Here is a 103,479-nt window from a genome sequence, read left to right as displayed (position 1 = left end):
GTATCCCATAAAGTTTGATGGCACATATTTCCTGTTTTATTGCGGGGAGGAAGCAGAAAAGTGCCGATTTAAGAATTTGGAGGATTCGGGCTGTACTTTGCATTTTGTTGTTTCTCAATCACAACACCATCTGATGATGGAAATCGGAGCTGTGGATGCATTGCAGGCTTCCTGTTTCTAAGAATACCATCGCCATTGAACTCTTGATCCATCCATTCTTGTGTGCTGGTAGCAAACACTTCCTCAGCTCTGTGACTAAAGCTTGTTTACTGCCTTCACTTCCCTCACTTCCACCGAGACCTGAATCATTTCGCTGGAGTTCTCGTTCCCCCCCGGTGGCTTTCCAGAAGCCCGGTTGGTAGAAATTCTGTGAATTTGTCAAGGACGTTTCCACAGGACGCGAGAGAATAGAACCAGAGCAGAGAATTGTCGCATGTTTCGTGACAATTCTGCAGATGGAGCAAAACAGACGCCAAAATAAGCTCCATTTGTAGCAGCTGCGCTACAGCTGATAGATTCATCTCAAACAATTGAGTTAGATTTAAAGTGAACTTCAGTTGTTATAAAAATGCTGCACATCTCAAATATGACTTCAAAGAAATTTGACGCCTTGAAATTGGGTATCTGTCTCTTTAAAAACTCCTGCTCTTTCTTAAGCTCCGCCTTCAGGAAGTCATCTCAACGTGGCTCCTCTATTAACCCTTTAAGAAAGTTTTTTTTACCAGCGTTGCACTGAGAAGTAGCTCCTACACTGACCACAGCAGATGTTCCATGTGTTTGCTAATTGATGCTGGCTAGTCTGAAGGAGCTGAGTGGGGGTGGACTGTTCAAATGCAGCTCGAAGGTGGCTCTGCATTGTGCAAATGCCCAGACCACGGGAATGAAACATGAATGTGAAAGAATCGAGGAAACACTCCAGGTTTCTTCTGATGAGGGGATAACATGAAAACATGATGTAAAGCTCAAAAAGGTCGATTTTAAAAAATTTGGTGTATGAATATCTTTACTCTTGTTCGCAAAATTTTTAAATTGCAGATTGCGAAGATGTCTCCTGTTCACAACTTTCTTCAAAGATTTGGGCTTCAAACTGTAACTTTCTTCTGGTGACGATCTTGTTTTATTGATTTTCTCTAAAGGCCATTTCCCAGCTGAATAAAGACAGTAAGCAGTCTAAAAAACAAACCAAAAACTCCACACATCTGTCTTAAGTCATTTATGAATTAAATAACTTATGGGTTTTCCTGTCAGGGTTTAAGACAGTCATCCGGTTACATTTGCAAGTTGTTTTCAGTTTATTATTGAGTATCCCACTGCCTCTAATTTGCCTCACATAACACTGTAATATAATACACTAAAAACTCTTGAGTGGCTCTATAAACTTAATATAAAACAAATGCCAAAAAACGTAATTTGTTTGCTCCACACTTCTTTTCTGCTGATATCAATTTCAATTCCAAAGTGGACCTCAGACAAAAAAGTCATTCCCATCTGTTCAGTCCTAAAGAAGGAAACTCCCACTTTCCGATTGGGCATCATTGGAAAAAAGAATATCAGATGCACAAGATGAAATGAACCTCATCTTCTTTTGGTGGCTGAGATGCTATGCTAGGAATGCATATTCTTTGAAGGAAGCAATGTAATATAACTTTTATATTACAAATGTCAGACTTTTGAAAAAACAGACGATTTAATGATTTTCATTTTCAGGGAAAATGTGACTCAAGTTGGAGACAATTGTTTTCAGTAATTCCAGTTCATTAGAACCTTTCTGGTAAAAACAATAGGAACACATATTTTATCCACACATCTGGCTCAGAGCACACTCAGGGCTTCTTGTGTATGTGGGATCTCTCACTCTTGAGAACAATGGAATGAGCTCTTGCCTGTGCTTGAGGGTGTGGAGGTTCGGGCTTAGCAATGTGGCCTGGCTGCATGGATGATGTGACCCGGCCTGGGTGGGTCTGAGGGAAGTCTGCTGCTCACTACACGGCCCTTTCGGACCACTAAGAGGTCATAATTTATGTGAGCAGCTGGTGATGTCAACACTCGGTTGTCAGCTGTGGCTGTTTCTTAAAGAACATCCCGATCCAACGTGGGAATTTGGAGGGGTCACATTTAGAGGGGTAGAAGGAAGGGCTTTAATATAAAACAATCACAAACATGTTAAAATATGTTAACAACAATCATTTCTGAGGACCATGTTTTCCTTTGTACATCTATTGCGTTTTCACTATGTTTTGGTCCAGTCGCTTAGCATTTTCAGAGGAGCCAACCAAAAAACTATTACTGAATTGGATTTTTGACACTTTGACAGCCTATTAGGAAGACAATTTGTTAACAGCTCTTTTGCAGAGTACAAAAGTTCCATCCATCCATCTTCCTTGTGCTTATTCGGGGACGGGTCGCAGGGTGACAGCCTAAGTAGGGAGATCCAGACTTCTTTCTCCCCAGCTACTTGGGCCAGCTCCTCTGGGGGAATCCCAAGGCATTCCCAGACCAGCCAAAAAACATAGTCCCTCCAGTGTGTTCTGGATTTTCCTCTGGTTTTCCTGGTGGGAGTTCCCACCAGGAGGGAGGCATCCAGGAAGCATACTAACTAGATGCTCTAGCCTGCTCCTCTCAACATGGAGAAGGAGTAGCTGTACTCTGAGTCCCTTTCAGATGACCGAAAGGACTCAGGGAAAGTCCAGACATTGGAACGTAATTTCCAACATCTAATTTCTCCCTACAGTTTTCTCTGTAAGCTCTGTAGTGCAGATACCCTACAGAGAAGGCCAATTTCGGTCACTTGTAGCCTCAATCTGGTTCTTTTGGTCATGACCCAAAGTTCAGTATGGCCATATGAGAAGAGTAGGAGCGTAAATCAAGACATTCGCCTTTTGACCTAGCTCTCTTTTCACCACGACAGACTGGTACAGTCCCCGGCTTCACTGCAGATGCTGCACAAATCTGCTTATCAATCTGCCGCTCCATTTTTCCCATTCATGAACAAGATCCCGAGAAAAGAAAAACATTACCGCTATCATTCAAGACATTCAGGTCTTGGTAATTCAACATTACCAAGACCTTGGATTTGGAGGCACGGATCCTCTTCCCACCCCATACTCCCCGGAGTACGCCCCAGAGGGTTCCCCAAGGAGTCCACGACGGACACAGTCGAACAGTCTTCTTCAAGTCCACAAAGCACATGTACACTAGTTGAGCAAACTCCCACGCAATCTCCAGGACCCTGCTGAGGATGTAGAGCTGGTCCACTGTTCCACCACCAGGACGAAAATCACCCTGCTCTTCTTGAATCCGAGGTTTGACTAGCCATCGAACTTTCAAACCCCTGGATTGACCTTACCAAGGATGCTTGAGAGTGTCCCACCCCAGTCTGCCAGTCCAGGGAAACTGCCCCCGATGTCCACACAACATTGCAGAGTCGTGTCAGCCATCACTATGCAAAGCCATAAGAAACTCTAGGTAAAACGCGAGTGCTAAAGAATAATGAGGTTTAACCTTCAGAAACAATGAGCCGAGAAATTGTTATTTTAGCACCAATGGCGTAATTGTCAAAGATTAACTTGCCTTATATTTACTGATCAACTGATAAAAGGTTTCTTAGGTTTTTCTCATCAGATATTTTCTGTTTTTACTATGTAGACATATTGAGAAATCTCCAATGTTTAATGGTTGACTGAATTAAAGAGGAGATTTATCTGACCTGACAACAGAACACAACTTAACTTCAACCTTTCCACCCTCTACTCAACCCGTCCTTTAAGGTGCTGTTGCTGAGAACAAAGCTGGTATATACCACTCATCAAAACCATTACAAGTTTTGATGAGTGGTTTATCAACTAGTGTGGACTGGTTGCTTTACAAGCTATTTTATTAAGGCTTATTTGTCTCAAAAAGCAGAGGGATATTCAACTCACCCCTCTCTTGTTTGAGATGTTTTTAGGAGGATTATTCCAAGAGTCTGACGTTTGACAGACTCTTGGAATAATCCCCCTAAAACATCTTAAACAATGAGCTCTTGTTCCAATCTTAAAGAGCCAAGTTCCTTCTGAACAGGGTGGTGGGCCCGAGTCCACTTGTATGAAGCATGTTGCTGCTCTCGTCTTCTGCGTGGTCCTGCCAACAGGAACTCCCTTGCTCCTCTCTGAGTTTCCTGCAATTGTTCTCCTCGCTGCCACCCGGCACAGACTCCTCCCAGGATCTGGGAAAAGGTGGGATGTTAAGCAGCCCATTTCCCCTTTGATCAGCTTCTTCTTTAGCCGACACAGGAGGAGTATGTGTGAAAGGGAGAGGGGTAAAATGGTGTACATGTGTTGAAAGGCTGGGAAAATGTTTTTCTTACATCATCTCAATTGAAAAAAAAAGGACACCCTACATTATATTGACCTTTCTTGCCTTTACCTCATCAGAGAAAATTGTTCCTATGAACTGAGCAGAAAGAATACACCCTTACCTTTAGCTTGGTTATTTTTATGTAGTAAAAGTTAAACACCTGCCAGAGTTTTTTAACAAAAAAGACAATATAACAAGGTCTGGTGTTACAGAGGTTCGTTCATCGCCTAGCATCAGCATGGGATTCACGTTTAAGTTTTAGCCTTATTCTTAGCACAAAAAAAGACAACCCTTCTCATCTTCTAAATGCATCCCCACCAAACTGCGACACAAACGTACACCCTTGCGTTTCATTGAACAAGAATTAGAATGTAGGTTGTAGATGTATGATGTGTTTAGACTTGCAGAGAAGCCCTTGCAGTCCCTGACTGCCCACCGTCAGGGACTGTACGACCTGAACGACCTTTCAGGAGAAGAAGATGATGATCAAGACAAACTGTTACACTGTCCAATCCGATCATCTGGGCTCAAGGCAGGAGACAAACATAAACAGGAAAACTTGCGAGAATGAGCCGAGTTACGGATAAGAAATCTAAACACTGTTTATCCCATTATTGGAAGAGGAAACAACCTCCGTTCACTGAGTGTGAGAATCTTATAGTCAGCGTTGCTTCTCATGCCAGCGAGAGTAACTCAGAGTTTGATGTTTTCTCATGGTAGCTCTTTGTGTTCTTTAAGTGTTTTCAGAGGGGCAGCTGTGAGGTGAGGTTGCTGGGGGCAGAGGAAGGAAAAGGCGTAGCTGGGAAATCTCATCAAGGCTCCTCGGGGAACGAGAGACACCCCAGTCAGGATCTGGGCGTTGCTGCTAAATCATCTCACCATCTCCTGGATAAAACACACAGAGGGAGGCCCGTTCTCTCTCAGAGACCCACACTTTTAAGTAAACGCGTCCAAGACGCAGGCCTTGAAAGTAACGCTTGACACTTTTTGCTGTGTCAAGCTGCAAGTTACACCACTTCTTCCTTTCCAGGAGTTCCACAAGCAAGTTAAAGACGAGCACCCCCACGTGTCCATTTCTGGTAATAACAATAACAACATGTGTTAGCTTAATTTAGCTCAAATGTGCATGGAGTTCAGAGACACACATGGTTGACTTCTAATGTGCATCTGAATTTGCTAATAGGAATGATCCCTTGTTTTTACTAAAAAACTGTTTAATTTTAGCACATTTTCCAGCTTGTTAGCATGCTAACATTTAGTTTGCTAAGTGTCAACCATTTTAAAAGGCTGGCAAGAAGCAGGTAGGTTGGCATGTTTACTGTGGTGTGGAAGACAAAGTCACCTCGGAAAACAGCATTTTCTGGATAAAATAATCATATTTACTTTTAGCAAGTTTTTTATTTTAAACGTGTGCATTTTATTCTGAAAAACTGTGTTCCCTGAAACGCAAGTTAGCTTTTGTAAAGTAGCATAAAACAGAAAAGCAGAGTGCTAAAATCATACTTTAACGTCAACATTCCTCTGAAGATACGCCGAACCAATTAGCTAAGCTAAGTTAATTAGCTAGCGCAGAGGGGACAGGGCTTCTCTGTCGTGCGTCCTAAATTATGGAACGATTTGCCTTTGCAGGTTAGAGAAGCCTCTTCACTGTCCACTTTTAAAGCTCATCTTAAAACCCATCTATTTTACTTGGCTTTCAACTCCAGCGGGATCTAGTTTTAAATTGTATGTTTGTTTGTTTTTAAACTGTAAGAGTTTTTGTTTTTTTTTATTCTTATGTTGTGTTTTAATTTAAAGCACTTTGTATCAGCTGTGGTTGTTTTAAAGTGCTTTATAAATAAAGTTGGTATGGAATGGTAAGTCAATTTTTTGCTATAAAAAATTAACTTAATTTTTTTTCCTTCTCAACAACAGTAATTTTGAGGATTTATATAAAACCCTGCTATCTTTTTTCAGATATTATTAATAATTCAAGTTATAAGAACAAAATTAGAGGTGATTGAGGAAAATTTGAGAGCATGTCTGTGTGTTCACAATTGAAAGTCCTAGGCCTAGTCAAAGTCCAGAATTTTATCTCATTGTGTGCCTTCAAACATCTCAAAGTTAACAGTGTGATGTGGATCAAACTACTTAATCCAAAAGGTGAAACACTAGCAGGTATTAGAGTTGTTTCTCAGGTTTCCCATTATATTTGGAAGCAGGAAACAGACCCACAGAATAACAGAACCGCCAATGTACAATACATGTTTCACCGATATGCCTCCCAAACAAGTGTGTCCTTCACACTGCAGATGTGAAACTCTCAAAACCAGCTCCAACAGCTTGACATTTTTACCTGTTTAATTTTCCATGAATGAAAATAGAAACAGCAGCTAAAAATGGCCGCCTCGACAGATGTGTGGCGAGCTGCGGTGCGCGCGGATCAGCCAGGGTGTCACATCTTTCAGCGCACGAGGGGAGTAAGGGTTGACCCAGAAACATGTGTGGCCTGAACTTTGACTTTTTTTCTTCCTGAAAAAAACGCCTCTTTCTGACTTTTTTTTTTTTTTGGTTTGCTCACACATCCATCTGACACAGGGCAAGAAGACAGTGACTCATATCACCAAATTAGAAGTTTGTTTGTTATTTATTTGTTGCAGTTCAATAAAGTCATCATCTATCTTCAGAAATTTACTGCGTTCAACTGAGCTAATCGCCTTTTTCACCTTGAATATCAAGTGAAATCACTAATAAAAAAAATACTTTGTCTCCCTCTAGTGTTGAAAGAGTTGCATTTTGTTCACAGAAAAGTAATACTATTTTGCCATTTACAATCATGTGTTGAATTTACAGCTTTTTCAAATGACTGCTTTGCACAGATATTAATAATTTAATTATTTATTCCATAAAAATTAAGAGCTACGGCTATCCTACATCGACTCTTCCTTTATCCAAGCGTCTAGAAAAACTGGACATTTATTCTTAAAGCCCACTCCTCTAGTTTACACATGTTTACAATCCATCTACACGTCTTTGCAGTACAGGTTTCTTTCCACAAACTGAAAACTGGAATAAATAGCACGAGTGTCCTTCCGTCACCAATAAGGAAAGGCAGCGATGAAACGGGTAACTTCTATACCCTCTTTCTAAAAGAAACTGACGGCGTCCGTCTTTGTGATTTTATGAGAAGCACACCGGCCCGATGTCCAGACCGAACTCTTGATTGGCCTGTCCGACATCCATTGGGGCCAAGTCCACGATGGGGAGCCTGGTGGTTGTCTGAGTTCTGTACTCAATAACTGTCTTGCCCCACTCTCCGTTTGGTTTCTGAGGAAAAAGTGGGAAAGTGAGTGGATGTGTCTCTCTTTCTCTACGTCAAGTTTTATTCACATCTTGAGGAATTTTCTGTGGCTTACCGAGCAGCCGTCCTCAAAGACTGTGTATCTGAGCCGGCTGTTGCCCTGCGCCCTCATTTCTTGTCCGTTGGCGCCTCTGAGGACGAGAGCTTTCTTGAAGTTGCCGGCCTGCTCGTCCTTAAAGGCCACGCTGTTCCTGCAGTGATACGTGACGTTCTGGTGCGACTCCTTTGACAAAACCTGCAGCAGCTTCATCTGGACTGCCACGGCGTTGGGCTGCTCCTCCTTGCTGCCGTAGAAGATCTGAAACAAGAAGACAAATGTCACGGGTTTTGAAGAGTTGAGGGATTTCCTCCGCAAAAGTTTTCTTGTTTTCTTACTTTGGCTCCACCGTTCATATCAGCTCCAAACCAGATGGGTTTGTTGGGGCTGGGGGTGGATTTCGTCCACCAGGCTTTGCGGGGAATGCTGGCCGGATTGGCAGGAATGCAGGTTTCACCAGTTTCCATGTTGCACAAGACTCTGATGGCGTCTTTTGTGCTTCCTTGATTTGGATCCAACCAGTATTCACCTACAACAAATGAAATGAGATGGATCAGGACATGTGATGTGGTTTAAAAATGACTAAAAAAAAAAGAAAATAGCAAAGTGACCCTGACCACTCTTCTTCTGAGGATAACAGTTCTTGATGTCCTGGCAGGTCTTGGCAGGGTTCATCTTGCTGCCATCCGGACTGCGCAGGTTCTGCAAGTGTCCGCTGAGGGTCTTCAGCGTGGCTCGGACACCCGTTTCGGCACCCAATATGTTATTGTTGGGCTTAGCTTCGTCCTTGTTGAACTCTGGCGGAGCTGGAGGATCAGCGGTGTCGTCGTACTCGCCAAGCTCTACTGCTTCCTGAACTTCGCCATGAGCGTCGTAATCGACGGCGTAGAGCTCCTCTGCAGCTGCTGTGGGAGGACCTGGGGGCCCCGGAGGACCAGGTGGTCCGGGTTCTCCAGATGGACCCTGAAGAGAAACCAGACAAATGTTTTCATGAGGCTGAATTTAAATAAAACAAGTTGGATCCACTTGAGACAACAGTCTCAAGTTGTACTTTATATGAATTGAGTCACCTGAGCTCCAAGGTCTCCTATGGTTCCTCTGCTGCCTGGAGCCCCCATTGGTCCCGGCTGGCCAGCATTTCCTTCCTTTCCTGGAGGACCCACCACTCCAGGAGGCCCCTATGTTGTTTTAAGACATGCTGAGGTTCTATGCTAAGTTCTCCATGTAACATGTTAGTGTTTTAGTTTCATTTTGTTTACCCTTTGTCCGGCTGGCCCAAAAATTCCTCGACCTCCTGCATCTCCTGTGGCGCCCTGAGTTGGAGAAGATCCCATTTTGATTACCATCGCTGTTTAGCAAAGTTAAATTCTCTTCACAAATTGGCTACAGACAAGTTGGGAACCAGTTTGATATTATGATACACTATTGTGAGGTTAACCCTTGTGCGTGCGAGGACTGAGGCAAACGTGGAGGATTGTGACAAATAATACAAGTTTTATGGGTGAGGGGTTGGTTGGACCCCATTTACCCCATTTGTAAACACAAGGGTTAAGAAGTATTTTTTGATGCCTTACTGACACCTAGTGGACGTTATTTTTTCTTCATTGTCAAGTAATTTTAATGACTATAGCGTTTCTTTTTTTTTTTTTTGTCATTAAGAAAAGCATACAAACAATTTTGTCCATGTGTGTCACCTTTGGCTGGTTATTTTCACCCAATTTATGCTTGATGCTGGTTGACTTCCTGTCCACCTTTGGACTAGAAAGTAACGGGTCTTGATTCTGCATCAAACTCGGTCAATGAGTCTGACCAAGTTTGACCTATTCTAAGTAGGGATTATGTGTGTTTTCAGCATCAAGCTGACAGAATTTCCCACCTGACCACTAAATTCATGATCCTCAAATGGCTTTACTTTTGTTTTAAACAGTGGTTTATGTGCTGCCTCTACTCCCTGGAGCTCTTTCTTATCCTTATTTTTCACACCTCCTAAACGCTGATTCAACAAAATTTTACCTCCTTGTATATTTTTAACAGTATGTTAAACCTAAAAAGCACATTTTGATTCTGTAGCTTTGAAAACTGTACTCACAGATATTCCAGGGAGACCCTGGAGTCCAGTAAAGCCTCTGTGTCCCTTCTGACCCCTCTCGCCGGGTTCTCCAGCTCCTCCTTTCTCCCCCTGTGGTCCTTGAGGGCCCTTTGAGCGAACACACAACATTTCATCACATCAGAAAAAAGACACATAGGAGTTTTAAATAACTGAGATTTTTTAAAGCATTTAATGTGAAAAACCTCTCTTACCACTTTTCCCCGTACACCAGGCTGTCCCTGGGGTCCTGGGGGCCCTCTAGCACCCTAAACTCGCCAAGAGACGATAAAAACCGGTGGATCAGTGGTTTGAACACGCAACACTGAATCTAAGCTAGTTGTAAAGCTCACATTTTCTCCTCTTTGTCCAGGACCGCCAATTGTTCCCACCGGACCCTCGTTTCCTGGAGACCCCAGTACGCCAGGCAGGCCTTCTGGACCCGAGTTCCCCCTATCACCCTAAAGACGCATAAACAAAACATGAATTTATACCTACGTTTGTATAACCCAAGAACACACCCGAGCAGAAATAATGTCTTTATTCTCACCCTTTCTCCTACTAGACCGTCTTTACCGGGAGCCCCCTCGGCTCCAGCAATGCCCTGAATGACGACACAAAGAAACAAAAATAGAATTTATGTCAACGGAAAACGGAAGAATCGGACCGTAAATCAGCGTGATTCAACTGTGAGTTATTTGCAAAGAAAGTGTCATTAAGATGTAGGAAAAGTTGCAATAAGATTTATTATGTCTGAAGTTTTAATGTTTCTACAAATTAAGTGTGAATGTTGACATATGTTTCTGCACCCTGAGGTAGAACCACCCCACTGCCCCCCGAAAACATTGGTTCAAATTTTTACAAAATTTAGATGAAACAAAATTCATGATGTTTGGAAAATGCAATAAATACAACGCAGCCAAAATATCTATTGAATGCAATCAAATCAGTTTTCTGGGTGTCATGTTGAATGATCAATTTTGCTGGAAGTCACAGATATGAAAGTAAAATCAAAAAATACCCAAAAGTGTTAATTTTACATCATATTCTTACTGTACGACATTTCACTTATTGAGTGGAATGTTTTGGGGCAATGCATGCAAAACAAATTTATAGCCACTGGACGCAAAAATCAATCAGAACGCTACATTAAGTCGTATGTCGGGATCATAGGAATCCATAATTTTTTAAAAATCAGATTGTTGTTTTTTTTACTTTTCATCTGTTCCAAATAAATAAGTAACTTCAATAAAAAACACTAGAAAAAAGAAAGACTGGACAAACCTCAGTACCGGGATCACCTCTTGGTCCCGTGGCTCCTGGTAAACCGATCCCACCTGGAGGACCGTTGGTCCCCTGAGCGCCGGGAGCTCCTGATTTTCCTGGTGGACCCTGACAGACAAGTTACTCAAGTTTACAGTCAGAATAACAGAAATAACCACCTTGTTGTAGTGGCTACTGGAGAAGGATGGATATGAAGAAAAGATCAGCAGGAGTACATACCGCAGGACCGGGCAGTCCGACCGAACCTCTCTCCCCTCGGACTCCAGGCAGACCCACCCCTCCTCTCTGTCCTGTCGTTCCAGCCGGTCCTGGAGGTCCATCAGGGCCCTGAAGGAGAGGTGTGATGGTATCTAATTGTCAGAAATGTGAGTCTGATAAGAAAGTGCTTCATTTCATCTTACCGGAGGACCGTCCTCTCCTGGTCCTCCCTTCTCTCCGGGGCTTCCTGCTGGTCCCGGCGGTCCGTTCTCTCCCTGACGGCCTGTAGCACCGTTTTCTCCTCCAATCCCAGGGGGGCCCTTCTTTCCAGGAGCGCCTATGGGGCCATCGGCTCCAGTTGCACCCTGAAACGCAAATTAGTTTAGGTTTTTGCAGTGATTATTGTGGAGTAGAAACCCAATATCAGGGTATGTAACTCACAAGTGAACCCGGAGGTCCAACTTTTCCAGGCAGTCCAGGAAAACCGGGAGACCCCTATGAGAAGAAGTCGTTCCAATTATGGTGTGCTTTTAGCATCTTAGCTGAAGAGTTAGACAATTTAAAAGTTCTCTATAACTGGATTGCTGGGTGAAAAAACTCACAGCTGGACCTTGTGTTCCCCGGCCTCCTTTCAGCCCCGCGACACCAATGGGTCCCTTAACAGATGAAATTCAAAGGGAATGTTTATCAAATTACTTAAGACAACTTCAGACATAAAATAATTTTATTGGGAATTTTGTACCTGTTCACCTGGCTTCCCAGCCATGCCCTGAGGTCCGGAAGCTCCTGCTTCTCCTTTAGGTCCTGGTTCTCCTGTTTCACCTTTGACTCCTGGCTGACCATCTTGACCCTAAAAAACAAAAAACCACAAAAACTTATTCTTTTCTTGAAAAATAAAAAAAAGTACATCAGACTTTCTTTTTTTATTTATTGGCGTGTTCTAGCATTTAACAGGATTCTTACAGATGGTCCAGGAAAACCAACTGCCCCAGTTGGACCAGGCTCTCCGTTGGAACCCTGTTATTAAATCAAGTAAATATTAAATCACAACCTTGTGAAGACTGAAAACTAATTGCTTGTTTATGGCTAAGGTATTGAAAAAGTTCTACTGACGGGGATTCCTCTGGTGCCACGGCGTCCCGTTGGTCCTGGTGGACCAGTTTCACCCTGAAGAAACAAAATATAGCTTCTTAGATCAGGTATTGTCATCTTACACCAAAGGAGAGAAACTGTTGTTTTTGCCCATTTAAAAAGTTAAATAACAGCTTTTTTACTTCTGTAGTTTAGGGTTTTGTAAAAAATAAAATAAATGGTGTTTTCAGCTGACCTTTTCTCCATTTGGCCCACCTTGACCAGCAATTCCAATTGGACCAGCAAGTCCCTTTAGAAATTTCAATACAATTAAAAAGACATAAATATTTCTAATTGGATACCATTTAGCCACAGACTTTGGACCTACCCTTGCACCATCAGCTCCTGCCTTTCCTTCAGGTCCCTTCTCGCCAACAGAGCCCTGTCAATGCAAATCAGCGTAAAAGTTGTTTGTCATTTCCAGATTCCAGATTTTACGATGAATTATTTGCTTCTTTGCAGACGATATAGTCTTATTCTTTAACTTACAGGATCTCCTTTTGGTCCAGATGGTCCTGAAATACCTCTCTCTCCTGGCATCCCTTGAAGTCCTGGACCACCTGGCTCTCCAGCAGCCCCCTTTGGACCTGGGTTACCCTGAAGTGTAAATCACACACCAATCAAGCATAACATTGAAAGTAAGGCTGCACAATATACCACGCTTCCACCAATATCATGTTACACAATACCAAGATGGTATAGATCTACTTGGGGCAGTTTAACATCGGTCATTGGTCTCTGTCTTTAAGAAGATCCTATTGTTCCAGACTCTCCACCTTTAGCACATCACATTACAACAATGATGCTTTCTTGCCACAAACCAAACTTACGGAATGGTTTGCTGCAAGAAGTTCTACCAGGCAGATCAATCGCTGTGCTTTGATTGATCAGTGTATGTCTGAGATTTTCCACTGAAAGCAAAGATGAACGTTTTTGGGTTCAGTAAAAGTTTTAATCACAACGATACCTTGGGACCATCAGATCCCGGTGCTCCTGGACCACCTTTTGGTCCTTGAAGCCCGTTGGGACCAGTTTCTCCTCTTTCTCCCGGTGCTCCTCTTTCGCCCTACGTGTGACGTGTGACACATCAGATAACAGAATAACCGATTGAAGCAATTGGTGGAATCAGTGGACTCACTCTTGGACCCGTCTCTCCAACAGAGCCAGCTTCACCTGCAAGACCCTTTAGAAGAAAAAATACAACAGTAAACACAACGGTTTTGGTCTTAGTTTATATTAGTTTTAATGCTATTTTAGAGGTAATTCCTTTTACCTCATCACCTGGCTTTCCTGCCTCTCCAGGTGGACCCGAGGGTCCAGGCAAACCCTAGGAAACAATCCCACTTTTATTTGTCATTAAAAACAAGAAGTGACAAAATGGAAACTTCTTTACTATGAAATTGCAAAAGTCAATAGACCAAAGATGATGCAAGACACTTTTGATCAAAATCTTAATATCTGGAATTAAACTATGAGCATAAGAAATTTACTTTGGATCATAACAGAGTAACAAAGTTAAGCATCACAATACAACGGACTAAGGAATAAGTTCTGTTTTTACACAAAAAGCAATGCTTTTATGTCATTTACCTGGAAACCGGTCTGTCCTTGAGGTCCTTGCTCGCCTCTCGTTCCTGCAGGTCCCTAAAGAATAAAAATAAATTGGCTAAATCACGAGAATCCTTAGTTTCAATCTATAAATAGGAGATGGAAGCTTACAGCTGGACCAGGTGGACCAGCAGCGCCGGTCTCTCCATCTTTTCCATTTGCTCCCTGGAAAATAAAAGAGTACACCATTCATTGAAGGATTTTTATATATGTGAAGATTATGCAGCATAAAGTATGACTTTTGGCTACTTCAGTACTTCAGTACCAGCTACATACCCTTTGACCCGGAGCGCCAGGACTTCCAGCTTCTCCAGCTTTTCCAGCATCGCCCTACAAACAAGTCCAGTGTTTATGGCCAGGTTTATATGATGCATAATTCCAGAGCCAATCTCACTTACTGCGAAGCCCTTTGGTCCTGGCAGACCCATGGTTCCAGCACCACCTCGGGTTCCAACAGAACCAGCCGGGCCAGGTTTGCCATCCTCTCCAGCCAAGCCCTAAAAACACGAGGGCAAACATAAAAATTTCGCATTGGGAAAACAATAAAGGCACAGTGGCATCACAGCACTGTGACATAGTGAGATCTTAAGGAGAGTTGGAAAATTGTGCTGCTTACCATTGGACCCTGCCTTCCCTCTGCTCCCTGAGCACCAATCGGCCCAGAGAGACCCTGGGAAAACAAGACAAATAAAATGTTATGTAAAAACACAAACTTTAGCGTATGTCTTGGAATTTTATATTATAGAGCAACACAAACTGATGCAAAATTGGGAAAAATGCGTCATTTGTATGTAGCCCCTTTCTTCTTATACGTCTAAATAAAATCTAATTCTGCCTACTGCAACTGTTCCACAGCAAACATGAAAAAGAGGGTGTGTAATGTAATCAAATTTGGCTTTAAAATGTACTACATCATAAGCAAAAACCATATTATGTAATAATTGGTGCAAAGTATAATAAAATCCTTGAATGCAGTTTCAAGAAGTTTGTAGAAGGAAACCCAAAGGTTTTGACCCAAGACAAATGATTGTCTTTTAATTATTAAAAGACAATAATTACCAGGTTTTCTGGTAATTAACAAATAGAAATTATTTTAGTCATTCAAACTTAACGTCATATCTTGAAAATATGTGTTTTTTAAATTCTGTGTATGTAATCTTCTGGTTTCAGATATAGATGGTTCGATATGTATTCACTTTTTGGTTTTCACATATTTTCCTTTTTAATTTGAATCATAAGACAGAAGAAATGTTGGAAAATTTATTAGAGATGTGTGGAGTTGCCTTACCCGCGCTCCTGTTAATCCTGGCTCTCCATTGCGTCCTGGGTCACCCAGAGAACCTTTAATGCCGGGCGATCCTGGCAGTCCTCTCTCACCCTGAGCTCCCTGTTTGAGCAAGAATCACATTTTTAAAAGCTGAGTCATCCACTATGATAAATGCAATTATCAACAAACGTCTTTAATACCTTTTGTCCTGGTAAACCATCTGCACCGGGAAAACCTCGGTTTCCTGGTGGCCCCTAAAACAGAAAGTGCTGAGAGTTGGACTGTACGTCCTATAAAGTTTTCATGGCTGATATCGTTAGCTGACTCACCATCTCCCCTTGTGGTCCTGGAGACCCGATGGATCCGGCATCGCCTCGGGGGCCACGCTTTCCATCCTCACCCAATGGACCAATTGCCCCTGGAACACCATGGTCACCCTACCACCAATGGATTAGTCAAGACATCAATAAGAACAGGAGAAAACCTTTAAGATGAGGTTTTATTGACCCTTTTTGTGAACTTTTTTTTGAAGAAAAGTTGCTGTCATTATATAATTCAGATAGCCGTTACATTGTGCCAGTTCAAAATTGATCTGACATTTGAGGAAATTTAATAGTTTTGCTAACATTCGCTAATAGAGATGTGCTGAAAGATTAGCAAAAATATTTGCACAATGAAAACTCTATAGAGTTTTCATTGAACAACCACTTAAGATTTTTATGTACAATGTTAGAAATGCATTAATTAAAAGGTGCAAATAAACTAAGAAATCAATTCATTTTTTAGAAAGAAATTAAACATTTTATTGCCAAAGAATGCATTACTTTAGTGAATTTGAACTGGGTGAAGCTAAAACCGCCACTTGAGGAGTTTTGGCTTCAATATATTGGCAGACGAAGGTGTTTTTTGTTTTTTTTAATCTTAAACATAAAATATAGTTTTTTTTTAAGTTTTGCTCTGAATATGTTGTTTTTTTCAGTAAATGGCCATTTTGGAGTTTGTATACAGCAGCTGATTACTAAATTTGTTGACGATTATTTGAATAATCGGTTTAGCACGGTTTATCTGATTAATCGTAGGGTCCAGTCACTCATGTATCTAAGAGTTAAGGTGTTAGTTTCTTACTTACTCTTTCTCCTTTATGCCCAGCTTCTCCTTTATGTCCTGGTAGTCCAGCATCACCCTGTTAAAGCAAAGACCAGAATATTTGAATGTTCAGGTTCTGGCCTACATTAGAAATTCAATAAAGTTCGTACCAGTTGGCCTTTTGGTCCTGATACTCCTGTGGTGCCCTGGGGGCCAGGAGGACCCGTGGGGCCAACCAAACCAGGCGGCCCCTGTAAACCTGCTATACCCTGTAGAGAAGAAAGCAAAACATGCTCAATAAAAAAGGCATCAAAGGTTTGCTAAAAAGGTGGAACATCTGCTTTGCGTCGTTTCAAAGACTCACAGAGGAACCGCGGGCACCTGGGGCCCCATCAGGTCCTGCAGCACCCTGTTTTAAACACTAGAATGAGTCTTTCAAGAAAAGAAAAAAAATCACTCTATCTTACTAATCAGTATCAGATTTGGACTCGCCTGCTGTCCAGTTGGTCCAGGTGGTCCAACACGTCCGCCGTCCCCCCTGGGTCCCTGCTGCCCTCGACTCCCTCTGACTCCTGTGGGTCCTGCTTCACCCTAACTCCCAGACAACAGTCAAGTCATGAATATTTTAGGAAACTGTAAAGGATTTCTTTCTGATTTGCTGCCATACCTAGCCTCTAAAAGTGACTAACTGTGAAGACTTTTGAAAAATTAAGCTAAAAACACAGTAGAGGTGTTGTGTCTAACTTATACTGTTGAAGTTTGTTATTAAAATGGGATTGATGTAAAAGTGTGAACAGTCTTACCTTCACTCCTGGACTTCCTGGGAATCCTGGCATCCCGGGAATTCCAATCGGACCCTGTAGTTGGATTAGATGATTTTAACTTTGCATTCTGTGCCCCGCCTGGCAAATCGATGCTTATCAGACAACAAAATCAATGAGAATATTTTGTCTCCACTAGACCGAAAGTATACAAGCACACAGTTCGAACAATTACAGTCAAATGTAAATAATCAAAGTCATTCTTACCAAAGGACCAGGCTTGCCAGCATGGCCATTTGAACCACGTTTACCCTGACAGAAAAAATAGACCGTTAGCTTTCGCTCTTTGCCATTTCAATACTTTCACATCAAGTGATTGATTTGCCTCATACCAAAGGACCAGTGGGTCCAATTCTGCCTCTTTCTCCTTGTAAACCAGGAGGACCCTGAAACAAAAGACGGATTTACTGGGACACTACTTTACACCCTCCGTTTCTTCTCCCCATCTTAATGGAAGTAAGGACACAGGAACACTGGCATCATTGGTACAGACTGAATTTGAATGCATTTATTGCTTACCGCGGGTCCTGGAGGGCCCATTTGACCAGCAGTACCAGATCCACCCTACAGTGAACACAGATACAGGTGTAAAATGTCTAGTTTGTAGAATTAATTATAAAATTTGTCCATAACTTTTTTATTGCTGTTAAATTCATGAAGCGTTGCAGGTGAACTTGTCCCTCTCTCTAACATTCGCCTGGTGGATAATAAATAATAAACCTTAGGCACTAACCCAACCTTTTTCCAACCGCAGCTTGGTGGTCTTTTGTCTTTATTGTCTAAGGAATACCTCAGAATTCCCTCAGGTGAAATGTAGTTGTTGACTTAGGGGAGGGAAGTCTGTAGTCTTAAATAAATAATAGTTGGTGTGTGGATGGACTCATTTTTAGTTCTTTTGGGATAGTTCTGGATCAGGATAATGTCATACCTTGGCTCCAACTGCCCCAGACTCGCCTTTTGGTCCTGCAAGACCAGCGTGTCCCTGTTGGGATTAAAGTTCTGCTTAGTTTTGTGTCCGTTTCAAATGGAAGTCAATGACAAAAAAAACAGTGAATTTTCTTTACTTTGGGGCCTTTTCGTCCTGGAAGACCTGGAAGTCCTGGGAATCCTCTTGCGCCCTGAATTCAAAACAAGAAACAACTTGTCAGAATCCTCCGTAAACTGTAAAATGCCTCGGATGCACTTCTGTCATTATAGGTAATTCTGTTACTGGTGATCCTGGAAATCCTGATTCTCCGGTTGCACCGGCAGGCCCAGCCTCTCCCTGCCCATAAAGAAAAAAAAAAGTGAAGTTTTAATGTTTTTAATCAGATGACTGAAAATGAGGATGTATGTCTCTCTGTCTCACGTCAGGTCCTGGTTTCCCTGGTGGTCCATCAGGTCCTCGATGACCAGGCTCACCCTGTGGAATATTCACATCCAACATGTTGTTACATCCAACCATGGCTGCCACCATGTTTTATACGATAAAGAAGTCATCCCACCATTGGTCCTGTCTCTCCGTGTTCTCCGGGAATTCCCTGACCGCCGGTTGCGCCCTAAAGTAAGACATCAAAAGTTAAAATCATCTGAAATTTACAGAAGTTTGCTACAACTAAATTCGTTCTCATAACTTTGGGTAACAGCGTAAAACCTACTGGAGGCCCAGTTTGTCCAGGAAGTCCTCGTGGTCCTGCTTCACCCTGCAACAGGATACTTTTATTCTCAGGTAATTAATTCACAAATCTGACTTTACGGTTTGTTTGCAGACCTGAAGCACTCACCCTTGTTGCGGACACCATCGGAGCAAAACCCGACTTCTCACTAAAACCAGCCATCTGCGACACCAAGTTTCCCTTCAAGGAGAAACGAGTCAATGATTACCTCTAGAAATAGATTTTGTTTAATATTTTAAGCATTTTTCTGAATAATATGTTGGAAAGTGTTTAGCGGATATGAGAGTTCTCACCCCAGGAGGAGAGGGATTCCCAGGGGGTCCAGGTTCTCCTGGATTTCCAGGGACACCAGGCTCACCGTCAAATCCCGGGGGTCCAATGAATCCCTACAAGTTTTGTTATTACAAATGTCATAATGAAGTTCAATTTTATCTCGCTAAGTCACAATTGTGAGTATTTACTTAACTGTCATTTCTTTTTGTTTGGTTTCGTTTTACGCTATTAGCATTAGCGTTAACATTTTGCTAATGTAAAGAAATATCTGGTGTCTTTAATTAACATTGCTTTATCAATCATTGTGTCAGGAAATTGTAATCAAATGTTTGAATGCTTTTCATTTGTTTAATAATTTACATATACGGTAGATTTAGGACATTCGCACTGCACATGCTGCGGGCTACTTTTATATTTTTTAAAGGTAATAGAGTTTGACAAGCGCTTCAAATTAAAAATAATTCTGCTTCCAGTGAGAAAATATTTTTATAATGTCACAACACTGGATGAGTGATTACATTTAACAGATATAATTTGGTACCTCTACTTAATTCTTATGATCGGAGTTAGGCAAATAAGTCATGACCTCATTATCATAAATACAGTTCAGGTGTAAACAGTCTAGGTGTGGAGAAGACTGTAACACATAAAACTGAATAGAAATAATTGTGGTAAACTTCGGGTTTAAATTGTACATGTCGTCTCAAAAGAAAAACCGTTTTTCAAAACTCACCCGTCTGCCTTTGAAACCTCTTGGTCCTGTTCTTCCCTGCGGTCCTGGGGGGCCCTAAACAATGAGATTAGTTTAACTTAAAAGTTTTTTTTTCCACTTTATGGAGAAAAAAAACACAAAATAAGCATATAAGAGACAAGTTATCTATCCCACATTGGTAGAGCAATATTTTGTCTGGCTATTGCATTAGAAAACCACGTCTCCTTTAAGAAGTTTTAATCGTACACCACTTCTAACTTTGTTATCTTTTGTCCAGTCACTGTTTTTGGGTTCGAGAATCTAAACTCCAAGCAGAAACCACCCAGGAAAGGATTTGAATGCTGGAACTTCTTGCTGCACAGCAAGAAGAAACAATAAATCTACATCATGTAGGAGTTTCATGTTATCATTTTAATTACTGTGATAAAAATTTTATGACATTCTGCTTTATTGAGATGCACACGTTTGTAGTTTTAGGTTCATTTTAATGGCTGGAGTGCTTATAAAAAGTCACATATAATCACCTTAGCATCTGCACCTGTTGTGTTCATTAGAGTAGTCCCATAATTCATCTTAACATTAGAGGGCGCCAAAGCTACGCAATCAATATCAATACTGGAAGGTTAAATAAATTTTAAAAAATGTACGTTTTTGTGTTGATTATTAGGAAAATGTCTTTTTTTTTAATGAGCATTGGAGACAAAAAAACAAAACAAGTATGAACTTTATGGAAAGAAAGACCTTTTTCTGAATTGGAAAACATTTGGCAAAAGCAAGTAACCCACCATTGGTCCAGGGTGTCCGGGGTTTCCCACAACCTGAAGAACGGGCAGATAATTATTTCTTGATGCGAAGCTTCCGAAATGACGCACAACATTTCTTTTGAGCATTTCATACTTACATACGGTATGTCACCTGGTTCCCCTTTCTGTCCCTGTGAAGGAAGCAAAATAGCTTGTTAGGTGTGCTGTGATTTTTTTTTCCCTTTCATAAATAAAAGTGTGTGCATAAAGCAGTAATTTACCTTGAAGCCCATAATTTCTTGAATAAAAAAAAAAAAAAAAAGAAGAGATAATTATCACATAGTTGATTACTACTGAGGCCATTTAATTGACCGTCAGGGAGAGTGATCTCACCGATCCTCCTGCCGGCGCTGGCGAAGCTGTCGCACACGGGGCAACATTCCCCCTCGGGCGTGGTGACCTTCTCGCAGTTTGCCAGCGGCTCGCATTGAATCTCGTCGCAGATGGAGACACCGTTGTCGCAGACGCAGACGCGACAGGGCGCGGGTTTCCAGATGTCGTTGTGATGGTAGACCTCCCCGTCGACTTTGCAGTTTTCTGATTTCTTTTCATCAACGGCTGCAACACAGAGAAGGAAAAAAAAAGGGAAATGAAAATGGTCACTGCAAAATTTAATAATGTCATCCACAGTCGATTCTTTAGTAGATCGCAGACTGAGAATCATTCTTTTCCTGAACTTAGAAGTTCCTTTACAGAGACAAAGTTGTACTTTCTGAAATTGACTCCACATTATCGGTTCATGAAACCTTTTTAAGAAGATCTGAGCACTGATATGTTTCGTCAGTCACCCAAAGTCAAATCCAGTTCCGTGCCACAGATCTGAGCAGCAATTTTAAGAAAATAACATTGACTTCAACGTCACAACTATTATCTAGATTGTAGCATTATCAATCATAATTGATCACCATCCTCTTCTCAAGCAACCATCACTTTTGTGTTTGGTCAAATTCTGTCAAATTACCTGTTGTTGGGTCGGTGTTGGGTGAAAACGTTGAAGCCACACTTAGGCATACAGGACAGCATTCACCACTGGGGATCACTGTTTTCTGGCAATCGCCGAGGTTCTCACACACCACATCTTCACACACAATGGTTCCCATGTCACAAACACACAGCCGGCATGGCTCCGGGTTCCACATGTCTGTATCGGCATAGACCTTCCCATTTTCTGTGCAGGTGTCTTCATTAAAACACATGAAAATAAAAAAAAAAATTGGTTAATGATTTAATTGTTGTAGCTACACTTGGTACCACCTACTTGAAAACACAATTTATACTAACACAAACAGATTTTTTTTTCTGATGTTTTGGCAGCTATTGAGTTGGATTGCTTTTCCAGTTTAAATGTCACTTACGTCAAATACATGGTTAGCAAAAATAGCCACTAAGCCAATGCAAGAGTGCAGTGAGTTTGAATTTCAAATTCAGATTGCTTGCTGCCAAAAAACCACAAATATACACAGAAAAACCATGCGTATTTTGCTGCTTTATTGAAAATGTATTTGTGCTAAAGACTCGCAAATGCAAAAAAAAAAAAAAAAATCATAAGTTGTACAGAATAACATTATAACAGAGAGGCAAAAATTTCCCTCAGGAATACACCTTATTCGGTAAGTAAGTCACTTGCTCAACCTGTTGTGAGGTTGTTAACAGCACACACATTGAGAAGTGAGCTTATCTCGTTGAAAGTTTATGTATTCCGTCTGCAACCTGAAAAGAAGCACTGTCGGAGGGAAATTCAGACCGCAGCACAAAGATTCAGAAAACAATAGTCCACAGTGGTGTGCACAAGGTGACGCCTGAAGAGTTGATCTTCAGGCCAAGACAGAGACCAAAAAGCACCACCAGCTGCGAAATACACAAACACTGCATCGCAGAAGTCGACTTCAACCACCAGAAGCAAGGCTGCGGGTCATGTTTGCAGTTTACCAGTTTCTGCGTGGGGCTGCTGCTGTTTCGCAGCCGAGCACACAGGGCAGCACTCGCCCTCTGGCGTTTCTGTGGTCTGGCAATCCCCTACATCCTCACAAACCACGTCCTCACACAACACCGTCCCTTCATCACATAAACACACCCGACAGGGCTCTGGGCTCCATATCTGATCGTTGGCGTAGGTTTTGCCGTCCACTGAGCAGGAATCTTTGTGAGGAAGAACAGCAACGGGCATCAGTATGGAAAGCTGTTCTGAGATGATAATAAAAAAACAGCTTCATGTATTGCAGATTCAAGAGAAGCCCAGTTTATTGGTTAAGTTTTGAAAGTAATACAGTTTGGGCTGGTCACATTGCCTGGAAAACAAATGTGGGGTTAGCTAGTCGTATGATATGGAAACAATAAAAAAACAATAAGTGGACAAAATGGAAAGCATACAAATGTTTCATGTTTAGGCTCAGATTAATTGACAAAATTATTTGTAGGTTCAAGGGAACAGCTTACTTTAGGCAGACGACATAAGGGTTAGCTAAAAAACAAAAAAAATGTAAACATGTAGTTTATGCTACCTAGAAAACATCTTTGGTTAGGTTTATGAAAAATACTGGCTGAAGCAATTCACATTAACTGGAAAACAATAGCACTACGATGAGTACTTAGAAAAAGTACTAGGTGCTACTTTACTAAGCTTGCTCACCAAAGTGACAAAAAGAAATCTTTTATATTTAGATATACGTATTTGTCTAGCTAATACTATCTGGAAAACAAAACTCAAGTTAGCAAGAAAAATTAGCTACATTTGGGTAAATGTATAACTTGGTCACCTCATGATGACTTAAAGCCACTTCATGCTAGCTAAAAAAAAACGTTGAATTTGGGTCACTACCAAAAATCTCATGCTAGCTTAAAAAGGAAAACATAAATTTGGGTAACTACTAAAAGACTCAACAGTCTGTGAAAACAAAACTCAAGTCAGCAAGAAAAATTAGACAGATTTTGGGTAAATGTATAACTTAGCCATCTCATGCTAGCTAAAAAAAAATGTTGGGTGACTACCTAAAATTTCATGCCATCTTTTAAAAAAAAACACACAAAAATATGTTGGATTTAGGTGACTACTAAAGTCTGTGAAAGTTTAGGTATGTTAAACCAAACCAGATGTTCAATCCTAAGTAAAAACGTAGTTTGTTAACCCTGTGAGAGGTTACATTCTAAAAAATATCAGCAAAGATTTTATAGGACAGTGTTGAAATGAGTGATACAATTTACAAAACTTTTATATGCAATTTTGGGGGGTTTCCAGGAAATAAATGCGAAAGATAACACTCCTGTTTTGGCTTTTGGTCACACACAAAAAAAGCCATTTTGACACATTATCTATTTACATAGAGTTATTCATCTTTTAATTGGATCACCGAAACATCAGTTCATAATATTTATTACCAGTTTTATTGTCCGAGAAAGGAGCGTTTGGTTTGTTGGCTGAGCACACGGGGCAACACTCGCCCTCGGGGACCTCGGTTGTCTCGCAGTCCCTTAGCTCTTCACACACCAATTCCTCACACACCACAACTCCCGAGTCGCACACACAGACTCGACATGGCTCTGGGGCCCACATTTGATTGTGGTAGTAGGTGGTGCCATTTTCTGTGCAGGTCTCTTCGTGGGAGAAAACACCAACCGGATGAGTACCGCAGACGATGCCCTTTCAGTGTGCACAATGCATCATTGAAGGGATTTTTGGGTATGCCTTGAGAATATGTGGTTTTAACATTTCATATTTTTGTCTATGACTTCCTCAACTTTTGTAACAATTTAGACATTTGATTCCTAATCATTTGCAATGAAGCTAATTATTCAATAGTTGGATCTTTTTATGTGTACGTTTAAAATATCCTGAAACAACATAAAGCTGAATTCTGCTTGTAGGGAAATCCCATTTCCTTTTTGGCACTCGACCTAATTGAATGCATCAGATGGAGATATTTGGACACTTCTCAAGCCATAATATGTATAATTCCAAGTCATCTGCACTTTTTCAACTAATAAAGAAGATTTTAAGCTACTCTGGCAGCAAATTTGGAGGGTTTATCTGCATCAGTCGACTTAAATGATGCCCATAACTCAACAAATCTCACTGGTGTCAATTATTAGATCAGTCTTAGCTTATTAATTACATATTTAATCTGCAGATTAATTGTAAAACATTTTCAAAACAACTGCACCTAAAATAAAATAAAATTTAAAAAATGTTTATACTATGAATTAGAATGTTAATTCATAGTGGAACATGGAATGTTGTAATGGAATGTTGTAAATAAATGGTAAAGCCACATACTAACACCAAAATGCATGAATTGTTTGCTTTTTTAACAATATGATCGCTTCTCAGTGAAATAATTATTAAAACGCAAGTGCTTTCTGACTGACTCTTACAACCTGACTGTATTTCTTATTTTATTTAGAATATAGTGTTATAAACAAATTTGGTTAGAACAAAGTTAATGACTTTTTTCACCATATTCATACCTCCAAACTGGACAGAAAGACCTCATAATGATGCATGGTGGTAACTGAAAGGGACGTGAATGTGCCTGATGAATCCCAGTAGTGAAGGGTCAGAGTCGGGTCAGTTTACCTGCTTCAGAGTTTGCTGTGTGTGTCAGTGGCGAGGTGGAGCACATGGGGCAACACTCGCCTTTTGGAAACACCACCGACTGGCAGTGTCTGAGCTCCTCACACACCTCATCCTCACACACTACAAGGCCGCTGTCGCACACACAGGTTCGACACAGCGCCGGCCTCCATATCTCATTGTTGGAGTAGACTGTTCCGTTTTCCTTACAGCCTTCTGAGTCAAGCACAGCAGCAGCCGACATGTTAACATGTTTCTCTGAGTCTGCGGCGTTCTGATCCAGTGATGATGATGATGACACGTTGGAAACGATCAACTTTACAGTACAACCAGCTGGTTGTTCAATTTAATGAATTCAAGCAAACAATTGCATATATTAAATTTAGGTAACAACTTATTTTTCTTCTTTTTTTTTTTTAAATAGTTTTGGGTTCATATTTTGAGCAAACCTGGAAATGAAAGCAGAAAAGGGGCTGCGGTTTTTCGTTTGCCCAGAAGGTTGCTTCAACTGTCTTTTAGGAACAACTGCAGGAACCAGCTGCATGTAAAAATATAACTGGAAATCTCATTCATGTTACATGCTTAAAATTATGAGGATAATATAAAAACAAGACATGGTTTCCAGTTTCAACATTATAACTTATAAACAATAGCAGATTCACTTTAATCACTTTTTAAGACCTAAACCAAAAACTGTTTTTCAGTTTAAGGATACACTGCCTTATTGGTAAATCTGAAAGAAATTAATCTATAACATTTTCATGTTTCATGAAAGATACCTTTACCCCTTGAAATATTTGACATTTTGTGACATTACAACTACAAACATCAATGTTTTTTATGTGATAAATTAAAACAAACTAATGCATAATTGTGAGATGAAGAGAAAGATGATGCACGGTTTTCAGAAGTTTTACCAAATAAAATTTTAAAAGCATGACGAGCAATTTGTAGAACAACTTCTCCCACTATTGGGTCATTTCTCCATGTTTTATCCACCATTCATTTTAAAGAAGCTGATGGTGAAGAAGAGAAGCTCGATCCTGCCACTATCTTCATATTGGTATCTTCAAATCATTTTCTGATTAGATTTTGCTTGGAACCCCAAAATAAGAGTTTAAAGGGTATATATGACTTTGCAGTACAGTATGCATTTTGAAACAGCTTGCTTACTAGAATTTCAAAAAAAAAGACGTGAGAAGAACACAAATCAAAATTTAATTTTGACATATTTCGAGGCAAGTCGCTGCTTACCTGCAGAGGCCTTTAATCTAACCTGACTAGACTGTGGTTCAGTCAACAGCTTTTGGCTGTAAAGTCGTCTATAAATCTGTCTGTAGGCTACTGTGCAATTATCCCTTCAAAAGCGATCTCTGCCAATATTCGACATTTAACATGAAACATATATGCTTAGTAATTAGCATGGATTTCACCATTAGATTCCTCACTTCCAGCCAGTCACAGCAGGAACACATGCTAACAGCTAACATATGCTAACAGCTAGCATAATCATTAGTTAGATTTCTTTTATTAAGCCAAATGTGTCTTAATCTCTTCATTCTAACACAACTCACATGCCGAGCGATTTATAATCGTCTCACCTGTCAAAAATACAGTTTTAGCATATTTTGTTAGCATGGTATGCTAACGGTTAACCCAGGGACAGTTTGCAGGACATTGTTTGTCAGGGTGAGGTTTGATTGACAAATGAAAATACACAACGCTACTCCTTTAATGGGGCCACAAACAATCAGCAACTTTGATTCAAAAACAGATTTGGCCATACAAAAACTTTGGCTACATTCTGCAGGGGTTTTCAAAAAAAAAAAAAAAGGAGCATATGCATATGTTTCAGACCATATATTAACATTTTTCTAGATTAATATAGAACGGAAGGAAACTGTATGAATTTGGTTTTAATGAACATGGGGGGGTTTCGAAACATTTTTTGCTGGATTTATGATGGTTTATACTGAGTTTGTAGCAACTCCACCTTACAACAGAAATATCACATCAACATTAATTATGTTAATGTATATTCATGTGAGTGATTTCAGTATGTTTTTGTTAGTTTTATAAACGCATGATATAATTTCAGTTAGTTATAGTTTTTCCAAATTAATGACCATTTTTATTTAGTCCTGTTGATAAAAGTGTTTTCTCAATTTCAGTTTTAGTTATTTAGTTTGTTTTAGTTGGTATTAATCTATTAAATAAGATTAAACATTTTAAAGGATTTTGTCAGGGTTAGATTTCTGAAACCCGCTTTCATGATAGGCAGGAATAAAACGCCAAGCTAGGGTTACGCAAGAAACATGATTTATGTACAGTTGGACATTACGAAATATTTGGTTCACATGACGAGTGATGAATTCTTCAATTTAACATTTAGACTTTAAGAGGAACACACACTAGGTTTCTAAGTTAAAAATCTGGAGTGTATTTCAACAGTTTTTATCATAAGTGCACAGAAAACTATTTTCTTTCCTGGATAACTGACCGCCAATTACCTACACAACATAAAAACAGCAGGACCAAAAATAAATAAATAAAAGCAGCCCACACTACCCACTGAAGTACTTTACTTCATAAAATCGGAACAATATTTAGGTTAGATGTGGAAAACTTAAAAACTCTTCATGTTTTAGTATTTTCTTTTGTATCTTTTCTCAAACACCTGGCTTGTGTAGCGAGGAAAAAAAGGAGAAAAAAACTACACCTAGGAATGTTGCACATAAAAAATAATTTAAAAAAAGAATACCAAGGGTTAAATCTCGCCACCTGCTGATGCTGTGGGCTTTAGGAGTGCATTTAAATCCATTCATTTTTGTGACGTCGCTAAGCACTAATTATGTGGTGAGGCCTCTCCCAGAGAAAGACGACGGTTTTCAGCAGCTGTAGTTATTTCAGGGGAAACCGCTGAGACTGTATTATATGTTGGGTTTGGGTTAAAACGTGTGGTTTGACTTTATTTGGGACAGCAATGAGATACCACACCCGAAGGAAACTCCTGCTTTGAAACCTGCTTCAGACCAAAGGAAAGCGTCACAGGTTGATGTAGAGTGTATTTTTGCAGGAGAGATTATATTTATAACAGTTATGCAGCAGCTATGTAGCTTTTTAGGTTTTTAACCTTTGTATTTCAAAAACTTTCCATCGATGTTAGTAAGGCACTTTTCCTTTCCACATAATTATAGCTTTAGCTAAGCTTGTACTATATCCATAGTTTATATGTCTTTTCACACATCAGTACAACTGTCCGCCCCTTGTGCTCAAACTTAGGTTACAAACATCAAACCACCATGCAAAGGACTTAAAAAGGTACTTTGATATTTAAAGATTAAATCAAGTCAAGTGTAACTAAGTGGGCAAAGATACTCCCTTTTTTTTTGCCATAATGGAGTAAAAATTTATGGAACAAATTCTAAATTTTTGACGTTTTTTCTGAAAGCCATAAAATAAAGCAGTATGTAAACACGCACAAAAAAACTAAACTCAAAGCTCTAGAGCAGAGGAAGCACTATTAGTTTCCTCTGCTAACTCCAAAACATCACACCCTCTTTAAGCATTTAATGTCAGGTTATATAAGAATCATATTAGTTTACACTTACAGCTGTACTCTAATATAACATGGACACCAAAAAGTTCATGCTAATGTTAGCAAAATAGCATTTCTAAACATTCTGCTTTTCGTTTGGCTAAAGATTAAGATACGTTTACTTTACGTAAAATTGACTTCTTTTTTTTTTTTTTTTTTTTTTAAAGCTATACAGCATATTATAATGTTACTCCCTCAACAAAAACATACCTGGTGTATTGCTTGATTATTTCATTCTTATTTGAGAAATTTTTTAATCTTTTGGGTGGAGCTAGACGCAGCGCCTCCTGGGAGCTGTAGTTCTGACGCTTCCGCCTCACAGAGTAGCCCTCTCCCCACCCCACACCCCCACTCAGCTCCTTCAGACTTCCCAGCAGCAATTAGCAAACACCTGGTGAAACTGCTGAGCTCATTATAGGAGCTACGTCTCAGTACAACACTGGTAAAAATGTTGCTAAAGGGTTAATAGAAGAGCCATGTTGTCATGACTTCCTGGAGGCGGAGTTTCAGAAAGAGCAGGAGTTTATGAGGAGGCAGAGGCTCAATTTCAAGGTATTAAATTATGAAGTCGAATTTCTGTTGATTCTATGTAGCATTTTTACAACAAATAAAGTTGACATTCTTGACTTTATAGTGCTATAAAATGGCACTATGTGACTGGAAAATATAATATTGCCCCTTGAAATTAATTTGACAAATGAGATATGCTAATATAAATTAATTAGTGAAATTTAAATGTGTTTTTCATGTTGCACTTCTTCTATGCTGAGTATGTAAGCAAAGCTAAGAATGTGGTGATCCACTGCGACCCTTAAATGAAAACCAACATGAAAAGTGCACCTATTTTATCATTTGAATAATTATTAAATCTATATTTGTTCGGAAGTAGGAAACATTTTTCTAAAAAACTTGGGGAAAAAAGTGTTAAAAATGCAACCCAAGTCAGTTGCATTTTTATACCAGAGCTGTAAATGCTTACAAAACAGTCATTTTATATATATTGAATTTTTTTTTTCATGGTATTTGTCCAGTTACATTAAATGCTACTAAAAGCTTAAGCAGTACCACACATGATTCTAACCTACAAAACATCTGGTGCACATGCTCAGAAATGTTTTTTTTTTTTTTTTACTTTTCCCTCGCAGCATGAACGCTTCATTGGAGGTGAAGCTGGATGGAAGCGAGAGAAGCATATTTCATATCCAGCATCTTCTCACATTGGGTGTGTCCTCGTCTGCCTCTGACCCAGAGTCTGACCAAAATTAGTGGCCTGCATTTGTCCATCCCATCCTGGAAGCCACATCATTATAACTGTGGCCTCTCCAACCCTGTCATCCAGCCTCGACTCTGCACTGAAATAGACTGGCCAGCCCCGCTCCACTCTTTAGAGTTAGCTGAAGCATTAAGAGGGAAATTGCTGCTTTTTTTTTTTTTTTTTATTTGGGGTGAAGTATGTTAAATATAAATTTATATGAAGTTTGAACAACTATGTAACTTTCAAATGAAAAATAAAAAAAAACATTTTTATCACTTCAGAGTCAAATCATAAGAAAAATTCACTTTCGTCTTTGAACAGGTGTTCTTCCACGATTCAACAAATCTCATTAATCAGCTTTTAACAGTGCCATGAAGTAAAAAAAAATCCCCCTTTTTAATTAAAAATAAGCCACTCTGTTGGTAACTTGTCTGGAGGAATAAATCCTTTTCAGACTAAATTGCATGTCGTAACAAGAAGTGGAAATCATACATTTTCAGCAACAAAGAAGCTCATGTTGTTGAAAACAAATTACGCAAAATATCCACAAAGTAATCATGGGTAGAAAAAAAAACATCTGAGTGAACATAAACATGACATTTTTAGATATAAATATTCATAACACAACAAAAGTCCAACAAAAGAAGTTAAATTTTCCATTCCTGAAATATCAGCGGTTTAGGCAGCCGTCACTCACCCGTCTTTGTTTCATCTTGGCAGGCCACAGCAATCACCTGAGCTAAGGTGAGGGCCAAGCATATGGTAATCCTGGAGCAAAGTGAGGTGCCCATGTCTGCATATCAGACATGCAGCGTCCTCAAAAACAGTTGCTGCAAAGCAGATCAGAAAGTCCAGGGAAGCCCAGCCCCAAGCTACAACATCCAGGCTGGAAAGAAAGAAAGAAAAAACAAAACAAAACAAAAAAAAAACGAAATCCAAATGTCCCTGAGCGCAACTGGCTCCTGGATGAGCGATTACAGCTCACTGCAACAAGCTCCTGCTTCAGCCCCCCCTCTCCTCACCCAGACCTCCTTGCCACTCTCTCTCAACCTTCGACCCTCCCACTCGTCTGCTTTCTCATCATTTCTACTTTTAGTTGAAGGCCACCCTCCTCTTCAGGCTCCGGCGAATGGCATGAAAGGTGGCACTGATTAAAGGCTGCATGAAATCGGCTCTAATTGAGAGGAGGAGGGACGACGGGTGCCTCTGGAAAAGAGAATATCTCTAATCTGCATTCAAGGACCTTTTAAGGATATTGCTGCTTTTATGTGCAGAAGCCACCTTAAGATGTAGCAATACATCATTCTAATAGAAATGTCCAAAACAGAACCCGAACGCTCGCAGGTGTTTCAGCTACTTTGGCTTCACTGTTTGACTGTAGGTTTTAGTTGCTTGCAGTGTCACTGGTTCAAACAGAGACAAACATTTAAAGGACATTACCAGATAATTGGGCTCATTAATATGTCAGTTCTGTTGAATCACATCAAGTAGGTCTGTGATTAAAGTCTATATATGCCATTTTCTGCTGGTTTGCAGCTAGCTATCCTTTATAGGAGTTATAAACTCATTTTATGTGGGTACTCTAGTTTCTGCTTTGGGAAGTACCTTTGTAAAAACCAGATTTTTGGGATATTCTGTTTAACCCTTATCGTTCTCCCAGATTGAGTACATAAGACAGTCCGAGGTATTTCTGGTTACTCTGTTTTATTTTCCCTCTTACGATTGTCATGATAACGTAGACTGGACCTCAAATACTTTAGGAACACCTTCCTGGATTCCTATGGTTTTCTTTCCTATTCAAATACCAAGGCCTCTTGTTATTACTTCCTGATTTCCTTCTGATATTTCTCCTTCTCTGGAATAGCTTTTGACTTCTCTATCAACTTCGCACCCTACCCCATGTTCCTCCCTTCCAGTTTCACTTTTTGTCTTAAAGTACCAAGACAAAGCTAATAAGTTCCTTCTTTCCGGTTTCAAAACATGTCAAGAATACCTGAGTAACGCCCACAATCTCTCTGGGTTCTCCAGTTTTACTGCCTTTCTCACCACTCTATGTTTCTGTGTGGCATACCCTGTCATCTTCCCTATTTCTCCCCTGCGTTCAGACAAGTTTGAGTTCTCTCACAGTTCCTCTGGATACTCTGGTTTCTGCCTTCCTTCCGGTTTCTGCTCATATCTGTAGTACCTGGATAAACTGGACCCCAGGTACTCTGATTTATCCTCCATCTTCCTACTAAATACGAGTCCTGCCTGAGAAACCCTACACTTCAGTTCTCATGACGAGTACTGGGAGAAAGTCCAGAATTTCTCCAGACTCTACAGTTTCCTTCCCACCTACCAACCCGTTTCCCGTCTAGAACACCTGCAGAAACCCAATACTTACACTGAGTACTATTTTCAGGAATGGTTTTCTGATGAGTTGCAAAGGAGGGGATAGGTGTGTTATTACCATGGAAACTTCTAATAAAAACCATAAAACAGAAGGCATCCGGTTCCTTTTTTTGACCCCATACAAAAGTTGCCGATTGGTGTTTGGCGCCTAAATAGTTGACATTGCTGTTGAAATGTGATTATGAACTTGTAGGGAATCATCTTACTGACCTACATCTGTGCGCTCCATCTTGAGTGGTTTACAGTGTGTTTGCAGCATCCATCTGATGTGTTTTCCAGGTCAAAGCTCTGCCAAGTCTGTACATGAACCAGGATGTCAGTGATGTTCCAGAGAAACGAAGCAAACCCAGGAGACTTCAACATCACGATTCCTTCGACTAACAATATTGTACTCTTTCTGGGGGATTGTGAGCTTCAAAAGAGTGGGGAAACTGCTTCAAGTGTAACATTTGTCTTAACAGTGGAGGTAAAAGTAGCTTGTTTCCGCTACAGAACAAGACAGGAAGTCTTTCATGTGCTCCTAAGACAGGCTGATTTCTCATTACTGAAACAGGGGAGCCACCGCGGGACCAGAAAACAACTTCAGACAAAAGCTCAACCTTTTGCAGATCCGTGATGTTTAGATCTGCACTAAACACAGAATAGAAACGTTCAAATCTCAGGTCATGAGGGCAAACCTCGATACAACCCGTCTCCCTGATATTCCAGCTATTTCATAGCTTCATCCAATAACTGTACGAGCATCTCCGACGTATGTCATCTCCCATATGCTGAAGACAAAATTTGTCAAATTCTTCAAGCCTATGCTAAGTTTAGCACAAGAAAGCAATAGACAGTGATGGTTCAAATAGTAAGATGCCTTTATTTCTTAAAATATACTTTTTAATGACTTGCAAGATGTATTTTTACCAAAAGCAGAACATTTTGTATACTTGACAAGCCATTTCTGGCCTCAGTTCCTGTGGTAGGACAACGTGAACATTTTAAACATACAGTGGGTTATTTCTGGACATGAGACTACATGGCAGCTTAACCTCAAAAGCAAAGACTGCCCACTAACTGAGAGTTTCAAACGGTGAACTTCAGCTAAGCAACTGTGCCAACTACCCAGAACAAAGAAAAAAACTGAATTTTAAGGAATCTTAAGAAAAGTTTGCATGGAGGAAAAGCGTGACGTTTGATGTAAGCGTTTTTCTAGTCTGGATAAGAGTGGAAAAAGAAAGTAAAGTATGGAAATACAATTGTGTCCCTTCATTCTCCTACATTCCTTGTGCGTAATCTTTCTTCCAAGATGTTGCCTCTTATTTAGTTTAGTCAGATTATGTTTATTAGTAATTCCTTCTGCTTATTCCTTCACTGGAATATTTTGAACACTCAAGTTGTGTTTGTGTCTAAGTCTGTAGTTTGAGTCACAGTTGCTATTGTTTTCTGTTAAACCATACTAGAGAAACATCATGCCTAATGGCAGCCTGTCTTAAAAAAAAAGTAAAAATAAATAAAATAAAACTAATGTGTTTTCTGTGAATGCAGAGCAACAGGGATCCATCAAGGTAATACGTACCTTCTCCCATATTATCTTACACATCTCATGCATTAATTATAATTTCACGAGTCTGAAAGAACACACCCGGATTAGCCACCGTAGTCAGAGAGTGTTGTGGACCAGCTGATAGGACGTAGCAGTGCCATCATTTTTGTTTGTGTCTGAATGCTTTTGGGATATCTAAAATGTTTGCTGCGGCCACTAAAAACTTCGTGAAGCAGGTCGGGGACACGGGGAGACTGATCCCCGTTCCGAGCCTAAGCGAGGCCGACCGCTACCAGCCCCTCAGCCTGGTCACCAGGAAGAGGAAGAGGCATTTCTGGAAGAAGAACAAGTACGCCTCAACGCCGTTCTCGCTGAAAGACATCCTTGTTGGGGAAAAAGAGATCACAGCAGGTGAAGTGCACCGTTTGGTCCAATGTTAGGTTGTTTTTAAGGGTTGCCACGTGTTTAAAGCACACATAATTAATATTGGTCAAATTTCTGTTTTGAAGTTCCTTTAAGATAGAAAAAAAATCTAATCTTAATCAACTGTGAAACTATTAAAGTAAATATTTTCCAAATGTACATTAGTTTGTGCCTTCTCTTTATGGGAACTTTCAACTTGTTAACTTATATATTGTAATTTCTAAAACATATGAACACATATGTTACCTTGTCACAATAAAGGCATGTTTTAAATGAAATTTGAAGAGAACAAAACTTTTTTTCTGCAAAGGACAACCTAAAAGCCAGTTTAATAGTCATTAGAGTGCATTTAACAAAGAGGCCATAAAGGGGCAGTATTGTGTAAAATTGAATATCTTGAGTTTTATGTCATGTTATAATGTTATTCCTTCATCAAAAACATACCTGGAGTGTTGCCTTGATTATTTCATGCTGAGAAATCCTTTAATTTTCCGTGGCAACATTCAAGCTGTGCAAAACGCCTGATTGGCTCCTTCATACTAGCCAGCAGCAATTAGCAACTGCGGTGGAACTATGCATCTGTTGAGCTCATTGTACGAGTCACTCAGAGCAACGCTGCTAAAAAACATTATTAAAGGGTTAATAAGGCCTGAAGGTGAAGTTTGAGAAAGAGTCAGAGTTTTTAAAGAGACAGAGGCCCAATTTCATGGAGTTAAATATGAAATTCAAATTTCTTTTAAGTCATATTTTATATGCACAGGATTTTTTTTACAACTGAAGGATTGTGTTGTAAAATGGCACCATGTGGATGGAGAGAAAGCCTATAGCCACATTCGTCAAATCTGGTTTAAATGTTGGTTTTATTATTTCAGTATGCATTAATACACAAGATCGTTTAGACATAACTCTATAACTATACATTTGCAGTTTGATATAATTGCAGTATGTTGTTTTTTGTTGTTTTCAGGAGTATCGTCTTATCAACTCTTAAACTATGAGGACAAATCTGACGTAGCTCTCAGTGGTCGCCTAGGTAACCACATAATTAACGACGTGGGGTTCAACGTCAGCGGGTCAGACTCGGTGGCCGTCAAAGCCTCTTTCGGCATCGTGACCAAACATGAGCTGGAGGTCCCCACTTTACTCCGAGAACTCAACTCTAGGTACCTTTAAAAAAAAAATTAAAATCTCTTTTCTCTTTATCATTGCTTCTTTGTCTGTTTAAAAGAGATTTCCTTTTGACATATGACATTTTTGTTTTATGTTTTTTTCCCCTGATATTCATTGACACTTCATGTCTGACCTTGTACCTCCTTTTGGTGACTGTAATTCGAGAAGAGGGTTTCCCTGTAAACATGAATTAATTATGCTATTTTACACTGACTCTCACAAAGGGGTTTACATTTAGAAGCAGAATACTTGAGAGAAAAATAGGTCTCACGTGTGCCTTTCTTTCCAGGAAGGTTGACCTGGATCACTGCCTGGTTCGTCAGTCGAGGGAGAGCGGACGGACTGTCCTATGTGTGGTCGTAGAGAGCATCCGGACAACACGTCAGTGCTCTCTAACTGTCCACGCTGGCATGAGAGGGACAACCATGAGGGTAATCAGTTTTAATATATGACATTTCATTGAAACACTATATTTCAATATAGATTTTTAAGCAGAGATAACTCGGTGTTCTATAATTCTGCAGTTTCAGATTGACGACGGCAGAAACCCCAAAGGTCGTGATAAAGCCATCGTCATTCCGGCTCACACCACCATCGCCTTCAGTATCTGTGAGCTGTTCGTCCGTCTGGACGGTCGGCTCGGTAAGAGCACACCTTGTGTTATGTCTCTTCTGGAAACAAAGAAATGCACCACAGTAAACTTTACTCTACCTTTGAAATTTAGCCCATTTTGCTACTGCATATGTAAAAGTTGCTTGAATAAGAATTTTGTAAATTCTTTTGAAGGCAACACATATAAAATCCTCTTATTTTACCAAATCTGCTGCATCAAACATCTGTTGGCGTTTGATGAGGCACCACCCTATTGGATAATTCCATATTGGGACAATTTTAATTGAATATTCTACCCTTATAGGACTCATGTGCAAGCTTGAATATTGTGTGATATCCATAAGAAACAGTTTGTATATGTAGTAAATTATCTCCAAACCGGAAATGAGAGTTTGTTTCCGAATCACATTAGAGATAGTTTTGAAAATTATAGTGACAGTTCAATTGAAAAGCTAATTATTATCACCTTCCTTTCCAGATATTTGTGTTGCTCCAGAGTCTCAAGGAGGCTTTGAGAAGGAACAAATCAGGGAGCAGTTGGGTGGCTTCATTGGGCATTTCTCAATGGGACGCCTACGCCGCTTCCTGTCTGGGATTATCTATGGAAACCCCTTCCGAGCAGGTACGATTACATGCTTTATCCACATGAATTTTTGCAACACTTTCAATTTTTTTCTCACTACCAACTCCTGTTCAGACGACAGGACATTTGAAGAGCTCACCCAGTCCGACACCTATATGGATGACATGGTGACTGACTACTACGAGAAAGCTGCCAGCATGACGGATGTGTCTACAGCCTACCTGAGGGAAAGCTCTCACACACGGGTCAATCTTTTGAAACACAACATCCCAAAGGGACCCTGCGCACTGTGCGGTATGGGAAGTCAACGGCGGGAAACGGTCTATGGGTGTCTGGAATGCTCCACTGGGGGCCAGAAGTATGTCCGACTCCATGTGGTGCCCTGTTTCGATCTTTGGCACAAAACCCTAAGGTGAAAATGGAAAACTATTGAACTGAGACCAACATCTTTGACACATCTTGCCATTGCCTCAGAAGAAACCAACTATCCCCTTGTGTCTTGGCTGATGTATCATTTTCAGTTTATCTTTGGCAATATCCCATTTCCACACGTGTGCAACCCGTGTATTGTGGCTGCCATCAGATTAAATATTCAGCAAGGTGTGGTGTAAAGGCTAGCAAGGAAACAATGAGAGACTGCTTGGGTTCAGTTCCAACTGTGTTGTTGATTTTAGGTTTTTGTTCTCTGTCTCACTAAGCTTTAACTTTATTTCCATAAGCATGTTCTTTTGAAATAATTGCAATGAATCTCTGATATGCTCAAGTATACTTTAAATTTAAGATTTGGATGTTGCTTCTGATATAACCCATATCAAACTGTAAATCTGTTTCTTCTTCAAAAACATTGTTTAGCTGCTGTAAATTTTATGAATGTGAATTTGTGAAGTTTACGCACTCACCTCTTGTGATGCTATAAGAGCACATGGTGGCGCTTGTTGGGAGCCTTGTGCTTTCTGTTGCTATGTTTGGTTTTTGTCCTGTTGGAAGGTAAAGGTTGCCTTGGTTTCATGGGAACTTTGAACTTTGGTTTCAAGTCTTTGCAGCTTCTAAAATCTTCCCATTAACTCCGACCAGCTTTGCTGTCCCACCTGAAGAAGAGCATCCCCAATGCGGCCGCCATTGTATTTCTAATGATTCTCTTTCATTAAATATTTGTTTTTGTATTGAGATGAAATTACAGACTGGTTGACTGTTTTGACAATTTAGCTGACTTCTGAAGGGGGCTACTCTTATTTAGTCTGTATCAGAGCAAACGGATGTGAATACAAAAGTATGTCACCCTTTTTACATTTTTTAAAAATATAAAAATACATTAAAAACCATGTGTAATTTTCTGTTTAGTGTATTTATTGCTGTGACTCTCCGTCACCAGTGGAGGGCACTGTTGGATTTTTAACTCCGTCCAAACCGGATGTGTCGTGTGTCAACAAAGAGGACCCACGTGTAGAGGAAGGAGAAGCATGTGTCGTGATATTTTAATAATAAAACTAAAGGGGGTGAATAATACATTTAAGTGAAGATAAATGCATGAGAGCTGAGGATTATTCATCAACATGAAGTTCGCTTACAGGGTAAGTACCTCGCGCTGGTCTGTGACGTAGTTTGAGATCTTTTAGGAACGTGGCAACAAAACCGCATTAAAAAAGTCACATTTAAGATTATTTGTTCAAAAGTTGTGCGTTTAATGTATGTTGATTAGACAACAATAGTTGTTTTTTACATTGTTTGATAAATTTTATAAATAAAAACAAACTAGAGCCTGTCTTGCTTTGAGAAAAAACTAGATCTAGATACGTTGACAGGTTATGTTTTTCTGCTGAAGTTGTACGAGTCTCTGCACACTCACATGCCCTCTCACGTCTCCTCTCTGTAGTTTTCCAACTTGCTTGGAGCAGTCTATCGTCAGGGGAATTTAAATTTCTCCACAGACGGAAACGCTGTGATCAGTCCAGTTGGAAACAGAGTCTCAGTCTTCGACCTGAAAAAGTAAGTCTTGGAGGAATAGTCAAACAGGGACGGGTGCAACAATCCACATTTCATACAATATGTATGCATATTTTGTAGTCTCCATATTTAACATCTGACTTCTGTGTGTTTTAAAATCCATTGTGAACGTTCATATTTATACTGGGTAAAAAAAAATGGATTGCATCGATGTGAAAACACACACAGCAGCAGCATGGAAATAAATATCGATTCATTGTTTTGCTTGTCGGACTGATGCCTGTTCCGATGTTAATGCCGATACATTGTGTATTCCTTGAAAATTTTACTGAACTGACTGAAAATTTGACATCTGAATTGGGAAAACTGGAACTTTGGCTTTAAAACTATTAAGGAAGCTATTATTATTAGCCCACAATTTTGACAATATATGCTATTAATTTGGAACCAAAAAACCTGATGTGTTTTCTTTAATATTTCTGTCGGATATTAATATGTGTATATGTTTTTTTTGTTTTTCAGTAATACATCCGAGACGTTACCGATTTCAACAACCAAAAATATAACATGTGTGGGTGTGTCTCCTGATGGCAGTTTGGCCATAGTGGTCGATGAAGGTAGAAGCTTTCGTTTCTCTCGATATGTATAATCGTTTTAGTAACAAAAGTACTTTTAACAAACAGATGCAACCAGTGGAAACATTCCTGGTTTTTGAGTTGATGACAAGTAATTTTTAAATGTTTTCGCTTTGTGATATGTATTCAGTTGCAATTGAAAAAACAAACAAAAAAACAATCAAAAAGTAGCAATGTAAGAAAATGTGGTCAAAATGTACTCCAGCTACAGAGATAGCTCTGGATGACCTGAGCCAGTCTATCTATAGTGGGATTATCAATTGAAGTCACACTGCATCAACACCTATTGTGCCGTGGATGTCACCAGCAGAAAGAAAGCAAGAATTCGTAATGAATTATTTTGTAGTTATTATTAAACAATCACTTAAAATTTTTAAATAAAAATTTACAGTTTTAGCTAAACCGTATTCTGGCGCAATTGCTCAACAAGCACCCTGTCTCATCTTTTCTCATCATTTATCTACTCACCTACATATAACAACTTTGGGTCATTGGGATGTATCTCATTCACAAATATTTGGTAGCATAACTTCTCTCATCAAGCTACGGTGAGAGAAGTTATGCTAGCTGACAACATGCTAGCTAATGTTAAAACAGAAGATCGTCCCATTCTACTTTTATAGCCTTTAGGAACCAGCAACTCCTTTGCATCTTTTTAGCTAAAAGTTGAAAAGTTGGGGGGGAAAAGATGAGCTGTACATGTTGCATTTTAGCAACAATGGGTTCACTTTGTAGATCTGCTGTAAGTTTTTGTTTGATGTCAAATAGATGGTGCTGCGCTGCTGGTCAGTCTCATCACACGAGCTGTCCTTCATCACTTCCACTTCCACAAGCCTGTCAGCAGCATCCGCTTCTCACCTGACGGCAGGTCAGGATCTCTTCACATCTAATCAGACAATCACTTTCTTAATCTCCGCAGTATTTTGAGAGTTAATCTGCTCTGGTTTCTCAGGAAGTTTGTCGTGACAAAGGAGAACGTGGCGCTGCTGTACCACGCCCCTGGGAAGCAGCGAGAGTTTAACGCCTTTGTCTTAGACAAGAGCTATTACGGCCCATATGACGAAACCACGTGCATCGACTGGACCGACGACTCCAAGTGAGTGCGAGAGTTTGGGAGAGAGAGAAAGATACGCATAACTTTGTGAACAGAAGTGATGGTCGGGACGTTTTCCTTCAGGTGCTTCGTGGTGGGAAGCAAAGACATGTCCACTTGGGTGTTTGGAGCGGAGCGCTGGGCCAACCTCATCTACTACTCCCTGGGTGGACACAAGGACATCATCGTGGGATGCTTCTTCGAAAAGGACAGCTTGGATGTACGTTTACTTCCTTTCTTTAAGTTTGACAACACACATTTCTAGTAACACTTCCGCGATTTATGTTTTGCTCAGCTTTACACGGTGAGCCAGGATGGGGCGCTGTGCGTCTGGGAGAGCGACACCAAGCTGGACGGCCTCGTTCTGAAAAAGAGCTCCGACAAACCTGGGCCTCAGAGACGAGACGGGGACGAGGAGGAAGAGGACGAGGACAGGGTGGAGGGAGAGGAAGCGGAAGTGATTCGGGGGAAAACTGAACCTCCGAAAGACAAGAAGGAGGTCAAAAACGTTCGATACAAGCAAAGGAGCAAGTAAGTCCTGTTTTCTGTCAAATAGATATTTGGTTTCTGTTGTTAAAGACAGACCATGTTACAGCATTACAATGTAGAGATGCACCGATCTGATATTAATATCTGTATCGATACCAATATAAAAAAAAAAATCATAATTTTATTGTTTATGTTACATTGTATTTAGAATTCCTAATTACACTTTCCAAACAATTTGAAAGAGGCTTTGTTGCTGTTACAATATATGCTACCGGAACAGCATTGGACGATGCTACACCTCAGATATTGGTATCAGTATCGGACGTGAAAATAGTGTATCGGTTCAGCCCTATCATTACGTTTTACATTACATTTTATCCCATTAAAATGTCTGAACCGTGTATACTAAAACAGAAGGTATATCTAAATAGTTCTGATGTTACATGTTTTCAACTCATTTATTTTTTTCTTCAGAAACTGGAAACTTTTCTTTTTGCATTTTCAGACACTTCTTCAACAAGGAGGGGGAGTTCAACAACCTCACCGCCGCTGCCTACCATAAACCCACTCACATCCTGGTGACTGGGTTTGCATCTGGGATATTTCACCTGCACGAACTCCCGGAGTTTAACCTGATTCACTCACTAAGGTGGTTGCTATGGTTATACAACGCCTTAATAGGAAACACTTTGAGTCTTTCTTGCTGATTTCTGTCCCTCTTGCAGCATTTCAGACCAAAGAATCGCCTCAGTGGCTGTGAACAGCTCCGGAGACTGGATTGCTTTCGGATGTTCTCGTAAGTTAAACTTCCTGTCTCTATGTAGGTAGTTTTTTTATGGCTGCGAATGTGTAAAACGTAACCATGGTTTCAGGGATGGGTCAGCTGCTGGTGTGGGAGTGGCAGAGCGAGTCCTACGTCTTCAAGCAGCAGGGTCACTTCAACAACATGGCCTCGCTGGCTTACTCTCCAGACGGGCAGTACGTCGTGACAGGAGGGGATGATGGGAAAGTGAGTCCAGAGGAGGCCTAGAGTGCAAATTTGTGCGCCAAAAATCTCAGTCAAATTTGCTAATCGGACGTTGATGGGTTACTTCTTCAGGTTAAAGTGTGGAACACCAACAGCGGGCTCTGCTTCGTCACCTTCACTGAGCACACCAGCAGCGTCACCAACGTCGCCTTCACCTCCAGCGGCTTCGTCATTGTCAGCGCTTCTCTGGACGGCACCGTCCGGGCGTACGACCTGCACAGGTGAGGTCCTCGCTCCGGGGCTCCGCTTCGGGAACGCAAACGAGAAAAAGTTTCGAGGACGGGTGGGCTTTGTGTTTTACAGATACCGAAACTTTAGGACGTTCACGTCTCCTCGGCCCGCGCAGTTCTCCTCGCTGGCCGTAGATGTCAGTGGAGAGCTGGTGAGCGCAGGAGCTCAGGATTCCTTCGAGATCTTTCTCTGGTCCATGCAGACGGGCAGACTGCTGGAGGTAGGGACACGTCTGTGCAGCTTCGCTTGTAGTGTTTCAAGACTAGTTGAAGGTGAGATTCCTTGTGTTTGGATGACCAGGTCCTCGGAGGACACGAGGGTCCGGTTAGCTCCCTGTGTTTTAGTCCTGTTCAGTCCATCCTGGCCAGCGCTTCCTGGGACCGAACTGTCCGCCTGTGGGACATGTTGGACAGCTGGCAGGTCAAAGAAACACTCCCCCTCACATCAGACGGTACGTCCACAGAAAATGGAGAAATCTGGGGAGGGAGGGCACCAGATTGAAAACGATGAAAAAACAAAATTAATAAAAACAAAAAAGAATGATAGAATATTTATAAGCTTATTATAGAAGTAGGAAGTAGAAGTTTTTAAATAAAATATACAGAATTACCAAATGCTGAGGGAAAAATGATGAAATGTGATAACATTAAAGACAAAATGTGTGTTATTCCTCAGTTGTAAAAACAAAAATGGAAAACATAATGGAAATACTCCCAACAGATTTAAGGGGTTTATTTAATAATTGATCACATTTTCACGTTAAGTTCTGGAATTGCAGAACATCGAGAAAAAATTAGAAAATCACACAGTGTCAAGGAATTTGTGCAATAAGTCTGTTTAGTTAAAAAATATAATATCCTGTTTTGAAAATGTTTTTGCAGTTTGAAAAAGAAAATCATGTAATCACCACCCGTTTAGGAAAAATTACAGAAATATGTAGCATTAAGGAAACCAAAAGAATCATTTTATTTGGTCAAATTACACAGAAATTATGTTTGCGTAGAAGAAAATCTTGAGGCAAGAACGTTTGAATAAGTTTTAGATGGAATCTTCAGCTATTGAAAAACTGAATAGCTGAAGAAAAAAGATGCAACTTTCAAGCTAGATAATTGTGAGATCACCCAAAGTTGATAGGGAAAAAATGATGGAATCAGGCTGTGATGAGTGGAAAATAGGATCAGCGGATTCTAAAACAGATTGTAACCAGATAAATAGGGGTAAAAATGATGCGGTCAGTAGTTTTTTTTCTGTCTAAATAGTTTTTACTTTTCCGTCTTAAACCACATGCCGATGTGAATTGTTGATTTTCCTTCGGTGATGCAACCTCACTGTGTTTTTGTGGCCTTTTCTCGTCAGGTCTGTGTGTGACGTATCGCCCTGACGGTCAGGAATTGGCTGTGGCCACTCTGAATGGAGAAATCTCTTTCTGGAGCCCCCAAACCGCCACGCAGACTGGATCCATAACCGGGCGCCACGATCTGGAGACGGGCCGCAAGGAGACGGATAAAATCACAGCCAAGCAGTCTGCCAAAGGAAAGTGAGTTAAAACACAAAATAAAACTAGCTGCATATCTGTTTACATTGGGCTCATTTGGGTTTTTTATTTATTTTTTTTAACTCTGGTTGTTTGTTGTTCAGGTCTTTCACGGCTCTGTGTTACTCTGCCGACGGGGAATCTATTCTGGCAGGAGGCCACTCAAAGTTTGTCTGCATCTACAATGTCCAGGAGCAGATGCTCTTGAAGAAGTTTGAGATCTCCTGCAACCTGTCCTTCGATGCCATGGAGGTAAAACAAAGCATTCATTCACAGCTGCACAAAGTGGAGCCTTATGCGTGACTGTGACTGTTCGCTTCACCTCCAGGAGTTCCTGGACAGACGGAAGATGACGGAGTTCGGCAGCCTGGCTCTGGTGGACGAAGGGGCCGGAGACGGAGAGGGGGTCGACATTAGCCTGCCTGGAGTCCGGAGAGGTACAAGTCCAGTCCAAACATTCGGGACTTTTATATTTGTACACCCAGATGTTGTCTAGACCAGGGGTCACCAACTCCAGTCCTCAAGGGTTAAAATCCTGCAACTTTTAGATTCACCTCTGCTCCAAAATGTCTGAATTTCCTCACCAGCATTCATTCATCTCTGCAATAGGCTGGAAATTAGCAGTTTATTTGACCCAGGTGTGTTTGAGCAGAGACACATCTAAAAGTTGCAGGACGGTAGCCCTCGAGGACTGGAGTTGGTGACCCCTGGTCCAGACTGTCTACTGAAAATGAATCTTCTCCAACCAGTATGCTTTTCATACATCCGTCCATCCTCCCTCCCTGAAAACCTGAGCTTTTAACTAAACTCTCTGAAAACCTAAACTCTGTGACAAACTACTTGAAAACTTGAGGTTTTTTTTTTTTTTTTGACAAATTTCCTGAAAACCTGAGTTTTTGAACAAAGTGTCTGCTCCTATACGTCAGGACTGAAAACATTTCTGCCGCTGAAACATAAAGGTTCCTCAGCTCATTTTGTCACACCTCTGTGTTTTTAAATTACCCATTTTCTGTTTCCGTTTACCCTGATTTAAACTTTTGAATGAGTGGATGAATTTTGCGTTTTCTGAAAGGCGACATGAGTTCCCGTCACTTCAAGCCGGAGATTCGAGTCAGCTCTCTGCGGTTTTCCCCAACCGGGCGCAGCTGGGCGGCCACCACCACCGAGGGCCTCCTGGTCTACTCCCTGGACGGATCCCTGGTCTTCGACCCATATGACCTGGACCTGGACGTGACACCGGCTAGCATTCGCAAGCAGGTCCGACTCCAGGACTGGACGTCGGCCATCGTCCTGGCATTCAGACTCAACGAAAACGCGCTCAAGCAGGAAGCGCTGGAGGCGGTGCCGCACGAGCAAAGTAGGTTTGAAGCTGATGTTTGTCTGGTTCGCAGGCTGGAGATGTTTTGGAACCGGATTGTGTGTTTGTGTTTCAGTCCCGGTGGTGTGTGGATCTCTACCCGACGTTTACGTGGAGAAGCTGCTGGGCTTTGTGGCTTCCTGCTTGGAGAAGTCGAGCCACCTGCAGTTCTACATGACCTGGGCCCAGAACCTGCTCATGCTGCACGGCCAGAAACTTAAGAACAGGTAACAAACAGATTCCCTGACTCAGTCCACTCATTCTCACACTTTCCACCGGTGATAATGCTGGGATTCAACGGTTTCCAGGTCTGCATCCATTCTCCCGACACTGCAGTCGCTGCAGAAGAGCATCCAGAGGCACTTTGACAGTCTGTCCAAGCTGTAAGTCTCAGGGTTTTTCCTGTGTTTCCGTTCCTACTGAAACCAAATCAAATTGTTTGATGTATTTTCTGCTCACAGGTGTGACTTCAACATGTACAACATCCGCTACGCTGTGGCGCTCTCAAAGCAGAAGGGCTTAAAGAGGCCTATGAAGGAGGAAGAGGAGCCTGATGAAGAGACGTCTGAGGAGATGAGCGAGGCTTCTTTAGAGGAGTCAGACATGATGCTGTAGTAATATTGATATTTCATGGTAAAAGAGGATTTTTCTAAAAAAAAATAATAATAATAAACTAAATTGTCTGATTGTCTCTGTGGCTTTTGATCTTTTTTTTATCCAATTGGATTTTTTTAACCCAAGTTCTGATATTATTTATTCACAAAATGTATTTACTACTATGAAGGAGAATTATTGCCAAGCTAAGAAAATAAAAATAATAAAATTACGAGAATAAAGTAACTAAATTATGTGAATGAAGTCGTTTGAAAATAAAGTAGAAGTGATACAAATATAAAGTCGTAGTATTAAGAAACTAGCTATTAATTCTCATAATATTACATTATTGTATTACAACTTTATTTTGTAATAGACTTTATTCTAATCTTATGTCTTTATTCTCATATAATTACAAGTATATTCTCTTAATATGGCTTTACTCCTAATATATATTGTTTTTACTTAGTGTGGCCTTAATTCTCCGTCGTATACAACAGACTCCAAACTGACTGTTTTTTAATTTCTTAAAAAATATACGAGTCGGTGAAAAATTAAGCAAACCACGGAACAGTGTTTCACACTCCTTACCGGCTGGTGGCGCTGCCGCCACCAGCCGTTTACTAAATCGGTAAGAGACGAAGAACAAGCGTGTAGCTGTAATGAGAGAAAACAGGAGCATGACTGAATCCCCATCTCAAGCGGGAAAAGAAATGCCGGCGAAAAAACAGAAACTGAGCAGTGATGAGAACAGTAACCCTGACATGTCAGGAGACGAGAACGTAAGCGCTTAAACCATATATGTTCGCGTATATGAATGCACTCAGTTATAAAGGCTGGTTTTGGCGGGTTAGCTCCCTGCTAACAGGCGACCGGAAAGCTAACGATGTTAGCTTGGAGCATCTTTGTCTACCTGCAGCTGAACTGGTCATGTTTTCCACAACACAGGCAGCTGGACATGGAGAGTTAGCTTTGTTAGAACATTAATAGGTTTCCCATACAGTCGGTAACAGTATGGGGTTTGATTTTAGTGTTTCCAAGGACTGGATGCGTAGGAAAAAAACATGAATTTCCAGAATATAGTAGCTCCTTTCTGCATATTGCCAGACTCAGTCATGATGGAGTAATTTGCTCTTCAAGTTGCTGCATTTACAAGTCTGCTCAGTGATGCTTTGGTGTGTATTTCTTCTGTTTTGTGGTATTTTTTCCTTCTCTCTTTTTACCTTTTGCTCCCTTTTATCCTTCCTTAATTCCATCCTTTGATTTATTTTCCTTCCCTCTGTTTAATCCCTCTTACAGCTACCCTCTCCATCTCTTTAATTTCATTTTTCCAATCCTTCCATCTCCCCATCTTATTCCTGTTTCCTTCTATCTGTTCCTCCTGTTTTTTCCCCCAGATTTTATGTAAATAAATGACTGCAATAGAAGTATCTACCACACATTCATGGTAAACTTATGTATTTAATATAATATAAAAAAAGAAAACGACTAAGAAATCTGATAACATGGATCTGGAGAAGCATACAAATTGAACAGATATTGTCATTTAAATGTTTTTTTTTCCCAGGACGATGCGGTCAGCGTTGAAAGCGGAACCAACGCGGAGCGTCCAGACACTCCCACTAACACAGCCAACGCTCCGGGCAGGAAGAGCTGGGGGAAGGGCAAGTGGAAGTCCAAGAAGTGTAGATATTCTTTCAAATGCGTCAACAGCCTGCGGGTGAGAAGCTCCACCACATATTAAGCTTGTTCGTAGTTTGCGTTGAACACGGCATCACTGGGCGTCACGTGGGTCCGTTTGCTTTTTCCCTCAGGAGGACCACGGCCAGCCGCTGTTTGGAGTCCAGTTTAACTGGCACAGTAAGGAGGGAGACCCTCTGGTGTTCGCCACAGTTGGCAGTAACAGGGTACATCTTCACTTAGCAAGGAAAACAAACCACTTTTCTCTGTTTTGTTGTGGGAATGTTACGTCGTCATCCATCCTCTGATTACGTATCTATCATCCAGCCGTGCTTCCACCCATCATTCAGTCGTCATTAATTTATCCGTTCATCCTAGAGACGGTGAGATGAAGCTTCATGATGCACTGAAGCTTTAAATCCGGTTGCTTTACTGCGACACCAAGTGGACAATACATGTAAAATGGGCAGAAATGATTAGGATGTGATGTGTGAAGCTCCAGATGTTTGTGATAAATTACAAACATACAGTCATAATATTCCCTTAATCTGTCTTTATGGATCAAAAGGAAAAGCGGGAACTAATAGGACAGATGGCTGTAATGTGAATGGTGTTACTTTGTAACCATGATTGTTACAAAGTAACCAAAACATGTCTTCCTCTATATGTAAATATCTGTTTTCAACTGTATCTGTGAATCCATCCATCACTCCACACATGTATGCATCCATCCAAATGTCCTTCCACTGATTCTAATGTCCTTGGAGTTGGATTGTTCCAGAAATATCCATAAATTCCTATTGAACATCCGTATGTGTGCTTTTACAAAATGAGCTACATGTCTCTGTTCAATCTTTAATCACATTCTTTTATGACAAAACCTAAGATTTACTTTTGCTTCTTTGCTCCTCTTTGAACTATTTCTGTCATTTCCTCCACCAGGTCACTCTGTATGAATGTCACTCTCAGGGGGAGATCAGACTTCTGCAGTCCTATGTTGATGCAGACGTATCCTTCAGATCAATGAATACTGACTTAAACATTTGTTCGTTGTGGACAGAACTTTGGTTGTAAACCTGTGGCGACCTCAGCACCTTTTCTGCTTATTGGTGCCCCAAAAACGGTTTAATCAGCCCTGATCACATGCTGGAGAGCTGAACAGAGCAGGTAGAAATGTCTTCGCTTTCCCTTGACGGAAAAAAAAAAAAGGCAGACGAAAACTTCTACACGTGCGCCTGGACCTACGACACAAACACGAGTCACCCCCTGCTGGCCGTGGCTGGGTCTCGCGGCATCATCCGGATAATCAACCACATAACGATGCAGTGCATCAAGGTACAGTCTTTTTCTATGTTCTGTAATCCTACTGAAATTGATGAAGGGTGAAGCTTTATGACGTTGAGGTGAACTCTGTCATGTTTTTGTCCGTATCCAGCATTATGTAGGTCATGGGAACGCCATCAACGAGCTCAAGTTTCATCCAAGAGATCCAAATCTCCTCCTGTCTGTCAGTAAAGGTAAGCTAAACTATTTGACCTCTGGCTTGCCTCCATAAACTTCCATAAAACGACCCAGATGAGTCAGAAACATTCATATGTTCTTTGATAGCTTTTAATAAATGACATTTGCAGATTTACACCGAAGGATAGTTGAGTTTATATAACCATGTGACTCTCAGGCGCTTCTGTAAATCTCATAAAGCAGCTGAGCTGACAGTAATTCATACAAACAGCAGTAAAGTTTAATTTTTAATCATCGCTGTCGTTTAGTTTTAAAGTAGAAAATGGAGGCAGTATGCTCCTACATGGTGGCTCTTCATTAATTGTGACCATGCTGGTGTTTTGGAGCATTTTGTGGTTATGAAGTGAAGCTTTGTGTTTCGCAAACTTGCTTCCCCATTTTGAGGAAACTACCTATCATGACTATTGCTCTGATCTATATAGAAATTGAAAAAAAAAAAGTAAAAGTATTTAGTACCTTTTAAAGTAGATGGATAACGTTGTCTTCTCTTTCCGTAGATCACGCCCTCCGTCTGTGGAACATACAGACGGACACATTAGTTGCCATATTTGGAGGCGTGGAGGGCCACCGAGACGAAGTCCTGAGTGCTGTAAGTAAAGCTGCAATGATTAGAAAATTATCGATACAACTAAAACAATGCATATATCGTATGATGAAAAGCTACAATTATTATTACCATAAAATTCTAATGTTGTAGAAGAGGCAAATATTGAAAGCTCATAATGTCGCAACATATGAGCTGATTAACTCAAACACATGTTAAGGTTAAGGCCCCAACCAGCTATTCAGTGCATAGATATATGACCACATATTTTATGAAGAAACCTGACATTTCTGTTTTAAATGTATATTTATGGAATCTGAATAGCAAAAATACTAAACTTTATCATGAGATTTAAATTTTTTGGAGATGCACATGAAGGATGAAATGGTAGCCACCTGGCTACTATATACTTATTTAACACTTTAAAGCAACGTGTATTAGCATAAGTGCTAATATTAGGTAACACCGACATGGTTTCCATAAATACCAAACCTCTACTTTGCTACATATTGGATGCTAGTCAACAGTAGCTAACGTCGTTGTTGCAAGCATTATCTTTTGAGCTGTAATTAGCTTATATGCCAACATTAGCTTCTTAGCTATGTTTATCTAACATGCTAAAACTAGCATGTTAGATAAACATGCTAATTTTATCAAACATAAAATTAGTATATTTTATGTAAGCTCGCTCACAAATGAATGCTAGCATTTGTAAGCCATCGTTACAAATGCTAGCATTAATAATGCCATCATTGACTCAATAATTCAAATAAATCTGTCCTCTGGTAGGATTTTGACCTGCTGGGTGAAAAGATCATGTCATGTGGGATGGACCACTCACTGAAACTCTGGAGAATCAACTCAGAGCGGATGCAAAAAGCCATCCGTGGCTCGTATGAGTACAACCCCACAAAGACGAACCGGTAAAGCGTCGGCTTGATCAGTTATCGTTTCAAAATGTTAATAAATATGTGAGATTTGTTAACACAGATCTTCTCTTCAGGCCTTTTGTATCACAGAAAATTCATTTTCCAGACTTTTCAACACGAGACATCCATAGAAACTACGTGGACTGTGTGAGGTGGCTTGGAGATTTGATTCTCTCTAAGGCAGGAGAAGTTTTATTCAGAGGATAAAGGTTTTGGTTTTATTTAAGGCCATAGGTGATTGAGAATATTTTCCTCTCTGCAGTCCTGTGAAAACGCCATTGTGTGTTGGAAGCCTGGAAAGATGGAGGACGACATCGACCACATCAAGCCAAACGAATCCAACGTCACAATTCTGGGGCGTTTCGATTACAGCCAGTGTGACATTTGGTACATGCGCTTCTCTATGGACTTTTGGCAGAAGGTCTCAACCCTTATTCTCAAGTTACCTTGTCATGTTTAGCAGAGTTTGAGGCTCATGGTGAAGAAAAGTAATGATGGCTGTTCTGACTGTGATTGTGATTTCCAGATGCTTGCTTTGGGAAACCAGGTGGGAAAACTTTACGTTTGGGACCTAGAAGTGGAAGATCCACACAAAGCAAAGTAAGTCAGAGAATTTGAATTCTGATTGACACTCAGCTACGTTCTAAACTCTAGTAATTGGTATAAATCAGGATTTTTATGGAGTTTTAAGGGAAAGTTGATTAGCTTCGTTTCCACTTCAGGTGCACCACACTGACGCTTCCCAAATGCACCTCGGCTATCCGGCAAACCAGCTTCAGCCGCGACAGCAGCATCCTGATCGCCGTGTGCGACGACGCCTCCATCTGGCGCTGGGACCGTCAGCGCTGAGCCGTCAAGGCAACACACAAAAACCCATCTGATGTTTCACAGAAACACTGCAAAAAAAAAAAAAAACGTTCATTCCCCAGCAGGACATTTTATTTTAATCAGTCAAGATTTGGGCTTATACAATTAAAAGAAAAACGTTAATTTAATGTCCTTAGTGTGCCTTTATGTCATTGTTTGCATCCTCTTTTAGTGAAATAAAAACCAGCTTTTCAGGAGGATCTGCACCGACTATTCCACAAAAGCTCACTAAAGCAGTGTCTGTGTCCCGTCATGTATCTATTTTAATGTGATTTAAAGCTGGTTCTCTTCAAACAAAAAGTATTTTGTTTTTAAATGTTTTGTCTTTGAAATCTCACTTGACTTCAGTCAGTAAAATGTTTTTAAATATCTGAAGTGGCAGTTTTTTTTGGGGGGGGGGTTGGGAGGAGGACGATTTTTAACTTTAGAATATTAAAAGAAATACCAACACAGAGGTTCACAAAATGTTCAAATGGTTTTACTTTGTAAAAAATACATAGAATTTGTTTTTACATTAATATAGAGAGTAAGGTAACATTGGATAAGAGACGTAATTTACTTCGTTTTTGAGGGTATTTTTTGCATAACCTTGGATATAGTTAAAGTTTTCAGGAAGTTTCATTTATATTTTTCTGCAGTCATCCTCTATGGTGGTTTGTGAAGTTTGTTGCCTAACGAGTATCCGGTTGACCACACTCAATCAACTTTTATCTTTCCTTATATGGAGTAGAACACATTTTTTAAACCATGTCTCCCTAATCAGTTATTTTAATTGTTTTTACTTTTCTAATCTATGGAAACGCATACTATTGTACAGAAATGACGCTTTGTTTGATTCTATTTGGCTGCTTCTACTAGTTAATGCTTGAATAAATAACTGCGCAGAATGTTACGAGAAAAATGACGTAAAAAGGCGCGTGCTCCTCACCTCGTACCTCCGTAAAGCAGCGCTCTCGCGCCCCCTCTCTCCCTGGACTTTTGCCCTTTTTACTTTCTCTGGAGAGGATTAGCCGAACACCAGCTCAGCCCAGCTCCGACATGTTTTCGCCTAATGGGTCGAAAAAGCAGTCCGGCTTCGAGTCCGGGGCAGCCCGCGGTTCTGGGGAGCAAATTTGTATGGTTGAATGTGGCTGTAAGCCGGTGTGCACCTGTGGCTCTACCTGCGACCCGACGTTATGTGCGGCGGAACTGAAGGTAGGCCTGAGGAACATTTGCACTAATTACTCTGGGAGAACTGCTGGAGGAGTTTAGATATAAAGTTTTCTTCGTTAGTTTTAACTCGTGGAAGTCTATAAAACTACTATTAGTTTGTTTTATTTCTAAACGGACAGAAGTTGGTGTATTTATCTCTGGGAAAGTGGTTTAATTACAGATAAACACCAACATGTACCTCCTATTAGGCCATAAATAATGGATTTCAACAAGAACATGGTTAATAGCCCAGACAGCCTAATAGCTTGTTTTACCCTGTTTGAAATAACTTAATTGATACGTTTCTTGAGTTTCTTGCATGTAGAACCTGTTTCAAGTCGCCCTATGTAACATCTTAGTCAGTCTTTGACTAGACCCAGGTCTTTCTATTTCTTTATTCTGAGTGAACCTTTGGTTGATCCACTGGTATGTTTCGGTTGATTCCACCTTTAATTGTGACCTAAAGAGGACCTGCTGCAGCAAACCATGAAACTTCTACCTCTTTACATTCGGCATGAGGTTCTTTCTTTTTCTAAAAATGCTGGATTTGGTTTATGCTTTTGTTCTGGTGTTCAAATTGTTTCCTTTATCTGGCCAAAGCACATGATCTTTGGCCAGTTACCAGTCAAAAGTGTGGATGCAACATCCTATTGAGTTGGATGAGAACGTTTGTCCAAACTTTTGATTGCTAGAGTACATTCTCTGTGATAACAAATCACTGTTTGGAAATTCTGTCACACACAATGCTTTGATTCCTGTCCACAGTAAAATCCCATATGTGACAACAGAAAGATTTCAGTTCAACAGCCTCTAGGTTACAGATCCGGCACACTGTCTCTGCTGGACTACACTCAAACATTTAACCACTGGCTAACAGACCTTATCTGTTAAGTCCAATAAGTCACTAGGACATCACACGACGTAACATAAATCCACAAAAGTTTATCAGTTCTAATTAGAGAGTAAAACACTCAAACAAAATAAGGTCACACCTTTTCCCGTACAACTTCTCCTTGGAATCTGACCTGGTCACTTCTAGGAAAACATAAAGGTCAAAGGTGCAAACTTAAAATACAGGAAACAAAAATCATTCCAGCTGAAGCTTATCTTCTTTCTTAAGTTATTATTCATGAAAAGTATAATTTATCTAAACAAGACTTTCACATCTGGGGTTGTGAAAAAAATCACATTGTTCTTTAAAACAAAACAGATCATCAATACTTGCCAGGCATTTATCACTGTTCCCTTCAGAAGCTGTACCATAATAGTAGCAGCTCTAATTTATTGCATGCGAAGCATTCCTGCCTACCATGTTGTACAATACAATACGCAAATATTAGGTCACATGTTTTAAAAAATGTCCTGCGTGGCACACTTTTACGTCTGGCAGATGTAGCTCAAACATTTTCATGGTGCTTAAATTTCAACTTCAATGCTGTTGTCCAGCAGAGACTTTATGGTATAAAAACCATTTCATTGTCTTGCCAAAATCTTGTCATGATCCTCAGGTTCAGATGGCTCCTGTCTTTTTGCACCTTAGATGTTGCCATCTTAGTTTATTCCACCATCGTTCCAATTATACCTATTGGAATTTGGCAAAACTGTGACTGAAACACTTTACTACTGGCAGAAAAGACAAAGAAGACGACAGTAAGTAGTAGAAGGATGATGGCGAATTCGCAAATGTTTTTTGAGATTCGCGGAATATTGGCAATCCATGCAATATGTTTTGCAGACATTTCTTCCCTCTTTATTTTCATTTGTGTACTTGTTTTCTATTAGATGACTGTTCCCTTCTGTCAGGCTTTTCTCCTTAAGTAGTCTAGTGATCCTCCACTAGTCTTCTCTCACTTTTACACTTGCCAACCTGCTTGTCTGCACAGCTGTTTTCATCCTTTTATTCCTTTCTGTCTGCTCTCTCTTCCAGCTGTTTCTAGTTTCCTCTGATTTGTTCTTCTGGTTCTCAGATCATCCTCAGTACATACGCTTGCCTCCCTGCATTACTCTTCACTGGTTCCTCCTGCCACACAATTACTTAAAAAATAAACATAAAGCTACAATTAGGTTTGTAGTGCATTAGAGATGTTTACACTGACTTCTGTGGCACCTTTAGAAATATAAAAGGTTCTCAGATCATTTGTCTCCTCTGTTGTAATTTATTGTTGTACTTTGAACAGCAAACACGGCATTGTTTGCTATATTTCATGTTTGCTTACATAATTGGTTCCCATCCATGTAGTATTTCTCGTTTTTTTCTCTTTCTTTACAGAGCATAATAAATATAAAGATAAAGTTTTGTGTCAGATTTTCATAAATTATGTAATTCTTGTATTATTAAGTTCCTAAATTGCTACCTATGTGTTAAAATTCATTCAGATTGTGAGCTATTTTTTTGCATATTATTTAGGAATTTTGCTGATTTTGGACAACCTGCACCAAACTCTTTGTGGTAATTCAATGGAGTTGGCGTCTCACTAAGTATAATAAATATTTATGATCAGCTCACTGTGTTGATGTAAAGAAAGAAAGACAATCAAAAAGTTTGTTTTGGTTCATGTCGGAAACTGTGACTAAAATCAATTATAAAGATTGCAAATGTGCTATTAATTACAGTATTACATTTGATTTCAATTATCCTGTAGTGTAGGTTTTTTCTTAGTGTGCCTGACTGAATGTGAATTTTATTTAGAGGATTTGACAAATCAGTTTTGTTTTTAATTTAAGGCTGCCATTACATGCTCACATATTAAAACGTACATGACTCCATCTTTAAGCAAATTTGGAAAGACTCACTTAAGCATATGCTTGTTGATTCTTGAGGCTGTGCAGAAAGTAAGGTAAGGTAAGGTAATTTTATTTATATAGCACATTTTCAGAAACAAGGCAATTCAAAGTGCTTTAGATGACAAACGTAAAGTAAAAGTGGTTGGGAAGCACGGCTTTAAATCACTGGTTCAGTTTCTCTGCCTTAACTGTTTGTGCTGCACACAACATGATCAATATTATATTTGTGCAGCCATGCAGTGGTGCCATAAGCTTGGTGGCGTTTTCCTGGGGTAAAGGCTACAAATTCATTTATCTGCCTCTATGTCCCAAAAGGGAATTTATTGTCGCTTTGGATGATTGCTTCGGCTTAAAAGCAGTTTATGCCGAGTTTTTAGCTGAGTTTTTATTTATTGAACTGTAGTAGTCAGTAAATTGGTGTTGACTGGATTGCATCATTATTTTATCCATATTCGACTATGAGGATATATCTGAGTTATAATCAGCATGGACTTGGCTCTATACTTTAAACAATTGCTGTGAAAATCTTGTTCTGATTTTGCATTGTGTTTAATAAAATGACGTGGTATACACTAAAAACCTTTGACCAGTGGTGATCCAGGAGCTCTTAATAAGGTTTGACTTTTCCCATCGCAGTAATAAGGTGCCTTTAAGCGGAGTCACGGCATCAGGCTTATGAAACGTGCTGCTCACGAGGTTATTATCTCACCCCCCCCACCCCCAAACCTGCTCTGCTGGGCTGGAGATGACAACCTCCGATTGTGCTGATAGCTGTATAATAAAGATATGTTCTGGACCTGATTTGATTTTTACACTTCAGGCCCAGATTGTACTTCAAAATAGAAATATAAAATGCTCTGTGGAAACAGAGAAACCATCTGGTTACAGCCTAAAGATCTCTAAATTACAAGTGCACACCAAAATTTTAAAATTTTTATTTTGAAAGAAATTAGTATTGCCATTCTTTCCAATTCCATATTGTGCAGGATAGCTAACTCTGCATTATGTTGCTAATTTATATGCAAACCTAAAAGGGTCCTTTTGAGTGGCTGAGAAGAGGTTGATGTGAGAGCCTGGGAAGCAGACATTTCAGTGACGGCCACAGTTACAACGTGCTATTGTTAAAGGATTCAGGAAACAAAAGTAAACCCAGACAGCTGGGCTACATTCTGGAGATTGAGCAAGAAGTAAAAAAAAACAAAAAAAACTTTAAGTCTAGTTTCTTGCCTTTTTGTTCTTATTGTGTCCATAGAGCTGTGAAATTTCAGAAACACCGGAAGCCTAAAACAGCCATGAACATGTGTCTGCATTTTACACGTTTGATTCAAAGATTATCTTGAGTTTACTTTTTTTTCTTGCTACTACTTGTGTCAAACGTTTAGTGATAAATAAAGTGAGGATTAATGCATTTGCTCTCACTCTTTCAGAGGAATGGCCCTGACGTCGACCCAACGGCCTTTGACAACTTTGCTTACGAGTATGGAAGCCAGAGTGAACTCGACCTGTTGGCTAAACCGATCTCCAGAATCAGTTTCAAACTTCTGGGACTCGTCTCTGAACAGCAAGCTGTGGAAACCACTCTCGGCCGTCTTAATGGAGTCTTTGCCATCATCTGGTCTGTATCAGATAGTCTACTCCAGGTGGACTACAATACCTCCATCACCACAACCAAAGAGATTGCACGGCAACTGCAGACCTTGGGATGTAGAGTTGAAGCAGCCATACGAATTAAAGTGGGTGGGATGCGATGCCAGTCCTGTATCCATGCCATCGAGGGACAGTTTGGAGGGCTACCAGGGGTCTCACACATCCAGGTGTGTCTTCAGGATAAAACAGCCCTAATCGTCTATCAACCTGTTCTTGTTACACAGCAAGAACTAAGAGATAAAATCGAAGATATGGGATTTGATGCCGCTTTGTTACCTGAGGATTCATCCGACGGAGATCTAAGCTTTTGGCAGAGTGACTTAATCAATGCACCCATTCAGACTGTAACTGTATGGATTGGTGGGATGACCTGCAGATCATGTGTGCAGTCCATAGAGGGCAGGATCTGTCAGATGATTGGAGTGAAGTCCATAATGGTGTCGTTAAAGGAAGGGAAGGGAACAATACGCTTGGACCCCAGTCTGACTGATCCAGAGCAAGTTAGGGCAGCTATAGAGGAAATGGGCTTTGACGCTTCACTTGAAGGTAAGACGTGTTACCTTTCATTGACAGAATTTCACCACCACAATGTAAGTTCGCAGGTCTTACTCAAAGTCACAAGGCGGAATCTGATGGTTGAGCTTTTGAGGGATGTTTTGTTGGTTCTGTTTCAGTAGAAATGCCTTTCCAAACAATTATCAATTATCCTGAGGAGCAACTGATTCTAACCTAATGGTGTTAGGGATGAACTGTAGATTTTGAGGGGACAGAAAGGGATCATACCTAATGAGGAGGAGGATTTGAGGAACAGGGATCCCTCATCATAATCATCTCTTTATAATGATTGTGTGTGATATTTGTTTTCTGTTTCTGTGATGTCCTCCAGTTTGGTCTGGGCTGTGTTTGGTAAATTTAAAAATATCAGTAAAAAGAAAAAAACAAAACACTGAGGTCTCCTTTCAATTTAGATTTGGTAGCAACTAGAAATACATGGTAAGGTTGATATTTGCCAGTCAACTGAAGTATATAATTTGGAGTAAAACAACCTGAATGTGTCATTAACCACCTTCTGATTTGGTGTCATCTCTCCATTGTCTGCCCTGCTTCATGTTATGATTTGCTTAGTTGGTATGTTCATAAAATTTGTTCTTATTTGTAATCAGACAACCTTCAACTTGGTAAATGGAAAACAGATTGAATTTGGTTTATAACCTCAAGCATTCTTTGTTCAGAGCAAGTGATGGTGATTGAATCTACTTGTTAAAGATTGTCTTTTAAATGCTGCCACCAAAATAATTTCTTCAAGCGTAATCTCTGCCCATGTTTGATACAAAACCTGCCAAGAATCTGATTTAATCTTCAAAAAATATCTTACATATGTTTTTAATTTGTTAAAAGTATTAGGTTTGCAGGGTGAACAGTTTAATAAATGCCACATCTAAATAAAAATGTGTCACCTTCCAGAATTAACTGTCCGGCTCAGCATTTTGCCAGGCAAACATACTATAAAATTCTTGAATTTCTTTAGGTTTGACAACACTCTGATAGTTCAATCCCTACTATTCAGTTAGGAAGTCTCATAATTTGTGCATGTTGTGCACAAATTCTGAGTATTTTTTTTTTTTTACTACTTTTTGCTGTCAGGGTTGAGTTTTCCAGTTCAAATTTTTAGGTATTACTCAGTAAAGGCATAGCTGGTTTGAGATTGCTTCCTTTTTCTTGAAGAGCCTCTTCAGACTCAGGAAAAACAAGACCTTGCAAACCTGAGCTCAATCAGCAGGCTGGGAATGAGCAACGGTGCTGAATCTCAGGTAACCCCTTGGAGCTCCCCCATCAGCTCCCCTGAAATGAAAGCAGAGAAATGCTTCATTCATGTGACAGGAATGACCTGCGCCTCCTGCGTGGCCAACATTGAGAAACACATCCTCAAACACAAGGGTAAGTTGGAGCAATCCTGCTTCTACAACTGATTTTCTGTCATTAGTGATAGACTTCACTTTATGTTGCAGGAATCATTGCAATTCTGGTGTCTCTGATGGCCGGAAAGGCGGAGGTGAAGTACGATCCAAATCTCATCGATCCATCCGGAGTGACTCAGCTCATAGAGGATTTAGGCTTTGGTGCTAAGCTGATAGAAGACAACGCAGCGGCACACGGGAAGCTGGATCTGCAGATAACAGGAATGACGTGCGCATCATGCGTGCACAAAATTGAGTCCAAACTCATCACGACCAAAGGCATCCACTCAGCCTCAGTGGCACTGGCCACTCAAAAAGCTCACATCAAGTTTGACCCAGAGATCCTCGGAGCTCGTGATATTGTCAGGATAATTCAGGTATTCATAATCTAAGGTCTTGTTTGGTGTTTTTGATTGGTTTGAAATGTAATGTCTTGACTAGAACTTCTTGTTTGGAATCACAGAGCCTTGGATTTGAGGCCAGTCTGGAGAAAACTGGGTTCAAAAACAACCTCGACCACTCCGAGGAAATCCGACAGTGAGTATTCTGACTAAAACCTTCTTGAAAAAAAATGGATAGCTCAAATGGATAATTATTTTGAAAATTATCTTGAGATTTCTTGAATCTAAACTTGAATCTGAAGATAGTTTATTCAGAACCAGAATTTATGATAAAATATCATACTAAAGGGTGAGAACCCTATTTCAATTCACTTTAATAAATATGTTATTGATCCCAGAGGGAATTTAAATGTTGTGCCTAGGCCTGTCACGATAACAAATTTTGCTGAGCGATTAATTGTCTAAAAAATTATTGCAATAAACAATAATATTGTTTCAAGACCTTTTGACACTGATTTAATGGAAATGACATAATGCATGCTATTTCCTGCCATAGATATACACTTTATTTTCAAAAGAACACATAACACTGGAACTGATAAACTAAATAAACAAAACAACCAGAAACAAAAATAAAATGGATTCTCAGTCTCCATTAACAAAAAACGTATTTGAATAAAAACTAAACAACATAAAGGCAAAGTGGAAATAAACACTGCATTCAACCAAAAGAGTGCAAATTATTAAGTCTGTATACTATATTGCCCCTCAGTAATCACTAGATTTAAATAGAGAAGACGGGCACATCCGACTACCTAATGCAATAGTTCACACTACACGATTTTTTGCCCCTATTTTCTCCTTACGACAATCTTAGATCATTGGCCGATCTAAGATTGTCGCTGGTGATTTCATAACCGATCATCCGCTCTGATCTAAATCAGGGGTTTTCCCCGACTGGGAGCTTAACGCTGAATGTGACAGGTAGCCAATCAGAAAGCACGGATTCTCCTCCGCGCTTTCTGAGGGAAAATTAGGAGGGGAATCCCAAACAGCTGACACGGCGGACATTGGAGATGATGTGTGGAAACAACATTAATGTTTATTCAACATTTTGTGCAAAGAATATAGAAATGACAAGGAGAGGAGTTGGAGCCAAATTGCTACCGCATAAACCCGGTAAGTTTTTAACTGTTCTTCGTAAACGTGACATATAGGTTACAATGATTTTCATTCAGTCAGGACTTTACGCTGACTCTAGCCACATACATCACAGGTAGATTCTAGTAAAGCATTGATTAATGCCTGGTTTTAAAAGCCATTATTAGTAGCCATTATTTTGTGCCCATGTGGCTGGACACCACACGGCACAATCGAACCCGATCGAACCGTTATATCTGGATTTCTGTCGGCTAATGTGACTCTCAGGTTTAGAAAATGGACCGACAAGCTGCCGACAACTCGTGTCGTGTGCGCTGGACATTACACAAAGGAAATGAGGAAGAGAGGGTCAGTGAAGAGCACCGGAGTTGAGCCTTTTTTCATTCAGTGTCATCAACAGAAAGAAAAAAAGGCAGAAAGAGACGATAATGTTGATAATTAAAATGAGGTCGATAGGTTTAATTTATCGTGCGATTAATTGATTTATTGATTTATTGTTTATCGCAACAGGCCTAGTTGTACCTGACATTTAATTCAAGATTCTTCTTTTTTTTTTTTAAAGTACCTGTGAGTTTTATGTTGAAAGTTCAGCCATTCATCCCTGGTTTAGGCCTTGTAGGAATTTTTTAAATCCAATTCTCTAACACCCTTCATTCACTGAAAATGTACATTTTTACATCAAAAGACTGAAATATGCATTATAAAGTGGTTTTATATTTTTCTACTGTTTTTCCTTAGATGGAAGAACTCCTTCCTGCTCAGCCTGGTCTTTGGCCTGCCAGTCGTGGGCCTCATGATCTACATGATGATAATGGACATCCAACACAAACAGCACGGAGGCTCCATGCCTGAGGAACTGAATGTGCTGCCGGGCCTTTCCCTTGTCAATCTGGCCTTTTTCCTGCTCTGTACACCTGTGCAGGTACAAAGAAAACAACAGATTCGGATTTAAAGTTTCTCTTTACATATTTAGCAGCCGATCGTTCCTGTTTAAATCTGCTATGAGGTTCTGGGGTTTTTCTGCTCAGATTTTCGGAGGACGATACTTCTACGTCCAGGCATATCGCTCACTAAAACACCGCACGGCCAACATGGACGTGCTGATTGTGTTGGCCACCTCCATCGCCTACATCTACTCCTGTGTGGTCCTCGTCGTGGCTATGGCAGAGCAAGCCGCCCAGAGTCCCGTCACCTTTTTCGACACTCCGCCCATGCTCTTTGTGTTTATCGCTCTCGGACGATGGCTGGAGCACATTGCAAAGGTTAAAGATAAAAATATATTTTGGGTTTTGCTATCACTGTTATGTTATGAGCTTAAGATGCTAAAAAACATTTTGAGCATTTTCCCTACTGTTGAGTGGAAACATACATAGTTTCCACTCAAACTATGTATGAATGTAATTACTAATGTGATTGTCTTCTCATAGAACGTGCTGGTTTTTCTTTATAAGAGTCATTCACAAAACAAATGTGGATTTGTCCCCAATGAGTCAAATCAATTTATATGCTTTAATTTAGTTTAACGATGAAGTCAAATGTCTTCCTCACTGAGCGGAGGTCCATTCTACGTTTTCAGAGCAAAACCTCAGAAGCTTTGGCCAAATTAATGTCACTCCAAGCCACCGACGCCACAGTGGTCACGTTAGGACCCGATTGCTGTGTTGTCAGGTAAAGCCCTCGATATGAAACTGCACAGCAATAACCCAGCTGCATAACCTGCAATGACGCATTTGTGCCTTGCAGCGAGGAGCAGGTAGAGGTGGAGCTGGTCCAGCGGGGCGACATCGTCAAAGTCGTCCCTGGAGGAAAGTTTCCCATTGATGGAAAAGTGATTGAGGGAAGTTCTATGGCGGACGAGTCCTTAATTACAGGTACATGGAAAACAGTTTTTGTGTGCAGGTGTTGCTGCTTCATTAACACATCATCGTTTCCTCTTTACCAGGTGAGCCGATGCCCGTCAGCAAGAAGGTGGGCAGCTTGGTGATTGCTGGCTCCATTAACGCTCACGGTGCTCTCCTGGTGGAAGCCACGCACGTCGGTGCTGAAACCACTCTGTCTCAGATAGTTAAACTTGTCGAGGAGGCACAAACATCAAAGGTATCACGGTACATTTGAGTTTACCTTTTGACAAAACTTTTTCATGCTGCTTTTTGTGTTTGTTGTCAATTGTTTTTTTGTGCAGGCCCCGATTCAACAGTTTGCGGACAAAATCAGTGGCTACTTTGTGCCCTTCATTATTTTCGCGTCCCTGCTGACGCTGGTGGCTTGGATTTCTGTAGGATTTGTCAACTTTGACATAGTGAAGGAGCACTTTCCGGTATGTGGGATTTTGGATAATTTCACTTGCCAATACACAAGCAGATTCCACAAATCTCTAACTTTCGACCTCTGTGCAGGGCTACAACCAGAACATCTCCAAAGTGGAAGTCATCGTCCGCTTCGCCTTCCAGGCGTCCATCACGGTTTTGTCCATCGCCTGCCCCTGCTCTCTGGGGTTGGCAACCCCGACAGCTGTAATGGTGGGAACAGGAGTTGGGGCTCAAAACGGAATCCTCATCAAAGGAGGGGAGCCACTGGAGATGGCGCACAAGGTAAAGAACTAACACACGGACATCTGTGGGGAAAGGATTTGAAGGACAACAAAAAGTTTGAAAAATCTGCAGCAGGTGGTATCAAAGCAATGATTTATGCATGGTGTTATATTGATTTTGTCAGGATCTGGATTGATTTGGGTTGTTAGGGGTTTTGATTTACTGATTCTGGTTTTTATTATTATTCTATGTTCCTTAGTCTCTCAATTACATTAGTTAACTTCTTTATCACTAGATCATTTCTCACATAGATCTTCACAAATAAAACTACCGTTTCCCCCCCAATCTCATCATCACTGCTTCATTTACGTTTCATTTCAGGAACAAAGTTTTTGTCTACATTTTAAATATTTTTTCTGCTTAAAAAATATAGTGTCCTTGAGTTTTCTCCTCCCTGATTGACTACAGATCGATGTAGTGATGTTTGATAAGACCGGCACGATAACAAATGGCGTGCCAAAGGTGACTCGCGTGCTGGTGTTGTGGGAAATGGCCCGCATGCCCCTGAGAAAGATCCTGGCGCTGGTCGGCACCGCAGAGGTCAGCAGCGAGCATCCGCTGGGCACGGCAGTTGCTAAATACTGCAAAGAGGTAAGAATTTTTTGCACATGTGCGCCACCTGACAGCCTGAGTTGCTCTGCATCCAAATAAAACGTGTGTGCATTCAACAGGAGCTGGGCTCGGATGCTCTGGGATACTGCCAGGACTTCCAGGCAGTTCCTGGCTGCGGGATAAGCTGCCGAGTGTCCAACGTGGAACATCTGCTGCAGCGGAGCGACGAGACTTTTTTCCTGCCGGGAGTAACCACAGATGAAAGCAGGCTATTCTCTGCCGAAGAGCCCACCCCCACAGGTCAATCTACCTCACTTTGAAGCACAAATTAAGTTCAGTTCCACCTAATTTTTGCGATATATTTCCACTTATGCTTTAAGTCAAACTAATACTTTTTAGTTAGTTCCATACCGGCCAATTGTAGAAACAAAAACAGAGATTGAATCTCTGGCCTTCTGGTGCATCATAATTCTGCACCAGAAGAAGCCAGACGAGGTAAATCCAGACATAAACAATGGCTGAAAATTCTAATTATGAACTTTAGCAGCCTATATAAACTTTGGTACAACTCTGACATTTTTTTAATTTAATCCTTGGACTTGGAGAATGATGGACTTCAAATTGGCCTTATAACCCTTCCCAAATTCATAAACAGCAAAAATTGCTTCTCTTAATTCCCTACTGTTGTCTTTCCACCTTGATGTATCATTAGCACACATCTGAATATCTTCATATTATCTTCATTTTGTTTTTAAAATATGCAAACACATTTCCTTTCATGTGTTTCTAGCTGAGGGGGCATCGTACACTGTCCTGATTGGAAACAGAGAATGGATGAGGAGAAATGGCCACCACATCAAAGCAGATATTGACGCCGCCATGTCGAGCCATGAAACCAAAGGACAGACCGCCATATTGGTGGCGATAGATGGTGAGGTACGGAGTAACAGGCTTCATCACGTCTTTTCACCACACTGACTTTGTCTGTGCTTTCCGCAGGCATTCTGTGTGCCATGTTGGCCATCGCAGACACAGTGAAAGCGGAGTCAGCATTAGCGGTGCACACCCTGAGCAGCATTGGTATCGAGGTGGCCATGATAACCGGCGATAACAGGCGAACGGCCAAAGCCATAGCAGCACAGGTGAAACTCTCATACAGACACCAGCAGACAACTAAAGTGTGTACGAGGATTGTAACAGATTTGGGTTTTTGATTACAGTTTAGTTTTTGGTTTTACATGTGATTGCAGGTGGGGATCAGGAAAGTGTTTGCAGAGGTGCTGCCATCGCATAAGGTGGCCAAAGTTCAGGAGCTGCAGGGCAGAGGGCGTCGAGTGGCCATGGTGGGGGACGGCGTCAACGACTCGCCCGCCTTGGCCTGCGCTGACGTCGGCATCGCCATCGGCACCGGCACAGACGTAGCCATCGAAGCAGCCGACATCGTCCTGATCAGGGTGGGTGGCCGGCGGTGTGGATTCACATTGGTGAATTGGAGGGGTCTCAACCTGAGGGTTTGTCCACCCTACAGAACGACCTGCTGGACGTGGTGGCCAGCATCGAGCTCTCCAAGAAGACGGTGCGCAGGATCAGGATTAACTTTGTTTTCGCTCTGATCTACAACCTGCTAGGGATTCCGGTGGCCGCAGGTGAGGGCTGAAACTGTCTGTCAGAATTCATGTTCTTAATTAAGTGGAAGTGCAGCAAACTTATCCGACGGTGTGTGTTTAGGTGTGTTTATGCCCGTTGGCCTTGTCCTTCAGCCTTGGATGGGATCAGCTGCCATGGCCGCCTCTTCTCTGTCAGTGGTTCTGTCCTCTCTGCTCCTGAGGACGTGAGTCATAACTACTTGTTTTTATAGTTTTTGTCCTAATTTTGCTACCTTGCCTTGCAAAATTATAATCTAGGAAATTTAGCGGTATCAGAGAAAAGAGGGCTAAAATGGCAGATTCGCAAAATATTTTGAAATCTACGTCATTTTCCTTCAAATCAAAGATGATGCACTGCTTTGTGTATCATTTTGTTTACTCTCATTTAAAAAAATAATGTTTTCTCTTCAGTATGTTGTGCAATAACAGCCAGTATTTTTGCAGGTATAAAAAGACATCATTTGAGCTGTACGAGTCCCGTGCCAGAGGCCATATGGGCAGCCTTCAATCATCTCAGGTCAGCACACATCTGGGGCTGGACGGGCAGCGCCGCAGCCCGTCGCTCTCCAACACTTCTCGAGCACAGACGGGCCAGAGACCGTCCCGTAACGCTGCCCAGGAGCGTCGGAGCTATCGGACGGCAGATAATTTTACCATTTAAAAATCAATAAAAAAAATAAGGGAAATAAGTTCTTAGTTCTTATGTTTACAAGTATACCAATGTACTTTGTTTTGATATTTGACTGTATTTATGTATTTACTATTTTTCCTGCTTGTAAACTCAATTACGATAAAATTTTATTCCAAGTGGTTTTTCTTGGTTTATTTTTAGCAGATAGCAGCCATGTGATTGAACACATAAATAACACTAATGTGAATAATATTTTTTTTTTAAAACCACAACCTAACGAGTTAAAAAGGGGAAAAACAAATTTCTTTATCTGATTTTGTATAGATAAAGCACCATGGGTTAGCCTTCACAGAAACATCATTTTAATGTTTGTTTTGGTCTTTTAGAAAAGTGAAGGAGAAGAAGAGCAGTGGAGAATGCCAAGGATTTTTTTCCCCTCCCACTTTTATTTAAAGACCTGCCAGGAATAATTAAAGGAGCGCATTAATCAAAATGTCTGGCTCGTGGATTCTATAGTTATCCTAGAAGAATGAGCTTATTCACTGTGAGTAGACTGCAGGCTTATTAATATGACTCTTGTCTTGTACTCGGACCTCATAATGGGCTTCTTTTTTCACAGCAGCTTGACATGTGTTAGCAGGAAGAGCAGAGGAACACTTCAAGCACAGTCATTAATAATGTTCCTGATTACATGTGGTATGGCAAGCCCACAGAGCAATAATTAGCTCAGCAGAAGTTTAGACTCTAGAAAAATGCTTCATATTAATCCAATTAGATCTTCTATTTCACAACTTTTGTTGGTTAATAAACAATTGCGTTAACATAATATCTCAAAATTGTTACATAAAAAAATGGAGTCAAATTTTTTGTAGGATTTCATGTCCTTAGGAGACAAATTTGTGACTAATCAAGGTTGATTTTTAGTTTTATCCAGTCGATGGCCCTGAACTATGGAGAAATCTGTTTTCAAAAATGTATTATAGAATTATACAATATTTAGTATTATATTTACACTTATTTGGTTTATTCTTTACACTTACACATAAAGAATGTCGCTGTCAAAACCTTATTCCAAGGACAATGTATTGCTACTCAAACATATAAGTCCTTTTGTATCAGGCTTTCATAGATGGGTGGATGACAAAGATGTGAAAACAAGAGTTGAATACAACACGGTGAAAAAAGCCTTTTTTTAAAGTTTTATTTAGATAAAAGATATATGATTATCGAGAGGCTGACAAACAAAATTTGGATTTTTACTTACAGAAGCTCAAAAAGAACTGGCAAGGACCAAACACATGGCCTTGGGCTGCTCCAAGTTGGTAAAATGATCTCTACACAATTTCAAGTTTGTCTGCAAAGAAGGTCAAATCCCCAAAATTAGCTACACAAAAAACATATATCTTTACAGATATACAGAATTCAAACATATCCAATTCAATATGATTTATTTTTAAAATTTAAAGTGTCTGTTTTTATGTGCAATTCCATCTGAACCTTACACAAACAGACATAAACATGTAGTGAATAAATACATTTTCAATCAGTTTTTTTTTTTTTTTTGCACCAAAGAGTTAATAATAAACACGTTTTCGCTGAGGCTCTTTAAATTTCTATACATTCGAAATTTAAAATTGACATTATTGTGACTGCATACAAAATAGGCCAGCAAATATTGCAGTAAGCATTTTGCGAGGTAACGCAAAAAAACATTTTCTCCTCATGTCCTCTAGAGGGCTCCGTAGGAGAGAGCCAGACTGCTGGAGTCATAATGGTTTTTCGGGCGGCAGGCCGTAGACCCGATTCCGTAGTATCAGTCTCCTCTCATGAGTGACGTAAACATGAATTTCATGGCCATACTAGAGCAACATAGAGCTGGCAACTTTTTCACAAAAAAGAACTCGCCATTAGTAACGTCGAATGAGGACGACGAAACGAGTAAGTCAAACAACTGTCCAGTCAAGTCAATGAATTGTGTGGTGTTGTGGCATATAAAATAATGTTTAATTTTAATCATTTTTATTTGATTAAAATAAAAAAAATTTATTAACTTAAATATTTTTATGACGCGATGCCCCTAGACTCTCTTCTAGTTAGAAGTCTCCACGTCCCCAAGCAGCCGCGAGCTCGAGACTCCAGAGTGGACAGGTAAGATTATTTATTGAGTCAATATTATTAGGATGAATATAATCGAGAGCATGGTATAGAACGGCTTTTTATGAAAAGCGTCCTGAGATGCTAGATGATTCAGCTCATTGTCAAATTCAAGGCCCCGCGGGCCAAATTTGGCCAGCCACTGCACTCTAATGGGCCTCATAACCAGAACCCGTAAGTGACTGTTTCTCTGCAGAGGAAACATGATCAGGGCCGTGCAGAGACCACTAAAGGGGCAGGTACTCAACAACAAAAAAGGGGCACATCTAACCGCATTCTAAGATAGAATATGAACAAAGCCACTCAGCCAGTGGCGCAACTACACATTATTCAGGTGGATGCGAAAACGTAGATCGGCGCCCCCCCTCCCCCGAGGGAAGGACCGTCAGGGTCAAGGAGCAACGCTCACTAGCTTTTTTGACTCATGAAGTGATTTTTTTTTTTTTTTTTTTTTTKCAAAACAAACTTATTTGCGCTTGTCAKAAATCTTTTCTTGCTATTCTAAGTTTTTGTTTGTGACTCAAAGTTTTGCTTGTGATTCTCACATGACGTCGTTTGCAAGGCCTAAAATCACAACAAAAGATTTCTGATGTGTGCAAATAAATGTTTGTTTGAAGAAACAAAGAAACAAAAAAAGCAAATAATTTTAGCACATGTTTTTATGTGTCAGAAGAGGGCTTAGGAAATAATAATACCAACAAAAAAAAGTAAAAAATTTTGACCAAAAGGACACTTGGGGGCAAGGAGCAAAAGGGGCAGGTGCTCAAGCCCCAGAGTGGGCGAGCACTTTGCACAAATAGAGGTTGGAGATGAAGGAAATCTCTGTATAAACATTTTGCTGCAGATGTCTCATCCTTGGAACAGTGATCCATAAAAAGACAGCTCAGTGCCTCCGATGTGACCTCTAAAGGTGAGATTTGACTCTGACTGTGTGTAAATTGCAAAAGCTAGATGATTTAAATAAACTTTGGCTTCTTCTCTGGTAACCTTGGTGTGTTTTCTGCCATGTCAGAGCAGCAATTTGTGTCAGCCAGGCAGATGTTCAGTGTTGAATTCAGCATTTGGAACATGACATTGCTTTATAATAAATAAATTAAAGTCAATTTTAAGAGAAACGTGACAGGTGCTTATGATCATACACCACTATATTGTAATTAGACAAAATAGTCTTGGTTGACAAAATGTATCGCAACAGAGTTCTCATTGTACCTTCACTCTGTATAGGGGTTCACTGACTGCATGTGTTACAATGTAGTTAGTTTTTTTTTTTAATGTAACTACGTTGTAGTTAAATACAACTAATAACACTTGATTCCAGCCTGGTTTCAGTGAAAAGTTCTGCCATGAGCTCTTCCTAGATAGATTCACCTTGAAGATGATGACGAGAGAAACTGAACCTACGAAGCATAAACCTCCATCACCTGGCATTTCCTATTTAGCCGAAGGTCAGTGTACGCACATGGAGACAAAGGGCGACTGAAGGAGCTTTAGGTATTCTGTGAACATTCTGCAAATGGCCGAGAGAGAGAGTAAAGAAATACTGCTGTTGCTTGGCTGAACGTGGCGAAGGGTGCATAAAAGCACATCGGCTAAATAGAAAAATGTTGTGGTTCATATTATTACACCAGATAAAGCAGCTTTTCTTGGTGACTGGATATAGCTGAACTCTTCCTTTACATTAATAAGTATAGCTAGTAAAACTACAATTCTGATTGTTAGAGTATTGTGAACTGGAGATGCACCGATCCGATATTAATGTCTGTATCGGAACGGCTACTGAATAAAATTCTAGGTGGAGTATCAGTGACAGGGCAGCCGATCCGTAGAGAGGTGGTTCTTGAAGTTAAAAGAATAACTTATTATCTCAGTAGCTTCCAACATTTAGTTTCAATTACAAGTCAACCATTTTAACATTGCGAAGCATGTTGCAGTGGAAACTAATGATGAGCAGCTCCGCTTTCACGGCCAATTATTCACTTGATTATGATGTCGACTGCAGCCTTCGGGACTTTTAAGTAATGCAGGCTTTAATTATTGTCGTGGGACAGCTCAAGGTTTACTCTAGAAACCACTAGGTCAGAAATGTATTGATATTATACAACATGTGAGCCTCTGGTCAGGTGACCAGTGAGATGCCATAAATGGATAAATCATGTAATTAAAGAATTGTATTAATGGATACTGTCATGAGATACTAAGTCTACCATCCTTGTAATGCCCTTCTCAATGACTCATTAGATTTATGGACTTACACTGTTGGTGGAAGAGAGCTATTTTAAGACTGTGGGACAGATACTAATATTCATCCACATCTGTACTCCTGAAGATGTATGGCTTCCATATCTGGCCCATTGAAATCTGGAGGAATACATATCTGGAAGAATCTAGTGTTGCTGCAGATAAGGATCAAGATAGAAGGCAAAAATGTAAAGCTATGAAGCATTCATCGAATAAAAATTTAGAATATTTGTAACTTGGACTTTTCTGATTTCTTAATTGCGTCATCTGGAGGCAAAAAACAATTTTGAGTGTGATGAGTTTCATTACGTTTCTATATCAAGATATTATTGCATTCTGAATTTGTCCTTGTAACAGTTTCCTGATCTCATTACGTGGAAATAAAAAGATCTTGAGTGTTTTTTTTAGAATATATACTTATTTTACTATCTTGAGATAAGAAGTCCCCTGAGTGTGATTTATTCTGAAAACGGCTTTATTATCCTAAAGTAACATGATCTCAAGCTCACATCCTGGTAACAGCTGCAGTTTCTTTGACCATGTGATTGCGCAATTTGACATTTTGAAAATCACTTTACTTAATGGAACTCTTGTATTTGATAAAAAAGCTTTGGTGCTAGGATGAGATGGTTATTTTGGCCGTGTCGCAATTGGTTTATTTTGCAAAATTGCACTTTTTTCGCATCACACAAGTCACGTGATCAACATGTCATGTGTTCTGGGATAAATTAAAACAGTTGCCACTGGATGACGCAAACTAAGACAGACACAACAGGAAGTAGTTAGAGGATGTTTTTAATGAAGTACAGGGTGAGCCTTCGTCCATCCAGATCACACCTGACGTTGACACAAAGTATCAACTCCTGCATTTGCGACTTTACGGCTCCACCGGGCTCCGTGTCGGCTTTGTGGCGAATAATGTCTCACCCTACATTACATGTTACTCACTTTGCCACCTATTAGAAGAGAAGTCATAAAAATGCTTCTTTAATTTATCGTAGAAGACCTTTTTTTATGCAAATATTTTGATAACACAGGGTGCAGGTCTGACTGATTTGTGCTGTGTGAGATTCTTTCTGAATTTGTCTCATTCATTTGAAATCGAGGCTAAAACGATTCATCCAATGAATCATGATGAATCATATATTGTAGTAAACAAATTTAGTAATCTATTCATCGTAAACTGGAGTACAGACTGCAAAAAGTACATTTCCTGCATAAATAATACACTCAGACCAGTAATTGAGCCATTTTGTAAGTTAAAAATCACCCTCTTTAAATATGTTCTACCTAGAAATCCTCAAGTAGTTTTAGCTTCACCTGGTTGAAATTCTGTAAAAAAAATGTTTTTTGTTTTTTTTTACATTTCTGAAAACTGTCACAGTGTAATATGAGACAGATAATCTGTGAAAAGGCTGATCTCCTTCACCTCCATCCAGCATTATCACCACCGCTCCCGACCAAAATCAACCAATCAGAGCCAGGGAGAGGGTCTTAACACTGTCAGTTATCCTTGTGTATGTGCTGCTAAGTGTGGAAATGGTGGAGAAACAACTTATTGTCAAGCCAAGTATTTGCACGGAACCCGACAACTATATTATGTCAACTATATAAAGAAGATTGAGTAAATATGTAGTCAGAATTATTAGTAAAGTTTGTTGATGGGCTCAAAAGGCATATGTCCATGTACCTCCCGTTAATATCTGATATTAACGGGAGGTACATGGACATATTTGTACAATTTATTCATAATTTTGACCCTGTGTGAAATAGTAAAAGACTACAAATTTCAACTCGTGAACCAGATTATAATCTTCTACCAAAGAAACAATAATCAAGTCTTAGTAAGAGTATTTTATCTTTTTTTTTATTTCTAAAAGTGACTAAAGTTTCTCCCGTCTAAAGCGAAATATTAGGCATTCGACTGTAACATGTACTTCAACTTCAATTGACATGTCATTCAGTTTACAAACTCTTATACTTAATATACTCTCAATATTTATCCGTGGGTGAAGACAGAATACAGTGAGTTCATTCCCTGGTTTGCCAAACAGCTAATTCTGTATTTTCCCTCCCATTTGTATTTAAAGTTCAGGATGATAACCGTTATGTCTTCATTATTTCCAGATTTCTTCTATAAGATATTTTAATATCAACGACACCTGAGCAGCTACAAAAAACTGTTTTGAAATCATGTCTTCATTTAATAATAATAATAAAAAAGTTCTCCAAACCAACTAAATCCTTTGTTAAAAAACCAGCTGCGCTCTACATCAAATATCTCTTTTTGCTACCTTTTGTTGGCAACTATTTCGATCCATTTGTCTTTTAATTCAGCCACATTGGAGAACTTGTGGATAATAACTTTCACTACAGCTCACTGGACACTCAGAAATGGCTTACTGACCCTTTCTAGGGTGATGGATGTGAATGACTTTGTTTCTAATTTGTTCTCATATTTCTCTATCTTGGGGTCATTTGTTGCTTTATGTGGACTTTTAGGCTACTTCATGAACACTACTTTTTGCTTTTATTCATATTGTCTTTCTAATATTAAAATTTGAAATGCGCAACAAATAAGCAAAAAAGGTAAAAATCTGCCTTTTCACAGCCCTGTACATAATAGAGATGCACATATCCCAAATTAATATTTGTATTGGTTCTGATATAAATAGAAATTCTAGATCGGGTATCAGAGACAATGTACCTGATCAATAAAGGCAGATCTGCTCAGTCTAATTCTTGTCTTTGTGCGACTTCAGGCTTTATTATTAATTTTACGTTGGCTGTTTACTGCTAATTGCACTCACAGAAAAAAATAAAGTTGTTTTGTTTTACATGTTTGGCCAACCTTGTGAAGTATTAGTGCAGTGGATTGATGTATCCCAAGTACATGACTCTACAGAAATGCATTTTTATGTGCTCTCCCTATGATTTACTCCGACTCTAAAACACACTGCTGGCCGTGTCGTAGTCCTTGCTGATATGGGACGTACTGGGCAAGGACTTTAGGTACTCCATGTGCCTCCTGGCATCCTCCTGGTTGTGTTTGATATAATACACAATGTAAGCTGTTACCATGAAGAACCAGCAGAACATTGCTACGAACATGGCCACATCTGTTGTTTTGTGGTGGAAATTGCAAAAGTTGATGCCCGAGTCCAAGACCTGGATCACCGGCTGTCCCACGTACTCCTCCTGGACAGATGTGTGGCAGCTGACCTCGTTGACCGTCTCTGGATCCAGCCTCAGTTCCCTCAAAACCTCCTGGAGGGAGCACTCGCAGTGCCAAGGGTTGTTGGAGAGACGGATTCGGGCATGCAGCTTGGCGAAAGTTCCCCTCGGGAGACCGCTGAGCTGGTTGTTTGAAAGATCCAAGGTCCGCAGGCTGTCCAAAACTCCCAGGAAGGAGTCGTCGTCCACGCTTTCGAGCAAGTTGTGCGATAAATCCAGCTCCCTGAGGCGATGCAGGTCTGCGAAGGCCTCCTTCGGGATGTGCCTGATGCGGTTTGATGACAGCAAGAGAACAACGGTGTCCCTCGGCAGGTTGGCCGGGATGTTCTCCAGATTGCGCGAGGTGCATTGTACCACCATGCCACTCCTGTCTGAGCAGTGGCAGATCTTAGGGCAACCCTTCGCTGCAACAAAACAAAGTAGCAGCAAAGTTCCTGCAAAGAAATAAGAACCTTGGGAAGGATGTTGTATGGAGCTTCTGCGCCTTTGAGAAACCCCCATGAGCTGTAGAGTCAAAGATCCAAAAAGTCCTTTCAAGATTCACCTGGACATTCCTTCTTTGCATACTCTCTAAATGAGAAATAAACTAGCAACGATTGCCCCTAGGAAGAGAGTGGGAATCGCTTTGACAGGTTGAGCCATGGTTGTGACTTCAGAGTTGGTCTCCACCAACCAGAAGAAACCTGAAAATGAAAGACACAAAGGGTGACAATGAATTTGTTAATCATTTTCCATGTCGAGCAAAAGAATTCTCACCATATTGTCTTTCTCCAATGGGTGAGAGAGGCCAGTAAAGTTCGGCATTATCATAATAATACCATGCTCTTTGGAAATTACATCCCATTAAATAAGGCGTGGGCTCATCAATATGCAGCTGATGAACTTTGAAAACAGTGATTTGTGTTGGAGTACAAAGCTGTGGGTAAACTGTGAGATTAACCGGGACGTTTGCGACCAACGAAGGTCAGGGAGTGAATAAAATCACTACAAGACACGCGCCTCGTTTGCGAGTGTGGAGAACAGATGTGACTGAGATGATGGATGTCAAACGAAATGATTTCACGGCAGGAATGATAAGAATATGAATGAGGTAAATGATTGATAACCAGTCAAAACACCCAGGGCTTCACAAAAGTATTCACATCCCTTCAACCAGTTGCTGTTTGCGGAATGGTTTATATGGGCGACTGCCCAGGGCAGCAATAGAAAGGGGAGAGGGTGAAAATATCTGTGTGTTGCTCTTTGAACAGATTTTCTGTACCTTTTATGTTTAATTTTGTGCTCCCTGCTGGCCACTGAGAATACAGAGACATTTTAAAGAATGTTGCCTTGATTCATCCATGCATGTTAGAGAAATCCTTTAATCTCCCGTGGCAACCGTTCAGCTGTACAAAACACTAGGACGGACCTAGCTCGGGCTTCAAGGACGAAGTTTCCACACTACAGAGCACCTTTCCCTCACAACTCAACTACTCAGATCCTTCAGACTAGCCAGCGGCAATTAGCAAACACCTGGTGAAACCGCACAGCTGTTGAGTATATTACACGAGCTACGTCTCAGTGAAACGCTGGTAAAACGTTAAACAGTTTTTAAAGGAGCAATGTTGCGATGACTTCCTTAAGGTGGTGTTTCAGAAAGAGCAGGAGTTTCTTAAAGAGACAGAGCTCCAATTTCAAGATGTTAAATTATAAAGTCAAATTTATTTTAAGTCATATTTGATATATGTGCAGTATTATGTGGCCGGAAAATGCATAATACTTCCCCCTTAATACTGTAGTAGAAAGAAAATTCTACATATTTTAACTTTTTACCACAAATAAAAATGTCAAGCCTGGAATGCTTTTTTTTATTCGGCACATTTACTCTCATACCCATGAATAAAATCAAGTGCAACTAACTGTTAAAAAAATACTCTAACTAGTAAACAGATTTATGAGATAATGTGGAGGAAGGTGCTCTGGTCACCGTGGAGACATCATCATCATCACAGTCAAACATGCTTGTGGCAGCATCTTAACCTGGAGATGCTGTTCTTCAGCAGAGACAAGTAAGCTGGTAAGAGTTGATAGAATGATGGATAAACACTAAAATAAAATAAATAAAGGCTACAAAAGTCAAGAGCAGCCAGCAGGACAACAACCATAAACATTCATGGAGAGTTGGATAAAAGAAAAATACTTGAAAGGATGTGAGTATTTTTGCAAACCACTTCTAAATGCGTCAAAGATAATTTAATAAAATGTGTTTTTATGTGTAAAAGTTTAAAAATGAAGCAAGACAAAAAGTTTTTTTTAAAGAAAATTTTACCTTTTCAGAATAAAAAAAGCTTGGTCTTCACTTTTGTAGTTAAAATATGAACATGATTATTTGTTTCAGAGTAATGTTAGTTTTTAAATAAGACACCATTGTAAAACATAAAAAAATGCTGCTAAAGTAGATTAAAAAGACTAATATAAGTGAGGCTGATTGGGTTAAATCCAGAATATAAATGTGCTGAAAACGTAGCAGCTGTAAAGTGATCAGGAGCCTACCTGGCAGCTCCGGATCCGCGTGCGTTCCCCAGCGGATGGTCAGCCTCCTCTCTGGGCTTGGCGCCGGTCGCTGTCCTCAGGAGCTGCAGCCTCTCCGGGAGGCAGCATCCAGCTGTTTGACCTCCTGTCGGGCGGCAGCTTTGCAGCAGCGGTGCGTCTCTGGGTGGGTACATAATAGAAGCGTGTGTGTGTAGGTGGGTGTGTGTGTGTTGTCGCGCAGATGGGTCTCAACTCTGCCTTCCTGCAAGTTGAAACCCTGCAGCTGTGAGGCTTTTGACTTTGACAGGAAAACGTTTCTGACAGCATCCTCATGTCAGGATGAACATTTAAGCTGCGGTATCAAACTTTTATAATTACATTTTTTATACATATTTATTTAAACTAATACCATGTCTTGACAATATGAAACGAGACAGATAATCTGTGAAAAGATCAATCTCCTCTGCCTCCCTGAGCTGATATTGCTGTCCGGAGAAATGCACCGCTCCTGACCAAAAACAACCAATCAGAGACGGGGAGGGGCTTAGCGCTGTCAATCATGCTTGACTCAACTTTAAAAATCTCAGATTCAAATTATCTTTATTGTCATTAAACTTTGCATTAGAGATGCACTGAAGAAGAAAATTACTATGCGTAATAGCTCACAAACAGTATGTGTGATTTATTAAAAAACAGTCACAAACGGTTTGAAGCTCCAAACTGTGAATATATGTGGAGAGAGGATGGATTTTAAAGTGTTTGTGAAGATCCACAAATCATTCCAGAAACTATTTATTATTTTTGATATTAAAAAGAAAGTCAGGAAAAGTGGTCAGTTTTTCCTCAAGCGGGATAAATACAGAGATAACTAACCTAGTCTATTAGCCACTTTGTGAAAGTCTTATCGTATCCTCAATGAATTTACTCGTTAATTTATCTAAATTACAACTTTAGAATTTATAAAGAAAGAAGGGATCGACAGACTTGGTAATATGTCATGTCTTATCAGCTACACTATCAGACTCAAAGTCAGCACCTGCTCGATCTGCTGAAAGACATCTTAACCTTTATCCTGGGGCTTCTCTGCCTGTTTTGCTGCGCTTGCACTTTTGATTCAATGCAACCTTTCCTCTCTCTTTGTAGGTTTATCTCATGCAAAAACAACAGAATAATAAGTACTTAGTGAGATTGGACGACAGAACGCGTCTCGGAGCGAAGTGGCTTTCCATAAACACCCCGTTAGAGTAAATCTATAGCTGTCCTGTTCTCCTCATGCTTCTGTCTACGACTGATTGTTCTTCCTCTCACTCTTCACAAACTTTGATTACAACCTTCGATGTTTATGAATACTGCTCTACCAAACACCTTCAAAGAAATACCTGCATATTGAAAGCAGCAGCGCTTCCCAAAGCATTAGCATGATTAAGCCTTGTCAGTTCTCTGAAAGACATTGCTTGCATTGAGCAATGAGACTGGAACTTGTTGGTGTTCCAGTGGCTGGACACCAGCTGTTTCTTTTTGCCACTGGTTGCCTCGGTTTGATCATTGATCAGTTTAACTCCTCCTGTCAGACTCCTGGCTAACTTCCAGCATCTCATCTCAGATAAATTCATACGCCGCCACCCTGCCGGATCACAAGAATATGGAGCTGAGCCAGTCCAGTCCAGTGTTTTTCAGCAGAGTAATCTCTGTAATACTAGGTAATGTATGAGATGTGTTTGCGGTATGAGCAATGAATCATGGCAGATCACATTATTTCAACTGGACAAAGAGGCTGTCTTCGTTCTACCCTCTCTATTGACTTTCTGCAGTCACTTTGTGAAAGCAGCTCCCCTCCAACGAATGTTGACCTCTTTAGGGGTCTATTAAAGCACGGCTGCTGCAGAGCTCGACTGACATTGGCTTTTTTGCTCACTCTGCTTTGGCCCGAGAGGGAGGACGCCAAACGTTTCATCACTGTGACCCATTACCCTCCCCCAACATCCAAAATGACTTAGTGACTGAAGAAGCCACTGGATATACAGCACCTTAAAGTAGAATTTGCCACCATTGAATTTTTTAAATACAAGTTTTGCTATTGTGTCCTATGAAAAAACAGGAATTTTTAGACCAAACAATGATAACCAGTAATATACCTGGAAATAAAAAGTACTACTCAGCGAAAATGTAAGGCTGTGACATCAATACTCTAAACAAGACCAAAAGCAGCCGACTCTTTAAAACAAGATATACGATTTTGAAATTATTTAGCCAACATTTGCAAAAATATTTAATCAGAAACCATATCTCAGATGAACATCTATTTAAATAAGGTGCATTAGTTATCGATGTAAAAAAACAACAACAAAAAAAACAATACAACAAGAGTCAGCATTATTCTAAGCCAGCCTATGGCCCACCAGAAATTATTAGTAGAAGAAGAAGCAGCTTCTGTCAATCAAAGTGTGAATGTATTTGGCAATTACATAGATGCACGGCACCACTCAGGAAAGTAGCGCGGCTTGATATGTAGTCATATGAGACTAAAATTAAAAGTTTTCGTTTTAAATTCGTGTGTGTGTAAGCGAAACACCTGAAAAAAAAAGAGGACTCAACCTCATAGTGAAAAGTGGTGGTGGCAGAAAGATGCTGCAGGGATGTTTGGAGAGAATGGAATGTAGTGGGTGGTGCTTTCTACAGAAGGGTGAGGCATGCAGCTTTTTAACCGACATAAAAACAACTCTTATTTGGGATTTTAAGAAAAGATACCATCCCTATGGTTAAAAAATGGTGGTGGCAGCGTTATGCTGCGGGGATGTTTGTCTGCAAACAAGGAGAAACGTGTGTTGTGGATCGGTGCTATATAAATAAATTGAACTGAATAGATCTAAAGGGTGGGCAGGTAATGTATCGTTGATCATTTATCGTGATAAGTTTCCTAAAATAGAAGTAGCTTTTATCACTTTTATCGTTATCACAATACTACCACAAAATATCACGATACGGTGGACCCTCGCCTGTTTGCAGATTCATCCTTTCAGATTTGTCTTTCGGATGTAACTCCAAATTATTAGAAGGAAATTTACGTATTTACATTTTCTTTTTAGAGCACATTTAAAATATTTCAAAGACAAACATTCTGCAGTAATGAGTATCATTGCATATTAATGTACAGTTTTTAGAATGGGTCTCAATAATTTGCGAGTTTCAGCTACTCATGAGCTGTTGTGGTCCGTATTTGCGTGATTACTGGGAATCCTCTGCGTAATAAACAAACATTAACATTAATACTAAATGTTCCAAAGTTCACGAAGTGTCCATGCTTTTATGAAACAGAGTAAATTTCTCGCTCTGTTTACTTTAAAACCTTCAAAACAACTTTTAGAGCTTTGCTTTCTTTATTGCTTTGACATCAATCCTCTGCCTGACGAAGAAGGTTGTCACTAAGTAGCTTCTGGCACTGATGAGTGGAAGCGTGGAGCTGCTCCAACTCCTACTCAGAGCCAACACCAGGCCAACTTTCAAGGCAAATGTAGCAAAGCGTTTGCCTTTGGATGGCTGGAATAAACGCAGGTGATTCATACTAGTGTTGTTGAGAATCGGTTAGTAATGATACGCCGTAGTATCTGAGCTGAGTTAAAATAATGAATGTTTACTTTGTGAATTGAGGTTCTTGACGTTTCTGCCAAAAGGAGAGGATATAGTTGCACCGTTATCTCCTGCATTTACCAGATAACTGCTTTGATTTTCACTTAAATGTGCTTTACCTGTGGTTGTATGTTGGTTTAACATTCAAAAAGACAGAGAAAAAGGCAATACTTGAACGTACATGTGCGCGTCATCATTTATGACTTTATTTTCTGCTACACAGCCCACACCACTTGTCATTCTGATTAAACCGTCATTTTTGTTTCCATTGAACAAAAAACCCTTTCTGTGTCTTGATGAGAAAAATGTGGTTTTAGTTCACTTGGAAAGGGTTTTATTTCCTTATGCTTTAAAAAAATAAAATAAAAAATCCTAAATGTTTGTCTTGTTTGTGTTTGTACATAAAATCGTCTGAGTATTTTTGTGTTTTTCCATTAAAGTGTTTTGTATTTTCAGTTGCTGGGTTTGCGCAATAAACCTCAGCTACAATTCATTTATTTGTGTGAGATAAACGTAATTTCTGTGTAGTTTTTTTTCCATTAATTTTACTTTAGCTTTAGTTGATGCTCCTTCTCCTCAACAAAGGCTTACTGTTTGCTCAGTGTGAGTTATTTTGAAGATCATTTTCTTCTCTCCAGAAACTTTCCTAGAGTGCGCTAGATTCTTTTCCCCATGTCCTCACCCGCAGCGTTTTCAGTCTCCTTCACACCGTTTGCTCCCCTCTTGACATCAGTTTGCAGGGAAAATGAGAAACATTGGCCTCAATTTGCGACACATCACTACCTGTGCACTGGCAGGTTAAATTCCCAAACCTCTGACCCGAATGTTTAACAAAGAAAACGTTGGTTTTGTCCTTTTTTCCGGGGAGAATGTGTGGGAAAAATCATTAAAGGCAGAAAGGACTTTTTGCAACTCATTTAAATAAAGTCACATAAAAAAGAAAAACCAACTTGATTATTCTGTACAGGGTAAGGACTTTGCATATTATTGCCCTTTTTAAATAAAGACATAAAGAGAAAACGATTAGACAGAATTTTTGTTCTGCCAACGTCTCGGTATAATTTTAATCCAAAGAAATGCAAAAAAAAAAGATCTTGCATAATTCCTGATTAATTTGGATACATTGTGAGACATTAGTACATCTTAGCATAGTTAATTAATTGTTACAATGTACTAACATGAGTGAAATTATGCTAATTAACAAAGATTTCAGGATAATAATAATCCGACTGCAGGTGAGATTTTTCTCCCTTGAGGCCAAATTATGTTTATTTGATTCAAGTTCAAGTTGATTCAAATAAGCAATAGCAATAGTATGTTGTATGCTATGTTTATGTTAGCATAAATATTTTTGTGATGAATATTTACTTGTTGAGATACAAAAATGTGTAGTAAGATTTTTAGCTTATTAGCTTGCTGTTAGCTTAATTAGCATTTACAGTGAACCCCTGTCGCCCCCAGAGAAAATCAAATCTCAGAAGGAAAAAATTGAAACTTTATTTGATTTTTATTCTTACCAACACTTTTAAATTAAAAGCTATGTAATTACTCACAACTAATATAGATCTGCACATAGCAAATAAATCAATTGAAAATAGTTACAAAGTTCCATCACCCCCCCTCCTCCTCCCCAAACTGCAATACACATGAACAAAACTAACAAAAAAATCTGATGAATCTTTTTTTTTCCACCCGTTACTGCCACTCTAAACGTTGATAAAATAAAAGCATTTTCAACAGGCTACACAGCTCTTCTGTATCTACCAAGCAAATAAAGAAATAACCGATTAAATAATTGCACATTGCACCCTATTATTGCATTAGTTGCAGTTTGTTTCAAAGTTGTGGCATACTCAGGCATATACACAAATGTAAATACAATTTTCAAACACTGAGTAACACATGAATACTGATGTTATTGAACTCGCACTGCCGTGACTTAGCCTTACAACTTAATAGCTATGCTTTGCAATCAGTTTCAAAATATACAACAAAACCATTTGTTTAATGCACACTCAGCTGTGATAGAAACAGCTAATGAGTACTGATTGTTAAAGCGAACATTTCGATCGTACACATGCACTGAAAACCGTTGTAAAAAAAGCCACATCAGCCTCCAGGGTATTCTCTGTTTACGTGTAACGCAGAAAGAAATCCCTGTCTGGTATTAGCAAACTGTCCTAAAAACATAATTTCTTTTTTTTTAAAGATTAGACAAACATTCCCACTTAAATACAAGAAATTACAAGAAAAATGAAAAGAAACACAAATCCATTCAAGGCTACCACGACTACTTGATTATACATTAAAAAATAAAGAGTTATTGCAGAATAATCATTGACTGTGTATCTTTTAGTAGATTTAAACAGCATTTGGTCCATGTACATAGTCACATTTTGTTATCAAAGCACTGAAGATTGAGAGGAAAAGTGAGTTTGGAAAATAATGTTTCGAGCTGGACATTACTTTTAACTGTCTGGCAGCTTAGCATAACTACTGCCAATGATGACAAGTAAGGCAGCTAACCAAGAGTGGCAGATTGCTGATAAGCATTTATGTTACTTTCAAAATTTGTCAGTATTTGATCTGATGCTGTAGTATTCACTAGAATATTAAACTTGTAAAACACAAAAAGCCAAACTTAGGTTTAAATGTAGACCTTTCTGGGTTTTAATCAAGCTAACATAGCTTAGCCAAAGCCAGTGCTAGCTATTATGCTAGCTAGCATTAGAGGGGAGTTTTTCAAGGAGTGAAATTGCTTTAGAAACATTAATGCTTAATATGATGGTAAAAGAAAACTTTTAAAACATAAATTTGACAAGTTACAAGTTTTACAATTTGGACTTCCCTGGCTTTAGCTTAGTCACAGCCAGAGTTTAAGCTAGACAGCCAACAGAGACATTTTTCTAGCAAGTGTTGATGTTATTTTGGAAAGTTGTTAATATTAATTTTGTTCATATAATTTACAAAATGTAACTATCAGAACTTTTAATAGATTTTAATTTAGAATTTTTCTAAATAAAAGTGCAACAAACTTGGAGCTAAAGCTAATTTTGACTTCTATGGTAGCCAATAAGCACTAATGTTTAAGAATGTTGATAACTTTTAATATGCTGTTTAATTAGTTAAAAATATTCGCAAAACTGTAACAACTTATGAAAATTAAAAAATGCCTTATGATGGATTTATTCCACTCCCACTATCCCTAACAACCATTCGTATTACTAAAGGAAATGATTCATATTCAGTGTGATGCTTGATTAGTTTGAAATAAAGAGTGTTCACAGAAATTCAATAGTTTATAAAACATTGAATTACAGTTTCTGACTTTCAGATTTGGTGTTGGGTAGCCTAACATTAGTTAGCCTAAAAATAATTTGATGTAGATTAAAATTTCAGGTGATGATAGCCATTTTCCATTTTCAGTGTAATACTAATTTAACTGAGAGTTGGCAGTGGCTGATGTAGCAGTAACGGTGTTCCAAAGGGTCAGATTTTTATTTTTGTAATAAATTTACCAAATAAAAAATATTGGTGTGTGTAGGAATAAATCTACTGCAAATGCAAAGCGTTTGTGTTAGAGTTAATGTGCTTCAACAACAACATTCAAGAATTGTTCAATGCTGAACTGAGCTTAGCAGAAGCTCTAAAAGGAGATCACCCAAGTTGTTTAGCATCTGTAGAGCATCCTGAACTATTAGCATATTCAGTGGATAGTTGAATTACTTAAGTTGACCAAATATCACCCACACCTCCTTCTCATATTAGGTACAATACAGCAAAAACAAACTTAGCTTAGCGAACAAAAAAATAAATATGTGCATCACAACACTATAGATAAATACATCCTGGCTTAATGAAAAACCAGCAAAGCAGAAATTGTCATCCAACTTGTCCTTTACAAAAACAATTAAGTTGCCGACGTGGTTGTGACAATGAAAAGACATTCAAAACTAAAGCGTCAAATCAACTGCGTGACGATGACAGAACATGACAAGATGAACAATCGTGAAAAAGAGACTGAGTGGTCACGTCCGCCCAGGCCCTGCGGGTTCCCCCCAAATGAACCCCTGAACATTCCTTGGCCCCAAAAGTAACATGTGTCCAAACATTTAAGCCTCTTCGAAGTTGGCCGAAAAGCCCTAAACGTTTGGACAGCACCTGACTTTGAAGTCCAACTAATCCTCCCACACCAGAGGCAGTCCAGAGTAAAGTGTTGAGTAGTCTATTGCATGAGCGCCGCGTAGTCGACTAATGTGACAAGTCACAATAGTCCTTGTACAAAAAAAAAACATAATAAGGTAGTAAACAATCATTAAAATTTTCCCGTCAGTGTTTTAAGTCACTGATTTTCACTAATTCTCATCCACGCATCTACAGTATATAACTACGATTAATCGGTTTTCAGAGGAGGTGATGTTGGAAAGTTGTTCTGTCTGAGCGGGGAGTAGGACTGGACGTGAACGGTCGAAAATGCTGCAAAAGTTTATGGAAAAGAAACAGGGTCACAAAGATATGACAGCAACATTTCATGAAGCACAAACACGGAGCAGGTTTTTTTGTTTTTTTCTACTCAAATACGCAACGACACAACACTGAACACATGCAGTATAATCAATATTGTAAATAGAGGAAATTAACATGAGAAGGGAGGCTGGAGGAGTGATACCATTGGCTTCATAGGGTCATGTGATGCAGCAAAGAGTCTTGGGCAGAGATTTGACAAGGAACAGTCTAATTTTATTTAATTTTTTTACTTTTGAAACTATGTAATTAAGCTTGAGTCATTTGGCTACATCCCACCACACACTCTGCCGATAGCATCACTGAGCAGCTGTTTAGTAATATACAGATACCTACGTTCTACAAAAATCTTCAGTCGTTTGCTAATACTTTTTAAATGTTGTTCTATGACGCAGCAATGAAAGATATTTAGAAAAGCAATAGACGAAGAGAAAACCAAGAAAAATGAACACAGATTGTTTTCCTAATAAACATTCAACATGCTTTAACAGTTCTCTAAAAAAAACTAACCAACAGTTTTTTGTATGTCTTTTTTTTTTTTTAATCTTTGATTTAATTTGGCTTTCTGAAATATAAGTGGCCACCAAAACCTCTCTGATCTAGGGTAAACCAGAGCAGTGAGGCGGTCAGGGATTTCGGAGAGCCAGAGCCAGAGTCCGAGGGGCTTCATCAGGGTTGTCTGCGGTAGTCGATCATTGGAAAGGGCCAAACGGAGGAGCCAGTCAGGGATCTCAGGATGTGGTCATGGATGATGGGTCGTTCCACATGGCAGCCACGTCTCTGAACCTACAGGTTGATTGCAAGTTAGATTGTTTAGTTTTTTGTTTTTTTCCCCCTTTGCTCAAAAATAAAACAATAAAGTAGAACCTTTTGATACTGATCACTCGGACCTTGCATTAATGAGATACTGAGCCAGGCTGATGTTGGCGGGGGTCCCTGTGATGGTGATCTGGCGCTCCGATGACCCTTCCATGGCATTAGCAATTTTGATCTGCGCCCCAGACATCTGACGGATCTCGTTGATTTTGGTTCCCTGGCGTCCGATTATGCAGCCTATTAGCTGGGAAGAAAATGGGGCAGGACTTAGGATGGCTAGCGCTTTGTAAGTCCTAACAGGCTTCTGTAACAATACTATCTTTTAAAACAAGAATGTCCAAATATTTTGTCATTGGGACAAAATTTTCAGTATGAAAGTGCTCAGGGAACAAACAAATGATATATATTTTTTTCAAAACCACTCTTGGTCCCTCGGCCACACTTTGGACACCCCTGTTTTAAAACTCCCAGATGACAAAAAAACCTAAACAAAAAAAACAGGAGCGCTAATTTTGTATCTGTTTGAAAAAATAAAAATAAAAAATACACTAGCTGCATTTCCACTAGAAATCTTTACGCAAAACATTTTTGCTATTCCTCTAAGGTTGGAAAAAAAAAACACAATTTCACAATTGAGGTGTTTAAAATCATACATGAATGATCTTGTTGATATGATAAGTCATGAAAACTTATGACGGCCATTGACGTATGAGATATATTCATGTTTCAGCCACTGCACCAGTGCTCATCCGCTGCCATCAGAAGAGACTATTACTATTGCTGTTTTGGGGAAATTGTAGTGGCCGATTTTACAGAAGAGCTATGGATTCACCAGTTTTGAATGACAAATTGAACTTTTGAGGAGACGTGCGATGCTGTTACATCTCTGGTGGAGATAGCTGTGCATTGATCAAGGAGACTAATGTTTACAGTTGATGGCACTGCTGCTGAATGCAAACCGGCATGATGTGAAAATGTGTCTATTGCAGTTTTGCAAAATACACCAATTTTGATATGGCTGGAAAACCACTTCATTCTACTGCGAAAATGATTTGTCGGAAAACGAGTCTTCTGGCGTGTTTACTCTAAGTGGATTTATTTTCATAACTCCAATTTGCACAATTTTATGGTCAATGGAAACACAGCTATTGACGTGCACACTATCATAAATCTATACTCACATCATTGGGAATGGTGAGTTCATGAGTACTGGCCTGGTTACTGGCATCCAGACCTGCTGCTGAACACAGGAAGTAGACAAAGAAAAGGGGGAAAGCAAAAGGACAGAAAACAGTTTGGCATGTTGAGGGAACAAGTCGTTACTCTCTTTACAGACATCTAGCAGTAACTGAATCACACAAGCGTGGCTCAGGCCAAAGCAAAGCCCACATACGTCATTGCCTGAGGACCTTGAGTACAGTTAACTCAAAACAAAAATCTATATTAGTTTGTATTATTCCAAAAGAATTTCTAAGGGAAAACCAGACATCAAGAGAAACCTCAACATCAACAAGAGCAGACCACCAGCAGGCCATGTCAATTGCAGTGCACCACAAAGACCAATAGGAAAAAAACGACAAGAAGAACAAGAATGAAGAATAAAGAGATAGGACAGATCCAGCCAAAGAAGAGAGCGAGAGAGTGAGAGAGAGAGAAAATAAAGGAGGAAGAGAAAGTGTTTTTCTCTACAGGTAAAAACGAGAGAAGGATCTTCGGTAAAGAGGGTCATTGTGTAGGTGGGTACGTACCGGGGAAGGCAGGGGTGGTCTGTCCGAGGGGGGTAAAGGGGGTTTGCTGCATAGCCAACTGGTGGAGCTTGCTCAACTGCTGAGGGGGGGAGGAGGAGGACAGCAGAGCTATGAGGTCATCATTAAAAACCCACTCCGGCTCGCACACAAACACACACACACAGACAGACATAGAGAGTTATACAGAGGTCTGCTGGAAATGGCACACAAGTAAAGAAAGGAGCTGAGGAGAAGTAAAGAGGCGAAGAACAAGAACCAAAAGAGACAGAGAGCCAAACAAATTGGAGAGAAGGAGCACTGGACTTGGCCTGATTGGAGTATCGTTGGTTGTGTGAGTTGGTAGGACATTTAGTTGTTTTCTCTAGAATGGTACCACACAAGCTCTGGCAGGAGCTCTGTTGTATTCCTAGCAATGTATTCTTTTTAAATCTTTTCTTCTTTGTTGACAATTTGGAAACATTTTTCTTTTAGCTGCTGGTGTGACACATAGCCTCCATAACAAGGGTGCTGAATCAAAAAAAAACCAAACTCTTAAGGCAAAGCGTAGTGTTTCTCTGCTCTTTGTGTAAGCCCATTGTTGAAGTGTAAGGAGATGGTTACAGCAGTGTTTCTCAACTCCGATATGTTCAAGACAGCAAAATACAGATTTTATGGAAAATGAGGTCAATGGAAGTGTGGATAAAACAACGGCGTATTAGGGCCATTGTAGATAGATGTAGAAAGGAGTACATTTCTACCAAAAAAACAATTTTTAATTAATCTTAGAAAAGTTTTATTTAAAAAGAAATTTAGAATTTTTTGAGTTTGAAAAATCCAAAATTTATTGAAAAAACAGAATATAATAGCTCTTTGAACAAATTCATATGGTGAGAGTTGTGACTATTTTAGTTTTGCTTTGGAATATTTATATTATAGGTGGGATGTATGTAGTTATTATTGTTTAGTTCCATGGTGTTTTTAATATAATTCTTGATAGAAGTATCTTCTATTTAGTTCTAAATAAACAGAAATAGATGTATTTCTAATAAGGACTCATTTTGATTTTGCTACTGATTACTTAACATTCGTATAACCACTGGTAAATTATCAAAGTTTCCCTTCAGGCCAAGCCTCATGAGATTTGAAGCAAAAGAGAAGGCAGGTAGCCAAGGAGCTATAAAGTCAGTAGAGAGGAAATGCACATCCATAAGAAAAGTATTAATATTACTAATTAATATTAATAGGGTGGATAGAAAGATTGACGGAGAGTGCAGCATTGACTGCCTCGTGGGGTTAGCACTCACATCTGGATGAGGGATGGCGTACTGTCCTTGAATGGTGTAAGCCTGTGAACATGAAGAAAAGAGACGGCCGTTATCACGTTAATTTGACTGACCAGACACAAAAACCACATCAAATTGCAAAGAGTACAAACAAACAAACTGAAAAGCTGAAATCGATTTATATTCGTAGCCGTATGACGTAAAGTCATGCACTCTAGACTCAAAACAGTCCTGCTTCTATTCATCAGTCAGATCCAGTTGAACTCAAATCAATAAGGAACGACTCAGACAGCAGGGTGGTGACTGGGAGAGTGTGGAGAAAACCAGAGAAGGAACCCTGACAGGAGCGGGGTGATTGGTCCTACTGGTTGTGTTGCGCTTTTAAGGCCGCAGAGGTCAGAAGTGAGCTAAATTAGATTTTAAAGGAAAAGGCCTCAACCGCACATACAGGAAAACTGGTTTTAGAGGAAAAAAGGTTCAATCTTGACCTAAAAATTTATGATTTATGTCACAGGCTTATTTACGTGATTTCTTGACTGAGATCTGACACTTACTTGGCCAGAATGTGGCTTGTGAAAGTAAACTTATCTCTCCAAGAAGTGATTTCTTTATTTTTTAGGGAATCAAATCAGAGTTGAGAAAATGAAAGTTACAAACATCGACGCTTTAATAACTGCTTGGCTTTTCTTTTACTGGTTATTTACATGATTAACATTGGAAACTCTAGGTCAGGGTTACTGAAACTTACATTCAGTTGGGTATTAAATTGAATATAGTTTTAAGTCAAACTGTACCGTTTGCCTTGTCTTCATTGTTCCTCATCAGATTCAAAAATAATTTTTATTTAAGTTTTTTGCATGTATTTATTTGCTTTGTGAATCTAGTGCAGAAATAAATAATATAAAAAATGCAGCGCTCCCCCAGTGTATTATAAGCCTGGCGGGTCTCCAGGCTCTACTTGCCCCACCTCCAAGCTAAGTATTATTTGCTTAGTCATTTAATTTTTTTTTTTTTTACATACACCAGTAACTGATGGCACAGACTGGTTAAGCTAGGTTTATAGTTGACACACTGTACTCGGTACTAATTGCCGAGTACAGTGCGGAGTTCCCACAGAAGAGGCTCGATTTGGAGAATACTGCACTAACATACAAGTAAAATATCAAAGCCTTATAGAAAGCTGCTAATACCAATAATAAGATGTATATGAATGACGTAAATAGCAGGATGTACAGTTTTTTTGGTGCAAATGCGTTGAGAATCTGAATGCTCAGTGACATATATACCGTACAATTGTGTAAAAAAACATGGTGACACAAATAACATACAAATACATATTTTATCATCACGTTATTAATGATTAGCCACCAGAGTTTAGAGTATTTTGCCCTATCTGTACACTGCAAGAGCAGACACAACCCAAAAATACCTGATCTTTTGAAAATCATTGAAGATATCCTGTCCTGATCACACCTTGTTTAACAGTAAAGTTTGGTATGCAACTCATTCTACTAGTCCGGTGTTGTGTTTTCTTTTCGGTTGATGCTTTATTTTCAAAATTTCTTGTCAAATCTTAACATTTATTAGTACAAAAGCACAGTGGGGCAACCGGTAGCATCCCTACCATTGGGTCTCGCAAGTTCTCTGAGGGAAATCCTGAAAATGGTTGCAAAAAATTAGTTTCATAAATCCAATAATCATCCCCACTAACCAAACCCAATCTGAAACCATTGGTTTGCGATTTTCTTTTTAGTCTGAAGGAAATAAGAAGCGTTGTCATTTTTTATCTCAGTTCTGATTCAAGCGGCTCAGGCTGGTGGGTGACAGTTAACAGCGGTGGTGGTTTCATGCTAGTCGTGGGTCGGGGGGGTCAGGGAAACGGGGGAGTGAGGGTCTGGAGGAAGAGTGAGTAAAACCTGGTGTGACACTAACAGGCAGTGGCTGGTGCTGCAGTAAGAGGCTGAGGTTGGCTGTGGACGCCCCCAGTGGGTCTGCTCTTACCTGGCCACCTGAAAAAATGACAGGGGTGGAGGCAGGCTTTGGGCGGTAGGGGATGGTGGCACCTTTCGGTGGGGACTGAGGAGAGCAAAGGAGGAGAAAGTGGGGGGACGGGAGGTAGGAAGGGGGGAGATGTGGAGAAAGTGTTAGAGCAGAAGAGAAGAGAGACAGAAGTTGCATAAAGTGAGACCAGAAGGGGACGGTGCCGTTGGGGGAAGACAACCTGTGACACACGAAAGTGCTCTTCACTGTGTGTTCATGCTGACATAAAATGTCCAAACTGTGGTTGAGTGCACAACTAGACCTGGATTTACCTGGAAAAACCACTTTCAACTGGATAATGACGACTCAACATACTTGCACTTTAAATATATTTCTCTGTCCGTATTCTGGAGACTTACAGTCATGTCACAAAAGTCCTAGCATCCATGGCTGGTGCCATCATGAAGGCCCAATGGASAACTGGCTGTGCAGATAGTTAAAATTAATGGTGCAAGAAGAAGATCCGACATAGAACTCTGACATGGGAGAACAGTGGTGAAGAATAAATAGGAGTGGGTAGATGTTCTGTTTTGGTACAGAGTGGCTAAATGCATACTGAGGAGGAGGAAAAATACAAAGGTGCTCTCTTGTCAAATCCATCACCTGAGAAAGTTGCTATGACTGTCCTAAAAGTTGCTAAATGATATAAGAATATCAACATTTTGAATGCAGTCTACATAAATAATCTTAGTTGACCAAAAAGAGACATTAGAGATGCATTGATCCGATATCAATATCCGTATTGGTTCTGATTTTGAAAAAAATTCCAGACCAGTGACAACTTGCCCAATTTGTAAGGGCAGATCTATTCAGTCTAATTCTAAGAACGCTTTGTGCTCTGAGCAACGTCATGCTTTATTATTGATGTTAAGATATATTTAGAAGACTTAATCATTTTTTATGAACCATTTGGAAGAAGGTTTGTTTGCTCTTTACATGCTGGACAAGGTAGTCAAATTATTGTTATTGTCAGTTTCTTTATTATTTATTTGACATTGGTTATTGTGACTGAACAAATTAAAGTTGCTTTTACATATTTGACCAAGGTTATGAAAATATTGGTGTATTTAAGTGCATTTATGTCTGTGTTTAAAAAAAGAAACATTTTAAGTCAGCACTGTCTGTCTGTATCTGATCAGTATCGGCCGATACTAAAGCTCAGATATCGGTATCGGTATCGAAAGTGAAAAAAGTTGGATCGATGCATCTCTTTTAGAAATACAGAGATTTATTTTAATGCAGTAATTTATTTTAGATATAGAAACTAATTTATTTTATATGTAGAAATGTTACAGTAACATTTCATTAGCGGTCTGGAGGAGAACAGCCTTCATCCCTATTTGCTCTGGCCACTCTCATTGGTCAGTAGGGAGTTCTACAGACATTGAACTTTTTGATGCTACAGATTTCTAGCCGAAAAGCCAATGTCGTGCTTTCCTCCATGTTAGGTTTTGTGAGTGAAGACTTTAAGTGTGTGTGTCCCTCCCTTCCCCTTCCCCACTGTACCTCCAGCATCACCACACATATCTGTTTGACACACTGGATGATGGCTTCCGGCGCCCCGGAGATGGTCACCGCTCTCTCTGTGGAGTTGGGCAGCATGTCGCCTGCCACCTGGACCTGAGCTCCCGTCGACTGGTGCGACAGCAAACATAAAACCAGAACGTGACCTTTCAGTCGTCTTTAAATATATTCACAGTGAGAGAGTTGTATCAGAAGAGGTTTCATGATCACGCTTTTGGGATTATGCAGAGGAAAGAGGTTAAAAGGGAATTATTTGATTTCCATTAATCCTGGATTTGGAGAACATATATTGGAAATCTTTTCATTATAGCATATGGATATGATGTAGGTAACAAAAGTTCTGCTTGCCTCTCTCATTTCTTTGATTTTGGAACCGCCTTTGCCGATCAGGGAGCCGCACTGGCTGGCAGGAACGACGAGCCTCAGGGTTACTGGAGGCTTACTGGTGGCCGGACTGTTACTCATGGAGTTGATTATGTCCTGAACGGGAAGTGATGACACGCCATGTTTTATTTAAAAGTTGTTCTTTTTTTCACATATTTGGCAATATAAGGCATAAACTTTAAACTTTTGCAACTTTTACAAATCGAAATCAAAGGTATATTTGATTGTGCATTCATGTAGTTAATGGAAACGCAGCTGGTGCCCATTTGGAAGACCAACATATGCCCAAGTTTTAACTTCCTGGCTTGAATATTCCCAAGTGATGAAATTACCTGATCTACTGCCTCCCAATTTCTGACAAATTGACTGGTTCAAAGCAACAGTTCAGTTCAGAAATCTCCTCTTGTTTGTCTTTTTCTGCAGAAACTATTTCCTGCAAAGATTAAGCGATCTGTTGGCAGGTCGGTCCATCTGCAGCGTAAACAGTCTTGGACGGCGATTGAACAGCCTAATGAAAACACGTTACTGGCCCCCTTTCAGAGGGTGCTGCAAGATGAGATCAGCACATTTCTGTCCGACGTAAGACAACCGAGCCTGCTTTGTATTCTGGGTGGCAATGAGCCAGCAGAGGCGCTCAGAAAAAGATGGAGCTTTTGTTTTTTGATAGCTTTAAATACATATTTACAGTAAGATAAAACATACTCTGGGCATCCTATTGCAAATCAGACTTTGTGTATACTGATCGCTGGTCAATAATTACGTCCATTATGGATCTAATTACGAATCCAACTGAAAGCTTTACCTCCTCAAACTTGTAGGCAATCATGGCGAATGCCTTGAAAATGGCGTCTGTCGGCCCGGTGATGGTCACTATCCGCTCTGGACAGTTCCCTTCTGAGATGTTGATGCGGGCGCCACTCTGAACAAAAAAGGAAAGCTGAAAATGTGCAGTGGCGTCTTAAAAATATACCAATAGACCGATGGACATGATGAGAAAAAGGTCTTACGTCTTCACGCATTTTCTTCACAGTCTCTCCTTTCTGAGAAGCAGATTAAACAGCAGTTAGATGTTTGTAGTGAGACAACATCCCACTTGGAAAGCTCTAGTTGTTGTGCTTGTGATAAATACCTTTCCTATGATGCTTCCCACCTCCTGCAGGAGAAGAAGGACAAAGCAGGTTTAATCTCAACTTGCTACTAAAGATCAATCTCGAAGCCAGAGGATTTGCAGGAATGGCCGTTCGTACCTTTCCGTGCATCAGCAGCCTGATGGTGAGGGTCACGTTTAGGCCACCTTCAGACTGAACCTTAATGGGCTCCATGTCGGGGTTGGAAGTGAAAGGAAGGGGTATGGTTTCGTGAGAGAGGAGGTGGTGGAGTCGGCTGACTGGTCAGCTGCTGGGCAACAAAAAATAAAACAGAGATTTAAGGTGGTTGAAGACTGTCATTTTGCCAAACATTGGAATAAAAATTTGTACCAACTAGGGAGCTTTTTCCCCCATCAATTTACCCCTCTGTCTGACTGTGACATCTACCACGCTCTAACTGAACGTGATGCCAAGACTGCTAGAGGTCCAGACCTCTGACTGCTCACTCTGCTGGGTTAGTAGTGTCGCCCATGGCTATAATTTTGATCCAACCTGGTCCGGTTTTCAGCATCCTGAAAACCCTCTCAATCGGATTTAAATCCAGAATTCGCCTGGGTCACTCCAAAACTTGGTTTTAGTTTTTTGAGCTATTTGGAGGTGGACTGGCCAGTGCATTTTGGCTCCCTGTCCCGACGCTCGAGCTTAAGCTCTTGAACTGATGACCAGATATTCTGCTTGAGGATTTTTCCTCTGGACAGCAGATTTGGTTGCATCAATTAGGTCAACATCGATCTCAGCTAAGGCAGTGAGGCCTGCACGGCTATAGATATTGTTAGGAGTTCTTTTGTGATCTCCTGGATGTGTTTCCAATGTGCGATTGGAGTTATTTTGGTTGAACACAATCCTATGTTTTCTATGTTTGTGGATAATGAATTTCTAAAGCTTTACAAAGGAATGTGTGCTGCTGTTTGTTATAAGACTTATTCAACATGATCACAAACAATATATCAAAAACAATATAGTGTAAGAATGAAAATCATATTTTTTTTTTAATCAAATCTGGATTATCTCTAATTCTGCCTGACATCTGATGTCATGACTCAGACTTTAGAATTCGCAGTTATCAGAGCAAACACTAGAGGGCGCCTCAGCCCACAGCCTGACTGTAAAGAGGATGGATGTGAATGTTCACATGAGGTCTGCTGCGGGGTTTTTAATCTGCAGCCGGATTCTCTGACAGAATTCCCAAACATCGCAGCGCGGATTGAAAGCACGGCTCGACTTTTGTTTAATCAGGATGACGTTCCTCCAAACATTAGGAGAGAGAGTCACGGGTAAGCCGAAAGCTTCAAATCCAGAAGTTGTTTTTGTTTTGTTTTTTACTAAACAAACAAACAATAAATAGATAAAATGATGATTTGTGGGATGATTTGTGTCAAAGCACAAATTTTCCATCTGCTGCTTTATTAGATCCTTGGTTTCAGAGCGAGCGGAAAAGCTCCTGCAGCGGCTGACCTTGACAGAACAGACAAAGTCGCTGTCAATCCCAGGCTCTGTTGCCATGTGGAAACTGAAATAAATCCATTTCTCTCCTATGTGTGGCTAAGAACTCTTACATAATGACATGTGAAGCCAGGAATTGATAAAAAAAAAAACACATAAAAAATATTTCCATTTTTATCATTCAGACACAGCAGGACTAACTCGTAATTTCAGTGTCGTCCAGAAGAAACAGAGTGTAAAGAGCAAGCCTCTCTATGCCTCTTTTTTAGAAAGTTGTAATCTGTCAGAGGAACTCATTTTTAGATATTTTTGAATAATGAGAAACTTTTATTACTTCTATGTTTATTTCCTATCTTTGAAAGTTCTCCACATTTCTATAGAGTGAAGAGTACCAAAGTCCAACAAATAACTAACTTGAGAAATAATTATTTAAATCTGTAATTAATTGTTTTACATGTTAAAAACTAGATATAATCATTTCATGATTTGAACAAATGATTGTATGTTCCTGTGCTGAAGCACATCATGAATTAATTTAAACTGTCAAATTTGCCCATTAAACTCAGTGGGTGGGATTAGAGTAGCTTCTATAGAGATCTTGATGCCTGATTGGCTGCTTCAAATGGGAAGTCTTCCAGGTTTCCTATCAGTATCTTCCCTGGAAAGCGCAGGAATAGCTTTGATAACATAATTAAATTGTTGTGTTTTATTTACCACAAAATCTGGGTGAGCAACTCCAGGTTGCTCACTCTCTAACATGTTCACGAGAGAGCGCTAGCTGCGTTAGCTAGCAAGTGGGGCTAATGTTGATACTGTCTGTAACAGCTTCCTCCAGGCTAAAGGACGCCAATTACAGGACAAACTCCTGTCATCATCGCCCCCAAACTTAATGCAAAAATTGATGACTTGTTTAAATGATTATTTTACAAGTTGTTTATTTTAATTTGGCATTCATTGCTGTCTGTACTTTTTTTTACCATTGTTACATATTTCTTTGTAGACACCTTTTCTACTTTGAAAATTGAATGTGTTTTCAGTCTGTTCCTTCCATCTCCATTTTGAGATTAATTTAAACAGATGTATTTTCTTATTGTATATTTTTTTTACCAGTTACCTATCAAGCACCTTTAGTGTTTTATGTTAGACGTCTTTAATACGTCATAATAAACGTCTTTCCGTCTTTTTCTTTTCAGATGCACTGTGACATAATTAGGTGTCTTTGTGTTTATTTTTCTACACCATCCAACAAATATCTTTTGCCTTTTGAAATACTCACTGCATACATACAAGTAGACACCTTTTCTTCATTGGTTTTTATGTTTCGGCTAAATTGTTTTTATAAAGACGTTTATTCTGAACTATAGAAATATTGCTTTACTTTGTTCTTTTCTGTGACTTTTAGACATCGGTCATCTAAAAGTCTGACATATTTGCCAGCCATAAATACACACTTTGGACATCTATCTGTGTATTTATTGACAACATTTATATATATCACTAAAGGTCATCATGTACATTTTTTTCTGCCTTGAAATGTCGACACTGTTTACGTCGATACACACGTACAGATGAACATATTGTCCATCTGTCTAGCACATATTTTCACGTTTTATCTTTCATTCACTTTAATTCATCAGCGACACATTTTCCTGTAGATTTTTTTTTCCACAATGGAAAAATACAGTTTCACCTTTTACTTTTCAGGCCACTATCACAAGATTTCTTCATCGGTCGTCTTTTCAACCACATTTAGGGATTGTAAAAAAAACCAAAAACACATATTTATTTTAAACCACAATCAGACTTTATGGACATCATTTTAATTATAAAGAAAATAACTATTTTCACATCAGTAGATGTCGTTTGAGTATAAATAAATGTCTTCATCTTTTATTTTTCATCCAGTTTGTTTGGAATTGACAGAGCCATATTTTATAGTTAAGTTAATAGACATAGAAATATGTGTTGATTATAGAAATGTATAAGCACCAGCATCACACTTGCACACAAATAGAAAATGTTTGAAAAACAAAAAGATGCAACTGAAATTCATAAACGAACAGACGGACGTCATATCATTTTCAAACATATATTACAGGAAGGAAAAGAAAAATCTCCTTTCCAATAAATGAAAGAAGGAACAGAATTTGTTTTAGATTCAGTGCAGACAAAGTTTAACGTATACAACACGGTAAAATTTGTTTTTCATTTTCTTGTATCTTATTAGCGTCAACAACGTGAAAAGTGAAAATATTTCAGATGTTAAACATCGACAAATCCAAACGAGCCTCTGATTTTGGTTTTTATATTAGCATAATATGATCTCATCAGTTCAGATTCCTCCATAACACACAGTGCTTATAGATTCCCTGTAATCCCTGACATGTATCAAAATGAAAAAAAAAAAAAATATATATATATATATACTTTTACAGCGCTCTACTGACTGTAAATGTATCTCAATCTGCGTCGACGGATGCCGGTTTTAGAGGTTCGGGAGATGAGCGGCAGGGATTCGGCCGCCAGCTGTCCCCTCCCAATCTCCCAGAGGAGACCAGATTACGTAAAAAGCCTTAATCCGGGTTTAAAACCCGAGCCAGCGGTGCAGGTCCTCTCCAGGGGCAGACGGGAGGGATGGAGGGAGGAATAAAAAAAAAAGAAAAGAAAAACACAGATTTATGCTGGGATTAAATCAATGGTTTCATCTTGGAGGCAAGATGGTGCTTAAAGGTGGAAATGTATTTCTAAAACCCTGATGGAGGAAAATGAAAAAATTTAAAAATCTCCAATTAAGACTCAAACTCAGCTGTTAATTAAAAGAAAAAAAAAAAGGTCTGTCGGGCCTCAAAGATGGTAGGAGCTGCATTTCAATAGTTTCATTCTGCTCATGCATCCTAAAAGAATGAGGTCAAGGGCCTGTGAATCACCGGCGCCAAAAACCTTGCAGCATTTTACCTCTTTTTTTTCTGTTTTTTTTTTTTAAAAGGGAAAAAAAAGCAACAAAAAAAAATCATGAAACTAGATTTGACCAGGCTTCGCTGGGAAGTCGTTAAAAGCAAAAACGCAGACAGGGCCGTGGCGGGGAATTTTTCCTGACATCTGACAGGGAAAGTGGGTCATGCTCAGTGCTGCAGCGCTGCTAGCCTCCTCCTCCTCCTCTTCGATGGCGGCTATTGAATTAATCACGCTTTACGCTCGGCTGGGCAACACGGCGCACAAAATGGCTCCCTCCTCCTCTGTCCTCCTCCGCCTCGGCCGCAGAAAAGACTCAAGCGTCGCTCTTGAAGAGCCCGAATCACTAAACTCCGCCATCCCTTGACCTCTTTCCTCTTTAGTTGCTGCCAACTGAGTGGAGTTGCACTTTGTATGCAGAACCGTCAGTGTGTGAACGATGGAAAGTTGCTGCAAATGGTGGCGAGAACAAGGAAGGAGGATGTTTGTGGATCTCAAATGGATGAGAAACTTTACTTTGAACTTTTAAAGAAGTGTCTGGAAAGTGTATGAATAGCAAAAGTGGCTCATGTGTTCCAAGCCGCTCTTTCATTCAAATGTAATCACAACATATTTAAGATCTTGATTTCATACGGAACTCAGATTCTAGACTCTTTATTCAGTTTCTGCATGCAAACCAAAGATATTATCACTAAAGTATTAGGCCTGTCATGATAAATTTTCCCAGAACTTATTGCGATAAACGATAATATTGTTATTTTGAGACCATTTTCAAGTGTTACAATAGTAATAATTCAAGAACACATTCTGAACATTTAAACACAAACTGGAAGACATTTGAAATATCCAAAATAAAGAAAGAACACAACAGAAACAACAAATAAAATAAATTATGAAGTCTGTCAAAAAAATTATCTTCTTTAAAAAAAAAAAGAAGAAGAAAAAAAAGCACCACGCTGAAGACTTTTATGAATCAGTTTTTGGTAAAAAGAGACAAAAATGAGAAAAATAATAAATCCAGCCGATGAAAATTATTGACTTTCTTTTAATTTATCATGCGATTAATTGATTTATTATTTAATGTGACAGGTATACCTCTTACTGTTTAAAATGTAGAGTAATGCATTCAGGAGATGCTGTTTTTCCATGTAAAGTCAGTCTTGGCATTCTGTTTCTACATATACAATGAAATCAAAGCAAATTCAAAATGTTGTTGGCTACTGCACATCTGTTCACTCGATTTGGAGAAAATATCAAACTATCGTCCGTTAAATTCAGATACTGAGGTGAGCTAATAAGACTGGGAGAGAAACAGATGTAAAATCAATTAAGGAACATCGATAAAATTGTTCTAACCAGGTCAAAGCCTCTAGCACAGTGGTGGGCAATCCTGGTCCTCGAGGGCCGTGTCCTGCAACTCTTAGATGTCTCCCTGGTCCAAGCCACGTGATTCCAACAACTGAATCACCTCCTAAGCGCAGTCAGTTTCTCCAGAGTCCTGCTAACGACCTCATTATTTGACTCAGGTGTGTTGAAGTTGAGGCTCATCTAAAAGTTGCAGGAGACCGGCCCTCGAGGCCTGGAGTTGCCCACCCCTGCTCTACATCTGTTTAGTCCTGACTAAAATATTCTACGTTTTGTCAATCCGAAACAACAGCCTTAAGACGTTTTCATTATTGAGGCAAGTAAATCCTGAAATCTCAAGTTTTCAGGTTTTCGTACCTTAAAAATGTGCCTATTGGAGGTGGAAGGCATCATTTTTGTTGGTTTTTGCCTTTCAATCAAATGTGAGGTTGCATCGTTTTTTAGAGACGTACTGATCTGATATTAGTATGAGTATCGGTCCCGATATTCGAGATATTCCCGAAATTCTAGACCGGGTATCAGTGACAATATGTCTGATCCATAAGTATTCAGTCTAATTGTATGTTTTCTGCTTTGAACAAAGTCGTGCCTTATTATTGGTTTTACATTATACTTAGAATTGCTAGTTTCACTTTCTGAACCATTTGAAAGATTTGTTTCAGTTTGACCAAGATAGTCAACCTATTGTTTTTGTCAATTTTCAGTTTCTTTATCAATTATTTTACATTATATGTTATACTGCTAATCGCACTGACTGAACAAATTAAAATTGTCTTTACATGTTTGTAGCTTGTGAAGCTTCAGATATCTGGATGGCATGTAAGTGAGAAAAAGTGGATCAGTGCATCCCTACTTTATTTCTCCGAAAGAAATGCTTGAAATGGTAGAAGATTTACATCCGCCGAATTAACACAAGCAAAGTTAGATGTCTGTCCATCATCATTTAACCAATTCTGGGACGTGTTTGTGCTCCAATTAGGGGTGAACAAAAGGGAAATTAGCGAGAATGTAGGGCAACAGAGGGGGACCGCAGAGGGTGACCTCTTTGAGCCATATGCTCTGTATCACAGGAGAGCCTCACTTTGGGGGGGAGATGTGAGAAAAGGCTCTCAGAGTTCAAAGTTTGGAGCAGGAAGGGGATGAATAATTACTCTGCTGTCAGAGAAGGGAACTGATCAAGTAGATACGAGGGGTTGAGTTCGTCTTCGGTTTCCTGGTATATGAGCAGCTAGTCTCGTCTGGCTTTTGTTTTATGCAGCGCAGAGGGGGGGTCAGAGGCAGGGGGGCGCCCGCCCAGTCGGCCTTCCTATGCGCCGCTATGACAGCCCTCTCAAGAGCTGTCATTCCGCATCAGCAGACCAGCATCCTGACATCTCAACCTAAATCACAATCAAAGCTGCAACTACCTCAAACTGGAGGACGCACCCAACAACCAACACGACCGCTGACCACAGAGAGGCTCCAGCGCTAGCTCACGCGCTTCTAGCATGCAGAGGAAAAGCCGTTGGAACGGAGGCACACCATGTTGCGCCCCGAAGAGCAGCACCAAGTCGGCCATTTTAGATTTGCCACAGTTTGTAATGTGAGATCACTGGTTGTCACAAAGTCATGGCTTCCATACGCCAAGCTTCCCCCGAGCTCTGATGCGGAACGAGACAAGAATGTCCCCATTTCCTTTTCCTGCTTCCCTTTCTTTTTCACATTTTAGCTTTGTCGCTTCGCAGACATTATATCTGAGCGCTTAGTCTGAACAAATCAGGGCAGATTTCAACAAAATGACGCACGACATTTATCTTTTCTTATGACTACCCAACAATAAGGCGAGCCATGGCGCTGGCGTCCGCATGGAGGTAATCAGAATAACGACCTCATCCATTGTGTGTCAGCGAATCCTTTCTACATCTAATGCAGCTAAATGCCAAACAATGAAATCGCTCGTGCTTGAAGCAAAAGACAATCAGTTAAACAATGACAACCGCCAGATGCCTGAAAGCAAAATCGATTGACTGCAAACCACAGTGTTCTTTAGGGAAACCAAAAAAGATTCCCACCCAATACGAATTCATCATGTTGGAGTTTGCCAATGAAAGCATTTAAAATTATTGGGTTCGAAAAAGAAGTCAGTGGGTAAGTTAGTAAGTCAATTAATTATTGATGGCTTCCCCACATCCTCACCAAGAATCTAGAAATTCAAGTTTTCCATAGTTCAAAGCCTCTGCAACTCCGTCAACCAAAGCAAGAACTTCAAACATTTCTCTCTAAAAACTTTTAACAAGTATTGCATTTAAATGTTGGCTTTCCAACTAAAGCATTGTTCTAAAACAACAACAAAAAAGAGGCCGTAATCAGGAGCAGAAAAAGAGTTTACCTTTTCGCGGTGCAGGATACAGTAGCTGACAACCACTATCGCCGCTGAAGGATTAAAAATCGCAAAGGGAAGATGATTTCTCCACCCCCCGCCACCCCCGCGCACCTCTCTCTTCCTTTGATCGGAAAAAACCCTGCCACCCTATTGGCCCGTCTAGCCGGGAGGGTCACGTGAGCGACCCAATCGACACGTGACGCTTTCCGAATTTATATGACGAAACCGACTTGCATACTCGTCGAGCGAGGTTTGTGCTACGACTGTTTCCAGAGACCGTTCTGCAAACAGGCTGCATGTTGAGAGAGGGGTAGTTTGGGTGACCATCACCCACCGCCCTCTATACCCACCGCCCCTCACCCTTTAATTTTCCCTCGGATGCATCAAAAAAAGAAAAAAGAAAAGGGGGACATGCCCAATGAGGCACACGGGCATTACAGGGGCACGTCTGGGGATGATGGGGCAGTCTGAATCAGAACTTTAGCCTCCAGGGGCATTTGGAATCCAGAAAGCCATCGTCCTTGTTATTGGTAATGACAAGTAACACACACACACAGAAAAATGAAAACCAGATCAGAGCAGCCCCGGCCACAACTTTCTGGCGCAAATGAGCGCCTTAAAACCTGCGCGCTCACTCCCATCTCCTGCTTTTTAATCTGCTTCCCTCTGAGAGCGTGTATGTCCAGAATTACAGAGCTTTGGAGGCCACCCGTCCAGATTTTTTTTTTTCAATCCAGCACAAATCCAGCCCTCATGTCAGATGGACAGTTGTGCAGAGCTTAATCTGCCATCATTAGGCTTGGACGGCAGCAACAGAAAAGCGGTAGGAAGGGTTAGGATGTCTGGATTAGGGACAATTCAGACAATAGAGAACAACCTCGCTGTTGATTGTTTGCATTCAGCGCAGATGCTCAGGACTGTTTCTGCTTTTAATTGGCGCACCTATATAATACTGAATAGTAGTCATGTCTTTACCTATCCACCCGACTGTAAAATGGCCCATGGGAGAGAATACAAATAGAGCATTAAATGTGTTCCACATTGAGTCAAAAGAGGCAAAGAAAGAGTGAGTGGCTTGCCACACCAGACAAAAGCTGCTACATTAAAACTTCTGGAAACTGGTCAGAGTGGAAACAAGAAATGCTACTAATAACTTCCTTTAATCTTTATGCTCGCTCTCCACAGTTCTTTGACATAATATGCAGTTGTTTGTTTCAGAAGACCCCTGGACCCCCTGACTCACTCTAAAGTCTTTATTTTGTTTTCCTGCAGCCATTTGGAGTTGGACTTGCTGGTGTGTTTTGGATCATTTTAGGTCTTAGATTTTTGCATGCCTTACTAGAAAACGTAAAAGATTTTTAAGACATTTCGTTGGATCTTACAACAATTTCATGACAAATTGACAAAACTAAAAGTTGAGATTTTGAAGCCCCAGATTTACAGAACTTGAACTAAAAATAAATCTTAAGTTTTGTTATAGGGTTTTTCTCATGTCAGTAGGCTAGCTCAAGACTAAAATGAGACCAGACTTTTTTCTAATTAGCGAGAGGCAAGCTAATAATTTGGCCAGCAGTTGTGAAGTATAGTCAAACAAACCAAATGTTTTGCATGACTGAAAATATGTTTTGTTCTCTATGTTCCTAATGCCAGCAGTTTTGCTATTTCAAATTTGTAGTAGCAGGGCTACCTGCTTGACACTAGGTTTGATGAGTTGTCTTTAATTATCTCTAAGTGTTTTTTGGTCCAATTAATCAACTGTATCTCCAGTTCAATGTTCAAAGTATCCACAAGTTAAGACGAACAGGAAATTCTGATCAGGACACCCAGGGACTCGAGGAGAAAGGTGACAGCTAATGAGTCCATGGGGAGTCTCTGTAGTTTCTGTCTCTCTATGAGTTGACTTACTTCCTCCACCAGATCCATGTGTGGCCTCCAGCAAGGTGATGAACCCAGGCTGGTCCCGGACAAGCCCCCACCCCTTCTGTGTTGCTACCTCCCGACATTTTACACACAATTCCTATCAGGGTACCACGCTCCTAATGAAAGCAGAAGGGCATGAAGGAGACATGGTCAATTCCTGATTGTTGAGTTAGCTCAAAAAAGGAAGAGTTTAATTAAAGTAGCCCCCTTATAGGGTGATTCTGGTAGAGTTGGAAGGCGGTGGTTTGCACTCATTTGAGTCTGAAAGGGTAAAAAATATGTACAACTTTACTCTTTAATAAAATGTTAAATGGAAAGAACACACAAAAAAAGAAATCAAAATACTTTTTTAGATTTAAGTCACTCCTGCCTTTAAATTTCAAAACTGGATAGTAGAAAACAAATGAGACGAATGGAAAGTAAATAAAATGTAGCAATGGACATTTGTGCCACAGAGGGTGATGTAAGATGGGAGACTAACAGGTCATATTGGATTTACGCTAATACTACCACCGCC

General features: G+C 40.0%; 7 protein-coding genes across 19 annotated transcripts; 4 read left to right on the top strand and 3 right to left on the bottom strand.

The window, feature by feature from the left end:
* Window positions 1–6,942: 6,942 nt before the first annotated feature.
* On the bottom strand, window positions 6,943–31,076 carry col5a2b (collagen, type V, alpha 2b). 3 transcript variants are annotated; one of them, XM_008424115.1, is made up of 57 exons: window positions 25,207–25,448; window positions 24,012–24,227; window positions 22,566–22,775; window positions 21,598–21,816; window positions 20,970–21,194; window positions 20,858–20,874; window positions 20,735–20,767; window positions 20,619–20,651; window positions 19,855–19,908; window positions 19,142–19,234; window positions 18,957–19,028; window positions 18,831–18,875; window positions 18,678–18,731; window positions 18,542–18,595; window positions 18,404–18,457; window positions 18,258–18,311; window positions 18,122–18,175; window positions 17,713–17,757; window positions 17,526–17,579; window positions 17,401–17,445; window positions 17,176–17,229; window positions 16,865–16,963; window positions 16,737–16,781; window positions 16,543–16,641; window positions 16,416–16,469; window positions 15,616–15,723; window positions 15,487–15,540; window positions 15,308–15,406; window positions 14,636–14,689; window positions 14,418–14,516; window positions 14,296–14,349; window positions 14,131–14,184; window positions 14,002–14,055; window positions 13,685–13,738; window positions 13,550–13,594; window positions 13,379–13,477; window positions 12,901–13,008; window positions 12,740–12,793; window positions 12,608–12,661; window positions 12,394–12,447; window positions 12,244–12,297; window positions 12,023–12,130; window positions 11,883–11,936; window positions 11,722–11,775; window positions 11,484–11,645; window positions 11,302–11,409; window positions 11,083–11,190; window positions 10,349–10,402; window positions 10,152–10,259; window positions 10,014–10,067; window positions 9,802–9,909; window positions 8,972–9,025; window positions 8,783–8,890; window positions 8,330–8,675; window positions 8,051–8,241; window positions 7,731–7,973; window positions 6,943–7,641 (listed from the first exon to the last, which is right to left on the bottom strand). In XM_008424115.1, the coding sequence occupies exons 1-57, from the start codon at window positions 25,445–25,447 to the stop codon at window positions 7,495–7,497; spliced, it is 5,328 nt and encodes a 1,775-aa protein (XP_008422337.1). In that variant the 5' UTR covers window position 25,448; the 3' UTR covers window positions 6,943–7,494. The 3 variants fall into 3 exon arrangements, with proteins under 3 accessions (XP_008422337.1, XP_008422345.1, XP_008422355.1); XM_008424123.2 differs by lacking the exons at window positions 24,012–24,227; window positions 25,207–25,448 and adding an exon at window positions 30,754–31,076; XM_008424133.2 differs by lacking the exons at window positions 22,566–22,775; window positions 24,012–24,227; window positions 25,207–25,448 and adding an exon at window positions 30,754–31,075.
* A 2,843-nt stretch (window positions 31,077–33,919) lies between these two features.
* On the top strand, window positions 33,920–37,839 carry pjvk (pejvakin). The gene is made up of 6 exons (XM_008424147.2): window positions 33,920–34,386; window positions 35,366–35,561; window positions 35,858–35,999; window positions 36,093–36,210; window positions 36,659–36,802; window positions 36,878–37,839. Exons 1-6 carry the CDS (start codon window positions 34,176–34,178, stop codon window positions 37,177–37,179), a joined length of 1,113 nt encoding a protein of 370 aa, XP_008422369.1. The 5' UTR covers window positions 33,920–34,175; the 3' UTR covers window positions 37,180–37,839.
* A 333-nt stretch (window positions 37,840–38,172) lies between these two features.
* On the top strand, window positions 38,173–45,760 carry pwp2h (PWP2 small subunit processome component). Its single transcript, XM_008424159.2, has 20 exons — window positions 38,173–38,334; window positions 38,637–38,749; window positions 39,230–39,324; window positions 40,111–40,210; window positions 40,295–40,438; window positions 40,520–40,655; window positions 40,731–40,966; window positions 41,430–41,573; window positions 41,650–41,720; window positions 41,797–41,933; window positions 42,024–42,172; window positions 42,255–42,402; window positions 42,483–42,633; window positions 43,539–43,719; window positions 43,821–43,968; window positions 44,045–44,153; window positions 44,789–45,073; window positions 45,150–45,300; window positions 45,382–45,456; window positions 45,535–45,760. Exons 1-20 carry the CDS (start codon window positions 38,317–38,319, stop codon window positions 45,686–45,688), a joined length of 2,745 nt encoding a protein of 914 aa, XP_008422381.1. The 5' UTR covers window positions 38,173–38,316; the 3' UTR covers window positions 45,689–45,760.
* Window positions 45,761–46,288: 528 nt separating this feature from the next.
* Window positions 46,289–51,256, top strand: eed (embryonic ectoderm development). The gene is made up of 12 exons (XM_008424171.2): window positions 46,289–46,449; window positions 47,235–47,387; window positions 47,482–47,574; window positions 48,290–48,355; window positions 48,557–48,682; window positions 48,783–48,864; window positions 49,366–49,457; window positions 50,202–50,335; window positions 50,416–50,521; window positions 50,604–50,762; window positions 50,868–50,941; window positions 51,064–51,256. Exons 1-12 carry the CDS (start codon window positions 46,330–46,332, stop codon window positions 51,188–51,190), a joined length of 1,332 nt encoding a protein of 443 aa, XP_008422393.1. The 5' UTR covers window positions 46,289–46,329; the 3' UTR covers window positions 51,191–51,256.
* Window positions 51,257–52,134: 878 nt separating this feature from the next.
* On the top strand, window positions 52,135–65,888 carry atp7b (ATPase copper transporting beta). The gene is made up of 20 exons (XM_008424185.2): window positions 52,135–52,402; window positions 56,611–57,376; window positions 58,556–58,768; window positions 58,840–59,165; window positions 59,252–59,325; window positions 61,029–61,212; window positions 61,319–61,552; window positions 61,867–61,958; window positions 62,034–62,161; window positions 62,233–62,387; window positions 62,473–62,607; window positions 62,687–62,881; window positions 63,290–63,472; window positions 63,553–63,733; window positions 64,224–64,364; window positions 64,433–64,575; window positions 64,684–64,887; window positions 64,962–65,079; window positions 65,162–65,264; window positions 65,524–65,888. Exons 1-20 carry the CDS (start codon window positions 52,247–52,249, stop codon window positions 65,738–65,740), a joined length of 3,948 nt encoding a protein of 1,315 aa, XP_008422407.1. The 5' UTR covers window positions 52,135–52,246; the 3' UTR covers window positions 65,741–65,888.
* A 5,552-nt stretch (window positions 65,889–71,440) lies between these two features.
* LOC103473741 (leucine-rich repeat-containing protein 3-like) lies at window positions 71,441–75,977 on the bottom strand. Of its 2 annotated transcripts, XR_535060.2 has the most exons (3): window positions 75,869–75,977; window positions 71,842–74,019; window positions 71,441–71,792 (listed from the first exon to the last, which is right to left on the bottom strand). XR_535060.2 is itself a non-coding variant. In XM_008424202.2 (2 exons), exon 2 carries the CDS (start codon window positions 73,835–73,837, stop codon window positions 73,049–73,051), a length of 789 nt encoding a protein of 262 aa, XP_008422424.1. In that variant the 5' UTR covers window positions 73,838–74,019; window positions 75,869–75,977; the 3' UTR covers window positions 71,441–73,048. The 2 variants fall into 2 exon arrangements, 1 of the variants encoding a protein (XP_008422424.1); XM_008424202.2 differs by having other exon boundaries at window positions 71,441–74,019.
* A 4,974-nt stretch (window positions 75,978–80,951) lies between these two features.
* LOC103473752 (poly(rC)-binding protein 3-like) lies at window positions 80,952–101,243 on the bottom strand. Of its 10 annotated transcripts, none has more exons than XM_017303703.1 (13): window positions 101,049–101,150; window positions 93,020–93,167; window positions 92,902–92,925; window positions 92,780–92,812; window positions 92,575–92,691; window positions 91,737–91,868; window positions 91,371–91,499; window positions 89,757–89,900; window positions 87,846–87,887; window positions 86,563–86,641; window positions 85,996–86,054; window positions 84,889–85,058; window positions 80,952–84,784 (listed from the first exon to the last, which is right to left on the bottom strand). In XM_017303703.1, exons 2-13 carry the CDS (start codon window positions 93,092–93,094, stop codon window positions 84,730–84,732), a joined length of 1,059 nt encoding a protein of 352 aa, XP_017159192.1. In that variant the 5' UTR covers window positions 93,095–93,167; window positions 101,049–101,150; the 3' UTR covers window positions 80,952–84,729. The 10 variants fall into 10 exon arrangements, with proteins under 10 accessions (XP_017159192.1, XP_008422435.1, XP_017159195.1 ...); XM_008424213.1 differs by having other exon boundaries at window positions 93,020–93,170; window positions 101,049–101,149; XM_017303706.1 differs by having other exon boundaries at window positions 85,996–86,051; window positions 93,020–93,170; window positions 101,049–101,149.
* Between the last annotated feature and the right edge of the window lie 2,236 nt (window positions 101,244–103,479).

This window comes from Poecilia reticulata, linkage group LG2, assembly GCF_000633615.1.
Source record: "Poecilia reticulata strain Guanapo linkage group LG2, Guppy_female_1.0+MT, whole genome shotgun sequence".
Lineage (NCBI taxonomy): Eukaryota > Metazoa > Chordata > Actinopteri > Cyprinodontiformes > Poeciliidae > Poecilia > Poecilia reticulata.
This window is presented reverse-complemented; position numbering and strand designations above follow the sequence as displayed.

Excerpts from the sequence above, each read along its gene's own strand:
- eed (XM_008424171.2), top strand. The coding sequence starts at position 46,330 with ATGAGAGAAAACAGGAGCATGACTGAATCCCCATCTCAAGCGGGAAAA. Across the intron at positions 48,356-48,556 it reads AGTCCTATGTTGATGCAGAC|GCAGACGAAAACTTCTACAC; the intron begins GTATCCTTCAGA and ends AAAAAAAAAAAG. Across the intron at positions 50,942-51,063 it reads GAAGATCCACACAAAGCAAA|GTGCACCACACTGACGCTTC; the intron begins GTAAGTCAGAGA and ends TTTCCACTTCAG.
- pwp2h (XM_008424159.2), top strand. Across the intron at positions 40,439-40,519 it reads GACTGGACCGACGACTCCAA|GTGCTTCGTGGTGGGAAGCA; the intron begins GTGAGTGCGAGA and ends GTTTTCCTTCAG. Across the intron at positions 42,173-42,254 it reads CGGGCGTACGACCTGCACAG|ATACCGAAACTTTAGGACGT; the intron begins GTGAGGTCCTCG and ends TGTGTTTTACAG.
- atp7b (XM_008424185.2), top strand. The coding sequence starts at position 52,247 with ATGTTTTCGCCTAATGGGTCGAAAAAGCAGTCCGGCTTCGAGTCCGGG. Across the intron at positions 59,326-61,028 it reads CACTCCGAGGAAATCCGACA|ATGGAAGAACTCCTTCCTGC; the intron begins GTGAGTATTCTG and ends GTTTTTCCTTAG. Across the intron at positions 64,888-64,961 it reads CCGACATCGTCCTGATCAGG|AACGACCTGCTGGACGTGGT; the intron begins GTGGGTGGCCGG and ends TCCACCCTACAG.
- pjvk (XM_008424147.2), top strand. The coding sequence starts at position 34,176 with ATGTTTGCTGCGGCCACTAAAAACTTCGTGAAGCAGGTCGGGGACACG. Across the intron at positions 35,562-35,857 it reads CTCCGAGAACTCAACTCTAG|GAAGGTTGACCTGGATCACT; the intron begins GTACCTTTAAAA and ends CTTTCTTTCCAG. Across the intron at positions 36,000-36,092 it reads TGAGAGGGACAACCATGAGG|TTTCAGATTGACGACGGCAG; the intron begins GTAATCAGTTTT and ends ATAATTCTGCAG.
- LOC103473741 (XM_008424202.2), bottom strand. The coding sequence starts at position 73,837 with ATGGGGGTTTCTCAAAGGCGCAGAAGCTCCATACAACATCCTTCCCAA.
- col5a2b (XM_008424115.1), bottom strand. The coding sequence starts at position 25,447 with ATGTCGGCTGCTGCTGTGCTTGACTCAGAAGGCTGTAAGGAAAACGGA. Across the intron at positions 21,817-22,565 it reads GCAGCCCCACGCAGAAACTG|ACACCTGCACAGAAAATGGG; the intron begins GTAAACTGCAAA and ends GTTTTAATGAAG. Across the intron at positions 12,298-12,393 it reads GTGGCACCAGAGGAATCCCC|GGTTCCAACGGAGAGCCTGG; the intron begins GTCAGTAGAACT and ends ATTTAATAACAG.
- LOC103473752 (XM_017303703.1), bottom strand. The coding sequence starts at position 93,094 with ATGGAGCCCATTAAGGTTCAGTCTGAAGGTGGCCTAAACGTGACCCTC. Across the intron at positions 91,500-91,736 it reads AAATCAAAGAAATGAGAGAG|TCGACGGGAGCTCAGGTCCA; the intron begins GCAAGCAGAACT and ends CTGTCGCACCAG. Across the intron at positions 84,785-84,888 it reads CAGTATCTCATTAATGCAAG|GTTCAGAGACGTGGCTGCCA; the intron begins GTCCGAGTGATC and ends ATCAACCTGTAG.